We start from the raw sequence: 144,179 nt of genomic DNA, 5'->3' as shown, positions 1-144,179 counted from the left end.
TGTGAGCATAGCCTGGATATTAGTACAGTAATATTAGTACATGTGAGCATAGCCTGGATATTAATGCAGTAATATTAGTACATGTGAGCATAGCCTGGATATTAGTGCAGTAATATTAGTACATGTGAGCATAGCCTGGATATTAGTGCAGTAATATTAGTACATGTGAGCATAGCCTGGGTATTAGTGCAGTAATATTAGTACATGTGAGCATAGCCTGGATATTAGTGCAGTAATATTAGTACATGTGAGCATAGCCTGGATATTAGTGCAGTAATATTAGTACATGTGAGCATAGCCTGGATATTAGTGCAGTAATATTAGTACATGTGAGCATAGCCTGGGTATTAGTGCAGTAATATTAGTACATGTGAGCATAGCCTGGGTATTAGTGCAGTAATATTAGTACATGTGAGCATAGCCTGGGTATTAGTGCAGTAATATTAGTACATGTGAGCATAGCCTGGATATTAGTGCAGTAATATTAGTACATGTGAGCATAGCCTGGATATTAGTGCAGTAATATTAGTACATGTGAGCATAGCCTGGATATTAGTGCAGTAATATTAGTACATGTGAGCATAGCCTGGATATTAGTGCAGTAATATTAGTACATGTGAGCATAGCCTGGATATTAGTACAGTAATATTAATACATGTGAGCATAGCCTGGATATTAGTGCAGTAATATTAGTACATGTGAGCATAGCCTGGATATTAGTGCAGTAATATTAGTACATGTGAGCGTAGCCTGGATATTAGTGCAGTAATATTAGTACATGTGAGCATAGCCTGGATATTAGTGCAGTAATATTAGTACATGTGAGCATAGCCTGGATATTAGTGCAGTAATATTAGTACATGTGAGCATAGCCTGGATATTAGTGCAGTAATATTAGTACATGTGAGCATAGCCTGGATATTAGTGCAGTAATATTAGTACATGTGAGCATAGCCAGGATATTAGTGCAGTAATATTAGTACATGTGAGCATAGCCTGGATATTAGTACAGTAATATTAGTACATGTGAGCATAGCCCGGATATTAGTGCAGTAATATTAGTACATGTGAGCATAGCCCGGATATTAGTACAGTAATATTAGTACATGTGAGAATAGCCCGGATATTAGTGCAGTAATATTAGTACATGTGAGCGTAGCCTGGATATTAGTGCAGCAATATTAGTACATGTGAGCATAGCCTGGATATTAGTGCAGTAATATTAGTACATGTGAGCATAGCCTGGATATTAGTGCAGTAATATTAGTACATGTGAGCATAGCTCGGATATTAGTGCAGTAATATTAGTACATGTGAGCATAGCCTGGATATTAGTGCAGTAATATTAGTACATGTGAGCATAGCCTGGATATTAGTGCAGTAATATTAGTACATGTGAGCATAGCCTGGATATTAGTGCAGTAATATTAGTACATGTGAGCATAGCCTGGGTTTTAATGCAGTCTGGATATTAGTACATGTGAGCATAGCCTGGGTATTAATGCAGTCTGGATATTAGTACATGTGAGCATAGCCTGGATATTAGTGCAGTAATATTAGTACATGTGAGCATAGCCTGGATATTAGTGCAGTAATATTAGTACATGTGAGCATAGCCTGGATATTAGTACAGTAATATTAATACATGTGAGCATAGCCTGGATATTAGTGCAGTAATATTAGTACATGTGAGCATAGCCTGGATATTAGTGCAGTAATATTAGTACATGTGAGCGTAGCCTGGATATTAGTGCAGTAATATTAGTACATGTGAGCATAGCCTGGATATTAGTGCAGTAATATTAGTACATGTGAGCATAGCCTGGATATTAGTGCAGTAATATTAGTACATGTGAGCATAGCCTGGATATTAGTGCAGTAATATTAGTACATGTGAGCATAGCCTGGATATTAGTGCAGTAATATTAGTACATGTGAGCATAGCCTGGATATTAGTGCAGTAATATTAGTACATGTGAGCATAGCCTGGATATTAGTACAGTAATATTAGTACATGTGAGCATAGCCCGGATATTAGTGCAGTAATATTAGTACATGTGAGCATAGCCCGGATATTAGTACAGTAATATTAGTACATGTGAGAATAGCCCGGATATTAGTGCAGTAATATTAGTACATGTGAGCATAGCCTGGATATTAGTGCAGTAATATTAGTACATGTGAGCATAGCCTGGATATTAGTGCAGTAATATTAGTACATGTGAGCATAGCCTGGATATTAGTGCAGTAATATTAGTACATGTGAGCATAGCCTGGATATTAGTGCAGTAATATTAGTACATGTGAGCATAGCCTGGATATTAGTGCAGTAATATTAGTACATGTGAGCATAGCCTGGATATTAGTGCAGTAATATTAGTACATGTGAGCATAGCCTGGATATTAGTGCAGTAATATTAGTACATGTGAGCATAGCCTGGGTATTAGTGCAGTCTGGATATTAGTCCACTTCAATCCTACGTTACGTCGCTAGGATAAAATGATAAGATGAGGATTATGAGGACATGTCCCTCGGTCGTGTAATAAATGCCATGTAAACACGGGGAGACGGTGAATGCTACATGATATGGCAGTTCTTCTCCAGTATCGAGCAGGACGGAGAGCGGAGGCTCCGGGGTCTGATAAGTAACAGATGAGGCTCCGCAGATGTCCGCTGAGGATGGATCTCTCCATTATGACCTCATTTGAGTTTCTTATCTGATGCTGAGGCTTCATTGCGGAGGTGGAGGCCCGCGCCCCATCCATCTTCATGTCAGGCGTGCCACTCCCGCTTTTCGGAGGCAATTTATTGGTACTTTGGGAGCCGCCTGGAGTCGTCCTTTAGTTATCTCCTCTCTCCAAACCTAATTTTTGATGACTGTGACAAAATGGTTGATTTACACGAGAGTATTGAGAGAAGATATGGGAACAGACAAATGGTGCTGACTAGAGCTGCGGGAACGTCCACCGTCCTCACATCCAGGGTGCCGTCTGCCTCGATTAGGAGGAAAATGTTCTGGAACCTCACCATAAACCCTTTCATGTAGTACATGGTGTGCACTCTTCTTGTAACCACACATAATATATACAGTTTATATACCGTATACCTCCAGGCCTTCTTGGTGGAGGACATATACAAACGCTCTCCGCTACTATGCCTCCATCCCAGGGTCTCATGTGGCGCATCACCACTAACGCATCAATCACAAGAAGTCCCATTTCCACCCATGCTCTCTAAAGTATTCCCAGATATCAATCGTAAAGGGTGGTCTGTGGGGCTGCAGCTGATATAGGGAGAAACGTCTTGGGGATGTCAGCTGGGGAGGAGCTCTGTTACCATGTCCATAAAAGTCCCTACAACACTTTATCATTGGGGCAGATTTACCTACCTGGTCCCGTTGCGATCCTGCGGTGCGTTGTCCGACGAGGATTCGGGTCCAGCGCGATTCACTAACATCGTCCGAGTTCCTGCAGGTTTTGCTGCTGCGCCAAGGTTCGCCGGAGTTCACCTTCTTCTTCCTGGTGCATGTGAGGGCTGATCTTGCGACACATTTCCTTTTTTAAATTGCGCGGCTTGTCCGAATGTGCTGTAGAGGATGCCCCGTCTATGGTGATGGTAGAACCTTCTCTCCTCTAGGTGTAGAGGATGCCCCCTGTCTATGGTGATGGTAGAACCTCCTCTCCTCTAGGTGTAGAGGATGTCCCCTGTCTATGGTGATGGTAGAACCTCCTCTCCTCTAGGTGTAGAGGATGCCCCCTGTCTATGGTGATGGTAGAACCTCCTCTCCTCTAGGTGTAGAGGATGTCCCCTGTCTATGGTGATGGTAGAACCTCCTCTCCTCTAGGTGTAGAGGATGCCTCCTGTCTATGGTGATGGTAGAACCTCCTCTCCTCTAGGTGTAGAGGATGCCCCCTGTCTATGGTGATGGTAGAATCGCCTCTCCTCTAGGTGTAGAGGATGCCCCCTGTCTATGGTGATGGTAGAGCCTCCTCTCCTCTAGGTGTAGAGGATGCCCCTGTCTATGGTGATGGTAGAACCTTCTCTCCTCTAGGTGTAGAGGATGCCCCTGTCTATGGTGATGGTAGAACCTCCTCTCCTCTAGGTGTAGAGGATGTCCCCTGTCTATGGTGATGGTAGAACCTCCTCTCCTCTAGGTGTAGAGGATGCCTCCTGTCTATGGTGATGGTAGAACCTCCTCTCCTCTAGGTGTAGAGGATGTCCCCTGTCTATGGTGATGGTAGAACCTCCTCTCCTCTAGGTGTAGAGGATGCCTCCTGTCTATGGTGATGGTAGAACCTCCTCTCCTCTAGGTGTAGAGGATGCCCCTGTCTATGGTGATGGTAGAACCTCCTCTCCTCTAGGTGTAGAGGATGCCCCTGTCTATGGTGATGGTAGAACCTCCTCTCCTCTAGGTGTAGAGGATGCCTCCTGTCTATGGTGATGGTAGAACCTCCTCTCCTCTAGGTGTAGAGGATGCCCCTGTCTATGGTGATGGTAGAACCTCCTCTCCTCTAGGTGTAGAGGATGCCTCCTGTCTATGGTGATGGTAGAACCTCCTCTCCTCTAGGTGTAGAGGATGCCCCTGTCTATGGTGATGGTAGAACCTTCTCTCCTCTAGGTGTAGAGGATGCCCCCTGTCTATGGTGATGGTAGAACCTTCTCTCCTCTAGGTGTAGAGGATGTCCCCTGTCTATGGTGATGGTAGAACCTCCTCTCCTCTAGGTGTAGAGGATGCCTCCTGTCTATGGTGATGGTAGAACCTCCTCTCCTCTAGGTGTAGAGGATGCCTCCTGTCTATGGTGATGGTAGAATCTCCTCTCCTCTAGGTGTAGAGGATGCCCCCTGTCTATGGTGATGGTAGAACCTTCTCTCCTCTAGGTGTAGAGGATGCCCCCTGTCTATGGTGATGGTAGAACCTCCTCTCCTCTAGGTGTAGAGGAAGCCCCCTGTCTATGGTGATGGTAGAACCTCCTCTCCTCTAGGTGTAGAGGATGCCCCCTGTCTATGGTGATGGTAGAACCTCCTCTCCTCTAGGTGTAGAGGATGTCCCCTGTCTATGGTGATGGTAGAACCTCCTCTCCTCTAGGTGTAGAGGATGCCTCCTGTCTATGGTGATGGTAGAACCTCCTCTCCTCTAGGTGTAGAGGATGCCCCCTGTCTATAGTGATGGTAGAATCTCCTCTCCTCTAGGTGTAGAGGATGCCCCCTGTCTATGGTGATGGTAGAACCTCCTCTCCTCTAGGTGTAGAGGATGCCCCCTGTCTATAGTGATGGTAGAATCTCCTCTCCTCTAGGTGTAGAGGATGCCCCCTGTCCTCTAGGTGTAGAGGATGCCCCCTGTCTATGGTGATGGTAGAACCTCCTCTCCTCTAGGTGTAGAGGATGCCCCCTGTCTATGGTGATGGTAGAACCTCCTGTCCTCTAGGTGTAGAGGATGCCCCCTTTCTATGGTGATGGTAGAACCTCCTCTCCTCTAGGTGTAGAGGATGCCCCCTGTCTATGGTGATGGTAGAACCTCCTCTCCTCTTGGTGTAGAGGATGCCCCCTGTCTATGGTGATGGTAGAACCTCCTCTCCTCTAGGTGTAGAGGATGCCCCCTGTCTATGGTGATGGTAGAACCTCCTGTCCTCTAGGTGTAGAGGATGCCCCCTTTCTATGGTGATGGTAGAACCTCCTCCCCTCTAGGTGTAGAGGATGCCCCCTGTCTATGGTGATGGTAGAACCTCCTCTCCTCTAGGTGTAGAGGATGCCCCCTGTCTATGGTGATGGTAGAACCTTCTCTCCCCTAGGTGTAGAGGATGCCCCCTGTCTATGGTGATGGTAGAACCGCCTCTCCTCTAGGTGTAGAGGGTGCCCCCTGTCTATGGTGATGGTAGAACCTCCTCTCCTCTAGGTGTAGAGGATGCCCCCTGTCTATGGTGATGGTAGAACCGCCTCTCCTCTAGGTGTAGAGGATGCCCCCTGTCTATGGTGATGGTAGAACCTTCTCTCCCCTAGGTGTAGAGGATGCCCCCTGTCTATGGTGATGGTAGAACCTTCTCTCCCCTAGGTGTAGAGGATGCCCCCTGTCTATGGTGATGGTAGAACCTTCTCTCCCCTAGGTGTAGAGGATGCCTCCTGTCTATGGTGATGGTAGATCCGCCTCACCTCTAGGTGTAGAGGATGCCCCCTGTCTATGGTGATGGAAGAACCTCCTCTCCTCTAGGTGTAGAGGAAGCCCCCTGTCTATGGTGATGGTAGAACCTTCTCTCCCCTAGGTGTAGAGGATGCCCCCTGTCTATGGTGATGGTAGAACCTCCTCTCCTCTAGGTGTAGAGGATGCCCCCTGTCTATGGTGATGGTAGAACCTCCTCTCCTCTAGGTGTAGATGATACCCCCTGTCTATGGTGATGGTAGAACCTCCTCTCCTCTAGGTGTAGAGGATGCCTCCTGTCTATGGTGATGGTAGAACCTCCTCTCCTCTAGGTGTAGAGGATGCCCCCTGTCTATGGTGATGGTAGATCCGCCTCTCCTCTAGGCGTAGAGGATGCCCCCTGTCTATGGTGATGGTAGAACCTCCTCTCCTGTAGGTGTAGAGGATGCCCCCTGTCTATGGTGATGGTAGAACCTCCTCTCCTCTAGGTGTAGAGGATGCCCCCTGTCTATGGTGATGGTAGAACCTCCTCTCCTCTAGGTGTAGAGGATGCCCCCTGTCTATGGTGATGGTAGATCCGCCTCTCCTCTAGGCGTAGAGGATGCCCCCTGTCTATGGTGATGGTAGAACCTCCTCTCCTCTAGGCGTAGAGGATGCCCTCTTGTCCTGGTCACAGGCCTAGGTATAAAAAGATCTTTGGAGAGATCCTTGTACTGTCCGTTCAGGTATTTGTACATTGTAATGAGGTCTCCCCTCAGTCGTCTTTTTTCTAAACTGAATAATCCCCACATTTTGTAATCTGTCAGTGTATTCTAGTCCCCCCATTCCCCTAATAATCCTGGTTGCTCTCCTCTGCACCCGTTCCAGCTCTACTATATCCTTTTTATACACTGGTGCCCAAAACTGTCCACAATATTCCATGTGTGGTCTGACAAGTAATTTGTATAAGGGCAAAACCATGTTCTTATCATGAGAATCTATTCCTCTCTTCATACATCCCATAATTTTATTTGCTTTAGCAGCAGCTGCCTGGCTCTGGTCACTAGAATTGAGTTTACCATCCACCAATACCCCCAAGTCCTTTTCAGCTCCAGTTTTACCAAGTAATTGACCGTTTAGAACATAATTATACTTTTTATTTTCCATGGTCCAGGTGCATAACTTTACATTTTCCTACATCACACCTCTATAATGGTATCCATCTCAGAATTACTTTACAGAGCTTAGTATCATCTTACCACCTCATAGAAGCCAATCAGATTAGTCTGACAGGACTGATCTCTCATAAACCCGATGCTAATGTTGGGTTATAATATTATGTGAAGTAAGATTCTCCAGGATAGCATCTCTAACAACCCCCTCAAATATTTTACCCACATCAGAAATTAGACTCACAGGTCTGTAGTTTCCAGGATTGCTTTTTTTAACCTTTTTTTTTTATGTTAGCTTTGCGGCAGTCTGCCTGTGGAACAGAACCAGTCCTCGAGGAATCTTCAAATATTTAAAATAATGGTCTGTCTATCACGGTACATAGTTCATGCAGTGCCCGGGGTGTATGTCATCTGGGCCTGGTGGTTTATCTGTTTTTGTGGTTGTGAGGCAGCGTCGTAGCTCTTCTTGGGTTAAAGGAAACCTACCATTTAGAATGGTAGGGGTAAGCTGTAAGTACCGGGCACCAGCTCAGGGTGAGCTCAGGGTGAGCTGGTGCCGGTACTTACTTTAGTTAGTGTTATAAACCGCGGTATCGCGGTTTAAACACTTTTTAAACTTTAGAGCAGAAGGGGCTTCAGCGCTGCGCGCGACCGTGCGCGCACAACATCTCCGCTATTTCCTATGTAGGCGCGCACACTCAGCGCCGAGGCCTGTTCTGCTCTGAAGTTTAAAAAGTGTTAAAACTGCGATACCACGGTTTATAACACTAACGAAAGTAAGTACCGGCACCAGCTCACCCTGAGCTCACCCTGAGCTGGTGCCCGGTACTTACAGCTTACACCGACCATTCTAACTGGTAGGTTTCCTTTAAACTGTCAACATTGCTAATAGAATTTACATTATTCCTCATCATGTCTTCCACCAGGGCATTTTCCTAGATAAAGACACCTGAGAAGGCCACATTCAATAGATTGGCCCTTTCCTCATTCCTCTGTACCATGACCCCCAGGTTATTTCTCATCCCCTCTACCATGACCCCCAGGTTATTTCTCATCCCCCTCCACCATGACTCCCAGGTTATTCCTCATCCCCCTCCACCATGACCCCCAGGTTATTAGTCATCCTCCTCCACCATGACCCCCAGGTTATTAGTCATCCTCCTCCACCATGACCCCCAGGTTATTAGTCATCCTCCTCCACAATGACCCCCAGGTTATTCCTCATCCCCCCTCACCATGACCCCCAGGTTATTCCTCATCACCCTGCACCATGACCCCCAGGTTATTCCTCATCCCCCTCCACCATGACTCCCAGGTTATTTCTCATCCCCCTCCACCATGACCCCCAGGTTATTAGTCATCCTCCTCCACCATGACCCCCAGGTTATTCCTCATCCCCCCTCACCATGACCCCCAGGTTATTCCTCATCCCCCTTCACCATGACCCCCAGGTTATTCCTCATCCCCCTTCACCATGACCCCCAGGTTATTCCTCATCGCCCTGCACCATGACCCAGGTTATTCCTCATCCCCCTCCACCATGACCCAGGTTATTCCTCATCCCCCTCCACCATGACCCAGGTTATTCCTCGTCCCCCTCCACCATGACCCAGGTTATTCCTCGTCCCCCTCCACCATGACCCCCAGGTTATTCCTCATCCCCCTCCACCATGACCCAGGTTATTCCTCATCCCCCTCCACCATGACCCAGGTTATTCCTCGTCCCCCTCCACCATGACCCAGGTTATTCCTCGTCCCCCTCCACCATGACCCCCAGGTTATTCCTCATCTCCCTCCACCATGACCCCCAGGTTATTTCTCATTTTCCTCCACCATGACCCCCAGGTTATTCCTCATCCCCTCCACCATGACCCAGGTTATTCCTCGTCCCCTCCACCATGACCCAGGTTATTCCTCGTCCCCCTACACCAGGGGTCAGGAACCTTTTTGGCTGAGAGAGCCATAAGCGCCACATATTTTAAAATATAATTCTGCAAGAGCCGTACAATGGGGCTTATTTACTGAGGGTCCCGCGGCCGCATTTTTGTCGGGGATCACGCCACCCGCCGCAGAACATTATAATACACGCGCCACCCGCCGCAGAACATTATAATACACGCGCCACCCGCCGCAGAACATTATAATACACGCGCCACCCGCCGCAGAACATTATAATACACGCGCCACCCGCCGCAGAACATTATAATACACGCGCCACCCGCCGCAGAACATTATAATACACGCGCCACCCGCCGCAGAACATTATAATACACGCGCCACCCGCCGCAGAACATTATAATACACGCGCCACCCGCCGCAGAACATTATAATACACGCGCCACCCGCCGCAGAACATTATAATACACGCGCCACCCCCCCGCAGAACATTATAATACACGCGCCACCCCCCCGCAGAACATTATAATACACGCGCCACCCCACCGCAGAACATTATAATACACGCGCCACCCCCCCGCAGAACATTATTATACACACGCCACCCCCCGCAGAACATTATAATACACACGCCACCCCCGCAGAACATTATAATACACACGCCACCCCCTGCAGAACATTATAATACACACGCCACCCCCTGCAGAACATTATAATACACACGCCACCCCCTGCAGAACATTATAATACACACGCCACCCCCCGCAGAACATTATAATACACACGCCACCCCCCGCAGAACATTATAATACACACGCCACCCCCCGCAGAACATTATAATACACACGCCACCCCCCGCAGAACATTATAATACACACGCCACAGAACATCCCAATACACATTTGTTAAAGTGTCTGCGCCAGTTTTATGTGGCGGCTGCTCTGTGTCCCACAAGACTGCTAGACTGCTGTTACTGCTAAGAGGTGCACCACAATTTTGTCTTAGGTCCTAGCTATTTTGTATCTCAGCTGCTGCAGAACCTCACATTAATGTAGAAATGCAGTGGTGGGGGAAGATATGAGGGGATGATGCAGAGGGGTCTGTAAGGGACACTTAGGAGCTTCATAGCTGCTCCTGCACACAGGACACTAAGGGGTTAGTGCAGAGTGTGAGGAGACACTGGGGGGGGAGGGAGCACTTATCTGTGGCTGATCCCCGGCTACTGACTCCTTCTCCTCAGGTGCTGCATGTCTCCTCAGTATGCAGCTCTCTGTTCTCATGTGTCTGATCCCGGCTGCTGACTCCTTCTCCTCAGGTGCTGCATGTCTCCTCAGTATGCAGCTCTCTGTTCTCATGTGTCTGATCCCGGCTGCTGACTCCTTCTCCTCAGGTGCTGCATGTCTCCTCAGTATGCAGCTCTCTGTTCTCATGTGTCTGATCCCGGCTGCTGACTCCTTCTCCTCAGGTGCTGCATGTCTCCTCAGTATGCAGCTCTCTGGCCTCCTCTGTCTGAATCTCCCGCGCTGCTACATCCAGCCCCGGGATTGGCTGCAGGCAGACAGTCTCCTCCCCTCTCTCTCACACACATGGAGGAGACTGCTGCAGGGAGGGAGAGAGGCGCCGCCCCAGAATTAACCCCGCGGACCCTTCACTGCTCTGCTGAATACATCCAGGGGCATTACTACAGCCGGGGGCACAACAGGAGCCAGATATGGGCCCCTGGTCTTGACAGTCAGCGTAGCAGATGCCACGGCTGTAGTAATGCCCCTGGATAGGAGCCCCGGCTGCGAGCCAGATGCGGCCATCAAAAGAGCCACATCTGGCTCGCGAGCCATAGGTTCCCGACCCCTGGCTTAGAAACTCTGAGTTAGAGCCATTCTATGTACACATGTTATGGATATGACTATATCAATAGATAACATTTGTTATGGACACAGTTTCCTATTCTGAAGCTACGCAGGATGGCGTCTGCACGGTTTGACCTCAAACACAACAACATCTCCGATACAATATGGAAATCCACAGTAGGAGGATAAAAGGATCCTATGATAAAGACCCTGGTATCACCAGTTGAAAGAAACATAGAAATATAATGGTTTATCATGCAACACCGAAAGATCCTCTTTAGCCAATTGGTATTTTCTAAACACTTTGGGGGACATTTATCATACGCTGGCGCTCGTGCCTAGTGCGTAGTCGCAGCGGGATACATCAAGTATCGGGGCAGGATGCTGCGCCGCGTTTATACTGGCGTGAAGGTGGCGGAGAGGGCTAAATAGTCGCAAGTGCTAGCAATAGGCGCAGAGGTCCTGATAAATATGCCCCATCTATAAAACCAATGCAAAGTTATTCAAAACACAATAAAATAAGATAGAATTAAATACAATATAGTTCTATAGCTGGACCCTCTCTGTGGCGCCCGCTCCTGCTCTTCCCTCCCAGCACTCTTAGATTTAAAGGGCCAATGCACCGCTGATTGGCGCTGACCATGTCCCGAATTTAGATAAAAAACGGCCTCTCCCAGCTTTCCCCACCAGATCTTCGTGGTACACGCCTAAGAGAAAGCTGGTTCCCTTGCTGTATTCCTGTGTATTTCTCCTGTTGTGACTCTGTTCCTGTTCCTATTTACCCTCCTCCGCTGCCAGTCCTGACCTTCTGCTCTGCCTCTGACCCCGAACCTTTTCCACCTGTCTTGACCTCCTGCTTGTCCCTGACCACGAACTTGCCTTCTGACTCTGTACCTCGTCTTGGCTGCCACCACGGACAAAGTCGCACCTGTGGAACGACCTGGTGGCACCATACCGCAGCTAATCCAATCCGCTTTGCAGCGAGCTCTGCTGAAGATCGGATGTCACTTAGACTCCGGTCCCAGGTGTCGGTTTACGCCATCGTCCGTGGTGGTCCTGGGGGCCACTACCCCTAAAGCCTGACACCCATGCACTATACTAATATACAAAAAGATAATCTGTAAAAAGATGGTGGTATATGAATCTATGCATCCAAATCGATGACAACTCTGAAAAATGGAAGATGGAAATCACATCCACAGGATAGAAAACCAACTCTGGTAAGTATCCATAGTTCTAAATGGTTAGGAGTTGTATACCATGAAAAGTCACATGTATATAATGGGGGACATGTGCGCCAGCGTATGATAGCCCCGCTGCTGCATATTCGCAGCGGGACACATAAAGAGGCTTCCACCGCTTGATGTATCTGGGCAGGAGGCTGTGGCACGTTTATTCTACAGCAAGCAGGGCCGGCGGCAGCAAGTGCGCCCCAGTAACGTCCCACGCCGTTACTCACGCCCACTGGCGTGAAGGTGGCGGAGAGGGCTAAATAGTCGCAAGTGCTGGCAATAGGCAGGCATTTGTGATTATTTCATGGCCTCTGCGCCACTGGTCCAGGTAAATATGCCCCAATGAGTCTAAAATATACACTTCATGATGGATTAAACGTAAGCTGGTGGTGATACAATAGTTGTATGATACCCCTCTGTATGGATGGTTCAGAGTTCTTTCGGTCTGGTATTAAGTCTCAGCGTTTCTCCTCGGTGTATTGTAGCAGCAAGGCTTGGTGTATTGTAGCAGTGAGGTTTGGTGTATTGTAGCAGCGAGGCTCGGTGTATTGTAGCAGCGAGGCTTGGTGTATTGTAGCAGCGAAGCTTGGTGTATTGTAGCAGCGAGGCTCGGTGTATTGTAGCAGCGAGGCTTGGTGTATTGTAACAGTGAGGCTTGCTGTATTGTAGCAGCGAGGTTTGGTGTATTGTAGCAGCGAGGCTTGGTGTATTGTAGCAGCAAAGCTTGGTGTATTGTAGCAGCGAGGTATGGTGTACTGTAGCAGCGAGGCTTGCTGTATTGTAGCAGCGAGGCTTGGTGTATTGTAGCAGCAAAGCTTGGTGTATTGAAGCAGCGAGGTATGGTGTACTGTAGCAGCGAGGATTGCTGTATTGTAGCAGCGAAGCTTGGTGTATTGTAGCAATGAGGCTTGGTGTATTGTAGCAGCGAGGCTTGGTGTATTGTAGCAGCGAGGCTTGGTGTATTGTAGCAGTGAGGTTTGGTGTATTGTAGCAGCGAGGCTTGGTGTATTGTAGCAGCGAAGCTTGGTGTATTGTAGCAGTGAGGCTTGGTATATTGTAGCAGTGAGGCTTGGTGTACTGTAGCAGCGAGGCTTGGTGTATTGTAGCAGTGAGGCTTGGTGTATTGTAGCAACGAGGCTTGGTGTATTGTAGCAGTGAGGCTTGGTGTATTGTAGCAGTGAGGTTTGGTGTATTGTGGCAGCGAGGCTTGGTGTATCGTAACAGTGAGGCTTGGTGTATTGTAGCAGTGAGGCTTGGTGTATTGTAGCAGTGAGGTTTGGTGTATTGTAGCAGCAAAGCTTGGTGTATTGTAGCAGCGAGGTTTGGTGTATTGTAGCAGCGAGGTTTGGTGTATTGTAACAGTGAGGCTTGGTGTATTGTAGCAGTGAGGTTTGGTGTATTGTAGCAGCAAGGCTTGGTGTATTGTAGCAGTGATGCTTGGTGTATTGTAGCAGTGAGGTTTGGTTTATTGTAGCAGTGAGGTTTGGTGTATTGTAGCAGTGAGGTTTGGTGTATTGTAGCAGTGAGGCTTGGTGTATTGTAGCAGTGAGGCTTGGTGTATTGTAGCAGTGAGGCTTGGTGTATTGTAGCAGCGAGGCTTGGTGTATTGTAGCAGCGAGGCTTGGTGTATTGTAGCAGTGAGGTTTGGTGTATTGTAAAAGCGAGGCTTGGTGTATTGTAGCAGTGAGGCTTGGTGTATTGTAGCAGTGAGGCTTGGTGTATTGTAGCAGTGAGGTTTGGTGTATTGTAGCAGCGAGGATTGGTGTATTATAGCAGTGAGGTTTGGTGTATTGTAGCAGTGAGGCTTGGTGTATTGTAGCAGTGAGGCTTGGTGTATTGTAGCAGTGAGGCTTGGTGTATTGTAGCAGTGAGGCTTGGTGTATTGTAGCAGTGAGGTTTGGTGTATTGTAGCAGCGAGGCTTGGTGTATTGTAGCAGCGAGGCTTGGTGTATTGTAGCAGCGAGGCTTGGTGTATTGTAGCAGCAAAGCTTGGTGTATTGTAGCAGTGATGCTTGGTGTATTGTAGCAGCGAGGCTTGGTGTATTGTAGCAGTGAGGTTTGGTGTATTGTAGCAGCGAGGCTTGGTGTATTGTAGTAGCGAGGCTTGGTGTATTGTAGTAGCGAGGCTTGGTGTATTGTAGCAGTGAGGTTTGGTGTATTGTAGCAACGAGGCTTGGTGTATTGTAGCAACGAGGCTTGCTGTATTGTAGCAGCGAGGTTTGGTGTATTGTAGCAGCGAGGCTTGGTGTATTGTAGCAGTGAGGTTTGGTGTATTGTAGCAACGAGGCTTGGTGTATTGTAGCAGCGAGGTTTGGTGTATTGTAGCAGCGAGTCTTGGTGTATTGTAGCAACGAGGCTTGGTGTATTGTAGCAACGAGGCTTGGTGTATTGTAGCAGCGAGGTTTGGTGTATTGTAGCAGCGAGGCTTGGTGTATTGTAGCAGTGAGGCTTGGTGTATTGTAGCAGTGAGGCTTGATGTATTGTAGCAGTGAGGTTTGGTGTATTGTAGCAGCGGGGCTTGGTGTATTGTAGCAGCGAGGCTTGGTGTATTGTAGCAGTGAGGTTTGGTGTATTGTAGCAGTGAGGTTTGGTGTATTGTAGCAGTGAGGTTTGGTGTATTGTAGCAGCGGGGCTTGGTGTATTGTAGCAGCGAGGCTTGGTGTATTGTAGCATTGAGGTTTGAGCTGCACGCACATGCACTGTCGAGACTTTGCCGGGGCGCTGTAGTACAAACTTCTCCAATCCTTATTCTCCTTAGTATATTGGTTCGTATAGTAAGTATCCAATATGGAAGAAGATGTTTATCCAAAGGTAATCAGATCCATATCCGACTGTATTCTGTATCTGTATTGTCAATGTACATAAAAGCTGGATGCGTTTCGGAACTCTTGTTCCTTCCACAGCAGCATGTCTCTGTAAGATATGATTGGATTTATATCTGGTAAGCGGTAATCTGAAAAATCTGGATGTGAAAACAGGGTTTTACTTAGACTCCAGTCCCAGGTGTTGGCTTATGTCATCGTCCGCGGTGGTACAGCCCGTCCACTACCCCTGATCCTGACAATTATTATCATCCATTACACCCTGTTACCAGTTATAATCCAGTTCACCATCACGTGCTATCATCCTCTACACCCTGTCACCCGCTATCATCCTCTACAACCTGTCACCCGCTATCATCCACTACACCCTGTCACCCGCTATCATCCACTACACCCTACATTTTTTAAAAACGCAAGCGTTTTTGTCCGTTTTTTATTGTGCAATTTTGAAAAAACGGACAAAAACGCATGCGTTTTTAAAAAACGGATGCATTTTTTAACGCATGCGTTTTTAACGATGTGAAAGCACACTAACTAAAAACGGCCCAAAAACGGCCTAAAAACGTCATGTGGGTCTTCACCCTTATCATCCACTTGTCCTTTCACCAGATGTAATCCACTACACCATCACCCGTTATTACCTGTAATAATACGCTACACCCTGTCATCACTTGTGGCCCTCTACACACTACAACCTACTATCACCCCCTAAAACCTGACACCTGCTACCATCCACTACATGCTGTCACCCATAATCATTCACTACACCCTGTCACCCATAATCATCCACTACACGCTGTCACCCGCAATCATCCACTACACCCTGTCACCCGCAATCATCCACTACACCCTGTCACCCGCAATCATCCACTACACCCTGTCACCCATAATCATCCACTACACCCTGTCACCTATAATCATCCACTACACCCTGTCACCTATAATCATCCACTACACCCTGTCACCCATAACCATCCACTACACCCTGTCACCCGCAATCATCCACTACACCCTGTCACCCGCAATCTCCACTACACCCTGTCACCCGCAATCATCCACTACACCCCGTCACCCGCAATCATCCACTACACCTGTCACCCATAACCATCCACTACACCCTGTCACCCATAATCATCCACTACACCCTGTCACCCATAATCATCCACTACACCCTGTCACCCATAACCATCCACTACACCCTGTCACCCGCAATCATCCACTACACCCTGTCACCCGCAATCATCCACTACACCCTGTCACCCATAACCATCCACTACACCCTGTCACCCATAACCATCCACTACACCCTGTCACCCGCAATCATCCACTACACCTTGTCACCCATAACCATCCACTACACCCTGTCACCCATAATCATCCACTACAGCCTGTCACCCATAACCATCCACTACACCCTGTCAACCACAATCATCCACTACACCCTGTCACCCACAATCATCCACTACACCCTGTCACCCACAATCATCCACTACACCCTGTCACCCATAACCATCCACTACACCCTGTCACCCATAACCATCCACTACACCCTGTCACCCATAATCATCCACTACACACTGTCACCCGCAATCATCCACTACACCCTGTCACCCGCAATCATCCACTACACCCTGTCACCCATAACCATCCACTACACCCTGTCACCCATAATCATCCACTACACCCTGTCACCCATAATCATCCACTACAGCCTGTCACCCATAACCATCCACTACACCCTGTCACCCACAATCATCCATTGACTACAGACAGTCACATTTTTTTATTCACTACATCCTGTCACCAATCAAAATCTAGTGCACCCTGTTACATGCTATCACCCACTACCCTTGTCACCCGCTACACCCTTTCATTAGTTAATATACACTTCACCCTCTCACCCGCTACCATCATTTCCACTTATGACCCACTACCCCTATGATCCGCAATGATCCACTACACCATAACCCGCTATCATCCGATACACCCTGTCACCCACAATCATCCACTACACCCTGTCACCCACAATCATCCACTACACCCTGTCACCCGCAATCATCCACTACACCCTGTCACCCGCAATCATCCACTACACACTGTCACCCACAATCATGCACTACACCCTGTCACCCATAATCATCCACTACACACTGACACCCGCAATCATCCACTACACCCTGTCACCCGCAATCATCCACTACACCCTGTCACCCGCAATCATCCACTACACCCTGTCACCCGCAATCATCCACTACACCCTGTCACCCACAATCATCCACTACACCCTGTCACCCACAATCATCCACTACACCCTGTCACCCACAATCCTCCACTACACCCTGTCACCCGCAATCATCCACTACACCCTGTCACCCGCAATCATCCACTACACACTGTCACCCACAATCATGCACTACACCCTGTCACCCATAATCATCCACTACACACTGACACCCGCAATCATCCACTACACCCTGTCACCCGCAATCATCCACTACACCCTGTCACCCGCAATCATCCACTACACCCTGTCACCCGCAATCATCCACTACACCCTGTCACCCACAATCATGCACTACACCCTGTCACCCACAATCATCCACTACACACTGTCACCCGCAATCATCCACTACACCCTGTCACCCGCAATCATCCACTACACCCTGTCACCCACAATCATGCACTACACCCTGTCACCCACATTCATCCACTACACCCTGTCACCCACAATCATGCACTACACCCTGTCACCCACAATCATGCACTACACCCTGTCACACCCACATTATTAGCTTGTGCTATTGCTATAGCTCTGGCCCTGCACCATATGGTCGTAGGCTGTGCCATGTGAAACAAGGAGTTAAGCTCTCTGCTCTGACGCCTTGGCAGCAAAATGTCTACATATAAAAAAGATAAAACTTGATATAAGTGAAATCACAGTTTCTTCATGACTCGTAATAATCGTGTATTTTGCGGCCGGACCTACAATGGAAAAGTACAAAAATAATCATGTTACTTAAAGGTAATGGACAGAGCGGAGGCCGAGCCTTGTGTGGAGATGAAGCGCATTAATGGGGCGCCTCCTGATAACACACTCCTCTCTGCTATCGCACTTCTACATCAGCTGGATTGAATTTCCTGCATATTGCACATTTCCAGACTCTCATTCTCTCTCATTGACGCTGCAAGGTCAGGAGCAGATTCGCAGAGAAGTCAAGGATTTATAATGCAAAAAGCATCGCTGGGCTGAAAAGATGTAATAAAAGGCAATGCCTGGCCAAAAAACTGAAATTAAAAGCATCGGCGAAGTCAAAGGGAAGAATAAAAGGCAATGTCCAGCCCCAGAGAATAGAAAAAATCCAAAATCCAAGTGCAGCTTCCTTCACTGGAAAATCCAGGAACACGGATAGACCTCAACACAGAATCCAGGGAAGCGCCCAATGACACCCAACACATTGGGGCACATTTACTTATGAGGTCCCTGTGCGATCCCCGATCCGGAATGTCCGACAAGGACGAAGTCTGCCGGGACTCACTAAGATCGTGCGCCCGATATCCTGCAGGTGTCGCTTCCCCGCTCAGATCCCCGGAGTTCACCATCTTCTTCCCGGTGCATGTAAATGCTTGGCTTGCGACACAATTGTCTGAATCTGTCGGATCGTCCATCGGCCCGCCCCCCAATTTGTGTCTCGTGATAGCCGGCGCGATTGCGACACAAACCGATCGCGTGCGATGCAATCCCCGGCGCGATCCCTGAAACAAAGATACATAAGGCACAAGGTGGACTTGAAAAACCATAGCAAAAGTCACAGTGAAAAGTCGCAAAAACGTCAAAAGTCGCAAAATGACCTGGCCTCCACAGTCACCAGACCTGAACCCAATCCAGATGGTTTGGGGTGAGCTGGACTGCAGAGTAAAGGCAAAAGTCCAACAAATGCTGAGCAACTTTGGGAACTCCTTCAAGACTGTTGGAGATCATTTCAGGTGACTACCTCTTGTATCTCAGGAAGAGAAAGCCAAGAGCGTGCAAAGCAGAAATCACAGCAGATGGAACTAGAATATAAGACAGATTTTTAGTTGTTTCACACTTTTTTGTTAATCATATAATCCCACATGTGATAATTCATAGTTTTGATGCCTTCAGTGGGAATCAACAATTTTTATCGTCATGAAAACACAGAAAACTCTTTGAACGAGAAGGTGTCTCCAAACTTTTGTCTGTACTGTATATATGTGTATATTTTCTGTATGTGTGTGTATATGCTGTATGTATAGCATATATGGTGTGCTTATACTGCGTGTATGTATACAGTGAGTGTATACTGTATATGATATATACTATATATATAATATGTATGCAATATACAGTATTGCAAATTTGATGTGGGTCTGTGGGATTCGGGTCTGTCCCGATTCACTAACGTCGTGTGTCCAATGTCCTGCATGTGTCGCTTCCGCGCTGAGATCCGCCGGAGTTCACCATCTTCTTCCCGGTGCATGTAAGTGCTTGGGCTTGTGACACAATTTGGTTTTTAAATCCCGCGGTTTGTCCGAATCCGTCGGGTTGTCCGATGGCCACGGCCCCCGGTTTGTCGCGTGCAAGCCGGCGTCGATGCGCCACAATCCGATTGCATGCACCAAAAACCCAGGGCAATTCGGAGCAAAACGGAAATATTAGGGGAACTCGACGGAATCGCGGTCCGCGCACCCTTAGTAAATGAGCCCCTATATGTGTGTTTATAATATAAATGTGTGTGATTGTATAAACGTGTCTGTACAATATGTAAATATTTTTTAAGGGGCCTCTTTCAGTTATGCCCCCGGTCAGCAGTGTGTGCATTACCAATATTTAACTCTACGGGGCAATTTACTAAGGGTCAGGGCTTGCTTTTTTGTTGGACTGTTTGCTGTGTTCAGGATTTGCACATATTTGACAGGTATTTAACAGGTGTCTGTGCTGGGATTGTGTCGCACGTGATTGGTTTTTCGCCGGCTTTCATGCGACAGAAATGGGGGGAGGGGCGTCCAACGATAGGACCGATTCGGACTGAGCGCGGGATTTAACTTTCCAAATGTGTTGGGAGATCAAGCACTTACATGCACCAGGAAGAAGAAGGTGAACTCCGGGGACCTGAGCGGGGAAGCAACACATTCAGGATATCGGACGCACGATATTAGCTAATTGCGTCAGAGTCCATTATACAAGGACAATGCAGTTTCTGTGAACTCCTCGGACCGGGTAAGTAAATGTGCCCCTTCATGTTCTGAATATTGTAGATTACAATATTTAACATTTGTATACTGCTGACTTCATTTTTCTATTGTTCAGTTCCTGTATTCATTTCTACTACTTGTATTGCACGACTGTTTTGTCACCCTGTTCTGGGTGTACACCTCCATGTTCCCCTTATTTCCCTCTCACATGTGGATGTAACCCAGTGTCTGCGCACATGGCGGGCACCCCGCATGTGCATGAAACCCGCTGTCTGGGTATATTGCGGACGCCCCACATGTGGATGTAACCTGCAGTCTGGGCACATGGCGGGCGCCCAACATGTTAATGTAACCCGTTGTCTGGGCACATGGTGGGCCCCCTATATGTGGATGTACCTTCCTGTCTGGGCACATGGCGGGCGCCCCACATGTGGATGTAACCCGCTGTCTAGGTATATTGCGGACGCCCCACATGTAGATGTAACACGCTCTCTGGGTACATGGAGGGGCCCCCACATGGGGGTGTAACCTGCTCTCTGGGCACATGGAGGGGCCCCCACATGCGGTTGTAACCTGCTTTCTGGGAAGAAGCCTCCTTGTTGCTCCCTCGTCCTGGGTGCATCCCTTCATGTTCCCGTTATTCCCTGTTAGAAGCCCCCTTGTTGCCTCATCCTGGGCGCACCCCTTCATGTTCCCTTTATTCCCTGTCAGAAGCCCCCTTTTTGCGCCCTTGTCCTAGGTGCACCCTTTCATGTTCCCGTTATTCACTTTAAGAAACCCCATTGTTGCCCCCTTCTGGCCTCTTCCTGGGTGCACCCCTTCATGTTCCTGTTATTCCCTGTAAGAAGCCCCTTTGTTGCCTCCTCATCCTGGGTGCACCCCTTCATGTTCCCGTTATTCTTTGTAAGAAGTCCCCTTGTTGCCCGCTTGTCCTGGGTGCACCCCTTCATGTTCCCGTTATTCTTTGTAAGAAGCCCCCTTGTTGCCCGCTTGTCCTGGGTGCACCCCTTCATGTTCCCGTTATTCTTTGTAAGAAGTCCCCTTGTTGCCCGCTTGTCCTGGGTGCACCCCTGCATGTTCCCGTTACTCCCTGTAAGAAGCCCCCTTTTGCCCCCTCACTACCTCGTCCTGGGTGAACCCCTGCATGTTCTTATTATTCCCTGTAAGAAACCCCCTTCTGGTCCCTCGCTGCCTAGTCCTGGGTGCACCCCTTCATGTTTCGTTATTCACTGTAGGATGCCCCCTTGGGGCCCCCCACTGCCTCGTCCTTGGTGCACCCCTGCATGTTTCTTTTTTTTCCCTGTAAAAACCCCTTAGTTGCCCCCTCGCTGCCTCGTCCTGGGTACACCCCTTCACATTTCCATTTTTCCCTGTAAGAAACTTCCTTGTTGCCACCTCACTGTCTGTCCTGGGTGTACCCCTTATGTTCCCTTTATTTCCTGTAAGAAGCCCCCTTGTGGCCCCCCACTGCCTCGTCCTGGGTGCATCCCCTCATGTTATTATTATTCCTTTTAAGAAGCCCCCTCGCTGCCTCGTCCTGGGTGCACCCCTTATGTTCCCTTTATTTCCTGTTAGAAGCCCCCTTGTGGCCCCCCACTGCCTCGTCCTGGGTGCACCCCTGCATGTTCCCATTTTTCAGTGTATGAAGCCCCCTGGTTGCCCCCTCACTGCCTCGTCCTGGGTGCACCCCTGCATGTTCCCATTTTTCAGTGTATGAAGCCCCCTGGTTGCCCCCTCACTGCCTCGTCCTGGGTGCACCCCTGCATGCTCCTGTTTTTCCCTGTAAGAAGCCACCTTGTTGCCCCCTCGCTGCCTCGTCCTGGGTGCACCCCTGCATGCTCCTGTTTTTCCCTGTAAGAAGCCCCCTTGTTGCCCCCTCACTGCCTCGTCCTGGGTGCACCCCTGCATGCTCCTGTTTTTCCCTGTAAGAAGCCCCCTTGTTGCCCCCTCACTGCCTCGTCCTGGGTGCACCCCTGCATGCTCCTGTTTTTCCCTGTAAGAAGCCCCCTTGTTGCCCCCTCACTGCCCCCTTCATGTTGTACTTTATCTCTTCCTGCCTTCTATAATTCCCTCCTTTCTCAGGGGATCTTCTCCTCCCAGGTGCTTTGTTATCTCCCAGTAGTTGGGGCTCGGCAGTGATTTGTGTGCGCTGCACAGAAAAGAGATAAGGAGATTTTTCGGAAGCAATTACTGAGAGCAGCCATTTTAATCATCACTGTTTCCATTTCTTCTGTACACTTTGCGTGGCCACATAAATCACCGCGCGGCTGCCTTTATTTCTTGTCACAATTCTGCATTTCTGCTTAGTTTTGCATAATGTACCAGAGGATTGGATGGACCACTGTCATCTCCGCTTACATCTCTATGGACCCACCAGACCACCGCGGATGATGACGTAAGCCGGTACCTGGGAATGGAGTCTAAGTGGCACCCAGTTTTCACCAGAGCCCGCCGCAAAGCGGGTTGGATTTGCTACGGCATGGTACCACCAGGTCGTTCCACAGGCGCAACTTTGTCTGTGGTGGCTGCCGCTGATGTTGAGCAGAATCATAGTCGGGGACAGGCTGGAGGCCTGGACGGGCATCACGGGATCAAAGCCGGGAACGTAGCAACAGGACAAGGCAGGCAGCAGAGGAGCGTAGTCAGGAATGGAATCGGGGTCACAACAGGAAAACACATTAACAGCAAAGGGAGCGGGAACAAAGCTTTTTCTACGACACTAGGCACAAAGATCCGGCGGGGTGTGCAGGGAGAGGCTGCTTTATAAGGGATTCTGGGAAATGGCCAGTGCCTATGAACGGTGCACTGACCCTTTAAATCTTCTGAAGCCGACGCATGCGCGACCTAGGATTCAGGGATGCACATGCGCGGCCAACGGACCGGGGACAGGAGTGGGGACGGGTAAGTTAGAGCCGCCTGGCGCTGGGGCACAGAGAGGGGTATGGTTGACATGAGCCGCCAGAGCAACCTTGACAACTTCATTGAGCCCAATGTCTTTATGGATAGGGCACCAAGAACCTCAACCCTAAACAGAAAACAGATTAGATTGATTGTTCTCCACCTGATGGCCTTTAACTACTGCCCTCCTGCCATTCGAGGTCATGTCATTTTTATACCTAGGCCTGTGACCAGGACAAGGGGGCATCCTCTGCGCCTGGAGGAGAGGATGTTCCACCATCACCATAGACAGGGGGCATCCTCTACACCTAGAGGAGAGGAGGTTCTACCATCACCATAGACAGGGGGTATCCTCTACACCTAGAGGAGAGGAGGTTCTACCATCACCATAGACAGAGGGCATCCTCTACACCTAGAGGAGAGGAGGTTCTACCATCACCATAGACAGGGGGAATCCTCTACACCTAGAGGAGAGGTGGTTCTATCATCACCATAGACAGGGGACATCCTCTACACCTAGAAGAGAGGAGGTTCTACCATCACCATAGACAGGGGGCATCCTCTACACCTAGAGGAGAGGAGGTTCTACCATCACCATAGACAGGGAGCATCCTCTACACCTAGAGGAGAGGAGGTTCTACCATCACCATAGACAGGGGGCATCCTCTACACCTAGAGGAGAGGAGGTTCTACCATCACCATAGACAGGGGGCATCCTCTACACCTAGGGGAGAGGAGGTTCTACCATCACCATAGACAGGGGGCATCCTCTACACCTAGAGGAGAGGAGGTTCTACCATCACCATAGACAGGGGGCATCCTCTACACCTAGAGGAGAGGAGGTTCTACCATCACCATAGACAGGGGGCATCCTCTACACCTAGAGGAGAGGAGGTTCTACCATCACCATAGACAGGGGGCGTCCTCTACACCTAGAGGAGAGGAGGTTCTACCATCACCATAGACATGGGGCGTCCTCTACACCTAGAGGAGAGGAGGTTCTACCATCACCATAGACAGGGGGCGTCCTCTACACCTAGAGGAGAGGAGGTTCTACCATCCCCATAGACAGGGGGCGTCCTCTACACCTAGAGGAGAGGAGGTTCTACCATCACCATAGACAGGGGGCATCCTCTACACCTAGAGGAGAGGAGGTTCTACCATCACCATAGACAGGGGGCATCCTCTACACCTAGAGGAGAGGAGGTTCTACCATCACCATAGACAGGGGGCATCCTCTACACCTAGAGGAGAGGAGGTTCTACCATCACCATAGACAGGGGGCATCCTCTACACCTAGAGGAGAGGAGGTTCTACCATCACCATAGACAGGGGGCATCCTCTACGCCTAGAGGAGAGGAGGCTCTACCATCACCATAGACAGGGGGCATCCTCTACGCCTAGAGGAGAGGAGGTTCTACCATCACCATAGACAGGGGGCATCCTCTACGCCTAGAGGAGAGGAGGTTCTACCATCACCATAGACAGGGGGCATCCTCTACACCTAGAGGAGAGGAGGTTCTACCATCACCATAGACAGGGGGCATCCTCTACACCTAGAGGAGAGGAGGTTCTACCATCACCATAGACAGGGGGCATCCTCTACACCTAGAGGAGAGGAGGTTCTACCATCACCATAGACAGGGGGCATCCTCTACACCTAGAGGAGAGGAGGTTCTACCATCACCATAGACAGGGGGCATCCTCTACGCCTAGAGGAGAGGAGGTTCTACCATCACCATAGACAGGGGGTATCCTCTACGCCTAGAGGAGAGGAGGTTCTACCATCACCATAGACAGGGGGCATCCTCTACACCTAGAGGAGAGGAGGTTCTACCATCACCATAGACAGGGGGCATCCTCTATACCTAGAGGAGAGGAGGTTCTACCATCACCATAGACAGGGGGCATCCTCTACACCTAGAGGAGAGGAGGTTCTACCATCACCATAGACAGGGGACATCCTCTACACCTAGAGGAGAGGAGGTTCTACCATCACCATAGACAGGGGGCATCCTCTACACCTAGAGGAGAGGAGGTTCTACCATCACCATAGACAAAGGTTCTTTACTGTAAGAGCAGTGAGACTGTGGAACTCTCTGCCGCAGGAGGTTGTTATGGCGGACTCTATGTACATGTTCAGGAGAGGCCTGGATGACTTTCTGGAGAGAAAAAATATCACGGGTTATGGGGATAAAACATTTATTTAATTCTTAAAGGTTGGACTTGATGGACTTGCGTCTTTTTCCAGCCTTATATACTATGATACTATGATACATTGTCAAATGATCAACAAGTCCTCTCCTCCTGACAAGACAGTGGAAGATTTTTATATTTGGACACCACAATGTTCAGCAGTCCCTCACAACAACCAGGGAAGTCCATTAAGACCAGAAGCTCCTCTCCAGCAATTAGCGAGCCTGAAGCTCAAAATTCAGGTCCATACCAAATTGGGCAGGTTTGGCACCCACCTAATAGGGAAACCAAAAAAGCTCTGCCGACTGCTTGATCGAAAGCTGAAACAGCCAATCAAGATGCTTACAGCCCCTTAGAAACCACAGGCATGTCCTCTGTAGGAATGTCCTCTGCAGGCATGTCCTCTGTAGGCATGCCTGTTGATGGCTGTGCTGGACATGTTACTTTCATGTGTAAGAGCAGGGTCACGTGTCCAAGTGCCATTACACACACAAGACAGTTAGGGAGAGCTTACTACAACTAGGCAGGGACTTCTGAAAAATTGCCCTGGCACAGTACTGGGGTGTATAGAAGAGTGTCTTATTATTAGGGACAGGTGGAAATCTGAATTAATTGCCCTTATAAGAGCACTGTGAATGATTGCATCAGTGCAGGGATATTCTTACTGATTATACAGCAATACTTGCAAAGACAAGACAGGATTATTAGCATTTACTGCAGCATCCAGAAACATCTTGACTCTCATGTCTTTGTATATTATTTTGCTTCAGAAAAATCATCATCAACAATTATGCCAAGATTGCAAAGTTGCCCCTTTCAGTGAATTGTGCACAGTTATATGTGTATCAGAAAAGTGTTGTTGTAAGAGAAAATTGGACTTTAATATGTGGATCAAAAAAGTGGTGTTGTCAGTGAGAACAGCACACACGAATATGTGGATCAGAAAAGTGTTTTTGTTGGGCGCGTGGTCTCGGCATGCAGGGCTAGTAGACACGTTTCTCTAGAGCTCCTGCTCCCAAGACTACACTACGTGCCAGAAAAGTGCCTAAATATAAGCTGCCACCAGGCAATGTTGAAGGGGTAGACCCACAAAGTCACCTAAAAGCAGAAGGTGTCTACAGCTTCCACCTTCACACATTATCTACAATCCCAGACCACGGCAACCGCCGAGGAGGGGAACATGGCCACTGCAGAGGGTGCTCCTCCACATGCACCCATAACCACAGCGACACACGAATGCTACCCAGGATCGCTGACACTGGACTCGGGAGCTGCATCAGACAGGCCCACAGCCAGTGCCTTGACTCCCACGCTGAAGACCCATAGAGCCCAGGTACACACTGCAGAACTGACGAGGAGAGGTGCGCCACAGCTGGAACCCTTCCCCCGAACTTGGAGCCCTCTGCACCCACAGAATAAAAAAGCCAACGATCCGGTCAGATTCCAATCCAACTTCACTCTTTGATTAAAATTCCATATCCACAGTGTAATTCCGTAGACCCAACGCGTTTCCAATGGATAAGCCGTTCTTAGTCATGGTTCCATGACTAAGAACGGCTTGTCAGTTTGAAACGCGTTGGATCTATGGAATTACTCTGTGGATATGGAATTTTAATCAATAAAGAGTGAAGTTGGATTGGAATCTGGCCGGATCCTTGGATCTTTTTTTGTTGTTGTAATTTTTGCCTCAACAAACGAGGTGGGTTCTGTGCCGTTTTTGTTTAACGAGAGGCTGGAGGTGAGCTGGATTTGATTTTTCTCTGCACCCACAGACCTGGGGAAAGGAGGTCAGAAGTGGAAGGGGAGGATAGCAAAACTGTCTCACAATGATCCAGACCCCTTGCTCTACTATGAACAGCAGCCCCTTCCACAGCAGGTGCCCCCTATGGGGTCATAGAATGGGCTCCAGGTACTCCACATCCCCTGCCAACCCCACAGGCTTCCCAGGCACCATACACGCAGGCTATATATAACAGCCCTCACCACCTGGCCTTCTAACCCTCTGGCCTTCTAAAATAATAACCACAAAGCTCTGCACAATACTGCACCCCCTACCTCTCTTTTCTCACCTCAGCCTCTCTACCTTAATTTGATCCAGGACTTCTCCTGAGTTGCACCAATTCTCTGGAATGCCCTTCCCCGGAATCTCAGACTAATACCCACCTTCCTAGGTTTCAAACATGCTCATAAAACTTCATTAAACTTTAGGCAAGGCTTTAAATAGCACAAAAAGATTACGCAGAGCTGCACAAGGCATGACAAATCAGTCCCTGTCCCCATGGAGCTCACAATCTAAACAACCTACTAGTATGTTTTGGAGTGTGGGAGGAAAACGGAGGAAACTCACGCGAACACGGAGAAAACATACAAACTCTTTGCAGATGTTGACCTGGAAGAAGTCTAAAAGGTCAGGAAGAGGATTGTGTCTGGAAGACATCTATAGAAGTAGGAAGAGGATTGTGTCTGGAAGAAGTCTATAGAAGTAGGAAGAGGATTGTGTCTGGAAGAAGTCTATAGAAGTAGGAAGAGGATTGTGTCTGGAAGAAGTCTATAGAAGTAGGAAGAGGATTGTGTCTGGAAGAAGTCTATAGAAGTAGGAAGAGGATTGTGTCTGGAAGAAGTCTATAGAAGTAGGAAAAGGATTGTGTCTGGAAGAAGTCTATAGAAGTAGGAAGAGGGTCGTGTCTGGAAGAAGTCTATAGAAGTAGGAAGAGGATCGTGTCTGGAAGAAGTCTATAGAAGTAGAAAGTGGATTGTGTCTGGAAGAAGTCTATAGAAGTAGGAAGAGGATTGTGTGTGGAAGAAGTCTATAGAAGTAGGAAGATGATTATGTCTGGAAGACATCTATAGAAGTAGGAAGAGGATTGTGTCTGTAAGAAGTCTATAGAACAGTGATGGAAAACCTATGGCACGGGTGCCAGAGGTGACACTCAGAGCTCTTTCTATGGGCACTCAGGCCATCACCCTAGGACAGAGTTCACCAAACACTTCCAATCTTCCTGCAGTCCCAGGCAAATTAAGGGATACTGCTCTCCCAGTGCTATTCGACACTTTGTCGGCTGTTTGGAACTGCAGGAAAAGTGAGGTTTTGACCCTGGAGAGAAGCTACAATGATAATTTGAATTTGCCCTCCTTCTTTTAACTGGTGGCCTCAGACCGCCAATACAATTGAAAGATGTGAAAGAACAGGTAGCAATAAGTTACTGCTTAAAATTCCATGTTGGCACTTCACGGTAAAAACATGGATTTCTGTTGTAGTTTGGGCACTCAGTCTCTAAAAGGTTCGCCATCACTGTACTAAGGTGTCCTAGACTTTGTCCCATTTCTGCAATTTCTAGATTACATTCAACCACTGAGGTGACTTAGACTGCATCCAACAAATTAGATTTCCTTTACTGTATCCCACCACTGAGGTTCCTAGACTTTATCCAACCACCGAGGTTTTTTAGACTGAATCTCAACACTGAGGTCCATAGACTATGGGGCTCATTTTCTTACCCGGTCCATTCGCGAGGCTGCGGCACGTTGTCCAACGTTGATTCGGAGCTTGCCGGGATTCACTAACGTCGTGCGCCCGATATCGACTAGGTGTCGCTCCTACGCCGAGGTCCGCCGGAGTTCACCTTTTTTGTCCCGGTGTATGTGAGTGCTATGCTTGTGACACAATTTCTTTGGGCATATCTTTTAAAATTCCGACTTTTTTTCCGAATCCGTCTGGTTTTCCGACGGCCACGCCCCCCGATTTCTGACGCATGAAAGTCGATGTGCCACAATCCGATCGCATGCGCCAAAATCCCAGGGCAATTCGCCGCAAATCGGAAATATTCGGGAAACCCAACATAAATGCGCGATTCCGACCCTTAGTAAAGGACCCCCTATATCAGTGGTGGCGAACCTATGGCACGGGTGCCAGAGGTGGCACTCTGAGCCCTTTCTGAGGGCACCCAGGCCTTCACCCCAACATAGAGTTTGACAGATAGGACTCAAGGCTTTCTCCTGTGATCCAATACAGCCCAGGACGCGCCATGCTCCACACTATTTTAAAGCGACATCCTTGGCTGCCAGGACTACAGGAGGAGCAAGAAGGTGTGGAAAGAGATGGATTGTCATTTGAGCTCCTGCTCTGGGTCCCCTGATTTTCTCTCTTCAGGGGAACCTGGAGGGAAGCTACAATCCAAATTTCTCCATCATCTTTCTATTGTATTGTTGAACTCAGGACACCAATACGATTGAAACCTGCGATACAGCAGGGAAAAATAAGTTACTGCTTAAATTGTCATGTTGGCACTTTGCGACATACAAGTGGGTTTTGGTTGTAGCTTGGGCACTCTATCTCCAAAGGGTTCGCCATCACTGCCCTATATCCTACCCCAGAGGTGGTCTTTGGGTACATCTCTAAGCATGGTTGGAAGCTCTGTGAGTCTCTGTGTGCCGTGGATGTGAGTGCCTGTGAGATTGCTGTGAGTGGAGATATAAGTGTGTGAACTAGCTGAGAGGGGCGATGTGTATGTAACCTAGAGCTTTGCCCCATGGGAGAAGTTTGCATGTGTTTCTTCCAGTTCCTGGCTCAATGCCTGAGACATGAGAGGATATTAAGTGAGATGCTAATGAATCTGTGAAAGTGTTCTGGACTCGCTGATCTCCCGCTTGTTAATCAATTTAGTGGAGAGATCAGATAACAAAACAAACGCAAAGTGAGAAACTCGATAAAATTCTCTGGCGAAGCCGGCGTCCCCAGATTAAGATCATTTTACATGGGAAGCGCCATCTCCCTGTTGATGTGATTATTAACGGGTGAAGGGTGCTCCCTTCATCTCCATATTTATAAGATGCTTATTAGTTGCTCCACTTTGTACCTGATTTTACGTTGAACTCTTTGTTCTCTGGAGCTCAGCAGTTCCTTACTCTATAGACTTGTTCATTACACAGTCCTCTTCCGGACACGTGTGTTTTTATTTATAAAGGAGGGACTGCGTTAAAGGGTCTCCTTCTAGCTCTCAGTCCACTCATTTAATGGTGAGAATTTGAGACCTGTTTCCATGGAGCGGTATTGGAAGGTGTTTGCTGTTGCTGTGGCACTGGGGCCCAGAACTGTTTGGGTCTTAGCTGGTCAGATGTTGGGTCTTAGCTGCTGTGATGCTGGGTCTTGGTCCCTGTTGGTATTGTGTCACATCGGTTGGTGCCAAGTGATGCCACATCCACTTGTGTAGGAACCCACTAAAGCAAGGTCCCCTTAAAGATTTATACAATTTGATCTAAATGAAACTAAGAGCCTTGAGTTCATATGTATTAATTGTGTCTCGCAGCAATAGATCACTGTATAACGTGTGGATGTGGGTGCCAGATTTTTTTTTCTTGGTGTCCACTTCCTGACAATCGTCTTCTCAACACAATCCTCTTCCTACTCTTATAGACTTCTTCCAGACACAATCCTCTTCCTACTTCTATAGACTTCTTCCAGACACAATCCTCTTCCTTTTTCTATAGACTTCTTCCAGACAAAATCCTCTTCCTGACCTTTTAGACTTCTTCCAGATACAATCCACTTTCTACTTCTATAGAATTCTTCCAGACACAATCCTCTTCCTACTTCTATAGAATTCTTCCAGACACAATCCTCTTCCTACTTCTATAGAATTCTTCCAGACACAATCCTCTTCCTACTTCTATAGACTTCTTCCAGACACGATCCTCTTCCTACTTCTATAGACTTCTTCCAGACACAATGCTCTTCCTACTTCTATAGACTTCTTACAGACACAATCCTCTTCCTACTTCTGTAGACTTCTTCCAGACACAATCCTCTTCCTACTTCTATAGACTTCTTCCAGACACAATCCTCTTCCTACTTCTATAGACTTCTTCCACACACAATCCTCTTCCTACTTCTATAGAATTCTTCCAGACACAATCCTCTTCCTACTTCTATAGACTTCTTCCAGACACAATCCTCTTCCTACTTCTATAGACTTCTTCCAGACACAATCCTCTTCCTACTTCTATAGATGTCTTCCAGACACAATCCTCTTCCTACTTCTATAGACTTCTTCCAGACACAATCCTCTTCCTACTTCTATAGACTTCTTCCAGACACAATCCTCTTCCTACTTCTATAGATGTCTTCCAGACACAATCCTCTTCCTACTTCTATAGACTTCTTCCAGACACAATCCTCTTCCTACTTCTATAGACTTCTTCCAGACACAATCCTCTTCCTACTTCTATAGACTTCTTACAGACACAATCCTCCTCCTACTTCTATAGATGTCTTCCAGACACAATCCTCTTCCTACTTCTATAGACTTCTTCCAGACACAATCCTCTTCCTACTTCTATAGCAGTGATGGCGAACCTTTTAGAGACCGAGTACAACCAAACTACAACCAAAATCCACTTATTTACTATGAAGTGCCAACATGGCATTTCAAGCAGTAACTTATTGCTACCTGTTCTTCAACAGCATTCAATTGTATTGGCTCTCCTAAGGGCACCAACAGAGTTGAAAGACGGTAGTCAAATTCAGAACTTCATTGTAGCTTCTCTCCAGGAAGAATGCTAGGTCCAGCAGGAGGACCTCCAAAGACAATGCAGTTCTGTCCACTGACCACCTCACTTTTCCCGCAGTTCAAACAGACAATAAAATGTCACTTTAAAATAGTTCGGAGAGCAGTAGCTTGGGACTGCAGGAAGATTTGGTGGAATTGGTCCTGTTTGGTGAAATTGTAACAATGACCTGAGTGCCTACAGAAAGGGTTCTGAGTGCCACCTCTGGAACCCATGCCATAGATTCACCACCACTGTTCTAGGGTGACTCAGTACTTGGATACAGCCTAGGACATCTGAGTGGTAAGATACATCCTAAGACACTTCAATGATGGGACACAATCTTGGACACTTCAGTGGTAGGTTGCAGTCAAGGAACCTCAGTGATGGGATAAAGCCCAGAACACCTCGGTTGTTGGTTACAGTCCAGGACAGTGATGGCGAACGAACCTATGGCACGGGTACCAGAGGTGGCACTCAGAGCCCTTCTGTGGGCAGCCAGAATGTCGCCCCAGGACAGAGTTCATCAGACAGTACTGTAATCTTCCTGAAGTCCTTTTCTTCACTAAAGACCTCATTTCCACTAAAGACAGGTTGCAGAAACCCATCATACCTGTATTGCAAATATGCTTTTCCACTTTCTCTAAGCATTTGTATTACAATATATTTGTGTGTTATAACTTACCTTGCACACTGGATGCATTTCAAAAAACCAACATGTGACTTGTCTGTGCAGCAGCTATTGGCCCCACTTGTAGCTTGTATAATGTCCAGACATTCAATATAAGGGAACAGGATAAAATAATTTAATAAATAAAAATGCTGCTGCTTGAACCATCAACCATGTCTTAAATACAAAGTCCAAGGTGAAAGTGAATACAGAGGATCCTGGAGCTTGGTATCTGTCGTTTGCCTCAATAACCGACAGGAAAAGGATACAAGGATTTCATGCAGTTATTGAGTGTGAAAGATATGCCCAAAGAAATGGGTTTTAAGTACGTTTCAAACTTTGGAGGTTGGGTATTAATTTGATGGTCCAGGGAAGGTGATTCCAGAGTAGTGGTGCAGCTTGGGAGAAGTCCTGGAGACGTGCATGAGAGGTTCGAATTAAGGTAGAGAATAATCTAATATCACTGGCAGATGGAAGATCACGGGTTGGGCGATGGACTGAGATGAGAGAAGTGGTAGGAAGGTGCAGCTTTATGCACAGCTTTGGCGATGAGGATTATTATTTTAAACTGAATTTGGAAGTTGACTGGTAACCAGTGCTGTGACTGGCACAGGCTGGGGCATCCGTGTAGCGTTTGGTCCAAGAGACGAGCCTGGCTGCTGCATTAAGAATAGATTTGGAGAGGAGAGAGTTTAGTGAGTGTTAGACCGATTAGTAGGGAGTTAGAGTCTACAGTAGGGAGTCTAGTCAAGAGTGAATCAGAGCAACAATATGGGGCAGATTTACTTACCCGGTCCATTCGCGATCCAGCGGTGCATTCTCTGCGGTGAATTCACGTCTTCTGGCGATTTACTAAGGTAGTTCTTCCAACGTCCACCAGATGTCGCTGCTGCGCTGAAGTCCGCTGAGGCCCGCCGGAGTGCACGATCCTATACTTGGTGAAGATAATTGCATGTCCCACGACACTTTTTTTTTTAAATGCGGCGGTTTCTCCGAATCCGTCGGGTTTTCGTTCGGCCACGTCCCCCGAATTCCGTCGCATGCATGCCAACACCGATGCGCCACAATCCGATCGCGTGCGCCAAAAACCCGGGGCAATACAGGGAAAAACCCTTAGTAAATGGCCCCTATGTGTTTTCTCCAATCTTATTGAAATACAAAAGGGAACCTCTTGTCCTTAATGCTCTATGTCAGTGATGGCGAACCTTTTAGACACGGAGTGCCGAGGCTACAACCAAAACCCACTTATTTATCCCAAAGTGTCAACATTTAAGTACAATTTAAGCAGTAACTTCTTGCTCCCTTCTCGGTTATAGCTTTCAATTGTATCAGTATCTTAGAAAACCGTAGAAAGAAAGGGTGACAAATTCAGGTTCCCCTGAATAGGAAGAATTTTTGGGCCTGGAGCTGAAGCTACAATGATAATCCAGATCTATCCCCACCCTCCCATTCCTCCTGTGGTCTCAGGCAGCACTTTAAGATAGCTCTGTGCACAGCAAGTGCTGGGCTGTCTGGGAATCCATGAAGATCCCTTGTGTCCCCTTTGGTAAAGGCCTGGGTGCCCACAGACAGGGCTCCGAGTGCCACCTCTAGCACCCATGCCATAGGTTCGCCACCACTGCTCTATGTCACAGTAATGGAACATCTGGCGACTGCCATCCATAAGACCCCAGATATTCGAGGGATGCAGGTGGGTTCACAACGGTATTAAGCCACGTTATATATGTGGACTATCTCCTTCTGTACATATCACTACCATATAGTTACCTTAGTAATTTCAAGATCAAGTACAATATATCTGAGGCCCTAACCAACTCATCTTCTCCCCTTTCCTTTCCCCTCTTACTATTCTTGTGTATAGTTTCCCTATCTTCCTTGCCCCCTTTCCCACTAGTCCTGCCATCCTCATATCCACAGAGACTTGTGAGAGTTATCCCAACTTTTTCAACGTAAGACATAATGAGAACATTAGGCCCTGAAAGATCTCTGAGACTACAGGTGGTTGCTGTCCTCGAGCTGGCTAGGTGGTGTGCGACAATAACCAGAACTTTGCTGCAGCTTTGGCCCAAGCCAACTTGACGCATGTCCCATATATTCCGCGTGTGCCCAACGTGGTGGTGGAAAGGTTTCCTGACCAAATACCCAGACCTGCGGGAGCTGCTGCTTATAGTGAGTAGCAGGTGCTTGCATTTTTGGCATTCACATCCAGCTGCTGCTCACCCATCTGTACAGCAGAGGAAGTTTGGCCACCCACCCGCTGCCTCATATGTGATGTACCAACTCAATGGAATCCCACATCACATATGCAGCTCTAGAACAAAGTCAAAGTAAGGACCAACAGCAGTTCTCCACCGATGAGTGGACCTCCATGAGATACATTTTTTTCAATGATGTACTGCTTTCAAAATGCCACCAATAGGGTCAGTGCTAATGACGCCATCATCAGCTCTACCATCCCCATCTTTTTCTTGCTTGATAAAGCTCTTCTAGCCACAAGGGAGGATATAATGGCTGGGCAGTACAGTACAACTGGCTGGACAGTACAGTACCGGACCACTAAACCAGACTGACACCTGTTCTTCTTCTTCCTCCTGTGCCAACATGGCAGAGAGGAAGAGACACCTCCCACCGAGGACAGCTAGTCATTGCCTCTGGGCAGTCTGGCACACAAGCTAGTCATTGCCTCTGGGCAGTCTGGCACACAAGCTAGTCATTGCCTCTGGGCAGTCTGGCACACAAGCTAGTCATTGCCTCTGGGCAGTCTGGCACACAAGCTAGTCATTGCCTCTGGGCAGTCTGGCACACATGAGCAACTATATGCTCCAGTGCCTGTGCACTGACACCCAAGTTGCACAGATATTTACCAGCTCCGAATACTGGAGGGCCACCCTGCTGGTTCCATGCTACAAGGATAGCATGGCATTCTTATTTACACCACTAGACCGTGAGAGAAACATGGAGGCGAATCTATGCAGTGCCCGTCTGATATTGAGGGCTCCGTGGCCTCAGGGGAGGAGGAGGAAGTCACAAACTCAACAGGAACATCAGCTCTACCTCGACAGAATGACCATGGCCAAAATGTAAAATTTCATGTTTAATTCTCTTCAACCACCATCGTATGGGGCACTTAAAATCAGGTGGTAAAAAATGACTCTCATGGTGGAGGATTATCTGTCCACATGTCTCTGGTACTAAAGGATGGATTCTCCCCGTTCATTTCCTGGGTGGTAAAATTGGACACGTGGTCAGAGCTTGGATTCATTGGACTTGGATGCATTGGAGGTGCTGTCCTGCTTGTGGCTAGTGTCCATATTCAGCACCGTTAGGGTCATCATCAGTGATAAGAGGATCCATCGATGCATAGCAAACGTGGACATCCTTACATTGATTAAGATGAATAAAGTATGAATTCCATGTGACTTGACTGTTCCAGCGTCTGAACAAGTAGGTAGACAGTGAAGTACAGTATTACCTGAAATTTTACTTGACATTGACAAATTCTGCAGTAGCTGGATTTTAAACCCAATGAGAGGAAGGGTTTGTGAGCTTCCCATTGCTTCTTTACTCCCCTATAGAAATAACTGGGTCTGAACAGCCAGAGAACCTTTTATTTTTTAAAAAAATGTTCTCTGGCTGTTTAGACCCAGTTATGTTATGTTATTATTTTAAGCACTTTCCCTAGTGGACAGCTGCACTGTTATTCCCACCATATTCAGCCTTCTAGTCCTTATTAGCCATATTTTACAGGCATTTTTGGGTGTTAAAATTTACATCCTCATTGGGGCACATTTACTTACCCGGTCCTGTCGTGATCCCGCGGCGTGTTGTTCAACACTGATTCGGTTCCAGCACGATTCACCAACAACATGCGCCCAAGTTCCTGCAGGTGTCGCTGCTGCGCTGAGGTCCGTCGGAGATCACCTGCTTCTTCCCGGTGCATGTGAGTGCTGATCTTGCGACACAAATGCTTTTTATAAATTCCACGGTTGTCCGACTGCCAAACCCCCCATTTCTGTTGCGTGCAAGCCGGCGCCGATGCGCCACAATCCGCTTGCGTGCACCAAAATCCCGGGGCAATTCAGCGCCAAACGGAAATATTCAGGAAACCTGACAAAAGTGTGACGTTCGGACCCTTAGTAAATGACCCTTAATAAAGTGCATTGTCTGACAATGATGCACTGTGCTGCGATTAACTAAGATCGTGTGACCGATTTCCTGCATGTGTCACTTCCCCACTCAGGTCCACGGAGTTCAACTTCTTCTTCCTGGTGCATGTAAGGGCTTGGGCTTGCAACACAATTTAAAAGTTAAATCCTGCGATCCGTCCGATTCAGTCAGATCGTGGTGGGATACAGTCTAGGACACCTCAGTGGTTGCGATACGGTCTAGTAAACTGCTCAGCCCGCAGGCTGTATAAGCGGGGGGGCTGCAGGACTGGCCGTGCTCTGGCTCCTTTAAGGGGCACGGTCCCTCCTGCTCTCCCCCTCCCCTTTCCTCCGCTGTTGAATTTTTCATTGGTGGCCAGTGAGTTCCGCTGGCCACTGGGGGGCAGCGGGCCAGGATATTTATTCTTGAGCGCGGAGCTAGCCAGCCTCTTTGACTGCTCCGCGCTCAAGAGATCCTGGACCCGCAAGTATAATGGCGGACCCCGCTTTGATGGCCCTGCTAGAGGAGAAGCTGAGGAGAGAGGGCTCCGGCTGGCTAACTCCATTGCTGTCCCAGCCGGCTCCCTCTCTCCCCGTGTCGGCTCCTCCGGTGCCCGATCCTCCTGCTGCCCGGCCTGCACGGCGCGGTCGTGCGCCGTGCAGGCTTAGTCCCTCCCCCATCAAGACTCGGAGCCGAGCGCGGGCTCCGTCTCGGAACCCTGCCTCGGCTCCGCGGCCGGCAGAGCGCATGTCGCGCTCTGCTAAGGCTAGTAGCCGTGCGTCGGCCGCAGCAGGCGGGCCGACGCCGGCTGTGACAAGGTCCCCGCGTGGGGAGGAGATGCAGGGCACGCCTGCTCCTGCGTCTCCTCACCCAGTTAACCTGGCTGTGCCTTCAGGCGCAGCACAGGTTACAGCTGCTCCCCCTGCTGGTTCCCTGCCCAAACAGCCTGGTCGTTTAGCTAGGTGGTTTGGGCTGGGTGCCAGCAGTGATACAGTTCAAACACCACACACTGACACAGCCCCCGCTTCCGACACACACTTGTCACATAGTGCGGTGGCTCAGCAGCCACCGTTTGCACCAAGCACCACACACCCCCCTTCGTCCACATTCACCCCCCCGCCCCCCTCCTACCCCTCGGGTCCTGCCTTGGCGGGTGACGAGGTCGTTAGCGATGAACCCGCGGACCGCCGGCACGCTGTTTCGGCGGCCGGCGCTCCGCGGGTCTGGCGCGACAGGGGTCATAGCCACTCCAGCGTGGCCTGCAGCTGTTTGGAATTTCCGCAGCGCGGGTACCGCTCGGGGGCTGGGCCTCGGCCGCACAGCCCGGAGGGACGGTGTAGACACCGATCTCGATCTTCCCGTTCCTTTTCCCGCTCAACTTGGGTGAGCCGTAAGAGGTCCAGGTCTCGTGACAGAGACAGCAGGCGGTCTGGTAGATCCAGCTGGGGCCGGACCTATTCCAGGCGCTCTTCATCCTCGTCCAGCGGTGGTCACACCCGCTCCAGAGAGAGGCGGTCGCGGAGACGGCAACACTCTTCTCCACCTCATGGGGTAGAAGAGGCGAGGGTACCGCCAACGGTCCCATCCTCAGCGTTGCCTAGCGCACCCATGGCGCCTCCTCCTCCAGTGGTTCTGCAGCAGGTCGTTCCTCCAGCGGGTGAGTTGTCCTGTGAGACCGCATGGAAAAAGTCTGCTATTGCTGGTGATGATGTTGTGGGCGCCCTTAAGGCGGTTGTGGCGAGAATGGAGGCTGGTGCCTCCGGGTCATCCCCAGGGGCGACATCGTTGCCGCCTGTGCAGGCCCCGGGGTCAGCAGGGATGCTTTTTAGAGATTCCTTGTTTTGTGGCGTAGCTCCTTTGGGCACGCGGGTGGCTGCTGACCTCCGGGAGAAAATCGTTAATTTTGAGTATATTGATATTTGGTCATTGTTATCTCCTGATCAGTTGACAGTAGATAAGGAGAAGCGTTTTGAGAAGGGTGATGACAAGAAGCCTAAGGTTGCAAGGACCTTTGGCAACTGGCTTCAAGCCTTTGCGGTTATGTCTAGTATCATTGTGCGACAGAAGCCTGCCTGTGCGCAGGATATGTTTGTGTATTTGGATACTATATATACTGCGCATAAGTTGCATGGAGGTTCAGCTTGGTGGAGATATGACGAGGAGTTTCGGCGTCGCTTAGCGGCGAGTCCGGAGGTTGGATGGGCGACTAAAGCGACTGATGTTTGGATTCAGTTTATGATGACAGAGAAGCCTCAGGCTCCCTTTCCTTCGGGAGCCGTCTCGGGCTCGCAGTCCGGGGCGGCTTCCAAGCGTCCGGGATCCTGTTGGTTGTTTAACGAAGGCCACTGCCGCTTCTTTGCATCCTGTAAGTTCAAGCACGAATGCTCCATATGTGGCGGGGCACATTCCGCTCTCCGGTGCTTTAAAAGGCAGAGCACCCCTGCGAAATCTTCCACAGCTGTCAGGGGGGAGGACTCCGGTTCAGGTGCAAAGGATGCGGCCGTGGTTAGACAATTACCACATGAAGCAGGAGGCAAAAGTGCTGCTTGACGGTTTTACCTTTGGTTTGTGATTCCCTTTGTACCACGTGATGGTCTGATGTTGTCAAACAATCTTATCTCGGTTAGGGACAACGAGTTACTGGTTGAGGAAAAATTGTTAAAGGAGGTTGAGTTGGGCAGGATGGCGGGCCCCGCTCTGTTGCCGCCTTTTGAAAATTTGCGGGTCTCTCCGCTTGGTTTGGTCCCAAAGTAAGAGTCGGGTAAGTTTCGCCTGATTGCCATTTTGGTCTTGCCCTGCTTAGGCATTTGGTTCTGCGATGTTTGCAGTTGAATATAGTCTTCAGGGCTAGGCATGCTCCTGGCGAGGTTAATGTGGTTGCTGATGTGTTATCTCGTTTTCAGCTACAGCGTTTCAGGGATTTCCACCCCCTGGCGGACCCGGAGGGGTACCCCTGCCCCCTCTTCCTGTGGGACCTGGTGGTGAACAGTTGACACCGTTGATCCAATCCTCATTGGCGGAGAGCACCTGGAACAGCCATGGTAAGGCGTGGGGCGAGTGGTACAGCTTGCTGTCGGAGGAACGAGGGGATCGGGTAACAGTAGCTAAGACTACTACACTGCGCTACCTGTCCTGCCTACGTGCACAGGGTTTGTCGTTCACAGCAGTTAAAAAACGGTTGGCCGGGGTTTCTTTTGTTTTTAAACTGTGGGGTATTCAGGATGTTACTAAAGATGTTCAGGTTCTTTTGCTGCTGCGGGGTTGGGGCAAGGAGCCGGTGCGCAGGGATTCCCGTAGACCTATTTCTTTTGCGTTGCTGCAACGTCTATGCACAGTCGCGGTGGATGTATGCTCTTCACCGTTTGAGATTTTATTGCTTCAGTGCAGTTTCGTTTTAGCGTTCTTTTGCGCCATGCGAGTTAGCGAGTTAGTGGCTGCTTCCGGCCGAGTTCAGGCTGGTCTTGGGGAGGGAGATGTTCTGCTAGTTGGGGAGTTTGTCAAAGTGTTTATTAAACGATCTAAGACAGACATATATGGCTCGGGGTGTTGGTTGTCGGTCGGAAAAGTAGGTGGCCCATTTTGTCCGGTTCAGTTACTGGGTAGTTTTATTGCGCAGCGCCCCTCAGCTCAAGCCTTTTTGTGCCATCAGGATGGGTCCCCTCTGACCAAGTTTCAATTCACTTCGTTGTTCAGGAGAGCGCTGTCCCTGGCGGGTGTCCCGGCGGCGGAGTTTGGGACACATTCATTTCGGATAGGCGCTGCAACGGCAGCTGATGCTGCTGGGCTTTCGGACGGGGATATAATGCGTATTGGCAGATGGAAATCTGATTGTTTCAGGCGTTATGTTCGCCCAAACTTGTTGTTGGACTAATTGTTTTTTCTTTTTAGGTTTTTCCCGGCCTAGGGTTTGGCTGGTCGGCCACTCCTATATATATTGGGCGGCTCGGCGAGCAGCAGTTCGGCCAGGAGGTTTAAACCTGGGGTTCACCAATGCGGACCTGTCTTGGAGGGGAATCAGGGGCCTGAAATGGCTGCAAGTGCTACCTGAAGTGGTGGCGATCAGCAAGTCTTCCCCGGGTCCGACGGTGCTTGTGGTGCATGCCGGAGGGAACGACATGTGTTCAACACGTCTGGCGGAATTGATTTCAGTTATGAAGTCGGACTTTGAGCGTTTCGCAGCCTTTTTCCAGGACTTGGTGGTGGTATGGTCGGAGATCGTGCCGCGAGGAATCTGGAATGGTGCCCGTAACCCCGAATCCATCGAAAGGGCGAGGCGGATGCTGAATATGAGGGTGGCGCGTTTTGTTAGGTCCAGGTGTGGGGTAGTGGTTAGGCATCGGCAGCTGGAGGGAGATAATGCAGGCCTCATGAGGGAGGACGGTGTTCACCTGAATGACATCGGCCTGGATATCTTCCTTTCTGGGTTGCAGGACGCCATCGAGAGGGCCTTATTCCTCTTGTGTGGGGGTCGGAGCACAGTGTAGGGTTACACTGTTCTCCTAGTGGCCTGTGGTGGAATCTTGACCCTCTCGGCGGTTAGTTAAATCACCTGACGGAACAACTAGGACATGCCCCCGCGGAGGCGGGGCCAGGCATGCAAGGTGAAGTTTAGGGTAAGGGTCAGGGTTCTTCCCACAGGTCACTTAATTTGTTATGTAAATAATAAAGCTGTGGCCGACCCCCTGTTTTTTATCCCAAGAATTGTAGTTGTGTTGGTTTTTTGGGAAAGGGGGAGTGGGGTACATTTTTGTTGGGTAAACGTTAATACGGTCAGTCTGCTCAGCCCGCAGGCTGTATAAGCGGGGGGGCTGCAGGACTGGCCGTGCTCTGGCTCCTTTAAGGGGCACGGTCCCTCCTGCTCTCCCCCTCCCCTTTCCTCCGCTGTTGAATTTTTCATTGGTGGCCAGTGAGTTCCGCTGGCCACTGGGGGGCAGCGGGCCAGGATATTTATTCTTGAGCGCGGAGCTAGCCAGCCTCTTTGACTGCTCCGCGCTCAAGAGATCCCACCCACCCTCCCTATGTTAATATTGTATATTATTGGTTTTTGTTAATTTTTTATTCTTTGATCATTGTTATTGCGTTATTCATGTTTGTTGTTGGTAGTCACAGCTTGGCCTGTGGTGGAATCTTGACCCTCTCGGCGGTTAGTTAAATCACCTGACGGAACAACTAGGACATGCCCCCGCGGAGGCGGGGCCAGGCATGCAAGGTGAAGTTTAGGGTAAGGGTCAGGGTTCTTCCCACAGGTCACTTAATTTGTTATGTAAATAATAAAGCTGTGGCCGACCCCCTGTTTTTTATCCCAAGAATTGTAGTTGTGTTGGTTTTTTGGGAAAGGGGGAGTGGGGTACATTTTTGTTGGGTAAACGTTAATACGGTCAGTCCTCAGTGGTGGGATACAGTCTAGGACACCTCAGTGGTGGGATACAGTCTAGGACACCTCAGTGGTAGGATACAGTCTAGGACACCTCAGTGGTAGGATACAGTCTAGGACACCTCAGTGGTTGCGATACGGTCTAGTAAACCTCAGTGGTGGGATACAGTCTAGGACACCTCAGTGGTGGGATACAGTCTAGGACACCTCAGTGGTGGGATACAGTCTAGGACACCTCAGTGGTGGGATACAGTCTAGGACACCTCAGTGGTGGGATACAGTCTAGGACACCTCAGTGGTGGGATACAGTCTAGGACACCTCAGTGGGGGGATACAGTCTAGGACACCTCAGTGGGGGGGATACAGTCTAGGACACCTCAGTGGTGGGATACAATGTAGGACACCTCAGTGGTGGGATACAGTCTAGGACACCTCAGTGGGGGGGATACAGTCTAGGACACCTCAGTGGTGGGATACAGTCTAGGAGGCCTCAGTGGTTGGATACAGTCTAGGAGGCCTCAGTGGTTGGATACAGTCTAGGACACCTCAGTGGTTGGATACAGTCTAGGAGGCCTCAGTGGTTGGATACAGTCTAGGACACCTCAGTGGTTGGATACAGTCTAGGAGGCCTCAGTGGTTGGATACAGTCTAGGACACCTCAGTGGTGGGATATGGTCTTGGACACCTCAGTGGTGGGATACAGTCTGGGAAACCTCAGTGGTGGGATACAATGTAGGACACCTCAGCGGTGGGAGATGGTATGAGACACCTCAGTGGTGGGATACGGTCTGGGAAACCTCAGTGGTGGGATACGGTCTGGGAAACCTCAGTGGCGGGATAGTGCAATAGAGCCTAAGACACTTCAGTGCTTTGATAACGTCTAGGCCATCTGAGTGTTGGGACTCTAGGAGTGTTGGGACACTTAGATGGCTGGCGGGATGCAGCCTTAGACAACACAGTGGCTCACCCTCGATGATACAAGGGTTAACATATTTTTCCCTTCGCCTCAGTATCATCATCACCAGTTTTATTGGAAAATGAAAAAAACTGAAATCTCTGGTAACAATGAAATAATCTGCAACCAAAGCCTGAAGTAGTAAGATAAGTGAGAGGGTAACCTGAGCCCCGAGTCTCCAGATATGGCCCCGGATGGAGGATCACATTGCTGCTGAGGACATGGACCTCTCATTAGTCATAGTTAGAGCCGGAGGGGCTGCTCTTCTCAGGAGGTCACCAGCAGCAGAAGAAGCTTCATTATGGCAAACCTCATCCCCCCCCCCCCTTGCATCTGCAGAGCACCTCATTATGATCGGAGGCTTCACAACGAGGATCTGACGTCCTCCACCGCTTCTCCTTCACCTTTGTACATTGGAAGAATGAGACAATATCCTTAGAAAATGTTCCCGTCAGTCTGCTCTGCCGCTGCGCTGAATAATATCCCCTCCGGCTGTGCCGGGGTCAGGATCATCTGCTGCAGCCGACCATAGATCCCATAGAGATCCTCCATATAATGTAACACTCACCCCCACAGCATAACCACAACTGTGTATAGAGCAACATCACAGGGGGAAACCAAAAAGAGGGAGGCCCTGATCACAGGAGCTTACAATCTATGAAGAGAGCAGTGGAGACCATAGGCCTGCTGCCAATACTGCCCCATCACTGCACCACACCTGCTGCTCCTACTACTGCCCCATCACTGCACCACACCTGCTGCTCCCACTACTGCCCCATCACTGTACCACACCTGCTGCTGCCACTACTGCCCCATCACTGTACCACACCTGCTGCTGCCAATACTGCCCCATCACTGCACCACACCTGCTGCTCCTACTACTGCCCCATCACTGCACCACACCTGCTGCTCCCACTACTGCCCCATCACTGTACCACACCTGCTGCTGCCACTACTGCCCCATCACTGTACCACACCTGCTGCTGCCACTACTGCCCCATCACTGCACCACACCTGCTGCTCCTACTACTGCCCCATCACTGCACCACACCTGCTGCTCCTACTACTGCCCCATCACTGCACCACACCTGCTGCTCCTACTACTGCCCCATCACTGCACCACACCTGCTGCTCCTACTACTGCCCCATCACTGTACCACACCTGCTGCTGCCACTACTGCCCCATCACTGTACCACACCTGCTGCTGCCACTACTGCCCCATCACTGTACCACACCTGCTGCTGCCACTACTGCCCCATCACTGTACCACACCTGCTGCTCCCACTACTGCCCCATCACTGTACCACACCTGCTGCTGCCACTACTGCCCCATCACTGTACCACACCTGCTGCTGCCACTACTGCCCCATCACTGCACCACACCTGCTGTTGCCACTACTGCCCCATCACTGTACCACACCTGCTGCTACTACTACTGCCCCATCACTGTACCACACCTGCTGCTCCCACTACTGCCCCATCACTGTACCACACCTGCTGCTGCCACTACTGCCCCATCACTGTACCACACCTGCTGCTACCACTACTGCCCCATCACTGTAACAGACCTGCTGCTACCACTACTGCCCCATCACTGTACCACACCTGCTGCTGCCACTACTGCCCCATCACTGTACCACACCTCCTGCTGCCACTACTGCCCCATCACTGTACCACACCTGCTGCTCCCACTACTGCCCCATCACTGCACCACACCTGCTGCTCCCACTACTGCCCCATCACTGCACCACACCTGCTGCTCCCACTACTGCCCCATAACTGTACCACACCTGCTGCTCCCACTACTGCCCCATCACTGCACCACACCTGCTGCTGCCCATACTACCCTATCACTGTACTACACCTGCTGCTGCTACTACTGCCCCATCACTGTACCACACCTGCTGCTGCCACTACTGCCCCATCACTGTACCACACCTGCTGCTACTACTACTGCCCCATCACTGTACCACACCTGCTGCTGCCACTACTGCCCCATCACTGTACCACACCTGCTGCTACTACTACTGCCCCATCACTGTACCACACCTGCTGCTACCACTACTGCCCCATCACTGTACCACACCTGCTGCTACTACTACTGCCCCATCACTGTACCACACCTGCTGCTGCCACTACTGCCCCATCACTGTACCACACCTGCTGCTACTACTACTGCCCCATCACTGTACCACACCTGCTGCTTCCACTACTGCCCCATCACTGCACCACACCTGCTGCTGCCACTACTGCCCCATCACTGTACCACACCTGCTGCTCCCACTACTGCCCCATCACTGTACCACACCTGCTGCTCCCACTACTGCCCCATCACTGTACCACACCTGCTGCTGCCACTACTGCCCCATCACTGTACCACACCTGCTGCTGCCACTACTGCCCCATCACTGTACCACACCTGCTGCTGCCACTACTGCCCCATCACTGTACCACACCTGCTGCTACTACTACTGCCCCATCACTGTACCACACCTGCTGCTACCACTACTGCCCCATCACTGTACCACACCTGCTGCTACCACTACTGCCCCATCACTGTACCACACCTGCTGCTACCACTACTGCCCCATCACTGTACCACACCTGCTGCTACCACTACTGCCCCATCACTGTACCACACCTGCTGCTACTACTACTGCCCCATCACTGTACCACACCTGCTGCTACTACTACTGCCCCATCACTGTACCACACCTGCTGCTACCACTACTGCCCCATCACTGTACCACACCTGCTGCTACCACTACTGCCCCATCACTGTACCACACCTGCTGCTGCTACTACTGCCCCATCACTGCCCCACACCTGCTGCTACTACTACTGCCCCATCACTGTACCACACCTGCTGCTGCCACTACTGCCCCATCACTGTACCACACCTGCTGCTACTACTACTGCCCCATCACTGTACCACACCTGCTGCTACCACTACTGCCCCATCACTGTACCACACCTGCTGCTACTACTACTGCCTCATCACTGTACCACACCTGCTGCTTCCACTACTGCCCCATCACTGTACCACACCTGATGCTGTTACTACTGCCCCATCACTGTACCACACCTGCTGCTACTACTACTGCCTCATCACTGTACCACACCTGCTGCTGCCACTACTGCCCCATCACTGTACCACACCTGCTGCTACTACTACTGCCCCATCACTGTACCACACCTGCTGCTACCACTACTGCCCCATCACTGTACCACACCTGCTGCTACTAATTCTGCCTCATCACTGTACCACACATGCTGCTTCCACTACTGCCCCATCACTGTACCACACCTGATGCTGTTACTACTGCCCCATCACTGTACCACACCTGCTGCTGCCCCTACTGCCCCATCACTGTACCACACCTGCTGCTACTACTACTGCCTCATCACTGCACCACACCTGCTGCTTCCACTACTGCCCCATCACTGTACCACACCTGCTGCTACCACTACTGCCCCATCACTGTACACCTGCTGCTACCACTACTGCCCCATCACTGTACCACACCTGCTGCTGTTACTACTGCCCCATCACTGTACCACACCTGCTGCTCCCACTACTGCCCCACTACTGCCCCACACCTGCTGCTGCCACTACTGCCCCATCACTGTACCACACCTGCTGCTCCCACTACTGCCCCATCACTGCCCCACACCTGCTGCTGTCACTACTGCCCCATCACTGTACCACACCTGCTGCTCCCACTACTGCCCCATCACTGCACCACACCTGCTGCTGCCACTACTGCCCCATCACTGTACCACACCTGCTGCTGCTACTACTACTGCCCCATCACTGCACCACACCTGCTGCTGCCACTACTGCCCCATCACTGCACCACACCTGCTGCTGCTACTACTGCCCCATCACTGTACCACACCTGCTGCTCCCACTACTGCCCCATCACTGTACCACAAATGCTGCTACCACTACTGCCCCATCACTGTACCACACCTGCTGCTACTACTACTGCCCCATCACTGCACCACACCTGCTGCTGCTACTACTGCCCCATCACTGTACCACACCTGCTGCTGCCACTACTGCCCCATCACTGCCCCACACCTGCTGCTACTACTACTGCCCCATCACTGTACCACACCTGCTACTCCCACTACTGCCCCATCACTGTACCACACCTGCTGCTACCACTACTGCCCCATCACTGTACCACACCTGCTGCTGTCAATACTGCCCCATCACTGTACCACACCTGCTGCTGTTACTACTGCCCCATCACTGTACCACACCTGCTGCTCCCACTACTGCCCCATCACTGCCCCACACCTGCTGCTGCCACTACTGCCCCATCACTGTACCACACCTGCTGCTCCCACTACTGCCCCATCACTGCCCCACACCTGCTGCTGTCACTACTGCCCCATCACTGTACCACACCTGCTGCTCCCACTACTGCCCCATCACTGCACCACACCTGCTGCTGCCACTACTACCCCATCACTGTACCACACCTGCTGCTGCTACTACTGCCCCATCACTGCCCCACACCTGCTGCTACTACTACCGCCCCATCACTGTACCACACCTGCTGCTGCCACTACTGCCCCATCACTGTACCACACCTGCTGCTGCCACTACTGCCCCATCACTGTACCACACCTGCTGCTACTACTACTGCCCCATCACTGCACCACACCTGCTGCTGCCACTACTGCCCCATCACTGCAACACACCTGCTGCTGCCACTACTGCCCCATCACTGCCCCACACCTGCTGCTGCCACTACTGCCCCATCACTGTACCACACCTGCTGCTGCCTCTACTGCCCCATCACTGCACCACACCTGCTGCTGCCACTACTGCCCCATCACTGCACCACACCTGCTGCTACCACTACTGCCCCATCACTGCACCACACCTGCTGCTGCCCCTACTGCCCCATCACTGTACCACACCTGCTGCTCCCACTACTGCCCCATCACTGCACCAAACCTGCTGCTCCCACTACTGCTCCATCACTGCCCCACACCTGCTGCTACCACTACTGCCCCAACACTGCACCACACCTGCTGCTGCCACTACTGCCCCATCACTGCACCACACCTGCTGCTACCACTACTGCCCCAACACTGCCCCACACCTGCTGCTACCACTACTGCCCCAACACAGCACCACACCTGCTGCTGCCACTACTGCCCCATCACTGTACCACACCTGCTTCTACCACTACTGCCCCATCACTGCACCACACCTGCTGCTGCCACTACTGCCCCATCACTGTACCACACCTGCTTCTACCACTACTGCCCCATCACTGCACCACACCTGCTGCTGCTACTACTGCCCCATCACTGTACCACACCTGCTGCTACCACTACTGCTCCATCACTGTACACCTGCTGCTGCCACTACTGCCCCATCACTGTACCACAGCTGCTGCTCCCACTACTGCCCCGTCACTGTACCACACCTGCTTCTACCACTACTGCCCCATCACTGTACCACACCTGCTGCTCCCACTACAGCCCCATCACTGTACCACACCTGCTGCTGCCACTACTGACCCATCACTGTACCACACCTGCTGCTGCCACTACTGCCCCATCACTGTACCACACCTGCTGCTGCCACTACTGCCCCATCACTGTACCACACCTGCTGCTGCCACTACTGACCCATCACTGTACCACACCTGCTGCTGCCACTACTGCCCCATCACTGCACCACACCTGCTGCTGCCACTACTGCCCCATCACTGCACCACACCTGCTGCTGCCACTACTGCCCCATCACTGTACCACACCTGCTGCTGCCACTACAGCCCCATCACTGTACCACACCTGGTGCTGCCACTACTGCCCCATCACTGCACCACACCTGCTGCTGCCACTACTGCCCCATCACTGTACCACACCTGCTGCTGTCACTACTGCCCCATCACTGCACCACACCTGCTGTTGCCACTACTGCCACAACCTGCTGCTACCACTACTGCCCCATCACTGTCCCACACCTGCTGCTGCCACTACTGCCCCATCACTGTACCACACCTGGTGCTGCCACTACTGCCCCATCACTGTACCACACCTGCTGCTGCCACTACTGACCCATCACTGCACCACACCTGCTGCTGCCACTACTGCCCCATCACTGTACCACACCTGCTGCTACCACTACTGCCCCATCACTGTACCACACCTGGTGCTGCCAGTACTGCCCCATCACTGTACCACACCTGCTGTTGCCACTACTGCCCCATTACTGCACCACACCTGGTGCTCCCACTACTGCCCCATCACTGTACCACACCTGCTGCTGCCACTACTGCCCCATCACTGCCCCACACCTGCTGCTGCCACTACTGCCCCATCACTGTACCACACCTGTTGCTGCCACTACTGCCCCATCAGGGTACCACACCTGCTGCTGCCCCTACTGCCCCATCACTGCACCACACCTGCTGCTGCTACTACTGCCCCATCACTGCCCCTACTGCTCCTCATCACTGTACCACACCTGCTGCTCCCCTACTGCCCCATCACTGTACAACACCTGCTGCTGCCACTACTGCCCCATCACTGCACCACACCTGCTGCTGCCACTACTGCCCCATCACTGTACCACACCTGCTGCTGCCCCTACTGCCCCATCACTGTACCACACCTGCTGCTGCCACTACTGCCCCATCACTGTACCACACCTGCTGCTGCCACTACTGCCCCATCACTGCACCACACCTGCTGCTACCACTACTGCCCCATCACTGTACCACACCTGCTGCTCCCACTACTGCCCCATCACTGTACCACACCTGCTGCTGCCACTACTGCCCCATCACTGTACCACACCTGCTGCTGCCACTACTGCCCCATCACTGTGCCACACCTGCTGCTGCCACTACTGCCCCATCACTGTACCACACCTGCTGCTACCACTACTGCCCCATCACTGTACCACACCTGCTGCTGCTACTACTACTGCCCCATCACTGTATCACACCTGCTGCTACTACTACTGCCCCATCACTGTACCACACCTGCTGCTGCTACTACTACTGCCCCATCACTGTATCACACCTGCTGCTGCTACTACTACTACTGCCCCATCACTGTACCACACCTGCTGCTACCACTACTGCCCCACACCTGCTGCTGCCCCTACTGCCCCATCACTGCCCCACACCTGCTGCTGCCACTACTGCCCCATCACTGTACCACACCTGGTGCTGCCACTACTGCCCCATCACTGCACCACACCTGCTGCTGCCACTACTGCCCCATCACTGTACCACACCTGCTGCTGCCACTACTGCCCCATCACTGTACCACACCTGCTGCTGCCCCCTACTGCCCCATCAGTGTATCACACCTGCTGCTGCCACTACTGCCCCATCACTGTACCACACCTGCTGCTACTACTACTGACCCATCACTGTACCACACCTGCTGCTGCTACTACTGACCCATCACTGTACCACACCTGCTGCTGCTACTACTGCCCCATCACTGTACCACACCTGCTGCTACCACTACTGCTCCATCACTGTACCACACCTGGTGCTGCCACTACTGCCCCATCACTGCACCACATCTGCTGCTGCCACTACTGCCCCATCACTGCCCCACACCTGCTGCTGCCCCATCACTCCCCCACACCTGCTGCTGCCACTACTGCCCCATCACTGTACCACACCTGGTGCTGCCACTACTGCCCCATCACTGCACCACATCTGCTGCTGCCACTACTGCCCCATCACTGCCCCACACCTGCTGCTACCACTACTGCCCCATCACTGTACACCTGCTGCTGCTACTACTGCCCCATACCTGCTGCTGCCACTACTGCCCCATCACTGTACCACACCTGCTGCTGCCACTACTGACCCATCACTGCACCACACCTGCTGCTGTCACTACTGCCCCATCACTGTACCACACCTGCTGCTGCCACTACTGCCCCATCACTGTACCACACCTGCTGCTGTCACTACTGCCCCATCACTGTACCACACCTGCTGCTGCCACTACTGACCCATCACTGCACCACACCTGCTGCTGCCACTACTGCCCCATCACTGCACCACACCTGCTGCTGCCACTACTGCCCCATCACTGTACACCTGCTGCTGCCACTACTGCCCCCCATCACTGTACCACACCTGCTGCCGCCACTACTGCCCCATCACTGCACCACACCTGCTGCTCCTACTGCCCCCCATCACTGTACCACACCTGCTGCTGCCCCTACTGCCCCATCACTGTACCACACCTGCTGCTGCCACTACTGCCCCATCACTGTACCACACCTGCTGCTGCCACTACTGCCCCATCACTGTACCACACCTGCTGCCACTACTGCCCCATCACTGCACCACACCTGCTGCTGCCACTACTGCCCCATCACTGTACCACACCTGCTGCTGTCACTACTGCCCCATCACTGTACCACACCTGCTGCTGCCACTACTGCCCCATCACTGCACCACACCTGCTGCTGTCACTACTGCCCCATCACTGTACCACACCTGCTGCTGCCACTACTGCCCCATCACTGCACCACACCTTCTGCTGTCACTACTGCCCCATCACTGTACCACACCTGCTGCTGCCACTACTGCCCCATCACTGTACCACACCTGCTGCTACTACTACTGCCCCATCACTGTACCACACCTGCTGCTGCTACTACTACTACTACTGCCCCATCACTGTACCACACCTGCTGCTGCTACTACTACTGCCCCATCACTGTACCACACCTGCTGCTACCACTACTGCCCCACACCTGCTGCTGCCCCTACTGCCCCATCACTGCCCCACACCTGCTGCTGCCACTACTGCCCCATCACTGTACCACACCTGGTGCTGCCACTACTGCCCCATCACTGCACCACACCTGCTGCTGCCCCCTACTGCCCCATCACTATACCACACCTGCTGCTACTACTACTGCCCCATCACAGTACCACACCTGCTGCTGCTACTACTGCCCCATCACTGTACCACACCTGCTGCTGCTACTACTGCCCCATCACTGTACCACACCTGCTGCTGCTACTACTGCCCCATCACTGCCCCACACCTGCTGCTACCACTACTGCCCCATCACTGTACACCTGCTGCTGCTACTACTGCCCCATACCTGCTGCTGCAACTACTGCCCCATCACTGTACCACACCTGCTGCTGCCACTACTGCCCCATCACTGTACACCTGCTGCTGCCACTACTGACCCATCACTGCACCACACCTGCTGCTGTCACTACTGCCCCATCACTGTACCACACCTGCTGCTGCCACTACTGCCCCATCACTGTAGCACACCTGCTGCTACTACTACTGCCCCATCACTGTACCACACCTGCTGCTACTACTACTGCCCCATCACTGTACCACACCTGCTGCTGTCACTACTGCCCCATCACTGTACCACACCTGCTGCTGCCACTACTGACCCATCACTGCACCACACCTGCTGCTACTACTACTGCCCCATCACTGTACCACACCTGCTGCTACTACTACTGCCCCATCACTGTACCACACCTGCTGCTGTCACTACTGCCCCATCACTGTACCACACCTGCTGCTGCCACTACTGCCCCATCACTGCACCACACCTGCTGCTGCCACTACTGCCCCATCACTGCACCACACCTGCTGCTTCCACTACTGCCCCATCACTGTACCACACCTGCTGCTCCCACTACTGCCCCATTACTGTACCACACCTGCTGCTGTCACTACTGCCCCATCACTGTACACCTGCTGCTGCCACTACTGCCCCATCACTGTACCACACCTGCTGCTGCCACTACTGCCCCATCACTGTACACCTGCTGCTGCCACTACTGCCCCATCACTGTACCACACCTGCTGCTGCCACTACTGACCCATCACTGTACCACACCTGCTGCTGCCACTACTGACCCATCACTGCACCACACCTGCTGCTCCTACTGCCCCCCATCACTGCACCACACCTGCTGCTCCTACTGCCCCCCATCACTGTACCACACCTGCTGCTGCCACTACTGCCCCTCATCACTGTACCACACCTGCTGCCGCCACTACTGCCCCATCACTGCACCACACCTGCTGCTGCCACTACTGCCCCATCAGTGTATCACACCTGCTGCTCCTACTGCCCCCCATCACTGTACCACACCTGCTGCTGCCACTACTGCCCCATCACTGTACCACACCTGCTGCTGCCACTACTGCCCCATCACTGTACCACACCTGCTGCTGCCACTACTGCCCCATCACTGTACCACACCTGCTGCTGCCCCTACTGCCCCATCACTGTACCACACCTGCTGCCACTACTGCCCCATCACTGCACCACACCTGCTGCTGCCACTACTGCCCCATCACTGCATCACCTGCTGCCGCACACCTGTGTTAGCCCCAGTATTACCTCACAGCCCATCCTCTTTCCGGCGCTCCGGTCTCTTGGTAATCGGAGACTCTCCGTGTTTTCAGATGTCGGTGCAGCCGCTAATCCCGCCCCCTTGTGACGTCTTCATGTGGGCGGGACTGTCTGTGCGGCTGGTACTGAGGCTGGAGATGCTGCTCACACCGGAGACACCGGGAGACCGAGAGCGGAGCCGGGAGGATGGCGGAGTGAGGCGGGAGCATGTGGGTCCAGCTACTGCTGTGTGCGGCCTGCTGGGGGTTGCTGAGCGCCGGTGAGAGGACACCCCACCCCTGTACCCCGACCCTACAAGTGCACCCAGACCCCCACAACTGCCACGCAGACCCCCACCCCTGTACCCAGACCCCAGCAAGTGCCGCGCAGACCCCTGCTCCTGCACCCAAACCCCCTCAACCGCCACGCAGACTCCCACTCCTGCACCCAAACCCCCCACTTCTCTACCCCGACCCCCACAACTGCCACGCAGACCCCCACCCCTGTACCCAGACCCCAGCAAGTGCCGTACAGACCCCTACTCCTGCACCCAAACCTTCTCAACTGCCACGCAGACTCCCACTCCTGCACCCAAACCCCCACTTCTGTACCCCAACCCCCACAACTGCACCCAGACCCCACCACTGCCACACAGACCCCCACCACTGCCACACAGACCCCCACTCCTGCACCCTGACCCCCGCAACTGCATCTACACCCCCACAACTGCCGTGCAGACCCCCACTACTACACCCAGACTCCACAACTGCTACACAGACCCCCACCCCTGTACCCAGACCCTCACTTCTGCACCCAGAATCTCACTCCTGCACCCAGACCCCCACCACTGCTACACAGACCCTCACCAGAGCACCCAAACCCCCTCAACTGTCACACAGACCTCCACTCCTGCATCCAGACCCCCCCCAACTGCCACGCAGACCCCCACTCCTGCACCCAGACCCCCACAACTGCCACCCAGACCCCCACAACTGCCACCCAGACCCCCACAACTGCCACCCAGACCCCCACAACTGCCACCCAGACCCCCACAACTGCCACCCAGACCCCTGATACTGCCACCCAGACCCCCACTCCTGCACCCAGACCCTCACTCCTGCACCCAGACCCTCACTCCTGCACCCAGACCCTCACTCCTGCACCCAGACCCTCACTCCTGCACCCAGACCCTCACTCCTGCACCCAGACCCTCACTCCTGCACCCAGACCCTCACTCCTGCACCCAGACCCCCAAAACTGCCACCTAGACTCCCACTCCTGCACCCAGACCGCCACAACTGCCACCCAGACCCCTACTACTACCCCCAGACCCCCACAACTGCCACCAAGACCCCCAATACTACACCCAGACCCCAACTACTACACCCAGACCCCAACTACTACACCCAGACCCCCACCACTGGCATCCATTCCAAACTCCTCCACCTGACCCCACTCAGACACCCTCTCCTGCCACCCAGAGCCCCACAACTGCCACCCAAACCCCCACTACTGCAACAAGACCCCCCTCTTCCACCCACCGACCCCACTCAGACCCGCACACCTCCCCCCAGACCCCCACTCCTGCACACTACTGCACCCACCGACCCCCACTCAGACCCCCACAACTGCCACCCAGACTCCCACTACTACACCCACACCTGCATCACTACCCCCACTCTAAGCAACCCAGTCCCTTACAACTGCCATCCAGACCCCCACTCCTGAACCCAGACTGCCACTCAGACCCCCACAACTGCAACTTAGTCCCCACACCTGCACCCAGAACCCCTCAAATCACCCAGACTGCGACCCAAATCCCACAACTGCCATCCAAACCCCCAATCCTACCACCCAGACCCCAACTCCTGCACCAAGACCACCACAACTGCCGCCCAGACCCCCACAACTGCCACCCAGATCCCCAATCCTACCACCCTGAATTCTACACCTGCACCCAGACCCCCACTACTGCCGCCAAGACCCCAACTCCTGCACTCAGACCACCCCATCTTCCGCCCAGACCCCCACAACTGCCATCCAGACCCCCACAGCTGGTCCCAGATCCCAACCCCTGCACCCAGATCACTACAACTGCCATCCAGACCCCCACAATTGCAACAACTCGCACTAAGACCCCCACAACTGCAACTCAGTCCCCACACCTGCACCCAGAACCCCACCAATCACCCAGACTGCTACCCTAATCCCCACAACTGACATCCAAACCCCCAATCCTACCACCCAGACCCCAACTCCTGCATCAAGACCACCACAACTGCCGCCCAGACCCCCACAACTGCCACCCAGATCCCCAATCCTACCACCCTGAATTCTACACCTGCACCCAGACCCCCACTACTGCTGCCAAGACCCCAACTCCTGCACCCAGACCCCCACAACTGCCATCCAGATCCCCACTCCGGCACCCAGACCCCCACACCTCCACCCGGTTCCCCACAACTGCCATCCCGACCCCAACTCCTTAACCCAGACTGCCACTCAGATCCACACTACTCGCACTTAGACCCCCACAACCGCAACTCAGTCACCCACACCTACACTCGGACCCACACTCAAGCACCCAGACTGTCACCCAAACCCCCACAACTGCCACCCAGATCCCCAATCTTGCCGGCTAGTACCCTGCACCCAGACCACACCTTTTGCTGCCCAGACTCCCACACCTGCACCCAGACTACCACAATGGCCACAGAATAACTGCCACTTAAATCCTTACTCCAGCACCCAGACCCCCACTTAGACCCCCACAACGAGCAACCCAGAACCCCACTCAAGCACCCAGACTGCCACCCAAATCCCCACAACTGCCACCCAGAACCCCACTCCTGCACCCAGACCCACACTACTGCCGTCCAGACCCCCATACCTGGACTCAGACCCCCCCCAACTGCAACCCAGACCCTCACTTCTGCACCCCTCACCCCCACTAAGACTCCCGACAGCCACCCAGACCCCCACTCCTGTTACCGAGACCCCCACTCCTGCAATCAGACCCCAACTCCTGACACCCAGATCCCCACAACTGCCACCCAGACCCCCAACCCTCACTCTGACTGCCACCCAGACCCCCACAACTGCCACCTAGACCCCCACTCCTGCACCCAGACCCTCCCACATCTACGACCCAGACCCACACAACTGCTACCAGCCACCTGGACCGACTCCTACTCTGCTGTACCCCATCACTGTGCCCCTGTATTACTGCTCCTCTGCTGTACCCCATCACTGTGCCCCTGTATTACTGCTCCTCTGCTGTACCCCATCACTGTGCCCCTGTATTACTGATCCTCTGCTGTACCCCCATCACTGTGCCCCTGTATTACTGCTCCTCTACTTTACCCCATCACTGTACCCCTGTATTACTGCTCCTCTGCTGTACCCCCATTACTGTGCCCCTGTATTACTGATCCTCTGCTGTACCCCCATTACTGTGCCCCTGTATTACTGCTCCTCTGCTGTACCCCCATTACTGTGCCCCTGTATTACTGATCCTCTGCTGTACCCCCATTACTGTTCCCCTGTATTACTGCTCCTCTGCTGTACCCCATCACTGTGCCCCTGTATTACTGCTCCTCTGCTGTACCCCATCACTGTGCCCCTGTATTACTGATCCTCTGCTGTACCCCATCACTGTGCCCCTGTATTACTGCTCCTCTACTTTACCCCATCACTGTACCCCTGTATTACTGCTCCTCTGCTGTACCCCCATTACTGTGCCCCTGTATTACTGATCCTCTGCTGTACCCCCATTACTGTTCCCCTGTATTACTGCTCCTCTGCTGTACCCCCATTACTGTTCCCCTGTATTACTGCTCCTCTGCTGTACCCCATCACTGTGCCCCTGTATTACTGCTCCTCTGCTGTACCCCATCACTGTGCCCCTGTATTACTGCTCCTCTACTTTACCCCATCACTGTACCCCTGTATTACTGCTCCTCTGCTGTACCCCCATTACTGTGCCCCTGTATTACTGATCCTCTGCTGTACCCCCATCACTGTGCCCCCTGTATTACTGATCCTCTGCTGTACCCCCATCACTGTGCCCCTGAATTACTGCTCCTCTACTTTACCCCATCACTGTACCCCTGTATTACTGCTCCTCTACTTTACCCCATCACTGTGCCCCTGTATTACTGCTCCTCTGCTGTACCCCCATCACTGTACCCCTGTATTACTGCTCCTCTACTTTACCCCATCACTGTGTACCCTGTATTACTGCTCCTCTGCTGTACCCCATCACTGTGCCCCTGTATTACTGCTCCTCTGCTGTACCCCATCACTGTGCCCCTGTATTACTGCTCCTCTGCTGTACCCCCATCACTGTGTACCCTGTATTACTGCTCCTCTGCTGTACCCCCATTACTGTGCCCCTGTATTACTGCTCCTCTGCTGTACCCCCATTACTGTGCCCCTGTATTACTGATCCTCTGCTGTACCCCCATCACTGTGCCCCTGAATTACTGCTCCTCTACTTTACCCCATCACTGTGCCCCTGTATTACTGCTCCTCTGCTGTACCCCCATTACTGTACCCCTGTATTACTGATCCTCTGCTGTACCCCCATCACTGTGCCCCTGTATTACTGATCCTCTGCTGTACCCCCATCACTGTGCCCCTGAATTACTGCTCCTCTACTTTACCCCATCACTGTGCCCCTGTATTACTGCTCCTCTGCTGTACCCCCATCACTGTGCCCCTGTATTACGGCTCCTCTGCTGTACCCCATCACTGTGCCCCCTGTATTACTGATCCTCTACTGTACCCCCATCACTGTGCCCCTGTATTACTGCTCCTCTGCTGTACCCCCATTACTGTACCCCTGTATTACTGATCCTCTGCTGTACCCCCATCACTGTGCCCCTGTATTACTGCTCCTCTGCTGTACCTCATCACTGTGTACCCTGTATTACTGCTCCTCTGCTGTACCCCATCACTGTGCCCCTGTATTACTGATCCTCTGCTGTACCCCCATCACTGTGCCCCTGTATTACTGCTCCTCTACTTTACCCCATCACTGTACCCCTGTATTACTGATCCTCTGCTGTACCCCATCACTGTGCCCCCTGTATTACTACTCCTCTACTGTACCCCCATCACTGTGCCCCTGTATTACTGATCCTCTGCTGTACCCCCATCACTGTGCCCCTGTATTACTGCTCCTCTGCTGTACCCCCATCACTGTGCCCCTTGTATTACTGCTCCTCTGCTGTACCCCCATCACTGTGCCCCTTGTATTACTGCTCCTCTGCTGTACCCCCATCACTGTGCCCCTTGTATTACTGCTCCTCTGCTGTACCCCCATTCTCATTCCCGATATTACGTCAATCTCTTTGTATTTGTTGTATGTGCGGCCCCCTGCACCCCACCATCTCCCTCTCCCTCGGCCTCCAGCCTGTTATTACGCTTCCATTAGTGGCTGTGCTGGAGAGATGGGGGTGCGACGCTGGTGATTAGCGGTCACTTTGTACAGTCTCTTTTGTGCCTTTTTCGCTTCTCTCCTCTCCGGATTTGTATTTATTGTACTTAGATTTTAGTTTTACACCAATGCAGGGGAGGATGTCGCCACCAGAATAGTGTGTGACTGACACCCGCTGTAGCTGGATTATTGTGATTGGACTGTGGAAAATGCGATCTTGTAGTTACTGTCATGTAAAGTGTGGTGTATCCGATCAGTGGGATGATGACTGTGACGCTCCATGTGTATCTGACATGATTAGTGTGGTGTATCCGATCAGTCTGATGGTGGTGGTGACGCTCCGTGTATACCTGACAGGATTAGTGTGGTGTATCCGATCAGTGGGATGATGACTGTGACGCTCCATGTGTATCTGACATGATTAGTGTGGTGTATCCGATCAGTCTAATGGTGGTGGTGACGTTCCGTGTATACCTGACAGGATTAGTGTGGTGTATCCGATCGGTCTGATGGTGGAGGTGACGCTCCATGTGTACCTGACATTGTGTGGTGTATCCGATCAGTCTGATGATGAAGGTGACGCTCCATGTGTATCTGACATGATTAGTGTGGTGTATCCGATCAGTCTGATGGTGGAGGTGATGCTCCATGTGTGCCTGACATGATTAGGGTGATGTATCCGATCAGTCTGATGGTGGAGGTGACGCTCCATGTGTATCTGACATGATTAGTGTGGTATATCCGTTCAATCTGATGGTGGAGGTGACGCTCCATGTGTACCTGACAGGATTAGTGTGTTGTATCCGATCAGTCTGATGATGGAGGTGACGCTCCATGTGTACCTGACATGATTAGTGTAGTGTATCCGATCAGTCTGATGGTGGAGGTGACGCTCCATGTGTACCTGACAGGATTAGTGTGGTGTATCCGATCAGTCTGATGGTGGAGGTGACGCTCCATGTGTACCTGACAGGATTAGTGTGGTGTATCAGATCAGTCTGATGGTGGAGGTGATGCTCCATGTGTACCTGACATGATTATGTGGTGTATCCGATCAGTCTGATGGTTGAGGTGATGCTCCATGTATCTGACAGGATTAGTGTGGTGTATCAGATCAGTCTGATGGTTGAGGTGATGCTCCATGTATCTGACAGGATTAGTGTGGTGTATCCGATCAGTCTGATGGTGGAGGTGATGCTCCATGTGTGCCTGACATGATTAGGGTGATGTATCCGATCAGTCTGATGGTGGAGGTGATGCTCCATGTGTATCTAACATGATTAGTGTGGTGTATCCGTTCAATCTGATGGTGGAGGTGACGCTCCATGTGTACCTGACAGGATTAGTGTGGTGTATCCGATCAGTCTGATGATGGAGGTGACGCTCCATGTGTACCTGACATGATTATGTGGTGTATCCAATCAGTCTGATGGTGGAGGTGACGCTCCGTGTGTACCTGACATAGTTAGTGTGGTGTATCTGATCAGTCTGATGGTGGAGGTGATGCTCCATGTGTACCTGACATGATTATGTGGTGTATCCAATCAGTCTGATGATGGAGGTGACGCTCCATGTGTACCTGACAGGATTAGTGTGGTGTATCCGATCAGTCTGATGGTGGAGGTGATGCTCCATGTGCATCTGACATGATTAGTGTGGTGTATCCGATCAGTCTGATGGTGGAGGTGATGCTCCATGTGTATCTGACATGGTTAGTGTGGTGTATCCGATCAGTCTGATGGTGGAGGTAATGCTCCATGTGTACCTGACATAGTGTGGTGTATCCGTTCAGTCTGATGGTGGAGGTGATGCTCCATGTGTGCCTGACATGGTTAGTGTGGTGTATCCGATCAGTCTGATGATGGAGGTGACGCTCCATGTGTACCTGCCATGATTATGTGGTGTATCTGATCAGTCTGATGGTGGAGGTGATGCTCCATGTGTATCTGACATGGTTAGTGTGGTGTATCTGTTCAGTCTGATGGTGGAGGTGACACTCCATGTGTACCTGACATGGTTAGTGTGGTGTATCCGATCAGTGTGATGGTGGAGGTGATGCTCCATGTGCATCTGACATGATTAGTGTGGTGTATCCGTTCAGTCTGATGGTGGAGGTGATGCTCCATGTGTACCTGACATAGTGTGGGGTATCCGTTCAGTCTGATGGTGGAGGTGACACTCCATGTGTACCTGCCATGATTATGTGGTGTATCCGATCAGTGTGATGGTGGAGGTGACGCTCCATGTGTGCCTGACATGGTTAGTGTGGTGTATCTGTTCAGTCTGATGGTGGAGGTGACACTCCATGTGTACCTGACAGGATTAGTGTGGTGTATCCGTTCAGTCTGATGATGGAGGTGATGCTCCATGTGTACCTGACATGATTAGTGTGGTGTATCCGGTCAGTCTGATGATGGAGGTGATGCTCCATGTGTACCTGCCATGATTATGTGGTATATCCGATCAGTCTGATGGTGGAGGTGATGCTCCATGTGTACCTGACATGGTTAGTGTGGTGTATCCGATCAGTCTGATGGTGGAGGTGATGCTCCATGTGTAACTGACATGGTTAGTGTGGTGTATCCGATCAGTGTGATGGTGGAGGTGATGCTCCATGTGTACCTGACATGGTTAGTGTGGTGTATCCAATCAGTCTGATGGTGGAGGTGATGCTCCATGTGTATCTGACATAGTTAGTGTGGTGTATCTGATCAGTCTGATGATGGAGGTGATGCTCCATGTGTACCTGACATGATTAGTGTGGTGTATCCGATCAATCTGATGGTGGAGGTGATGCTCCATGTGTACCTGACATGATTAGTGTGGTGTATCCGGTCAGTCTGATGGTGGAGGTGATGCTCCAGGTGTATCTGACATGATTAGTGTGATGTATCCGATCAGTCTGATGGTGGAGGTGATGCTCCATGTGTACCTTACAGGATTAGTGTGGTGTATCCGATCAGTCTGATGGTGGAGGTGACGCTCCATGTGTACCTGACAGGATTAGTGTGGTGTATCCAATCAGTCTGATGGTGGAGGTGACGCTCCATGTGTACCTGACGTGATTAGTGTAGTGTATCCGATCAGTCTGATGGTGGAGGTGATGCTCCATGTGTACCTGACATGATTAGTGTGGTGTATCTGATCAGTCTGATGGTGGTGGTGACGCTCCATGTGTACCTGACAGGATTAGTGTGGTGTATCCGATCAGTCTGATGGTGGAGGTGACGCTCCATATGTATCTGACATGATTAGTGTGGTGTATCCGATCAGTCTGATGGTGTTGGTGACGCTCCATATGTATCTGACATGATTAGTGTGGTGTATCCGATCAGTCTGATGGTGTTGGTGACGCTCCATGTGTACCTGACATGATTAGTGTAGTGTATCCGATCAGTCTGATGGTGGAGGTGATGCTCCATGTGTATCTGACATAGTTAGTGTGGTGTATCCGATCAGTCTGATGGTGGAGGTGATGCTCCATGTGTACCTTACAGGATTAGTGTGGTGTATCCGATCAGTCTGATGGTGGAGGTGACGCTCCATATGTATCTGACATGATTAGTGTGGTGTATCCGATCAGTGTGATGGTGGAGGTGACGCTCCATGTGTATCTGACAGGATTAGTGTGGTGTATCCGATCTGTCTGATGGTGGAGGTGATGCTCTATGTGTACCTGACATAGTTAGTGTGGTGTATCCGATCAGTCTCATGATGGAGCTGACGCTCCATATGTATCTGACATGATTAGTGTGGTGTATCCGATCAGTCTGATGGTGTTGGTGACGCTCCATGTGTACCTGACAGGATTAGTGTACAGTAGGTTTTAATTTTTGTCATTTAATGACATGTCATTTGGGGCATACAATGAAAGCCGTAAAATCCAAGCCCACAAGAAAACGTTGAAAATGCGTTTTTTCACCATTTTCACTGCATTTGGATTTTTTTTCCCGCTTCCCAGTACATGGCAAGAAACAAACAAGAAAGGGCCTGGTCCTTAACTGGTTAAAAGCTACAGGAAGCGACTAGAGGCAAAAGGAGGATCTACTAAATATTAACGTCACTTTTCTGTTGAGGTGCCTATACTTTTGCACCTGTCAAATTCAGTTTTAATGCATATTGCACATTTTCTGTAGGTACAATAAACCTCATTTCAATCCTGAAATATTACTGTGTCCATCACTTATTAGATATATCAAGCTGAAATAGCTGTTGCAAAAACCTAAATTTTGATAAAAAAATTATTAAGATTAATAGGGGTGCCCAAACGTTTTCATATGATTGTAATTGCTGTATACGGGGGGCTGCTGTATATGGGGACTGATGATATCGGCCCCTGTCACAGTGCAGGATCGGGCTGTCAGTATGAGTGCTGTGTACTGGGGGCTGCTGTATATGGGGACTGATGATATCAGCCCCTGTCACAGTACAGGATCGGGCTGTCAGTATGAGTGCTGTATACAGGGGCTGCTGTATATGGGGACTGATGATATTGGCCCCTGTTGCAGTGCAGGATCGGGCTGTCAGTATGAGCCCTGTATACAGGGGCTGCTGTATATGGGGACTGATGATATCAGCCCCTGTCACAGTGCAGGATTGGGCTGTCAGTATGAGTGCTGTATACAGGGGCTGCTGTAAATGGGGACTGATGATATTAGCCCCTGTCACAGTGCAGGTTCGGGCTGTCAGTATGAGTGCTGTGTACTGGGGGCTGCTGTATATGGGGACTGATGATATCGGCCCCTGTCACAGTGCAGGATCGGGCTGTCAGTATGAGCCCTGTATACAGGGGCTGCTGTATATGGGGACTGATGATATCAGCCCCTGTCACAGTGCAGGATTGGGCTGTCAGTATGAGTGCTGTATACAGGGGCTGCTGTAAATGGGGACTGATGATATCAGCCCCTGTCACAGTGCAGGTTCGGGCTGTCAGTATGAGTGCTGTGTACTGGGGGCTGCTGTATATGGGGACTGATGATATCGGCCCCTGTCACAGTGCAGGATCGGGCTGTCAGTATGAGCCCTGTATACAGGGGCTGCTCTATATGGGGACTGATGATATCAGCCCCTGTCACAGTGCAGGATCGGGCTGTCAATATGAGTGCTGTATACGGGAGGCTGCTGTACATGGGGACTGATGATATCCGCCCCTGTCACAGTGCAGGTTCGGGCTGTCAGTATGAGTGCTGTGTACTGGGAGCTGCTGTATATGGGGACTGATGTTATCGGCCCCTGTCACAGTGCAGGATCGGGCTGTCAGTATGAGCCCTGTATACAGGGGCTGCTGTATATCGGCGCCTGTCACAGTGCAGGATCGGGCTGTCAGTATGAGTACTGTATATGGGGGGCTGCTGTATATGGGGACTGATGATATCGGCCCCTGTCACAGTGCAGGATCGGGCTGTCAGTATGAGTGCTGTGTACTGGGGGCTGCTGTATATGGGGACTGATGATATCAGCCCCTGTCACAGTACAGGATCGGGCTGTCAGTATGAGTGCTGTATACAGGGGCTGCTGTATATGGGGACTGATGATATCAGCCCCTGTCACAGTACAGGATCGGGCTGTCAGTATGAGTGCTGTATACAGGGGCTGCTGTATATGGGGACCGATGATATCGGCCCCTGTCACAGTACAGGATCGGGCTGTCAGTATGAGTGCTGTATACAGGGGTTGCTGTATATGGGGACCGATGATATCGGCCCCTGTCACAGTGCAGGTTCGGGCTGTCAGTATCAGTGCTGTGTACTGGGGGCTGCTGTGTATGGGGACTGATGATATTGGCCCCTGTCGCAGTGCAGGATCAGGCTGTCAGTATGAGCCCTGTATACAGGGGCTGCTGTAAATGGGGACTGATGATATCAGCCCCTGTAACAGTGCAGGTTCGGGCTGTCAGTATGAGTGCTGTGTACTGGAGGCTGCTGTATATGGGGACTGATGATATCGGCCCCTGTTACATTGCAGGATCGGGCTGTCAGTATGAGTGCTGTATACGGGGGGATGCTGTATATGGGGACTGATGATGTCAGCCCCTGTCACAGTGCAGGATTGGGCTGTCAGTATGAGTGCTGTATACAGGGGCTGCTGTATATGGGGACTGATGATATCGGCCCTTGTCACAGTGCAGGATCGGGCTGTCAGTATGAGTGCTGTATACAGGAGCTGCTGTATATGGGGACTGATGATATCGGCCCCTGGTTCGGAGTAGTCATGAGACTTGATAAGGTCAGTTGGGGGGTGAGTTGGAGGGGCTGACACTTGGGAGGAGAGATTTGACCGGTAACCTGAGATTTGTCTCTTCTCTTACAGGCTTTGCTCTACAGATTCAATGCTACCAGTGTGAGGAGTTCCAGAAGGATGACTGCTCCTCTCCAGAATTCATTGTCAACTGCACCGTCAATGTTCAGGACACTTGTCAAAAAGAGGTGATGGAGAAAAGCGATGGTGAGCGTCACACAATGACTATTATATGTGCTTTCATTTTGGGTGACTTGAAGCCGCACTTCCTGTCTTGGTATAATGTCTGTCTCTCTGTACCCTGTCACACAACTCTATCCACATCTCCTGTCACTCTTCATTGCCTTCTGCTACTGTAATCTCTCTGTGTCTCCTGTAACCCCTTACACACTATACACTCACCGGCCACTTTATTAGGTACACCATGCTAGTAACGGGTTGGACCCCCTTTTGCCTTCAGAACTGCCTCAATTCTTCGTGGCATAGATACAACAAGGTGCTGGAAGCTCCTCAGAGATTTTGGTCCATATTGACATGATGGCATCACACAGTTGCCGCAGATTTGTCCATGATGCAAATCTCCCGTTCCACCACATCCCAAAGATGCTCTATTGGATTGAGATCTGGTGACTGTGGAGGCCATTTGTGTCCAGTGACCTCATTGTCATGTTCAAGAAACCAGTCTGAGATGATTCCAGCTTTATGACATGGCGCATTATCCTGCTGAAAGTAGCCATCAGATGTTACAGGGTACATTGTGCTCATAAAGGGATGGACATGGTCAGCAACAATACTCAGGTAGGCTGTGGCGTTGTACCAAGGGGCCCAAAGAGTGCCAAGAAAATATTCCCCACACCATGACACCACCACTACCAGCCTGAACCGCTGATACAAGGCAGGATGGATCCATGACACCACCACCACCAGCCTGAACCGCTGATACAAGGCAGGATGGATCCATGCTTTCATGTTGTTGACGCCAAATTCTGACCCTACCATCCGAATGTTGCAGCAGAAATCGAGACTCATCAGACCAGGCAACGTTTTTCCAATCTTCTACTGTCCAATTTCGATGAGCTTGTGAAAATTGTAGCCTCAGTTTCCTGTTCTTAGCTAAAAGGAGTGGCACCCGGTGTGGTCTTCTGCTGCTGTAGCCCATCTGCCTCAAAGTTGGACGTACTGTGCGTTCAGAGATGCTCTTCTGCCTACCTTGGTTGTAACGGGTGGCGATTTGAGTCACTGTTGCCTTTCTATCAGCTCGAACCAGTCTGCCCATTCTCCTCTGACCTCTGGCATCAACAAGGCATTTCCGCCCACAGAACTGCCGCTCACTGGATGTTTTTTCTTTTTCGGACCATTCTCTGTAAACCTTAGAGATGGTTGTGCGTGAAAATCCCAGTAGATCAGCAGTTTCTGAAATACTCAGACCAGCCCTTCTGGTACCAACAACCATGCCACGTTCAAAGGCCTCAAATCACCTTTCTTCCCCATACTGATGCTCGGGAGAACTGCAGGAGATTGTCTTGACCGTGTCTACATGCCTAAATGCACTGAGTTGCCGCCATGTGATTGGCTGATTAGAAATTAAGTGTTAACGAGCAGTTGGACAGGTGTACCTAATAAAGTGGCCGGTGAGTGTATACTTGCCATTCTTCCCTGCCATCATGCTGCTCTATTTGTATCTTGTTACTCTTCCCTCTTCCTGCTACTCTTCCCTTTTATCCTGCTTCCTCTCCCATCTCTCCCGGTGACTATACTCTATTACTTGTCACCCTGCCTCTTTTTGCTTTTCTGCCCTCTCCTCCTGTAACTTTTCCCTTTCTCATCTCCTCCTCCTAACACTCTTTTCTGTCACCTTGCCTTTTCTCTCTTCCCTTCTCTCTTCTCCTCCTGTTACTCTTTCACTGTTATCCCACATTTCCACCCTTTTCCCTCCTCCTACTGTGATTTTTTCTACCCTTCCCATGCCACTCTTCCCTGTTATGATGCATCTTCTTAAGTTACTCCCCTCTCCTTCAGTCACCCTTCCCTCTGCCCTCTCCTTCTGTGACTCTTCCATCTCCCCTCTTCTCTTGTAAATCTCCTCTCTCCTCCAGTCAATCTACCTTTTCCCCTCTCTTCTGGTCACTCTTCCCTCTCCACGTTCCTCCCGTCAATATGCTGCTTCTGGTCAGTCTTCCATCTCCCCTCTCCTTCATTCACTGTTCCCTCCCCTCTGGTCACTCTTCCCTCTCCTCCCGTCACTCTTCCTGCACCTCTGGTCACTCTTCCGTCTTCCCTCTCCTTCGGTCACTCTTCCCTCCCCTCTGGTCACTCTTCCCTCTCGCCTCTCCTCCAGTCACTATCCCCTCTCTTCCGGTCACTCTTCCCTCTTCTCCTTTCACTCTTCCCTCTCCTCCTTTCACTCTCTATTTTACTCCTTTAACTCTCACCTCTTCTCCTATCACTCTCCCCCTTCCTCCTATTACTCTCCCCTCTCCTGCTTTCACTCTTCTTTCTCCCCTCTCTTCCAGTTACTCTTCCCTCTCCTCCTCTCACTCTTCCCTCTCCCCTCTCTTCCAGTTACTTTTCCTTCTCCCCTCTCCTCCTCTCACTCTTCCCTCTCCTCCTCTCACTCTTCCCTCTCCCCTCTCCTCCTCTCACTCTTCCCTCTCCTCCTCTCACTCTTCCCTCTCCCCTCTCTTCCAGTTACTTTTCCCTCTCCCCTCTCCTCCTCTCACTCTTCCCTCTCCTCCTCTCACTCTTCCCTCTCCCCTCTCTTCCAGTTACTCTTCCCTCTCCTCCTCTCACTCTTCCCTCTCTCCTCTCTTCCAGTTACTCTTCCCTCTCCTCCTCTCACTCTTCCCTCTCTCCTCTCTTCCAGTTACTCTTCACTCTCCTCCTCTCACTCTTCCCTCTCCTCCTCTCACTCTTCCCTCTCCTCCTCTCACTCTTCCCTCTCCTCCTCTCACTCTTCCCTCTCCTCCTCTCACTCTTCCCTCTCCTCCTCTCACTCTTCCCTCTCCTCCTCTCACTCTTCCCTCTCCTCCTCTCACTCTTTCCTCTCCTCCTCTCCTCCTCTCACTATCTTACTGCTCTCCTGACATTCTCCTATCTTGGTATTTTGCCATATGTTCTCCATCTTCCTTATGCGACTTTCCACATCAGACATGACCCCGTGTCATATTCCCACCCCTGCTTGGTTTTTTGTGGGAGCAGCCTTTCTGTCATCTCTGTGCCTGATGCACAGACCTTATTTACTCGAGAAACGCCGTCTATGACACTGGAGATCTCTGAATGAGTGGAGAGACCCTCAAATTAAGAGATGGCTGTATGTGGACACCAAAGCTGTAGACATTTCTCTGCGGTGCCGGTACAATGTCATGAAAGACCCTTCTCCCCCCTCATCGCCATCACCAGGAGCAGAATTACCCCAACCCCCAGAATTACTGCTGTTTTACACTGATGAAAGCTTCTTGGACGATCTGATAGGAGAAGATGTTTCCAAGGCGTGAAGAGAATGTGATGTGATGCTGCGGGTGATGGAGTCAGCGTGATTTACACATCTAAGTGACGGCCGCCACCGCCTGCAGCTGCCGATAAACAAACAGTGAATAGAGTTCCAGTGCGCGGCGTTCATTTCCTGACGCTGGATGTACTGCAGCCGCCATCTCCCATTAATAAATTGCTTCCAGTTCTTCTCTTGTTCCTGATACCCAAAAGCGAGCGGCAGATAAAGGGGATTAGGGGACTTAAATAAGGAGAGAGGTAAATACGGAGTAGATTCCTGCAGATGCCGGACATGACGGATTACGTGTGCGCCGCGCTCCAGTGCCTTTCATTCAGCACACGATATGGCCGCTAACTTTCAATGTTTTTAATTTCCCGGCCTCGTAGACCTGGATCAAGATCATTTTCCTACCAGCTGCAGACCCTGGGCCTCAGATGCCGCCATCCAACTGCTTCTTCCTTCTGCCGTTTTCCACTCCATTGCCTTTAATCCTGAGGTGGCTCGAGGTGCAGTTCGCTCGTACAAAGAAATGTGTAAATGCAGAGTCACTCACGATGCAGCTCCGGAGCTACACATGTCATAAAATTCCTTCATTTACTACCCTTGTAACCTAACTGTACACAAAATTGCATATTAAACCACATTCAACCACAAATAAGGAAAAATTATAAAGTGTCAACAAATTTAGAATGAGCCTAATGTAAACAACGACACAGTGCAGGTCAAGAGACGTACAGTACATGTAGTAAAGGTAGAGGGTAGTACAGTACATGTAGTACAGGTCGAGAGACGTACAGTACATGTAGTACAGGTACAGAGCAGTACAATACATGTAGTACAAGTAGAGGACAGTACAGTACATGTAGTACAGGTAGAGGGCAGTACAGGACATGTAGTACAGGTCGAGAGACGTACAGTACATGTAGTACAGGTAGAGGACAGTACAGTACATGTAGTACAGGTAGAGAGCAGTACAGTACATGTAGTACAGGTGGAGGGCAGTACAGTACATGTAGAGAGCAGTACAGTACATGTAGTACAGGTAAAGAGCAGTACAGTACATGTAGTACAGGTAGAGGGCAGTACAGGACATGTAGTACAGGTAGAGGGCAGTACAGTACATGTAGTACAGGTAGAGAGCAGTACAGTACATGTAGTACAGGTAGAGGGTATTACAGGACATGTAGTACAGGTAGAGAGCAGTACAGTACATGTAGCACAGGAAGAGGACAGTACAGTAGATGTAGTACAGGTAGAGAGCAGTACAGTGCATGTAGTACAGGTAGAGGGCAGTACAGGACAAGTAGTACAGGCAGAGAGCAGTACAGTACATGTAGTACAGGTAGAGAGCAGTACAGTACATGTAGTACAGGTAGAGAGCAGTACAGTACATGTAGTACAGGTAGAGAGCAGTACAGTACATGTAGTACAGGTAGGGGCAGTACAGTACATGTAGTACAGGTAGAGGTCATTACTGTACATGTAGTACAGGTAGAGGGCAGTACAGTACATGTAGTACAGGTAAAAAGCAGTACAGTACATGAAGTACAGGTAGAGAGCAGTACAGTACATGTAGTACAGGTCGAGAGCAGTAGAATACATGTAGTACAGGTAGAGTGCAGCACAGTACATTTAATACAGGTAGAGAGCAGTACAGTACACGTAGTACAGGTAGAGAGCAGTACAGTACATGTAGTACAGGTAAAGAGCAGTACAGTACATGTAGTACAGGTAGAGGGCAGTACAGTACATGTAGTACAGATAGAGCCAGTACAGGACATGTAGTACAGGTAGAGAGCAGTACAGGACATGTAGTACAGGTAGAGAGCAGTAGAGTACATGTAGTACAGGTAGAGGGCAGTACAGTACATATAGTACAGGTAAAGGGCAGTACAGTACATGTAGTACAGATAGAGCCAGTACAGGACATGTAGTACAGGTAGAGAGCAGTACAGGACATGTAGTACAGGTAGAGAGCAGTACAGTACGGTACATGTAGTACAGGTAGATGGCAGTACAGTACATGTAGTACAGGTAGATGGCAGTACAGTACATGTAGTACAGGTAGAGGCCAGTAGAAAACATATTGTTCAGGTAGGGGGTAGTACAGGACATGTAGTACAGGTAGACGACAGTACAGGACATGTCGTACAGGTAGATGACAGTACAGGACATGTAGTACAGGTAGAGGCCAGTAGAGTACATGTAGTACAGGTAGAGATCAGTACAGTACATGATATACAGGTAGGGGGCAGTACAGGAAATGTAGTACAGGTAGGGGGCAGTACAGTACATGTAGTACAGGTAGAGAGCAGTACAGTACATGTAGTACAGGTAGAGGGTATTACAGGACATGTAGTACAGGTAGAGAGCAGTACAGTACATGTAGCACAGGAAGAGGACAGTACAGTAGATGTAGTACAGGTAGAGAGCAGTACAGTGCATGTAGTACAGGTAGAGGGCAGTACAGGACAAGTAGTACAGGCAGAGAGCAGTACAGTACATGTAGTACAGGTAGAGAGCAGTACAGTACATGTAGTACAGGTAGAGAGCAGTACAGTACATGTAGTACAGGTAGAGAGCAGTACAGTACATGTAGTACAGGTAGGGGCAGTACAGTACATGTAGTACAGGTAGAGGTCATTACTGTACATGTAGTACAGGTAGAGGGCAGTACAGTACATGTAGTACAGGTAAAAAGCAGTACAGTACATGAAGTACAGGTAGAGAGCAGTACAGTACATGTAGTACAGGTCGAGAGCAGTAGAATACATGTAGTACAGGTAGAGTGCAGCACAGTACATTTAATACAGGTAGAGAGCAGTACAGTACACGTAGTACAGGTAGAGAGCAGTACAGTACATGTAGTACAGGTAAAGAGCAGTACAGTACATGTAGTACAGGTAGAGGGCAGTACAGTACATGTAGTACAGATAGAGCCAGTACAGGACATGTAGTACAGGTAGAGAGCAGTACAGGACATGTAGTACAGGTAGAGAGCAGTAGAGTACATGTAGTACAGGTAGAGGGCAGTACAGTACATATAGTACAGGTAAAGGGCAGTACAGTACATGTAGTACAGATAGAGCCAGTACAGGACATGTAGTACAGGTAGAGAGCAGTACAGGACATGTAGTACAGGTAGAGAGCAGTACAGTACGGTACATGTAGTACAGGTAGATGGCAGTACAGTACATGTAGTACAGGTAGATGGCAGTACAGTACATGTAGTACAGGTAGAGGCCAGTAGAAAACATATTGTTCAGGTAGGGGGTAGTACAGGACATGTAGTACAGGTAGACGACAGTACAGGACATGTCGTACAGGTAGATGACAGTACAGGACATGTAGTACAGGTAGAGGCCAGTAGAGTACATGTAGTACAGGTAGAGATCAGTACAGTACATGATATACAGGTAGGGGGCAGTACAGGAAATGTAGTACAGGTAGGGGGCAGTACAGTACATTTGGTACAGGTAGAGGGTAGTACAGGACATGTAGTACAGGTAGAGAGCAGTACAGTACATGTAGTACAGGTAGAGGGCAGTACAGTACATGTAGTACAGGTACAGAGCAGTACAGTACATGTAGTACAAGTAGAGGACAGTACAGTACATGTAGTACAGGTAGAGGGCAGTACAGGACATGTAGTACAGGTCGAGAGACGTACAGTACATGTAGTACAGGTAGAGGACAGTACAGTACATGTAGTACAGGTAGAGAGCAGTACAGTACATGTAGTACAGGTGGAGGGCAGTACAGTACATGTAGAGAGCAGTACAGTACATGTAGTACAGGTAAAGAGCAGTACAGGACATGTAGTACAGGTAGAGGGCAGTACAGGACATGTAGTACAGGTAGAGGGCAGTACAGTACAAGTAGTACAGGTAGAGAGCAGTACAGTACATGTAGTACAGGTAGAGGGTATTACAGGACATGTAGTACAGGTAGAGAGCAGTATAGTACATTTAGCACAGGAAGATGACAGTACAGTACATGTAGTACAGGTAGAGAGCAGTACAGTACATGTAGTACAGGTAGAGGACAGTAGAGTACATGTAGTACAGGTAGAGAGCAGTACAGTACATGTAGTACAGGTAGAGAACAGTACAGTACATGTAGTACAGGTAGGGGCAGTACAGTACATGTAGTACAGGTAGAGGTCATTACTGTACATGTAGTACAGGTAGAGGGCAGTACAGTACATGTAGTACAGGTAAAAAGCAGTACAGTACATGAAGTACAGGTAGAGAGCAGTACAGTACATGTAGTACAGGTCGAGAGCAGTAGAATACATGTAGTACAGGTAGAGTGCAGCACAGTACATTTAATACAGGTAGAGAGCAGTACAGTACACGTAGTACAGGTAGAGAGCAGTACAGTACATGTAGTACAGGTAAAGAGCAGTACAGTACATGTAGTACAGGTAGAGGGCAGTACAGTACATGTAGTACAGATAGAGCCAGTACAGGACATGTAGTACAGGTAGAGAGCAGTACAGGACATGTAGTACAGGTAGAGAGCAGTAGAGTACATGTAGTACAGGTAGAGGGCAGTACAGTACATGTAGTTCAGGTAGAGAGCAGTAGAGTACATGTAGTACAGGTAGAGGGCAGTACAGTACATATAGTACAGGTAAAGGGCAGTACAGTACATGTAGTACAGATAGAGCCAGTACAGGACATGTAGTACAGGTAGAGAGCAGTACAGGACATGTAGTACAGGTAGAGAGCAGTACAGTAAGGTACATGTAGTACAGGTAGAGGGAAGTACAGTACATGTAGTACAGGTAGATGGCAGTACAGTACATGTAGTACAGGTAGATGGCAGTACAGTACATGTAGTACAGGTAGAGGCCAGTAGAAAACATATTGTTCAGGTAGGGGGTAGTACAGGACATGTAGTACAGGTAGACGACAGTACAGGACATGTCGTACAGGTAGATGACAGTACAGGACATGTAGTACAGGTAGAGGCCAGTAGAGTACATGTAGTACAGGTAGAGATCAGTACAGTACATGATATACAGGTAGGGGGCAGTACAGGAAATGTAGTACAGGTAGGGGGCAGTACAGTACATTTGGTACAGGTAGAGGGTAGTACAGCACATGAAGTACAGGTAGAGAGCAGTACAGGACGTGTAGTACAGGTAGAGGATAGTACAGGACATGTAGTACAGGTAGAGAGGAGTACAGCACATGTAGTACAGGTAGAGGGCAGTGCAGGACATGTACTATAGGTAGAGGCCAGTACAGTACATGTAGTGCAGGTAGAGAGCAGTACAGTGCATGTTATACGGGTAGGGGGCAGTACAGGGCATGTAGTACGGGTAGGGTGCAGTACAGTACTGAATTACATGTCCTATACTACCCCCTGCCTGTACAACATGTCTTCTACTACAGGTAGAAGGCAGTACATTACATTTGGTACAGGGAGAGGGAATTACAGGCCATGCAGTACAGTACATGTAGTACAGGTAGAGAGCAGTACAGGACGTGTAGTACAGGTAGAGGGCAGTACAGCACATGTACAGGTAGAGGGTAGTACAGTACATGTAGTACAGGTAGAGGGCAGTACAGCATATGTAGTACAGGTAGAGAGCAGTACAGTACATGTAGTACAGGTAGAGGCCAGTACAGTACATGTAGTACAGGTAGAGAGCAGTACAGCACATGTAGTACAGGTAGAGGGTAGTACAGTACATGTAGTACAGGTAGAGGGCAGTGCAGTACATGTAGTACAGGTAGAGGATAGTACAGGACATGTAGTACAGGTAGAGAGGAGTACAGCACATGTAGTACAGGTAGAGTGCAGTACAGCACATGTAGTACAGGTAGAGGGCAGTGCAGGACATGTACTATAGGTAGAGGCCAGTACAGTACATGTAGTGCAGGTAGAGAGCAGTACAGTGCATGTTATACGGGTAGGGGGCAGTACAGGGCATGTAGTACGGGTAGGGTGCAGTACAGTGCTGAATTACATGTCCTATACTACCCACTGCCTGTACAACATGTCTTCTACTGCCGTCTACCAGTACTACATTTACTGTACTGCCCCTACCTGTACTACATGCCCTGTACTGCCACATACCTGTATAACACGTACTGTCCTGCTCTACACCTGTACTACATGTCCTGCACTGCCCTCCACCTGTACTACATGTACTGTACTGCTCTTTACCTGTACTACATGTACTTTACTACATATCCTGTACTGCCCTCGACCTGTACTATATGTACTGTACTGCCCTCTACCTGTACTACATGTTCTGCGCTGCCCCCTACCTGTACTACATGTACTGTACTGCTCTCCACATGTACTGCATGTACTGTACTGCTCTCTACCTGAACTACATGGAATGTACAGCTCTCTACCTGTACTACATGTACTCTACTGCTCTCCACCTGTACTACTTGTCCTGTACTGCCCTCTACCTGTACTGCATGTCCTGTACTGCCCTCTACATGTACTACATGTACTGTACTGCTCTCTACCTGTACTACATGTCCTGTACTGCCCTCTACCTGTACTGCATGCACTGTACTGGTCTCTACCTGTACTGCATGTACTGTACTGCCCCTTACCTGTACTACATGTACTGAACTGCACTTCCCTCTATCTGTGCTACATCTCCTGCACTGCCCTCCACCTGTTCTACATGTACTGTACTGCTCTCTACCTGTACTACATGTACTGTACTGCTCTCTACCTGTACTACATGTACTGTACTGCTCTCCACCTGTACTACATGTCCTGTACTGCTCTCTACCTGTACTACATGTACTGTACTGCCCTCTACCTGTACTGCATGTACTGTACTGCCCTCTACCTGTACAACATGTACTCTACTGCTCTCCACCTGTACTACATGTCCTGTACTGCTCTCTACCTGTACTACATGTACTGTACTGCCGTCTACCTGTACTACATGTACTGTACTGCCCCCTACCTGTACTACATGTACTGCACTGCTCTCTACCTGTACATGTTATATAGGTAGGGGGCAGTACTGGGCATGTAGTACAGGCAGGGGGCAGTATAGTACATGCAGTACATGTAGAGGCCAGTACAGTACATGTAGTACAGGTAGAGGGCAGTACAGTACATGTAGTACAGGTAGATGGCAGTAAAGGACATGTAGTACAGGTAGAGAGCAGTACAGTACATGTAGTAAAGGTAGAGAGCAGTACAGTACATGTAGTACAGGTAGAGAGCAGTACAGTACATGTAGTACAGGTAGAGAGCAGTACAGGACATATAGCACAGGTAGGGGGCAGTACAGTACATGTAGTACAGGTAGGGGGCAGTACAGTACAGGACATGTAGTACAGGTAGAGATCAGTACAGTACATGTAGTACAGGTAGAGAGCAGTACAGGACATGTAGTACAGGTAGAGGGCAGTACAGGACATGTAGTGCAGGTAGAGGGTAGTACAGTGCATGAAGTACGGGTAGAGAGCAGTACAGTACGGTACATGTAGTACAGGTAGAGGGCAATACAGTACATGTAGTGCAGGTAGGTGGCAGTACAGTACATGTAGTACAGGTAGAGGGCAGTGCAGTACACATAGTACAGGTAGAGGGCAGGACAGGACATGTAGTACAGGTAGAGGGCAGTAAAGGACATGTAGTACAGGTAGAGAGCAGTACAGTACATGTAGTACAAATAGAGAGCAGTACAGTACATGTAATACAGGTAGAGAGCAGTACAGTACATGTAGTACAGGTAGAGGGCAGTACAGTACATGTACAACAGGTAGAGGGCAGTGCAGTGCATATAGTACAGGTAAAGGGCAGTACAGTACATGTAGTACAGGTAGAGAGCAGTACAGTACATGTAGTACAGGTAGAGGGCAATACAGGACATGTAGTACAGGTAGAGGGAAGTACAGTACATGTAGTGCAGGTAGGTGACAGTACAGTACATATAGTACAGGTAGATGGCAGTACAGGACATGTAGTACAGGTAGAGGACAGTGCAGGAGATGTAGTACAGGTAGAGGGCAGTACAGCATATGTAGTACAGGGAGAGAGCAGTACAGTACATGTAGTACAGGTAGAGGCCAGTACAGTACATGTAGTACAGGTAGAGAGCAGTACAGCACATGCAGTACAGGTAGAGGGTAGTACAGTACATGTAGTACAGGTAGAGGGCAGTGCAGTACATGTAGTACAGGTAGAGGATAGTACAGGACATGTAGTACAGGTAGAGAGGAGTACAGCACATGTAGTACAGGTAGAGTGCAGTACAGCACATGTAGTACAGGTAGAGGGCAGTACAGCACATGTACTATAGGTAGGGGCCAGTACAGTACATGTAGTGCAGGTAGAGAGCAGTACAGGACATGTAGTACAGGTAGAGGGCAGTACAGCACATGTAGTACAGGTAGAGGGCAGTGCAGGACATGTACTATAGGTAGAGGCCAGTACAGTACATGTTGTGCAGGTAGAGAGCAGTACAGTGCATGTTATACGGGTAGGGGGCAGTACAGGGCATGTAGTACGGGTAGGGTGCAGTACAGTACAGTACTGAATTACATGTCCTATACTACCCACTGCCTGTACAACATGTCTTCTACTGCCGTCTACCAGTACTACATTTACTGTACTGCACCTACCTGTACTACATGCCCTGTACTGCCACATACCTGTATAACACGTACTGTCCTGCTCTACACCTGTACTACATGTCCTGCACTGCCCTCCACCTGTACTACATGTACTGTACTGCTCTCTACCTGTACTACATGTACTTTACTACATATCCTGTACTGCCCTCGACCTGTACTATATGTACTGTACTGCCCTCTACCTGTACTACATGTTCTGCGCTGCCCCCTACCTGTACTACATGTACTGTACTGCTCTCCACCTGTACTGCATGTCCTGTACTGCCCTCTACCTGTACTACAGGTACTGTACTGCTCTCTACCTGAACTACATGGAATGTACAGCTCTCTACCTGTACTACATGTACTCTACTGCTCTCCACCTGTACTACTTGTCCTGTACTGCCCTCTACCTGTACTGCATGTCCTGTACTGCCCTCTACATGTACTACATGTACTGTACTGCTCTCTACCTGTACTACATGTACTGTACTGCCCTCTACCTGTACTGCATGTACTGTACTGGTCTCTACCTGTACTGCATGTCCTGTACTGCCCCTTACCTGTACTACATGTACTGAACTGCACTTCCCTCTATCTGTGCTACATCTCCTGCACTGCCCTCCACCTGTTCTACATGTACTGTACTGCTCTCTACCTGTACTACATGTACTGTACTGCTCTCTACCTGTACTACATGTACTGTACTGCTCTCCACCTGTACTACATGTCCTGTACTGCTCTCTACCTGTACTACATGTACTGTACTGCCCTCTACCTGTACTGCATGTACTGTACTGCCCTCTACCTGTACAACATGTACTCTACTGCTCTCCACCTGTACTACATGTCCTGTACTGCTCTCTACCTGTACTACATGTACTGTACTGCCGTCTACCTGTACTACATGTACTGTACTGCCCCCTACCTGTACTACATGTACTGCACTGCTCTCTACCTGTACATGTTATATAGGTAGGGGGCAGTACTGGGCATGTAGTACAGGCAGGGGGCAGTATAGTACATGCAGTACATGTAGAGGCCAGTACAGTACATGTAGTACAGGTAGAGGGCAGTACAGTACATGTAGTACAGGTAGGGGGCAGTTAAGGACATGTAGTACAGGTAGAGAGCAGTACAGTACATGTAGTACAGGTAGAGAGCAGTACAGGACATATAGCACAGGTAGGGGGCAGTACAGTACGTGTAGTACAGGTAGGGGGCAGTACAGTACATGTAGTACAGGTAAAGGGTAGTACAGTACATATAGTACAGGAAGAGAGCAGTACAGCACATGTAGTACAGGTAGAGAGAAGTACAGTACATGTAGTACAGGTAGAGGGCAGTACAGGACATGTAGTGCAGGTAGAGGGTAGTACAGTGCATGAAGTACAGGTAGAGAATAGTACAGGACATGTAGTACAGGTAGAGAGCAGTACAGGACATGTAGTACAGATAGAGAGCAGTACAGGACATGTAGTACAGATAGAGAGCAGTACAGGACATGTAGTTTAAGTAGAGAGCAGCACAGTACATATAGTACAGGTAGAGGGCAGTACAGGACATGTAGTACAGATAGGGGGCAGTACAGTACATGTACAGGTGGAGGGCAGTGCAGTACATGTAGTACAGGTAGAGAGCAGTACAGGACATGTAGTACAGATAGAGAGTAGTACAGTACATGCAGTACAGGTAGAGGACAGTACAGGGCATGTAGAGAGCAGTACAGGACATGTAGTACAGATAGAGAGCAGTACAGGACATGTAGTTCAGGTAGAGAGCAGTACAGTACATGTAGTACAGGTAGAGGGCAGTACAGGGCATGTAGTACAGGTAGGGGGCAGTACAGTACATATAGTACAGTTATGGGCAGTACAGGACATGTAGTACAGGTAGAGGGCAGTACAGTACATGTACAGGTGGAGGGCAGTGCAGTACATGTAGTACAGGTAGAGAGCAGTACAGGACATGTAGTACAGATATAGAGCAGTACAGTACATGTAGTACAGGTAGAGAGCAGTACAGTACATGTAGTACAGGTGGAGAGCAGTACAGTACATGTAGTACAGGTAGAGGACATTACAGTACATGTAGTACAGGTAGAGAGCAGTACAGTATGGTACATGTAGTACAGGTAGAGAGCAGTACAGTACGGTACATGTAGTACAGGTAGAGAGCAGTACAGTACATGCAGTACAGGTAGAGAGCAGTACAGTACATGTAGGACAGGTAGAGGGCAGTACAGTACATGTGGTACAGGTAGAGGGCCGTACAGGACATATAGTACAGGTAGAGGGCAGTACAGGACATGTAATACAGGTAGAGAGCAGTACAGGACATGTAGTACAGGTAGAGGACAGTACATGACATGTAGTACAGGTAGAGAGCAGTACAGGACATGTAGTACAGGTAGAGAGCAGTACAGTACATGTAGTACAGGTAGAGGGCAGTACAGGACATGTAGTACAGGTAGAGAGCAGTACAGTACATGTAGTACAGGTAGAGGGCAGTACAGGACATGTAGTACAGGTAGAGAGCAGTACAGGACATGTAGTACAGGTGGAGAGCAGTACAGTACATGTAGTACAGGTAGAGGGCAGTACAGTACATGTAGTACAGGTAGAGGATAGTACAGGACATGTAGTACAGGTAGAGGACAGTACAGTACATGTAGTACAGGTAGAGAGCAGTACAGGACATGTAGTACAGGTAGAGGGCAGTACAGGACATGTAGTACAGGTAGGGGGCAGTACAGCACATGTAGTACAGGTAGAGGGCAGTACAGTACATGTAGTACAGGTAGAGGGCAGTACAGTACATGTAGTACAGTTATGGGCAGTACAGGACATGCAGTACAGGTAGGGGGCAGTACAGGACATGTAGTGCTGGTAGAGGGCAGTACAGGACATGTAGTAGGGGTAGAGGGCAGTACAGTACATGTAGTACAGGTATAGGGCAGTACAGTACATGTAGTACAGGTAGAGGGCAGTACAGGACATATAGTACAGGTAGAGAGCAGTACAGGACATGTAGTACAGGTGGAGAGCAGTACAGTACATGTAGTACAGGTTGAGGGCAGTACAGTACATGTAGTACAGGTAGAGGATAGTACAGGACATGTAGTACAGGTAGAGGACAGTACAGTACATGTAGTACAGGTAGAGAGCAGTACAGGACATGTAGTACAGGTAGAGGGCAGTACAGTACATGTAGTACAGGTAGGGGGCAGTACAGCACATGTAGTACAGGTAGAGGGCAGTACAGTACATGTAGTACAGGTAGAGGGCAGTACAGTACATGTAGTACAGGTAGGGGGCAGTACAGTACATGTAGTACAGGTAGAGGGCAGTACAGTACATGTAGTACAGGTAGAGGGCAGTACAGTACATGTAGTACAGGTAGAGGGCAGTACAGTACATGTAGTACAGGTAGAGGGCAGTACAGTACATGTAGTACAGTTATGGGCAGTACAGGACATGCAGTACAGGACATGCAGTACAGGTAGGGGGCAGTACAGCACATGTAGTACAGGTAGAGGGCAGTACAGTACATGTAGTACAGTTATGGGCAGTACAGGACATTTACAGGGGATTTGGGGGAAATATTGTGTTGAATATTGTACATTTATGTGGAAGTTAGGCTTAATGATGCTGAGCTTAGGTGGATGTTTTTCCACTGTGGATGGTATTATGTACTATCACTTCCTTGGCTCCTGGTGGGGAAGGGGTCCCGAAAAATTATGTTGATTATTGGAGAATAATGAGGAGGTTCGTGGAGGCCGCGGGAGTCAGAATATCAATACTTCATTTCACAGATGATGGTTTCTCTGATCAGCCAGTAATTGGTTCTTCTTGTTTTCCAGGGATCATGTATCGTAAGTCGTGTGCCTCGTCAGCTGCCTGTCTCATCGCCTCTGCTGGATATCAGTCGTTCTGCACCCCAGGCAAGGTCAATTCAGTTTGTATCAGCTGCTGCGACACCTCTTTGTGCAATGGTCCTCGGAGTAAGAAGAACAGAAGCGTGGCTACAGCTCCAAGGTGGGCAGCTATGATGGGGCTCGTGCCCCTGTTTTTGTTGGCAGACCACCTCTAGCCCAGGAGTGGCACAACCCTTGGGCATGGACACTAGTTCTTGTTGATTTGTCAGCGGGCCACCAAAAATCTATTTTCTTATACTTTCTGACCGGGTTTTGATGTTTTCAGCTCAGTTATTTATGATTGCACTTAGAAAAAAGCCAAGGCACAAGTGGATGCAGAGCGACTCCCCCGAAGTGTTGTGGAGGCTCCTCCGGTCTTCCTCTGAGACTTTTATAGACTGTCGTTGTGTCTCAGATACATATTATAGGTCAGAACAGGCAAAAACGAGTCAGTCCAATGACCTCCGCGAGACACCGCATCTCCTCCACCACCATCGAGGTCACACACAAGGATGACTTCTCCTGTGCTCCACGCAGATGGTGGTCTCCAGCTACTACCTGTCCATCTCTAGCTCCTTGATTCTGTCTGTCCATGTCTCATCTCTGTTTTTTTTACCAAATGATTCGACTCATCAGGATAATGTGATAAAATATTTATTAGAGGATATATGGTTAAGTAGACAAGACAAATCCTCAGCTGTAGACCCCCAGGATGTAGTCATAGCGGGAGAATCATTCCATGTGGGATTTATATCCATAGCTGTGGGACCCATCTACTAAGCCCCTCTAAGACCCCATCATTCCTGCCATATTGTTTGTCTCCTTACATTGCATTCATATTTTTGGTCGTCCCACCATGTTGTATGTCTCCTCCTTCCTCTTCACATAAGATATCTATTTCCAGACAAACCATATTGCCTCTCCCTGTGCATCTTCTTGTCATGTTTTATGTCCCTTCACCTTATGTTGTTGTCTACCTACACCACATTCATATTGGATCTACCTTTGCATCTTCCCGCCATGTTGAATGACTCCTTTTGGCACTTCATACAACATTGGCCCTCATTTATCAAAGCCAGTGCGGTCTGTACTATGTGCAGTGTCCTGTGTAGAGTTCAGGGGACGCCAGATTCAGGAATCTGGCACCCCATGCACTGCTTCGACTAATTGCACCACTTGGTGCACCTTTAACATAGAGCGTGCAACAAAATTCTGTTGGACGCTGCATGATAAATGTTCTTTGGGCCCATTATCCTCCCCTGTGTTCTTTTTGTCCCATGTACCCTGTCCCCCATGTTCTTTGTGCCCCATTTCCCTTCCCGTCATGTTGTATGTGCCCCATGCCCCTTCCCCATGTTCTTTGTGCCCCATGTCCCTCTCCCATGTTCTTTGTGCCCCATGTCCCTTCTCCCATGTTGTGTGTGCCCCATGTCCCTTCCCATCATGTTCTATGTGTGCCCCATGTCCCTTCCCCCATGTTCTTTGTCTTCTTATCTTCCTTATTGTATCTTTCCTGGTATCTGACGTGTGTTAAGCATCTTCCCTCTTTCCTTATACTGCGCTACAGCACCTGTTGGCTTTATAAATAAAGCAAAATACCAATAAAGCACAAGTAGATTGCTCCAAGTCACTGTCTATCGTGTTGTGTTCTCAGATGGAACGCTCTTTGGATCAGAATGTCTCAGATTTCACTTTCGGAGACGCCGTTCCTTCCAGATGTCACCTGCACCGTGACCTTCATGTCACTCTGTTGGGAGGCCATGGGCACAGGGTCGGAGGAATCTCTGAAGGTCTGGAAGGAGCTCTGCCGATTGGCCGTGCTGTTTCTTTTCATGGAGATGAGCGGGCGCTTGTAGGCCGTGCTCCGGGCAGCGGAGTTCTGGTGTGCCCTGCGGAGTTTCTCCACATTAACGTGCTCCAGGGTCAGGTGACAACGGAGAACCTGAAGGAAAACATCCCGAAATTGTTTGGAAGAAATGTTGTATAAAAGAGGATTCACCACTGAGCTGAGATAGAAGAAGGTGTCCGCCACCGGGAGCAGCGACATGTAGGCCCGGAAGTAGTGCACGGTCCACTCCTGCTTGGGCACGCTGGCGGCCATGATGCGGAGGGCCTGGTTAGGCATCCAACAGACAGCAAGAGTCAGCACGATGAGCCCTGGAGAGACAAGACAAAGACATGTCACCGAGTTATGATGTGGCTCAGGGCCGCGGGTGCTGAGACCAGAACTTGTGGCTTTAATAGATTCTGAATGATGTTTATTGATCCGAAGCGCTTGGCTGCGTCGCTTTGTTCTGTGCAGTGGGGGAGGGGCTGGAGCACCGGAGCCACAGTTTTCACATTGATTATTTCTTACATAAATCCAGGGACTCGTGTCTGAAATAAATGGAGTATCCATCAGAGCGGAGATGACTCCATCATGTCCGCCGGCCCGATGGTTATAGGGTCATAGAATACGTGCCAACTGGGGCCAAACCAAGCGACACATCAATATCTGGGGGTGCAGGGTCATTGTATGGATATCTGGGCGTGCAGGGTCACAGTATGGATATCTGGGGGTGCAGGGTCACAGTATGGATATCTGGGGGTGCAGGGTCACAGAATGGATATCAGGGGGCACAGGGTCACAGTATGGATATCAGGGGGCGCAGGGTCACAGTGTGGGTATCTGGGATGCAGGGTCACAGTATGGATATCTCGGGGTGCAGGGTCACAGTATTGATATCTGGGGGTGCAGGGTCACAGTATAGATATCTGTGGGTGCACAGTCACAATATGGATATCTGGGGATGCAGGGTTGCATTGTTATTATCAGGGGGTGCATGGTCTCAGTGGTAATATCGGGGTGTGCAGGGTCACAGTGTTGATATCTGGGGGATCCAGAGTCTATTTAAGGGGAGTGCAGGGTAACAGTGTTGATATCTGGGGGTGCAGGCTCTATATAAGGGGGTGCAGCGTTGGAGTGTTATCAGGGAGTGCAGGGTCACATAGTTCATATAAGGGGGTGCAGGGTCTCAGTGTTTATATCAGGGGGTGCAGGGTCTCAGTGTTTATATCAGGGGGTGTAGGGTCACAGTGTTGATATCTTGGGTTGCAGTTTTATTATCAGGGGGTGCAGGGTCTATAGTAGGGGTGTACGGTTGCAGTTTTATTATGAGGAGGTGCTGGGTTACAGTGTTAATATCTGTGGATGCATGGTCTATATATCATCAGGGTCGCAGTGTTAATATTAGGAGTAGCAATGTTAATTTTAGGGGGTACAGGGTCTACATAAGGGGTTGCAGGGTCACAATTTTTTGCAAGTAACGTATTTTTGGTATAAATCAAGGAAATTTTTCTATAAGATTTTTTCCTGTTGTCTTTATCTGGCTTTGCTCTCAGGAGGGGAAGGCACTCGGTCTCTAAAGAACTTATTCGATCATTATATACGTATATTGTCATCAAAATAACATTGTTGGTTATGTTATAATATAATATTATACATCCCTTTCTTATCCAGTCCTTTCCCTTTCTTGGTCGAACTTGATGGACATGTCCATAGAACTACAAGGACATGCGTCCAGCCCCGGGCTCGTCTTCCCCATGTGATAGGACCTTCTAATAATTCATCTTGGCACCTCGAAAACTCGCCTGAACTATTCGATTTAGTATCAGTCCGGATACAATCCAGGATACTTGCCATATCATGACCTTTGACCTGGGCATCTTAGATTCCACAGTAAATGTTTGGATTTGGGCAGAGACTTTCCGAGCCAGTCCATTCTTCTCACCTTTATATTTAGTAATCTCCCCTTTAGCGTCCACTTCTGATGACCCATCATTGAGCATAAAAACCTCTTTCAATCGCTGTGAGAACCATTCATTCCACCAAGAGGTGACCATTGGGAGAATGATGGGAAATGCCCCAAGAGAGCAACTAAACCATCACCCATCAATAATAAAACGTCATGCCATTCTACCAGGATTTGTCGGTGAATGGTGGTGCCCTCTTATCATGTAGTACACAAAAAATAAACCAATAAGTATCATATAAATCGTTAATTTAAAGAACATGTGAGCACAAGGTGCTGGTGGTTGGACGTTGGCCGGTATCCATTGGAAAGGAGCGCTGTAATCCGGACAGGATCGGCTCTATCACTTGTGGAGTGCAACCACCTGCATGGGGCCTTATGAATGGACACACAAAACCATTTCCTCCTCATCAGAAGAGAAATATCTAGAAGTAGATGTACCATAATCAAGTCAAATACTCACTCTAACATGACCAGACATCAAAATACCTACAGAAAAAGCAAAAAAAAGCGAGAGGCGGATGGCCACCAAACCGAGGGGGGGGGGGGAAAGGTAGAAGAGCGGAGGAAGCACAACCCCCGAGCCATAGACAAATGACTGAATCTGTTACTCAACCTCCCGTATCAAACTATTTTCCTATCAATTATTCCGGTTCATCAAATAAGTAAAGTAAGTGGAAGGTTGAATCCCGTGGTGGCAAAGCTTCATCGTAACCTTAGTAAAAATCCATTTTAGTTTTCATGACAAAATTCTGGAAATAATCAGATAAATTCTAAACTCTCCTTCTGGAGCCAATTGAAGTATTTTGTCCGTATTCTGGATTTGGGGTCTTTCTACTACAGTCAGGCCCAGAGCCAGCATCTGGGTTACCTGGGCAAGTGCCAGGGCCCCGGGGTGCTGGAGGGGCCCACTCGGGCGGCAGAAAGAAATTTCCGCCCCCCTGGATCATTTGTACCAGTGTCGCTTTAAGATCACCTTCCGGCTTGTGTTTTTTTCTGCCTCTGTGCTGCTCTTGTCAGGAGCACAGCGCAGAGGCAGAATCCACTGTGAATACTGTGAATGTTTGGCTACTGTGGGGCAGGCACTTTGTCTAATGGCTGTGTCACAAGGCTGGGGCTATCACTCCTGGCTGTTGTGGATGGCGGTGACTATTGGTTACTGTACAGATGCTACTTTGCGGGGGGGAATCACTGTGACTACTGGCTATTGGGCACAGGCACTGAGACTACTGGCTACTGGGGGCAGGCACTAGTACTATTTCCCACTGTGACTATTGGCTACTGTGACTGCTGGCTACTGTGGGGAAGGGACTAAATATATTGGCTCCTTGGGACAGGTACTGTGACTAATGGCTGCCAGCGGCTGCTGGTGTGACTGCTGGCTTCTTTGTGGGGGAACTCTGAACTATTTGCAGGCACTGTGAATAGATAAACTATTGTGTGGGGGCATCATTACTATATTTGCGACTGTAGGGGCACTGTTACTATATTGGCTACTGTGTGGGGGCACTATTACTATATTGGCTACTGTGTGGCGGCACTATTACTATATTGGCTACTGTGCGGCGGCACTATTACTATATTGGCTACTGTGTGGGGGCACTATTACTATATTGGCTACTGTGTGGCGGCACTATTACTATATTGCCTACTGTGTGGCGGCACTATTACTATATTGGCTACTGTGTGGCGGCACTATTACTATATTGGCTACTGTGTGGCGGCACTATTACTATATTGGCTACTGTGTGGCGGCACTATTACTATATTGGCTACTGTTCGGCGGCACTATTACTATATTGGCTACTGTGTGGCGGCACTATTACTATATTGGCTACTGTGTGGCGGCGCTATTACTATATTGGCTGCTGTGTGGCGGCACTATTACTATATAGGCTACTGTGTGGCGGCACTATTACTATATTACCTACTGTGTGGCGGCACTATTACTATATTGGCTACTGTGTGGCGGCACTATTACTATATTGCCTACTGTGTGGCGGCACTATTACTATATTGGCTACTGTGTGGCGGCACTATTACTATATTGACTGCTGTGTGGGGGCACTTACTATATTGGCTACTGTTCGGCGGCACTATTACTATATTGGCTACTGTGTGGCAGCACTATTACTATATTGGCTACTGTGTGGGGGCACTATTAGTATATTGGCTACTGTGTGGCGGCACTATTATTATATTGGCTGCTGGGTGGCGGCACTATTACTATATTGGCTGCTGTGTGGCGGCACTATTACTACATTGGCTACTGTGTGGCGGCACTATTACTACATTGGCTACTGTGTGGGGGCACTATTACTATATTGGCTACTGTGTGGGGGCACTATTACTATATTGGCTGCTGTGTGGCGGCACTATTACTATATTGGCTACTGTGTGGCGGCACTATTACTATATTGCCTACTGTATGGCGGCACTATTACTATATTGGCTACTGTGTGAGGGCACTATTACTATATTGGCTACTGTGTGGGGGCACTATTACTATATTGGCTGCTGCGTGGCGGCACTATTACTATATTGGCTACTGCGTGGCGGCACTATTACTACATTGGCTACTGTGTGGCGGCACTATTACTACATTGGCTACTGTGTGGCGGCACTATTACTACATTGGCTACTGTGTGGCGGCACTATTACTATATTGGCTACTGTGTGGCAGCACTATTACTATATTGGCTACTGTGTGGGGGCACTATTACTATATTGGCTACTGTGTGGCGGCACTATTATTGTATTGGCTGCTGTGTGGCGGCACTATTACTATATTGGCTGCTGTGTGGCGGCACTATTACTACATTGGCTACTGTTCGGCGGCACTATTACTATATTGGCTACTGTGTGGCGGCACTATTACTATATTGGCTACTGTTCGGCGGCACTATTACTATATTGGCTACTGTGTGGCGGCACTATTACTATATTGGCTACTGTGTGGCGGCACTATTACTATATTGCCTACTGTGTGGCGGCACTATTACTATATTGGGTATTGTGTGGCGGCACTATTACTATATTGGCTGCTGTGTGGGGGCACTTACTATATTGGCTACTGTTCGGCGGCACTATTACTATATTGGCTACTGTGTGGCGGCACTATTACTATATTGGCTACTGTGTGGCGGCACTATTACTATATTGGCTACTGTGTGGCGGCACTATTACTATATTGGCTACTGTGTGGCGGCACTATTACTATATTGGCTACTGTGTGGGGGCACTATTACTATATTGGCTGCTGTGTGGCGGCCCTATTACTATATCGGCTACTGTGTGGCGGCACTATTACTATATCGGCTACTGTGTGGCGGCACTATTACTATATCGGCTACTATGTGGCGGCACTATTACTATATCGGCTACTGTTCGGCGGCACTATTACTATATTGGCTGCTGTGTGGCGGCCCTATTACTATATCGGCTACTGTGTGGCGGCACTATTACTATATCGGCTACTGTGTGGCGGCACTATTACTATATCGGCTACTATGTGGCGGCACTATTACTATATTGGCTACTGTTCGGCGGCACTATTACTATATTGGCTGCTGTGTGGCGGCACTATTACTATATTGGCTACTGTGTGGCGGCACTATTACTATATTGCCTACTGTATGGCGGCACTATTACTATATTGGCTACTGTGTGAGGGCACTATTACTATATTGGCTACTGTGTGAGGGCACTATTACTATATTGGCTGCTGCGTGGCGGCACTATTACTATATTGGCTGCTGCGTGGCGGCACTATTACTATATTGGCTACTGCGTGGCGGCACTATTACTACATTGGCTACTGCGTGGCGGCACTATTACTACATTGGCTACTGTGTGGGGGCACTATTACTATATTGGCTGCGTGGCGGCACTATTACTATATTGGCTACTGCGTGGCGGCACTATTACTACATTGGCTACTGCGTGGCGGCACTATTACTACATTGGCTACTGTGTGGCGGCACTATTACTATATTGGCTGCTGTGTGGCGGCACTATTACTACATTGGCTGCTGTGTGGCGGCACTATTACTATATTGGCTACTGTGTGGGGGCACTATTACTATATTGGCTACTGTGTGGCGGCACTATTACTATATTGGCTACTGTGTGGCGGCACTATTACTATATTGCCTACTGTATGGCGGCACTATTACTATATTGGCTACTGTGTGGCGGCACTATTACTATATTGGCTACTGTGTTGCGGCACTATTACTATATTGGCTGCTGTGTGGGGGCACTTACTATATTGGCTACTGTTCGGCGGCACTATTACTATATTGCCTACTGTATGGCGGCACTATTACTATATAGGCTACTGTGTGGCGGCACTATTACTATATTGGCTACTGTGTGGCGGCACTATTACTATATTGGCTACTGTGTGGCGGCACTATTACTACATTGGCTACTGCGTGGCGGCACTATTACTATATTGGCTACTGTGTGGCGGCACTATTACTATATTGGCTACTGTTCGGCGGCACTATTACTATATTGGCTACTGTGTGGCGGCACTATTACTATATTGGCTACTGTGTGGGGGCACTATTACTATATTGGCTACTGTGTGGCGGCACTATTACTATATTACCTACTGTGTGGCGGCACTATTACTATATTGGCTACTGTTCGGCGGCACTATTACTATATTGGCTACTGTGTGGCGGCACTATTACTATATTGGCTACTGTGCGGCGGCACTATTACTATATTGGCTACTGTGTGGCGGCACTATTACTATATTGGCTACTGTGTGGCGGCACTATTACTATATTGGCTACTGTGCGGCGGCACTATTACTATATTGGCTACTGTGTGGCGGCACTATTACTATATTGGCTACTGTGTGGCGGCACTATTACTATATTGGCTACTGTGCGGCGGCACTATTACTATATTGGCTGCTGTGTGGGGGCACTTACTATATTGGCTACTGTGTGGCGGCACTATTACTATATTGGCTACTGCGTGTCGGCACTATTACTATATTGGCTACTGCGTGGCGGCACTATTATTGTATTGGCTACTGCGTGGGGGCAATATTACTATATTGGCTACTGTGTGGGGGCACTATTACTATATTGGCTACTGTGTGGGGGCACTGTTACTATATTGGCTACTGTGCGGCGGCACTATTACTATATTGGCTACTGTGTGGCGGCACTATTACTATATTGGCTACTGTGTGGCGCCACTATCACTATATTGGCTACTGTGTGGGGGCACTATTACTTGGTTACTGATGGAAAATTATAATGATCTTTATGGGCACAACAGTATTAAGTTTGCAACCAGTAGATACAGGAGATGTTGATGAAGTGAGGTTCTGGTGCTGTATTTTTTCTTCTAATCTTTGTTCTGGTGCTGTTTTTATGTACCGAATTTCATTTTAGTGCTGTATTTAATGTAAGTATTTGGTTTGGCTCTGGTGCTCTACTTATGGTGTGATCTTGGTTCTGGTGCTGAATTTATGGTATGATCTTGGTCCTGGTGCTGTATTGATAGCACAATCTAGGCTCCGGTGTATTTATGGTGTGATATGGTTGTGGGTAGGTAAAGGGGCTTTATATGTCTGTATATGAGTTAATATGTTAAATTATCTTAGATACTAAAAGGTTGATTTAAATATCAATGTAAAGTACATTGTAAATATAGTCATTGTCAATCGTTGCATTTCTTGATCCCTAAGCAGAGAGCCTGGACACTGTGTACAGGCAGTCCCCTGGTTATGTACAAGATAGGGTCTGGAGGTTTGTTCTTAAGTTGAATTTGTATGTAAGTCGAAACTGTATATTTTATAATTGTAGATCCAGACCAAAAAAAATTTTTGACCTCAGTGACAATCGGAGTTTAAATATTGTTTGCTGTAATGGGACCAAAGTTTATCAATAAAGCTTCATTACAGACACCTTACAGCTGATCATTGCAGTCTGGGACTATAGTACAGGCGGTCCCCTACTTAAGGACACCCGACTTACAGACAACCCATAGTTACAGACAGACCCCTCTGGATGCTTTACTATAGTCCCAGATTGCAATAATCAGCTGTAAGGTGTCTGTAATGAAGCTTTATTGATAATTCTTGGTCCCATTACAGCAAAAAATGTTTAAACTCCAATTGTCACTGGGGCAAAAATTTTTTTTTTGTCTGGATCTACAATGATAATATATACAGTTTCGACTTACATACAAATTCAACTTAAGAACAAACCTCCGGACCCTATCTTGTACGTAACCCAGGGACTGCCTGTAATAGCATTCAGAGACTTCATCAGAGGTCAGAGGGGTCTGTCTGCAACTATGGGTTGTCTGTAAGTCGGGTGTCCTTAAGTAGGGGTCTGCCTGTACAATCTGCTCAGCTCCTCCTGCTCTATGACATGCTGGCTGCAGATAGGACACTATGTACAATCTGCTCAGCTCCTCCTGCTCTATAACATGCTGCCTGCAGATAGGACACTATGTACAGTCTGCTCAGCTCCTCCTGCTCTATAACATGCTGCCTGAAAATAGGACACTATGTACAATCTGCTCAGCTCCTCCTGCTCTATAACATGCTGCCTGCAGATAGGACACTATGTATAAACTGCTCAGCTCCTCCTGCTCTATAACATGCTGCCTGCAGATAGGACACTATGTACAATCTGCTCTTCTCCTACTGCTCAATAAGATTCTACCTGCAGATAGGACACTATGTACAATCTGTTCAGCTCCTCCTGCTCTATAGCATGCTGCCTGCAGATAGGACACTATGTACAATCTGCTCAGCTCCTCCTGCTCTATAACATGCTGCCTGCAGATAGGACACTATGTACAATCTGCTCAGCTCCTCCTGCTCTATAATATACTGCCTGCAGATAGGACACTATGTACAATCTGCTCAGCTTCTCCTGCTCTATAACATGCTGCCAGCAGATAGGACACTATGTACAATCTGCTCTTCTCCTACTGCTCAATAAGATTCTACCTGCAGATAGGACACTATGTACAATCTGTTCAGCTCCTCCTGCTCTATAGCATGCTGCCTGCAGATAGGACACTATGTACAATCTGCTCAGCTCCTCCTGCTCTATAGCATGCTGCCTGCAGATAGGACACTATGTACAATCTGTTCAGCTCCTCCTGCTCTATAGCATGCTGCCTGCAGATAGGACACTATGTACAATCTGCTCAGCTCCTCCTGCTCTATAATATACTGCCTGCAGATAGGACACTATGTACAATCTGCTCAGCTTCTCCTGCTCTATAACATGCTGCCAGCAGATAGGACACTATGTACAATCTGCTCTTCTCCTACTGCTCAATAAGATTCTACCTGCAGATAGGACACTATGTACAATCTGTTCAGCTCCTCCTGCTCTATAGCATGCTGCCTGCAGATAGGACACTATGTACAATCTGCTCAGCTCCTCCTGCTCTATAGCATGCTGCCTGCAGATAGGACACTATGTACAATCTGCTCAGCTCTTCCTGCTCTATAACATGCTGCCTGCAGATAGGACACTATGTACAATGTGCTCAGCTCCTCCTGCTCTATAACATGCTGCCTGCAGATAGGACACTATGTACAATCTGCTCAGCTCTTCCTGCTCTATAACATGCTGCCTGCAGATAGGACACTATGTACAATGTGCTCAGCTCCTCCTGCTCTATAGCATGCTGCCTGCAGATAGGACACTATGTACAATCTGCTCAGCTCCTCCTGCTCTATAACATGCTGCATACAGATAGGACACTATGTACAATCTGCTCAGCTCCTCCTGCTCTATAACATGCTGCCTGCAGATAGGACACTATATACAATCTGCTCAGCTCCGTCTGCTCTATAATATACTGCCTGCAGATAGGACACTATGTACAATCTGCTCAGCTCCTCCTGCTCTATAACATGCTGCCTGCAGATAGGACACTATGTACAATCTGCTCTTCTCCTACTGCTCAATAAGATTCTACCTGCAGATAGGACACTATGTACAATCTGTTCAGCTCCTCCTGCTCTATAGCATGCTGCCTGCAGATAGGACACTAAGTACAATCTGCTCAGCTCCTCCTGCTCTATAGCATGCTGCCTGCAGATAGGACACTATGTACAATCTGCTCAGCTCCTCCTGCTCTATAACATGCTGCCTGCAGATAGGACACTATATACAATCTGCTCAGCTCCTCCTGCTCTATAATATACTGCCTGCAGATAGAACACTATGTACAATCTGCTCAGCTCCTCCTGCTCTATAACATGCTGCCTGCAGATAGGACACTATGTACAATCTGCTCAGCTCCTCCTGCTCTATAACATGCTGCCTGCAGATAGGACACTATATACAATCTGCTCAGCTCCTCCTGCTCTATAATATACTGCCTGCAGATAGGACACTATGTACAATCTGCTCAGCTCCTCCTGCTCTATAGCATGCTGCCTGCAGATAGGACACTGGGGCACATTTACTTACCCGGCCCATTCGCGATCCAGCGGCGCGTTCTCTGCACAGGATTCGGGTCCGGCTGGGATTTAAGATGGTAGTTCCTCCGCCGTCCACCAGGTGGCGCTGCAGCGCCGAAAATAATCTTAACGCCCCGGAATGCACCATCCCATAGAAGGTGAAGGTGAGCGCTCCCCAAGCGACACATTTTCGGCATTTAAATGCGGCGGTTTTTCCGAATACGTCGGGTTTTCGTTCGGCCACGCCCCCCCGATTTCTGTCGCGCGCATGCCGGCCCCGATGCGCCACAATCCGATCGCGTGCGCCAAAAACCCGGGGCAATTCATGTACAAGTGGCGCAAATCGGAAATATTCGGGTAACACGTCGGGAAAACGCGAATCGGGCCCTTAGTAAATGACCCCCACTATGTACAATCTGCTCAGCTCCTCCTGCTCTATAGCATGCTGCCTGCAGATAGGACACTATGTACAATATGCTCAGCTCCTCCTGCTCTATAACATGCTGCCTGCAGATAGGACACTATGTACAATCTTCTCAGCTCCCCCTGCTCTATAATATGCTGCCTGTAGATAGGACACTATGTACAATCTGCTCAGCTCCTCCTGCTCTATAACATGCTGCCTGCAGATAGGACACCATGTACAATCTGCTCAGCTCCTCCTGCTCTATAACATGCTGCCTGCCTTTAGGACACTATGTACAATCTGCTCAGCTCCTCCTGCTCTATAGCATGCTGCCTCTCGGTTGCACTGTACCTTTAAGTTGCTATTTCTTTCCTAACGATCTGGAAGTGTCTTGTGGTCCAGGATCTCATGGAACGTGACACCTCCTCCTCCCCGTCTTGTTTCCTGTTAAACAATTATTTTCCTGCATTTATTGGTCCCTGCGGAGTCATCCTGATCCTGCACCGCAGAGTCTCCCGGGATCTCACAGCTCAGTAGTTTGTGTTTCTCTTCTCGTACTGAGATCCAGCCGACACCTGTCCAACATCTGACGTGCGAAATGGAAAGACCAACAATGTACAATGTATATTCCGAGGAAGAAGTAATTGTGGTTTGCACAAGTCTTCACACCCCTTCAACCTTTCCTCATCTTCATCCACTAATTGCCACGATTTTTCGTGATATTTTATGTGAAACACAAAGGGGAACTGCTGGTAATTGTGATTATTACCCCACAAGTGGTCTGGAGGGGCGTAAAGAGGTTTAGGGCCGGCGCAGGACAGGAACTCGCTCCCTATAGCTTCTCATGACTGAGGGTTTGCTGGTAATGGTGCAGCTCTAAGCCAGACAAGGCCCTAACTGCCCCACCAAATACATCAGGAGGCCGGAGCTGCAGGAACGGGGACGTGATAAATGCCCCCCCCCCCCCTCCAAGTATCAAAAGATGTGGCATGCATATGTATTAACCCCTGAAGTCAGAACTTTGTAGGACCACCTCTATCTGAAGTGACAGATCTGTCAGGGGGAGTATCTCCCAACTGTGCACATCAAGAGGCTGGAGGTCCCCCATTCTTCTTTGTACATCTAGAGGCTGGAGGTTCCCCCATTCTTCTCTGTACATCTAGAGGCTGGAGGTTCCTCCATTCTTCTTTGTACATATAGAGGCTGGAGGTTCCTCCATTCTTCTCTGTACATCTAGAGGCTGGAGGTTCCTCCATTCTTCTCTGTACATCTAGAGGCTGGAGGTTCCTCCATTCTTCTTTGTACATCTAGAGGCTGGAGGTTCCTCCATTCTTCTTTGTACATCTAGAGGCTGGAGGTTCCTCCATTCTTCTTTGTACATCTAGAGGCTGGAGGTTCCCCCATTCTTCTCTGTACATCTAGAGGCTGGAGGTTCCCCCATTCTTCTTTGTACATCTAGAGGCTGGAGGTTCCTCCATTCTTCTTTGTACATCTAGAGGCTGGAGGTTCCTCCATTCTTCTTTGTACATCTAGAGGCTGGAGGTTCCCCCCATTCTTCTTTGTACATCTAGAGGCTGGAGGTTCCCCCCATTCTTCTTTGTACATCTAGAGGCGGAAGGTTCCTCCATTCTTCTTTGTACATCTAGAGGCTGGAGGTTCCCCCATTCTTCTTTGTACATCTAGAGGCTGGAGGTTCCCCCATTCTTCTTTGTACATCTAGAGGCGGAAGGTTCCTCCATTCTTCTTTGTACATCTAGAGGCTGGAGGTTCCCCCATTCTTCTTTGTACATCTAGAGGCTGGAGGTTCCCCCATTCTTCTCTGTACATCTAGAGGCTGGAGGTTCCTCCATTCTTCTTTGTACATCTAGAGGCTGGAGGTTCCCCCATTCTTCTTTGTACATCTAGAGGCTGGAGGTTCCTCCATTCTTCTTTGTACATCTAGAGGCTGGAGGTTCCTCCATTCTTCTTTGTACATCTAGAGGCGGAAGGTTCCTCCATTCCTCTTTGTACATCTAGAGGCTGGAGGTTCCCCCCATTCTTCTTTGTACATCTAGAGGCTGGAGGTTCCCCCATTCTTCTTTGTACATCTAGAGGCTGGAGGTTCCCCCCATTCTTTTTTGTACATCTAAAGGCGGAAGGTTCCTCCATTCTTCTTTGTACATCTAGAGGCTGGAGGTTCCCCCATTCTTCTTTGTACATCTAGAGGCTGGAGGTTCCTCCATTCTTCTTTGTACATCTAGAGGCTGGAGGTTCCTCCATTCTTCTTTGTACATCTAGAGGCGGAAGGTTCCTCCATTCTTCTTTGTACATCTAGAGGCTGGAGGTTCCTCCATTCTTCTTTGTACATCTAGAGGCTGGAGGTTCCTCCATTCTTCTTTGTACATCTAGAGGCTGGAGGTTCCTCCATTCTTCTTTGTACATCTAGAGGCTGGAGGTCCCCCATTCTTCTTTGTACATCTAGAGGCTGGATGTTCCCCCATTCTTCTTTGTACATCTAGAGGCTGGATGTTCCCCCATTCTTCTTTGTACATCTAGAGGCTGGATGTTCCCCCATTCTTCTTTGCACATCTAGAGGCTGGAGGTTCCTCCATTCTTCTTTGTACATCTAGAGGCTGGAGGTTCCTCCATTCTTCTTTGTACATCTAGAGGCTGGAGGTTCCTCCATTCTTCTTTGTACATCTAGAGGCTGGAGGTTCCTCCATTCTTCTTTGTACATCTAGAGGCTGGATGTTCCCCCGTTCTTCTTTGTACATCTAGAGGCTGGAGGTCCCCCATTCTTCTTTGTACATCTAGAGGCTGGATGTTCCCCCATTCTTCTTTGTACATCTAGAGGCTGGAGGTTCCCCCATTCTTCTTTGTACATCTAGAGGCTGGATGTTCCCCCATTCTTCTTTGTACATCTAGAGGCTGGATGTTCCCCCATTCGTCTTTGTACATCTAGAGGCTGGAGGTTCCCCCATTCTTCTTTGTACATCTAGAGGCTGGAGGTTCCCCCATTCTTCTTTGTACATCTAGAGGCTGGATGTTCCCCCATTCTTCTTTGCACATCTAGAGGCTGGAGGTTCCTCCATTCTTCTTTGTACATCTAGAGGCTGGAGGTTCCTCCATTCTTCTTTGTACATCTAGAGGCTGGAGGTTCCCCCATTCTTCTTTGTACATCTAGAGGTTGGAGGTTCCCTCCATTCTTCTTTGTACATCTAGAGGCTGGAGGTTCCCCCCATTCTTCTTTGTACATCTAGAGGCTGGAGGTTCCCCCATTCTTCTTTGTACATCTAGAGGCTGGAGGTTCCCCCATTCTTCTTTGTACATCTAGAGGCTGGAGGTTCCCCCATTCTTCTTTGCACATCTAGAGGCTGGAGGTTCCCCCATTCTTCTTTGTACATCTAGAGGCTGGAGGTTCCTCCATTCTTCTTTGTACATCTAGAGGCTGGAGGTCCCCCATTCTTCTTTGTACATCTAGAGGTTGGAGGTTCCCTCCATTCTTCTTTGTACATCTAGAGGCTGGAGGTTCTCCCATTCTTCTTTGCACATCTAGAGGCTGGAGGTTCCTCCATTCTTCTTTGTACATCTAGAGGCTGGAGGTTCCTCCATTCTTCTTTGTACATCTAGAGGCTGGAGGTTCCCCCATTCTTCTTTGTATATCTAGAGGCTGGAGGTTCCTCCATTCTTCTTTGTACATCTAGAGGCTGGATGTTCCCCCATTCTTCTTTGTACATCTAGAGGCTGGAGGTTCCTCCATTCTTCTTTGTACATCTAGAGGCTGGAGGTTCCTCCATTCTTCTTTGTACATCTAGAGGCTGGAGGTTCCCCCATTCCTCTTTGTACATCTAGAGGCTGGAGGTTCCCCCATTCTTTGCAGTAAGGCTGTAGCTGTATAATGTTTGTAAAACCTCGGATTCTTGGAGGGTTTATTTGTAGACATTTCGCCCTCATGAATTTACTGTGATGTCCCTTCTATTGTAAACCTTGTTGTATGTTTAAGGGGTTGTTCTGCTGGAAGAGGAACCTGTAACGTTGTTATAGGAACCCAGGTGGTGTAGAAGGAACCGGATCATGAACTTTGCCGCGATTCATTAAGATTGTGCGTCCGATATCCTGCATGTGTCCCTTCCCCGCTCAGGTCCCCGGAGTTCACTTTCTTCTTCCTGGTGCATGTAAGTGCTTGGGCTTGCGACATAATTTGAAAGTTAAAGGGGTTTTCCCATCTAGGGATTCACATTTAATTTAATTCATTTGCCATATGTAAACATTTCTTCAATTGGATGTTATAAAAAAAATATTCCTGTCTGAAGATAAGTTCTCATAAAGGTTGTCATGTTGTCCCTTAGAAACGAGATGGCTTCCTTGGATACGACCACCTCACATTTTGGCAGCAGTGGCCAGACATGCGCTATTGAGCCCTGCCTGGCTTCAACGATCATTACCACAGGACGGCTGTAGGACCTGCAGTAACCAGGACATTTCCTATACAAAGACTTTTTGTTTCTTTGTGCAATCCCTCCAGCAGAGGTGGTCGTATCCAAGGGCACAGTCTTGTTTCTAAGGGACAATATCAATACATTTATGAGAAATTATCTTCATACAACTAAAAACTTTTTTTATAACATCTAATTGAAGAAATATTTATACATGACAGATTAATAAAATGGAATGTGAATGTCCAGACGAGAGAATACCCCTTTAAATCCCGTGCTTAGTGCGAATCAGTCGGATCAACCAACGTCCTGGCCCCCAATCTCTGACGCATGGTAGCAGCGCAACTGCGCCAAAATCCAATCACGAGCAATACAATCCCAGTGCAAACCCCAGTTAAATACATGTCAAGGCTGCGCAAATCCCGAAAACTGCAAACAGTCCGACGAAAATGAGTAGCGTGACCCTTAGTCAATAAGCCCCATCGAAAGTAAACATATTAGCAGAACACATAACATCACTTCCTTTCCCTCCTTACAAAAATAAAAAAACATATATGTATACCGTATATACTCGAGTATAAGCCAACCCAAGTATAAGCCGAGGCCCCAAATTTTACCACAAAAACCTGGTAAAACCGACATTTTCTTTTACTCGAGTATAAGCCGAGTTTGGGTTTTCAGCAAATTTTTTTTTGTGCTGAAAAACTAGGCTTATACTCGAGTAGAAAGTTTAGAGTTCTTTGTGGTTAGATGGTTTACTACAGAATGGAGTCCATAAGATGATCTGGTGGCTGACGATTTGCCCGTCTAGGATAGCGTTGAGCCATGGATTTTCGGATGTTGTTGAAGTAGAAGCCGATCTCAAAGCGCGTTCTCCAAAGAGGATTTGGTTCTTCCGGCGATTCACTAAGGTCGTGCGCCTGATGTCCACCGGTGGCGCCGGAGTTCACCATCCTATTCCTGGTGCATATCAAGTGACACTTTTTATTTATTTTTTTAATGCTGCGTTTTTTTCCGAATACATTGGGTTTTCCGGCGGCCACGCCCCCTCCCTTCCCAATCTGCCACTTTCATGCCAAGGTGGGGTGTGTCCTGCCAGGCACAGGACCTTTATGTCCCAACACCTGCGCGCTCGCCGTAGCCAGTGAATTTTCATATGTGAAAACTTGTCAGCTGCCTTTATTTCTACACTAGGAAGGACCAAGTCTGCGCCAGAGCAGTGGCGGGGCTATCGTACGTCGTATGTGTGTATATGGTGTGCTTATACTGCATGCATGTGTATATACGGTGAGTGTATACTGAATGCATTAGTATATGATGTAAAGATACTATGGGGGTCATTTACTAAGGGCCCGATTTGCGCTTTCCCGACGTGTTACCCGAATATTTCCGATTTGCGCCGATTGTACCTGAATTGCCCCGGGATTTTGGCGCACGCGATCGGATTGTGGCGCATCGGCGCTGGCATGCACGCGACGGAAAACAGGGGGCGTGGCCGAACGAAAACCCGACGGATTCGGAAAAACCGCCGCATTTAAGACAAAATGTGTCGCGAAAATTACACTTACCTTCACCAGGTATAGGCCAGTGAATTTCAGGGCATTCCAGCGCGCCTCCGGGGAACTTCACCGCAGCAGCGACACCTGGTGGACGGCGGAGGAACTGCCTTAGTGAATCCCGGCCGGACCCGAATCCAGCGCAGAGAACGCGCCGCTGGATCGCGAAGGGACCGGGTAAGTATATCTACCCCTATATGTATTTATATAATATGTATGGATGTGTAAATACTGTACACTCACCGGCCACTTTATTAGGTACACCATGCTAGTAACGGGTTGGACCCCCTTTTGCCTTCAGAACTGCCTCAATTCTTCGTGGCATAGATACAACAAGGTGCTGGAAGCTCCTCAGAGATTTTGGTCCATATTGACATGATGGCATCACACAGTTGCCGCAGATTTGTCGGCTGCACATCCATGATGCGAATCTCCCGTTCCACCACATCCCAAAGATGCTCTATTGGATTGAGATCTGGTGACTGTGGAGGCCATTTGTGTCCAGTGACCTCATTGTCATGTTCAAGAAACCAGTCTGAGATGATTCCAGCTTTATGACCTGGCGCATTATCCTGCTGAAAGTAGCCATCAGATGTTACAGGGTACATTGTGCTCATAAAGGGATGGACATGGTCAGCAACAATACTCAGGTAGGCTGTGGCGTTGTACCAAGGGGCCCAAAGAGTGCCAAGAAAATATTCCCCACACCATGACACCACCACCACCAGCCTGACCCGCTGATACAAGGCAGGATGGATCCATGCTTTCATGTTGTTGACGCCAAATTCTGACCCTACCATCCAAATGTCGCAGCAGAAATCGAGACTCATCAGACCAGGCAACGTTTTTCCAATCTTCTACTGTCCAATTTCGATGAGCTTGTGCAAATTGTAGCCTCAGTTTCCTGTTCTTAGCTGAAAGGAGTGGCACCCGGTGTGGTCTTCTGCTGCTGTAGCCCATCTGCCTCAAAGTTGGACGTACTGTGCGTTCAGAGATGCTCTTCTGCCTACCTTGGTTGTAACGGGTGGCGATTTGAGTCACTGTTGCCTTTCTATCAGCTGGAACCAGTCTGCCCATTCTCCTCTGACCTCTGGCATCAACAAGGCATTTCCGCCCACAGAACTGCCGCTCACTGGATGTTTTTTCTTTTTCGGACCATTCTCTGTAAACCCTAGAGATGGTTGTGCGTGAAAATCCCAGTAGATCAGCAGTTTCTGAAATACTCAGACCAGCCCTTCTGGCACCAACAACCATGCCACGTTCAAAGGCCTCAAATCACCTTTCTTCCCCATACTGATGCTCGGGAGAACTGCAGGAGATTGTCTTGACCATGTCTACATGCCTAAATGCACTGAGTTGCCGCCATGTGATTGGCTGATTAGAAATTAAGTGTTAACGAGCAGTTGGACAGGTGTACCTAATAAAGTGGCCGGTGAGTGTATGTGTGTATATATTGTATGAGTTTGTATATACTGTATGCATTGTTGTATAAACGTATATATAAGAGCATAAATGTGTGTATAAGTGTATACGAGTATATAAAAGGGAGTGTAGGAGTTTAGAACTTTATGGGGGTCATTTACTAAGGGCCCGATTCATGTTTTCCCAACGTGTTACCCGAATATTTCCGATTTGCGCCGATTTCCCCTGTATTGTCCCGGGATTTTGGCGCATGCGATCGGATTGTGGCGCATCGGCGCTGGCATGCATTCGACGGAAATCAGGGGGCGTGGCTGAATGAAAACCCGACGGATTCGGAAAAACCGCCGCATTTAAAAAAGTGGAGCTTGCACTTACCTTCACTCAGCCCGGCTCGGTGAACTCCAGCACGTTCCTATGCGTTTCAGCGCAGCAGCGCCACCTGGTGGACGGTGGAGGAACTACCTTAATAAATCCCGCCCGGACCCGAATCCAGCGCAGTGAACACGCCTCTGGATCGCGAATGGACCGGATAAGTAAATCTGCCCCTATGTGTGTATATATAATATACATGTGTGAACATACGTGTCTGTACCAATATGTACAGCAAAAATCCGCTATAGGGCCCAGCCTCTCCTCCCTATGAATTCCAGGCCCTATCCCAATGGCAGAGGAATTGAGCAAAATGAATTATAGAATCCCTCCAGACGTCACATCATTGTGGAAACCTTACTCCATATAGTATCTTGCTATGGGAGTAGTTTTAAGACCCCGACCACTGCTTTTTTTAGAATTAATTCAAAGTAAACATAAAAATATATACATTTTGCCTTATACTCCCAACTGTGTTATGTGTTGAGTAAAGGAAACTGAGGAAATGGAACCCAAGTTTTACCCCCTCATAATATTCATCTAGTGGTATAATGGGTATTTTAATTTTGAAGTGTCCAATCAATGAGAAGTGTGGGGCATTGCAGAAATATATGGACATTTCTGAATGGGCATAAAAAGTGACTAAATCCCCAAAGATATGAATATTCTAGTGAGGTGTGGTATTTGCAGAAACATTTGTGAATGTGCAGCACTGGTTGGTCATGTCAAGCACTGAAAACCAGTGTCCTTCCTAATTCCATTTTTATAGCAGACACGGCTATAGGAGTTTTTTTGCAGTTGGTGGCCCTTGTTGGCAGGAGATAGCTGGTCCGCAGGAAGGGTCGCTCACAGCCTGGTAATAGCTTTTAGGCTGGGCTGGTAAATGGAACCGAGTCCGGACAGTGGACCTCTGCTCTGGGGCTTAGTCTCCTGACTCACTACAGGTGTCAGGAAATGGCCTGAGACACCTCTGCTTCCTGGCAGTGTGTCTGGATGGCAGCTCTGCAGGAGCTGCACACTGGACTTGCTACTCACTGCTGAATAAAACTTCACACCATGTCCTCCCACCAACAAGGGATTTCCACTAGTGAGGTAGCAGCACTGTCCAATCAGCTCCCAGCTTGCATCATTGGTTACAGACAATTGATATGTTAACTGTATGTTTCCCTCCCAGGCAGTGGTTCAAGCTGCAATTACGAAGTTCCCCACTTTTGGAGATATGTAGCGAGGTAATCAGTCTTCCTAGGCAGCTCCTAATGTGGAGAGGGCACTATTCACAACAACTAGCAACCCTATGCATCGGCAGGGTTGTTGCATATGCGTGTATTATACCATGTACTATGTGCAAACTATACCGTGTGCCATGTGCATATTATATCATGTACTGTGTGTGTATTATACCGTGTACTATGTGTTTATTGCACCATGTGCGTACTATACCATACATATACCATGCATGTACTATCTGCATAGTTAACCGCATACTATACCGTGTGCTATGTGTATATTATATCGTGTACTATGTATGCATTAGACCTTTTAGTATATGGGCAGTATACCGTGAACTATGTGGGCAGTATACAGTGTACTATTTGTGTTTTATACCATGTGTGTATTATACTGTGTACTATGTGTGTTTTATACACTGTACAATGTGTCTGTTATACTGTGTATTATGTGTGTATTATACTTTTCATTGTGTGTATTATACTGAGTACCATGTGAGTATTATACATGTATTGTGTGTGCATCTCCATATCTTTGCGTCTCCGACTCTGGAATTGTGTGATTTATTGTCTGTATTTACATTTGTTTCCCACCTGGATAAACCAGGAGAAGGACTGCGGACGCCGCGTGCTGATCACTGAGCGGGCGGCAGCGGATTAATGACTGCAGAGAGAAAGCTGCAACATGTGTAAGCTCAAGGCGGCAGCAAGGATAACTGCAAAGACACAAAACAAACATAAGGACAGTTCTGAGACTGCAGCCTGGACCATAGAGTCACCAAAATCATCCAACCAGCATAGACCGCCCAACCAGCAAAGACCCCCAAACCAGCATAGACTGCCCAACCATCATAGAGCCGCCCAACCATCATAGAGCCATTCGACCAGCATAGAGCCGTCCGACCAGCCTGCACCGTCCGACCAGCCTGCACCGTCCGACCAGCCTGCACCGTCCGACCAGCAGAGGCCGTCAAACCAGCCTGGGCTGTCCAACCAGCATGGACCGTCAGACCGGCATGGGCCGACCGACCAGCATAAACCATTCGGCCAACATGGACCGTCCGACCGACATGGACCGTCCGACCGACCAGCATAAACCGTTCGGCCAACATGGACCGTCCGAAGGTTCCATGCTGGTCGGAAGGTTCCATGCTGGTCGGAAGGTTCCATGCTGGTCGGAAGGTTCCATGCTGGTCGGAAGGTTCCATGCTGGTCGGAAGGTTCCATGCTGGTCGGAAGGTTCCAGGCTGGTCGGATGGTCTACGCTGTCCGACCAGCGTAGACCGTCTGACTAGCCTGGACCGTCCAACCAGCATAGGCCGTCCAACCAGGCTGGAGTGTCCGACCAGCCTGCACCGTCCGACCAGCCTGCACCGTCCGACCAGCCTGCACCGTCCGACCAGCCTGCACCGTCCGACCAGCCTGCACCGTCCGACCAGCCTGCACCGTCCGACCAGCCTGCACCGTCCGACCAGCCTGCACCGTCCGACCAGCCTGCACCGTCCGACCAGCCTGCACCGTCCGACCAGCCTGCACCTTCCGACCAGCCTGGAACCTTCCGACCAGCCTGGAACCTTCCGACCAGCCTGGAACCTTCCGACCAGCCTGGAACCTTCCGACCAGCCTGGAACCTTCCGACCAGCCTGGAACCTTCCGACCAGCCTGGAACCTTCCGACCAGCCTGGAACCTTCCGACAAGCCTGGAATCTTCCGACAAGCCTGGAACCTTCTGACCAGCATAGACCGTCTGACCAGCCTGGACTGTCCGACCAGCGTAGACCATCCGACCAGCCTGGAACCTTCCGACCAGCATGGAACCTTCCGACCAGCATGGAACCTTCCGACCAGCATGGAACCTTCCGACCAGCATGGAACCTTCCGACCAGCATGGAACCGTCTGACCAGCATGGAACCGTCCGACCAGCATAGGCCGTCCGACCAGCATGGAACCGTCCGACCAGCATGGAACCTTCCGACCAGCATGGAACCTTCCGACCAGCATGGAACCGTCCAACCAGCATGGAACCGTCCGACCAGCATGGAACCGTCCGACCAGCATGGAACCGTCCGACCAGCATAGGCCGTCCAACCAGCATGGAACCATCCGACCAGCATGGAACCTTCCGACCAGCATGGAACCTTCCGACCAGCATGGAACCGTCCGACCAGCATGGAACCGTCCGACCAGCATGGAACCGTCCGACCAGCATGGAACCGTCCGACCAGCCTGGACTGTCCAACCAGCATAGAGCGTCCAACCAGCATAAACCATCCAACCAGCATAGGCCGTCCGACCAGCCTGGACTGTCCAACCAGCATAAACCATCCAACCAGCATAAACCGTCCAACTAGGATTCGGGTCTTCCGCGATTCACTAAGGTCGTGCGTACAATTTCCTGTGTCGCTTCACCCGCTGAGGTCCGCCGGAGTTCACCATCTTCTTCCCGGTGCATGTGAGTGCTTGATCTTGCGACACAATTTTGTTTTTAAATTCCGCGGTTTGTCCGAATCAGTCGGGTTGTCCGACGGCACGCACCCCGATTTGTGTCGCATGCAAGCCGGTGCCGATGCACAGTCCGATCTCGGGCGCAGTCCTCGGACCCTTAGTAAATGTGCGCCAATAGGTTTTCCCAGTTTTTTGTGTTAAAATAAGGTACCTTGGCTTATACTCGGGTATATACATTAGGTACATTGATTGAATTAATACATGTAGAAAGATAATGAATTTGCACAGGTAACTGTATGAGAACACACAATGTACACAGATTGGGTGTTGATGAGTAGGGACTTGTATGTAACTGATACCTGGTATGGGGAGGGTCCCTGGTGCTGGCTAGCACCCTAGGAGAAAAGATTGTGGTAAAGAAAAACAGGTGGGGGAAGGGGTTGTGAGGTACCACATCTGGTATTCCCCCATCCTATCATCCCCCATCAGTACCACACAAGAGCCCCCTCTATCCCTCCTTCCCTCCCGCCCCTGAACCATCTCCTTCCTATCCCCCAGCAGCGCTCATGATACACAACCTCCAGCGGTGGTACCTCACATCCCCCCACCCCTTTTTCTTTACCACAATCTTTTCTCCTAGGGTGCTTGTTGGTACTGCCAATGGAAGACACGACTGTCTGCCACCTGCAACACCAATAGGAGACACCACTGCCTGCCGCCAGAACCGCCAATAGGAGACACCACTGCCTGCCGCCAGCACCTCCAATAGGAGACACCACTGCCTGCCTCCAGAACCGCCAATAGGAGACACCACTGCCTGCCGCCAGCACCTCCAAAAGGAGACACCACTGCCTGCCTCCAGAACCGCCAATAGGAGACACCACTGCCTGCCTCCAGAACCGCCAATAGGAGACACCACTGCCTGCCGCCAGCGCCTCCAATAGGAGACACCACTGCCTGCCGCCAGCACCTCCAATAGGAGACACCACTGCCTTCCCCCAGCACCGCCAATAGGAGACACCACTGCCTGCCTCCAGAACCGCCAATAGGAGACACCACTGCCTGCCGCCAGCACCTCCAATAGGAGACACCACTGCCTGCCGCCAGCACCATCAATAGGAGACACCACTGCCTGCCACAAGCACCATCAATAGGAGACACCACTGCCTGCCTCCAGAACCGCCAATAGGAGACACCACTACCTGCCTCCAGAACCGCCAATAGGAGACACCACTGCCTGCCTCCAGAACTGCCAATAGGAGACACCACTGCCTGCCTCCAGCACCATCAATAGGAGACACCACTGCCTGCCGACAGCACCTTCAATATAAGACACCACTGCCTGCCGACAGCACCGCCAATAGAAGACACCACTGCCTGCCACAAGCAACATGAATAGAGATACCACTGCCTGCCACAAGCACCATCAATAGGAAACACCACTGCCTGCCCCCAGCACCACCAATAGGAGACACCACTGCCTGCCCCCAGCACTGCCAATAGAAAACACCACTGCCTGCCCCCAGCACCATCAATAGGAGACATCACTGCCTGCCCCCAGCACCGCCAATAGAAAACACCACTGCCTGCCCCCAGCACCACCAATAGGAGACACCACTGCCTGCCCCCAGCACCGCCAATAGAAAACACCACTGCCTGCCCCCAGCACCACCAATAGGAGACACCACTGTCTGCCCCCAGCACCACCAATAGGAGACACCACTGTCTGCCCCCAGCACCACCAATAGGAGACACCACTGTCTGCCCCCAGCACCACCAATAGGAGGCACCACTGCCTGCCGCCAGCACCTCCAATAGGAGACACCACTGTCTGCCCCCAGCACCACCAATAGGAGACACCACTGTCTGCCCCCAGCACCACCAATAGGAGACACCACTGTCTGCCCCCAGCACCACCAATAGGAGGCACCACTGCCTGCCGCCAGCACCACCAATAGGAGACACCACTGTCTGCCCCCAGCACCACCAATAGGAGGCACCACTGCCTGCCACCAGCACAGCCAATAGGAGACACCACTGCCTGCAGAATAATTATAGATGGGATTAATGTGATTATTGCTGTACATTTGGAATAGTACTGGTGCGCTGGTTTACCAGTTCCACCTGTGGCTATACGCTTGCTTCAAACTTGTTGGAGGAGTCTCAATTGTTCTTGGCGCTTCGTCCTCTCACTGAATTATTCATCGCACTTGGCTTTGAGCCAGGGCCAGGTTAACATTGTCAGTCTAAAAATACCCAGCTAGCGGCTGTCACTCTGCTAAGCATCCTCCGCTCCTGCTCCAATATGTCTCCGTCCTTCCTGAGTCACTTTCCTTTCATTAACATATGCATTAGCTGCTTCCAGCTGCCGCCCCTATGAGCGGCTGCCACAGTCAGCTCTGCGCCATTAATGAGCTCGCTAATGAACTTCCTGCAGCGGAAATTGTCACTTAGAAAGGAACATTAAAAGCAAATCTTGCAGTCAGAAAAACGATACGACGACCCCAGGACGGGAGAGGCTTCACGTGCTTCACTCAAGAGCATCTATTCTTCATAAGATGTTGAATTCACTCCATAAAGCCCAGATCTACTGCCAGAGGGGGCGCTGCCTCTATTGCCCCAGGTCTCGAAGATAGGGGCACATTTACTCACCCGGTCCGCCGCAATCCCCGAGATGTGTTGTCCGACGAGGATTCAGAGCTGCCGCGATTCACTAAAGTCGTGCGTCCAATTTCCTGCATGTGATTCCCCCACTCAGGTCCGCCGGAGTTCACCTCCTTCTTCCTGGTGTATGTAAGTGCATGGCCTGCGACACAATTTTGAATGTTAAATCCCGCGCTTTGTCCGAATCAGTCGGATTGTCCGACGGCCCTGCCCCCCGATTTCCATCGCATGCAAGCCGGCACCGATGCGCCATAATCCGATCGTGTGCGCCAAAAAAAACCCGGGGCAATTCAGGGAAAAACGCTGTAAATCGGTAATATTCTGGAAACCCGACGAAAAAGAGCGATTCGGGCCCTTAGTAAATGACCCCCATTTTGATGATCTGTCGCAGGGTAGGACTGTCCAGTTCTTTTGCATTTAGCTGCTGTAAACTGTGTGACACAATGGGGCTCATTTACTAAGGGTCCGAACTCCACACTTTCAATGGGTTTCCCGAATATTTCCAATTTGCCCCAGGCTTTTGGCGCATGCGATCGGATTGTGGCGCATCGGCGCCGGCTTTCATGCGACAGAAATCGGGGGGTGTGGACGTCGGACAACCCGACTGACTCGGAAAAACCTCGGAATTTAAAAAAGAATTTGTGTTTGCAAGATCACGCACTGGACCGGGTAAGTAAATGTGCCCCAATGTGGTTCGTACGCAGACTATTTCCCACCCAGCTAGGCCCCATTTCTAGGAGACCACACAAATTCATCATTTTTGGCGTAGGTGCAATAATGAATTCCCCCATAATATCGGACATAAGTGATTACACCCCTCACAGTATTTTATTATATCTGTCAATGGGAAAATCGGAATATCTGACCCTGTGATCAGATGTAAAGCATTCTACTGGCTGAGGAAAGCCAGAAAGTGAGGAATGTCTCCTTGCATGTTGGCCGCCCCATGATATTAGGACTTCTTCTCTACCGGCCCCTGCGAGTTGTGGGACCTGTGAGAAAGTAAATGGTGTTGTCTGGGAGGACCAGTATCTGTCCTACAGGCAGATGAAGGCAGTTTAGTAAAAAGCCCTGGACTTGTCTGCAATAACCTAAGGGTTATGCATTAACCCTTAGATTAGACATGTGGAAAGCAGGAGTAGTATGTTCTGTATGGTCTATGTTGGCTTAGCTAGCATAGACACCTTGTAAAGTCCATGCTGAGCTTGTCTCCCTGGGACAAACCCGGTGCGTACATAGGGAACCCTGGGGATGAAGTATGGGGTGCCCATGATGGTGTACAGCTGGATCCAGGGATCACTCAGAGGCATGTTGGTGAAGTATAACTTACAGTCCTTTATTGCAACAGGCAAAGACCTTAACAGCAGCAAAACTTCAGCTGGAGGGAGGTAGGTGGCTGGAGCAAGTACTCAGGAAGGTGTGCACGCAGCTTGGGAAATAGCTTCAGGCTGGCTGGTAGGGATGGAGCAGAGTCCTTGTGGTGGAGCTCTGCTCTGGGCCTAGTCTGATTGGCCAAGGTGTCAGACAGCTTGCCTGAGACACCTCTACTTCCAAGACTCACTTCTGGAACTTTCCATTTGAGAATGACCCTATAACCCCCATAACCTCCCCTTGTGATGTAGCAAGCACTTTGTCCAACCAGCTTACCTCTTCCTTTACAATATCACAAAGTATTTAATTGGCCAGTACATTTAACTCATGACCTCCCAGGCAGAATCTTACAGCTGCTATTACCAAGTTTCTCATGCTAGAGACCTCTTTGTGAGTTCATCAGGCTCACCGGACAGCTCCTAACATGGAGAGGGACATTTTCACAACACCTACCTACCTAATGCATTGGCAGGGTTGTTGCATATCGCCCACAGGTGCAGGTCACAGGACGCGTTAGAGTCTGGTATAGACTCCAGGACAGAAGTTGTAGGTGAAGGACTTCCTGAGGATCTGAATGCTGGTCTGTGTTCATACAGCAAATGGAACATATAGTAAGGTTCTGTCATTGTAACACCTTACACCTGTCCGTCCGGCAAACCCAAAACCCGTCACACCCATTTGAATGTTCAAAGCCTATATGTCCATCCCAAAATGGTTCAAATGTACCCCATCCGCCCTTCTAAAAGCAAGGTCATTAGACTCAAGCTCCGGAATTGCATCCATCTGGGAATAATAATGAATTTGGTTTAGCAAGGAGCCCCACAACATCCCCCTAACCAGCAAACAATGGCGTCCTGACGCGACAACCCCAGCTGCCTACCCTGGGGGCAGACTTCAGCTCTCTTTGCTCCCCAGAAAACTTAGGAATGCCCTACGATCCAGACGAGACATGGATCAGGATCTACAAAACAAAAACCCAACGCGCAATATACACACATCATACAAGAAGGGAAGGACCTTCGACAAACATAGGACCTAAATCTGCCTGATCTCCAGCTTATAGGCTGGATCGCCTGCACAGGCAAACACCATTGCGTTGCCTCCATGGCCGCCCCTATTCTAAATTAATAAGACGCAAAATCGTAAGGCTGTGTTTGCGCCAGTGTTTGCGCCAAACACTGCCGCAAACTGGTATTGTCCCATCCTGATGCATTAGCAAGACCTCTGAGCCTCAGCCTCACACACAATTAATGCTGTAATGTTAGCACGGAAGTCGGAGATACCAAAAGATTTTTACAGAAGGCATCGCATGGCATGTGTGACAACGATAAAAGACCACAATACAAAAAATCCCAGCAAAAACTGTGCAAGAGTTTAAAACTCAAGTGCACGTGCGAAAATGGTGCTCGTTTACTAAGGGTCCGAATGCCGCACTTTCGTCGGGTTTTCTGAATATTTCCGTTTTGCGCCAAATTGCCCCGGGATTTTGACGTACGCAAGCGGATTGTGTCGCATCGATGCCGGCTTGCATGCGACAGAAATCGGGGGGGGGGGGGGGCGGTGGCCAATGGACAACCTGACAGATTCGGACAAACCGTGGAATTTAAAAAAGGATTTGTGTCGTCAGCGACGGATGCGGGAACTCGGGCACACAATGTTGGTGAATCACACCGGGCCCAAATCAGCGTCGGACAACACGCTGCGGGACCGCGACAGGGCCGGGTAAGTAAATCTGCCCCAATATCTCTCCAAATAGCGCGTGCTTGTGCCTTATCATAATCTTTTCTCTTCCTTTTTGGTGTAGCTGTGCCACAGTCTGTGACACCTGTTTTTAGACTTGTTTATTAATAGAATTATATAGGATTCCATTTTATACATTTTTTGTCTTGTCATTTTTAGTTCTACAGATTTAGGTAATATCAGATATTTCACGGTGATAGCGCGTGTCCCTTTGGTATCCCCCTATATCTACACCCCTGACTACTCCCTCTGTACCCCCCTATATCTACACCCCTGACTGCTCCCTCTGTACCCCCCTATATCTACACCCAAACTGCTCCCTCTGTACCCCCTATATCTACACCCCAACTGCTCCCTCTCTACATCCTATATCTACACCCCAACTGCTCCCTCTGTACATCCTATATCTACACCCAAACTGCTCCCTCTGTACCCCCCTATATCTACACCCAAACTGCTCCCTCTGTACATCCTATATCTACACCCAAACTGCTCCCTCTGTACATCCTATATCTACACCCAAACTGCTCCCTCTGTACCCCCCTATATCTACACCCAAACTGCTCCCTCTGTACATCCTATATCTACACCCAAACTGCTCCCTCTGTACATCCTATATCTACACCCAAACTGCTCCCTCTGTACATCCTATATCTACACCCAAACTGCTCCCTCTGTAACCCCTATATCTACACCCAAACTGCTCCCTCTGTACCCCCCTATATCTACACCCAAACTGCTCCCTCTGTACCCCCCTATATCTACACCCAAACTGCTCCCTCTGTACCCCCCCCTATATCTACACCCAAACTGCTCCCTCTGTACCCCCTATATCTACACCCAAACTGCTCCCTCTGTACCCCCCCCCCTATATCTACGACCCCTGACTGCTCCAACTGTACCCCTGTACCACCTGACTTCTCCCTAATTACCTCCCCATATCTACATTCCTGGGTGCTCCCTCTGTACCCTCATATCTATCCATGACTGCCCCCTCTGTACTCCTAAATGTCTACACCGACAGCTGCTCCCCCTGTACCCCTATATGTCTACACCTCTGGGTGCTCCCTGTACCCCTATATCTACACCCTGGCTGCTCTCCCTGTATTCCTATATCTACCCCCTGACTGCTCCCCCTGTACCCCTATATGTCTACACCTCTGGGTGCTCCCTGTACCCCTATATGTCTACACCTCTGGGTGCTCCCTGTACCCCTATATCTACACCCTGGCTGCTCCCAATGTATTCCTATATCTACCCCCTGACTGCTCTCTCTGTACCCCCTATATCTAAGCCCTGATTGCTCCCTCTGTACCCCTATATCTAGCCCCTGACTTCTCCCTATGTACCGCTATAGCTACCCCCCCAACTGCTCACTCTGTACCACTATGTCTACCCCCTGACTGCTCCCCCTGTACCCCACTATATCTACACCCCTGTCTGCTCCCCATGTACCCCCTATATATACCCCTGACTGCTCCCCCTGTACCACCTATATCTACACCCCTGACTGTTCCCTCTGTACCCCACTATATCTACACTCCTGACTGCTCCTCCTGTATTATGTAATTCTGCTTCTTATGAAGGAGGCACAACCCAACACTTTCCCACACCCGGTAATCCATTATATTGGGTGTAGAGTGATGATTGTGCTGTGGTTCAGGCCACCCTTGACATCTCCAAGGGGCCGTATCCTATCTAGATGGATTTGCTGATTGTGATGCAACAAAAAGAATGGAAGAAAAACTGCTGCCTGAAGCAGAAAATGGGAGAGGAACATCTTGAGAATGTAACGACTCAACCACCGCAACTGGAACGTGCGGCCGTTACTGCTGCATAATTATTTGTTGGAAACGCTGTTCTATTAGATATAAATGCAGATGAGCTCATCATACAAATGAGGACACAGCACATTAAAAATGGAAATTAAGAATGAAATAGCAAAACAGTGGAGGAAAGCCAAATGCAAATTGTTCCACTATCTGTCGCTGCTTCCAGATGTGTTTCCAGGGGGACTGAGGTGGAAAGCCTCTTGACACTCAAGTCAGATCCTGTTTACAAGAGCGTGGACAGTGTTTCTACAACGATCCTTAGACAGGCTTCATGGTTTGGCTCAACTTTTCAGGTCTTAAACAGTGACCAGGGGTTCCAGCCTCTGACCATCTATATTCACAGTTCGAGAGATTTAAAATCAACCCAGGCTGACATCTGAGACTACAGGTGTCCTAGATTGTATCCCACCACTGAGGTGTCCTAGACTGGATCCCACCACTGAGGTGTCCTAGACCGTACCCCACCACTGAGGTGTCCTAGACTGTATCCATCCACTGAGGTGTCCTAGATTGGATCCCACCACTGATATGTCCTAGACCGTTTCGCAACCACTGAGGTGTCCTAGACCGTATCCCACCACTCAGGTGTCCTATACTGTATCCCACCAGTGAGGTGTCCTAGACCGTACCCCACCAGTGAGGTGTCCTAGACCGTAACCCACCACTGAGGTGTCCTAGACCTAGACTGTACAGTACATACAGGATGTATATGGTGACAGCCTGGCAGCTTCCATCACATGGAGGAGCAGGGAACTCAGACAATGGAGGAGGAGTTATCTGGGATACATAAGAGCTTAAGCGTTCGTGGTCTCAGTGAAGTCGACAATGCAGTGTGATCATGAGTTATGGACTGCTGCTTTCTACTAATTGAAGATTGGTGATGTACTGATATTTTAATACTTCTAAAATTGTATAGATTTGCAACACCCCTGCTAATACATAGGCAGGCTGGTAGTTGCAAATAGCACCCTCTCCAGGTTAGGAGATGTCAGGGGGAGTCACGAACCCTCTATAAAGGTTCCAGAACCTGGTCGTTATGTAACAGCAGCTGTAGCCTTTGCCTGGAAAGGCAATAGTTAAATGGGTGTAAGATGTTATCCAATTATGTGGCTGTATTGTAAACTGGAGTGTGATTGGAAATGTGCTACCACCTGACCAGGGGGGAGTATAAAACCCCTGAGCAGGGGGGCACATGTTTTTAAGCTGGTCTGTCTGACCTCATGGTCTGAGTGAACAGAGAGACAATGGGGCACATTCACTTACCGGATCCTGTCGCAATCCAGTGGCGCGTTCTCCGTCGAGGGTTCGGGTCTTCCGGCGATTCACCAAGGTCGTGTGCCCAATATCCACCAGGTGTCGCTGCTGCACTGAAGTCCGCCGGAGTTCACTATCCTATTCCTGGTGCAGGTAAGCCCGTGTCAAGTGACATTTTTTTTTCTCAAATTCTGCGGTTTTTTTCCGAATCCGTCGGGTTTTCCAACGGCCACGCCCCCCGATTTCCGTTGCATGCATGCTGGCACCGATGCGGCACAATCCGATCGCATGCGCCAAAAACCCGGGGCAATTCAGGGAAAGACGGCGCAAATCAGTAATATTCGGGAAACCCGACGAAAAATAGCTATTCGGGCCCTTTGTAAATGACTCCCACTGTGTAGCACACCTTCAGTGCTGTCACAGAAACCAATCCCAGGAACTGAGTCAGGAGACTCTAACCCAGAGCTGCATCTTCCACAGTTTGGACACAGTTCCATCTCCATCATCCCAACCTGCATCTACCATCAGGCTGGTGCCTTATCGTGAGGACCCCTCTCCATGACCACTCCAGTACCAGTAATCCGAATCTGCTGTTGGACCGTTCTTGCCCATTGCCAGCTACCTGTTGTTAAATAAAGAACCGTGAGTTGATTTGCCCAACGTTGCCTCCGTCTGTTCCCTGGATACTGCTTTTACCACCACGGGCTCCCCATCCATTACCCAGGGACATATCTTACAGACACTCAGGGGTTGCCCCAGGGAGAACCAGTACCTCAGCCTCTCCCTCCATATATCTTGCACACACCACCTGCTGGAGACCTGCCAGGCTGTAGGACAGCCCTCCGGACCCCATACCAAGCACCATGACACTAGCGCGCCCTAGCCCACAACCACCAGCCACTCCGGTATTCTGGAGAAAAGGCTATGAATGTTGCAGATTCATATGAAGATTAATTTTTGCAAGTATCTTTTGGATGGTCTTAATTATTTATACAGAGTCTAGTGAATATTGAAGAGTGAGAGTCTTCAACCTTAGATCACCGTTCACACTGCATTACAAATGGAGCAGATTTTGCTTTTCAATAGATGATGTACAAAATAAAAAGAACCCCTCTCAGCACACAACTAAAGAACTCAGAACTCAGAGACACCAACTCTATCAGCTTCTCGACTTTAAACATGAATATAATAAAGGAAGATCTAAGCTCCTCTTTTATACCCAGGGGAACAAAACAAGTAAAATCCTCTCCAAAAGCATCAAAAACAGAATAGCCAAGTCAAAAATCTCCTACACCTACGACAAGGAGGGAGCTAAAATCAGTAACCCAACACATAGTAGATGCATTTGCTCGATACGCACTAGGGTCTACCACAAGCTTCAAAGGACACAACTGATAAATTCTTATCTACCCCTACAATGTGAGACCCTGAATGTCTTCTTTTCTCGGGAAGAAATTCATAAATTGATCAGGAATATGAAACTTCGCAAAGCCCCGGGGGCCTGAGGGCCTAACTAATGAATATTATAAGAAATTTGCCATCACACCTCATCTCACGTAAGTATTTTACATTACACTTCAGTCGGGACAACTTGACCCTGAAATGTCACACAGGCCCAAATTTTCATTCTACCCAAGACAGGAAAATCCCTAAATAAACCTGAAAACTATACAGGCGGTCCCCTACTTAAGGACACCCGACTTACAGACAACCCATAGTTACAGACAGACCCCTCTGCCCACTGTGACCTCTGGTGAAGCTCTCTGGATGCTTTAAAATAGTCCCAGACTGCAATAATCAGCTTAAAATTGTCTGTAATGAAGCTTTATTGATAATTCTTGGTCCTATTACAGCAAAAAAATTTGAAACTCCAATTGTCACTGGGGCAAAAAAAAAAATTGTCGGGAACTACAATGATAAAATATACAGTTTCGACTTACGTACAAATTCAACTTAAGAACAAACCTACAGTCCCTATCTTGTATGTAACCCGGGGACTGCCTGTAGTCTGAATGGGGACACATAAATTCTAGCAACCAAGCAAAAATATCAGGCTGGCACCCCACCAGGTGGACAATCTTAAGAGAAGATCTTCTACTTCTCTAGGTGTAGGCAACTAATGAAAGGAGTAGATTGGCACTCGATAAAATCGTTGGGTGGCTTTATTCATCCAATTCACAAGAACAATACAGCCAATAAAGTACAGTCATAAAAAATGGGATGCCATCTCCATCTGACATGTCTGACATACTGTAAACTACACTGACATCACTCCCACCGACCTACGGTTTATGAATGATTTATGAAGGTCCTGCTGGTGACTCCAGAGCTAAAACTCCTAGTTGTGATCATAAAGGGACATGTTATACAACCACTGCACCTTAAGCACCTTTTGAGGCTGCCTACAGTGCTGTAATTGATCTCATGATTCTTGCTAAAGGTTAGTTGGGGGGTCGGGCCTATCAGATCCAGCAAATCAGGGTCCAGTATCAAGTATAACAAACTCCTACTATTGAGTGACATCACGGAGTGAACCTATGCTAGGGAGTCTCAATTTGGCACAAAATTTGCCCACCCATGCAAGATGGTGCCTTTACTCTTAACCTTACAATATTTGCCATAGGTCACCACCTATCTTTCTCCCATTAATATTATAATGAGAAGGGTGCTGGTTTCAATAATTTAGAAAACCAATTTACAGATTCAAAATTACACAATTATCTAAAAATGGATTTTAGTAACGCGATCACTTCAGAAACTTAACTAATTCTCTAAGGCAGCAAGCAGAGACTTACGTTTTAAAATTTAATATTAAAAAGTACAGTGCACACATAAAAACAATTGTCAGATCTACGAATAACCCTACTACAGTAATGGCAGGGAGGTTATGGCAGAAGAACTTTAGACCAGTATGTCCAACGAATGGCTCCTTCAGGAAACTGACAAAGAGTTGATGCTCTTTTTGAAATTTTTACCTAATCTCACCACTTTTGTGATGTGAGAGGGGCATGGCTGCATCTGTACCAATTTGTGAGCTTGGTACATATTTCCTAGTTATGGCATTACTTCTTTCAGTGGTCGCCTAAGGAGAAGATATTCCCAGCACATTTCCAAGCATGAATTTGCAAATCTGACAATACTAAGCACCATTATGAAATGTGGGGCCAATTGTTTAAAGGGGTTGTCCGAGTTTTGATAAAAAAAAATATATGTGGCCGGGAGCGGGCTGACTAAAACAATAAAGCTGTACTTACCTCCCGGTGCCCTCCCATATCCAGCGCTGCTGTCGCTCCGGTCCGGGCGCCATGTAAACAAACATGGCCGCCGGAGCAGCGCTGCATTCAGCTTCCGGCCGGACACGACAACCTTCCAGCCCCCATACACAATGCTGTGTATAGGGACGGATAGGCGTACCCGGCCACGGCCGGCCGGAAGCTGAGTCCATACTCAGCTGGATACGGGAGGGCACCGGAAGGTAAGTACAGCTTTATTATTTTAGTCAGCCCGCTCCCGGCCACATATATATATATTTTTTTAAACTCGGACAACCCCTTCAAGGTTGACAAGGAGTTGAATGTTCCAACTGATTCGGACTGAGCGCGGGATTAAAGTTTCAAATTGTGTCGCAAGACAATGCACTTACATGCACCAGGAAGAAGAAGGTGAACTCCGGGGACCTGAGCGGGGAAGCGACACATGCAGGATATCGGGCGCAGGATCTTAGTGACTCCCCGCACAGCGCATTATACATGGACAATGTACTTACATGCACCAGGAAGAAGAAGGTGAACTCCGGGGACCTGAGCGGGGAAGCGACACATGCAGGATATCGGGCGCACGATCTTAGTGACTCCTCGCACAGCGCATTATACACGGACAATGCACTTACATGCACCAGGAAGAAGAAGGTGAACACCGGGGACCTGAGCGGGGAAGCGACACATGCAGGATATCGGGCGCATGATCTTAGTGACTCCCCGCACAGCACATTATACAAGGACAATGCACTTACATGCACCAGGAAGAAGAAGGTGAACTCCGGGGACCTGAGCGGGGAAGTGACACATGCAGGATATCGGGCGCACGATCTTAGTGAATTGCGGCACAGGGCGTTATACACGGACAATGCACTTTCTGTGAACTCCAAGGAACAGGTAATTAAATGTGCCGCACTGTCTCCATTCATGTTATAATTAACACTTGTGTTTTTGTACTATTGCTGGCTCTGATTATGAATGTAAATGAAACTACGAGAGTTCAATAGAACTTCAAACCACAAGCTTTGGCTATATTTTATACTTTTACCACACAGAGTATTCCCCAATACCTCATAAGGGTTTGTAGAAAAAAATGCAGAGCCCTTGTTAAATGTTTTTATACGACTCATGCGTTCCTCCTGTGTGGACACTAGTAGTCATTGTCCCGGTTTGACTCTTTCTGATTAGCACATCCAGGAATGGCATTTCAGATTTTAGATGTCAAAGCTGAACGGAAGGCTGACACTATTCTGGTTCAGGTTGTCCACCAGTTCTCCAATTGCTGATCTTGAGCCATTCTGGATGACAAAGATGTAATCTACATACCATGCCAACATCTTGATTCCCTACATCAATGGATACCGAACAGACAAGTTTCCTTCCACCAGAGCTGGTAGGACACATATGTTCCCTCCCACCAGCCTAGAAGCAAGTAGACATAGGTTGGCGAGCATTACCCTTGTGCTGGTGCTAGATCTTAGAGTCAAAGATGAAGTCATTGGGGAAGATTTATCAAGCTGTCTGAAAGTCAGAATATTTCTGAATATTTACCCCTTTAAAATATTCATGAGCACTGGTAAAATGAAAGCTGGGCTGTGATTGGTTGCCATGGGCAACTAGAAATATTCTGACTTTCAGACAGCTTGATAAATCTGCCCCATTATGTGTCAGAGAGCATCTCAGTAGGTGAAGGAGGAAATAGCTGTGGGCATAGTATTGGTAGCTCCTGGACCTCAAGAAGAGCTACACTGCTTAGCATCCACCTCATGGGTATAATAATAATACTTTATTTATATAGCGCCATCATATTTCATAATGCTTTACAAATCATAGAGGACATATACAAATAAATTAAGCCAATACAAAAAAAACATAGTCATATGGAACAATAGGAGTGAAGGCCCTGCACCTAAGAGCTTACAGTCTCTAAGGGTGAAAGGGAGACATAACAACATATGAGGATGAAGGGGAGACATAAGAGATATAAGAGCTTGTGAAATTGTCCAGCCATTCTTCACAAGAGAACAGAGTCAAAGGTTAGAAGAACTGCAGAGAAGCCTGAAGTCAGATAACAACCTCCAGGACGGGTTAGTAAAGAGAGTTGAAGTTTCATTCAGTTAAAGAATGTGATAGCCTTGCCTAAAGATATGAGATTTAAAAGCACATTTGAAGCTTTGGAGGTTGGGTATTAGTGTGATAGTCCTGGGTTGGGCATTCCAGAGAATTGGTGCAGCTTGGGTGAAGTGCTGGAGACGTGAGTGGGAGGTTCAAATTAAGAAAGAGAATAATCTAAGATTGGCAGATCAAAGAGCACGGGCTGGGTGATAGACTGATATTAGAGTTGAAAAGTAGGGATGTGCAGAATGGTGCGGAGCTTTGTGGATGAGGGTGATTATTTTAAACTGTACATGGAAGGAGACAGGCAACCACCACAGTGACTGGTACAGGCTTAAGTCATCTATGTAGTGTTTGGTCTGAAAGACAAACCCAACACTGTGTTAAGAATAGATTACACAGGAGAGAGTTTAGTCATTGGAAGGCCGATTAGTAGGGAGTTACAGTAGTCTAGACAAGAGTGAATAAAATTGACGATTAGCATTTTAGAGGTTTCAATTGTAAGAAATGGACGGATTCTAGAAATATTTCTGAGATGAATGTGGCCCGAGAGACAGCGGGCCTTAATGTTAGTTGGGGGTCGGGCCTATCACAACCAGCAAATCATGAATGCAGTAAATGAAAGGTTCTAGTGCAGCACAACCACGAGACAGTGGGCCTTTTTCTTTGGGGTAATGGTTATACCGCAGACAGAAATGGAAAGGTCAGGATTGAGTCGGTTAGTAGGGGGAACGACAAGAAGTTTCAAGAATAAAGAGGACATGATGTTAGAGGCCATCACTGATGTTGTGCAATGAGGCAGGGGTGATGTTATGTATATAGGTAATGGGGTGATGTTATGTATATAGGTAATGGGGTGATGTTATGTATGTAGCTGGGCATCATCTGCATAGAGATGATATTGAAATCTGCTGATTATTTGTCAAAAGGGGGCAGTATAGAGTGAAAAGGGAAGAGGACCTAGGACTGAGCTGGGAGGAACGCCGACAGTGAGAGGAAGATGATACGAGAGACATCCGGAGAAGGAGACGCTGAAAGTGCGGTCAGAGATATATGAAGAGGAGTAGAGGGCATCCATATACAGTATATACACTCCAGGAGACAGCCTTGTCCAATTGTTACACTCGGTTTGCTAAAAAGACTAGAAGGAGTATCTCTTATGTAAAACCACAAATTCCCTCAAGATCTTGTCAAGGTAAATACCAACATTTTGAACACTGGGTCTTCTACATATTGGTTTGGTACCCTTGTGGATTTTAGGTAATGAGTAAAATGTAGCAGTGACTGGAAACAAAGCCAAAAGGAAAGTCATACTCAATTTTACTAATGATTTCAATTTTTTGGCTTCCTGTAGAATAGTCTTTAATTCTGCTAGAAATTAACAGTCCACTCATGAGGGAAGATGCTGGGAGAAATATAACCCAGGAAAGAGTCTTCAATTACTTACTGAGATATTCACAAGAAAGGGGGTCTTACTCCCCTGTACTGAGGTAAACCCAAGGGAGGGGGTCTCACTGCCATGTACTGAGGAGATATTCACCAGGGAGGGGGTCTCACTGCCATGTACTGAGGAGATATTCACCAGGGAGGGGGTCTCACTGCCATGTACTGAGGAGATATTCACCAGGGAGGGGGTCTCACTGCCATGTACTGAGGAGATATTCACCAGGGAGGGGGTCTCACTGCCATGTACTGAGGAGATATTCACCAGGGAGGGGGTCTCACTGCCATGTACTGAGGTAATCACCAGGGAGGGGGTCTCACTGCCATGTACTGAGGTAATCACCAGGGAGGGGGTCTCACTGCCATGTACTGAGGTAATCACCAGGGAGGGGGTCTCACTGCCATGTACTGAGGTAATCACCAGGGAGGGGGTCTCACTGCCATGTACTGAGGAGATATTCACCAGGGAGGGGGTCTCACTGCCATGTACTGAGGAGATATTCACCAGGGAGGGGGTCTCACTGCCATGTACTGAGGAGATATTCACCAGGGAGGGGGTCTCACTGCCATGTACTGAGGAGATATTCACCAGGGAGGGGGTCTCACTGCCATGTACTGAGGAGATAGTCACCAGGGAGGGGGTCTCACTGCCATGTACTGAGGTAATCACCAGGGAGGGGTCTCACTGCCATGTACTGAGGAGATAGTCACCAGGGAGGGGGTCTCTCTGCCATGTACTGAGGAGATAGTCACCAGCGAGGGGTCTCACTGCCATGTACTGAGGAGATATTATCCAGGGAGGGGGTCTCACTGCCATGTACTGAGGTATTCACCAGGGAGGGGGCCTCACTGCCATGTACTGAGGAGATAGTCACCAGGGAGGGGGTCTCACTGCCATGTACTGAGGTAATCACCAGGGAGGGGGTCTCACTGCCATGTACTGAGGTAATCACTAGGGAGGGGTCTCACTGCCATGTACTGAGGTATTCACCAGGGAGGGGGTCTCACTGCCATGTACTGAGGAGATAGTCACCAGGGAGGGGGTCTCACTGCCATGTACTGAGGTAATCACCAGGGAGGGGGTCTCACTGCCATGCAGGGCCGCCGATAGGGCAGTACAACTGGTACTGCCCTATGGGGCCCGGACTCTAAGACACTAGGGGGGGGCCCCGGCGCGGCCCCGGCGCTCTCACCCCTGCGCGGCCCCGGCGCTCTCACCCCTGCGCGGCCCCGGCTCTCTCACGCCTGCACGGCCCCGGAGGTCACGGAATCAGTCACGGAAAAGACTGTCCGCTCCCCTCCTCCCTCCCACGGAAGTTCCCCGTTGTTGGGTTCCAGCGTATCCCACACACTATCGAGGAAACCCGCGCGGTGGTGTCCTGTGAGAGACCCGGCCATGCACGGCACAGCGCGCCTACTGGAGGCCATGAGGAGGAGCAACACGAGGGCGAAGTGTGGAGCCTCCCTCTTCACATCCCACCTCTCCCAGCAGCACCCTGTGTGCACCCAGTTACGGCAGAGCCAGACAGGTAGCTTGTAGCATGTGTATAACTAGTCACATACAATTGTAGCATGTTTTCTATAGAAGGTGAATCCCCCTGCTCATAAGCATTACATGTTTAATGTGTGCAGGGCCGGGCCGTTATAAGTCATACACATTCCCTGCGCTGGAATGGAGGCAGCGCTGAGGCACCGTCTCCTAATCACCACTCTCTGATGTGTACAATTCTCTGTAGACGGCAGTTACCAGGGGCAGGAAATGCTACACGGTGCCTCCGCGCTAGGCTGGCTGTGTCCTCTCCCTCCCTCAGGTGAAGGGTCAGGGGGCAGTGATGGAGGTGACACCCTGCATCAGCACACTGCAGACAGGAGATAGTTGACATTTTAGTGGCCCGGGGCACAGGAGGTAATATGTCAAGGAGAAGCCCAGAACCTTTTGCCTCTTTTCACAAACTGCTGACTTTACCATAGCCTGTGCCATTTTACCACCAAAGGTTATGGCAGAAATCTACGTCCTATTTTTCCTGTGATCTAATTCCAGTTCAGAGAACTCTAGCTTGAAAGACCAAATACTTTACTCCAAAAGAGGGTTCTTCACAATTCCTGATAATTAAAATACATCAAGTTTTGACATTCCTTTTTACTATTTTATTCCTAATTTTATGGTTTTCTAATGATTTACAAGCGGTGGCCGCGTGGTCCCGGCGCCCGATGCCTGCTTCCTGCTCCTGTGCTCGCCTGCACCTGAGATGGCGCGTTCCCGCGGCTGCTGAACACGGTAAGGTCCTCTGTGTGTGTGTGTGTATGTCTGTCGGTCGGTACTGGGGTGGGGGTAGGCCCTATTTCTATCCTGGGGTGGGAGGTGAGGCCCTATTTCTATCCTGGGGTGGGGGATGAGGCCCTATTTCTATCCTGGGGTTGGGGGTGAGGCCCTATTTCTATCCTAGGGTGGGGGATGAGGCCCTATTTCTATCCTGGGGTGGGGGATGAGGCCCTATTTCTATCCTGGGGTGGGGGATGAGTCCCTATTTCTATCCTGGGGTGGGGGATGAGGCCCTATTTCTATCCTAGGGTGGGGGATGAGGCCCTATTTCTATCCTGGGGTGGGAGGTGAGGCCCTATTTCTATCCTGGGAGGTGAGGCCCTATTTCTATCCTGGGGTGGGGGATGAGGCCCTATTTCTATCCTGGGGTGGGGGATGAGGCCCTATTTCTATCCTGGGGTGGGGGATGAGGCCCTATTTCTATCCTGGGGTGGGGGATGAGGCCCTATTTCTATCCTGGGGTGGGGGATGAGGCCCTATTTCTATCCTGGGGTGGGGGATGAGGCCCTATTTCTATCCTGGGGTGGGGGATGAGGCCCTATTTCTATCCTAGGGTGGGGGATGAGGCCCTATTTCTATCCTGGGGTGGGAGGTGAGGCCCTATTTCTATCCTGGGGTGGGAGGTGAGGCCCTATTTCTATCCTGGGGTGGGGGATGAGGCCCTATTTCTATCCTGGGGTGGGGGATGAGGCCCTATTTCTATCCTGGGGTGGGGGATGAGGCCCTATTTCTATCCTGGGGTGGGGGATGAGGCCCTATTTCTATCCTAGGGTGGGGGATGAGGCCCTATTTCTATCCTGGGGTGGGGGATGAGGCCCTATTTCTATCCTGGGGTGGGGGATGAGGCCCTATTTCTATCCTGGGATGGGGGATGAGGCCCCATTTCTATCCTAGGGTGGGGGATGAGGCCCTATTTCTATCCTGGGGTGGGAGGTGAGGCCCTATTTCTATCCTGGGGTGGGGGATGAGGCCCTATTTCTATCCTGGGGTGGGGGGTGAGGCCCTATTTCTATCCTAGGGTGGGGGATGAGGCCCTATTTCTATCCTGGGGTGGGGGATGAGGCCCTATTTCTATCCTGGGGTGGGGGATGAGGCCCTATTTCTATCCTGGGGTGGGGGGTGAGGCCCTATTTCTATCCTGGGGTGGGGGGTGAGGCCCTATTTCTATCCTGGGGTGGGGGGTGAGGCCCTATTTCTATCCTGGGGTGGGGGATGAGGCCCTATTTCTATCCTGGGGTGGGGGATGAGGCCCTATTTCTATCCTGGGGTGGGGGATGAGGCCCTTTTTCTATCCTGGGGTGGGGGATGAGGCCCTATTTCTATCCTGGGGTGGGGGATGAGGCCCTTTTTCTATCCTGGGGTGGGGGATGAGGCCCTTTTTCTATCGTGGGGGTGGGGGATGAGGCCCTTTTTCTATCGTGGGGTGGGGGATGAGGCCCTATTTCTATCCTGGGGTGGGGGATGAGGCCCTATTTCTATCCTGGGGTGGGGGGGGAGGCCCTGTCTCTATAGTATATAGTCTTTATACAGCGGCAGTACACAGCCATACATGGTGCTACAGCAGCAGTACACAGCCATACATGGAGCTACAGCCGCAGTACACATTTGTTATATTTGTTATATGTTGTCTGTTAAACACTTTTATATGTTTACTGTTCACCATGCTTTAGTTTTTGATGCCATATTTGCACTATAATAAATATACTTGACCAAAAGTATGACTCCTATTGGCAATCTACCAGAAGAGTGTGCCTTGTCGTAGCAACAGGCCTCAAACCCTGTTTGTGAAAGGTCACTGCGGGGGGCAGGAGGCTTGTTCGGTTTTGGGGTGTGTTGGGGCCCAGACACTTTTGCTGTATGGGGCCCCGAATTTCCTGATGGCTGCCCTGCTGCCATGTACTGAGGAGATAGTCACCAGGGAGGGGGTCTCACTGCCATGTACTGAGGAGATAGTCACCAGGGAGGGGGTCTCACTGCCATGTACTGAGGAGATAGTCACCAGGGAGGGGGTCTCACTGCCATGTACTGAGGAGATAGTCACCAGGGAGGGGGTCTCACTGCCATGTACTGAGGAGATAGTCACCAGGGAGGGGGTCTCACTGCCATGTACTGAGGAGATAGTCACCAGGGAGGGGGTCTCACTGCCATGTACTGAGGAGATAGTCACCAGGGAGGGGGTCTCACTGCCATGTACTGAGGAGATAGTCACCAGGGAGGGGGTCTCACTGCCATGTACTGAGGAGATAGTCACCAGGGAGGGGGTCTCACTGCCATGTACTGAGGAGATAGTCACCAGGGAGGGGGTCTCACTGCCATGTACTGAGGAGATAGTCACCAGGGAGGGGGTCTCACTGCCATGTACTGAGGAGATAGTCACCAGGGAGGGGGTCTCACTGCCATGTACTGAGGAGATAGTCACCAGGGAGGGGGTCTCACTGCCATGTACTGAGGAGATAGTCACCAGGGAGGGGGTCTCACTGCCATGTACTGAGGAGATAGTCACCAGGGAGGGGGTCTCACTGCCATGTACTGAGGAGATAGTCACCAGGGAGGGGGTCTCACTGCCATGTACTGAGGAGATAGTCACCAGGGAGGGGGTCTCACTGCCATGTACTGAGGAGATAGTCACCAGGGAGGGGGTCTCACTGCCATGTACTGAGGAGATAGTCACCAGGGAGGGGGTCTCACTGCCATGTACTGAGGAGATAGTCACCAGGGAGGGGGTCTCACTGCCATGTACTGAGGAGATAGTCACCAGGGAGGGGGTCTCACTGCCATGTACTGAGGAGATAGTCACCAGGGAGGGGGTCTCACTGCCATGTACTGAGGAGATAGTCACCAGGGAGGGGGTCTCACTGCCATGTACTGAGGAGATAGTCACCAGGGAGGGGGTCTCACTGCCATGTACTGAGGAGATAGTCACCAGGGAGGGGGTCTCACTGCCATGTACTGAGGAGATAGTCACCAGGGAGGGGGTCTCACTGCCATGTACTGAGGAGATAGTCACCAGGGAGGGGGTCTCACTGCCATGTACTGAGGAGATAGTCACCAGGGAGGGGGTCTCACTGCCATGTACTGAGGAGATAGTCACCAGGGAGGGGGTCTCACTGCCATGTACTGAGGAGATAGTCACCAGGGAGGGGGTCTCACTGCCATGTACTGAGGAGATAGTCACCAGGGAGGGGGTCTCACTGCCATGTACTGAGGAGATAGTCACCAGGGAGGGGGTCTCACTGCCATGTACTGAGGAGATATTCACCAGGGAGGGGGTCTCACTGCCATGTACTGAGGTAATCACCAGGGAGGGGTCTCACTGCCATGTACTGAGGTAATCACCAGGGAGGGGGTCTCACTGCCATTTACTGAGGTATTCACCAGGGAGGGGGTCTCACTGCCATGTACTGAGGTATTCACCAGGGAGGGGGTCTCACTGCCATGTACTGAAGTAATCACCAGGGAGGGGTCTCACTGCCATGTACTGAGGAGATATTCACCAGGGAGGGGGTCTCACTGCCATGTACTGAGGTATTCACCAGGGAGGGGGTCTCGCTGCCATGTACTGAGGTATTCACCAGGGAGGGGGTCTCACTGCCATGTACTGAGGAGATATTCACCAGGGAGGGGGTCTCACTGCCATGTACTGAGGTAATCACCAGGGAGGGGGTCTCACTGCCATGTACTGAGGAGATAGTCACCAGGGAGGGGGTCTCACTGCCATGTACTGAGGAGATATTCACCAGGGAGGGGGTCTCACTGCCATGTACTGAGGAGATATTCACCAGGGAGGGGTCTCACTGCCATGTACTGAGGTAATCACCAGGGAGGGGGTCTCACTGCCATTTACTGAGGTATTCACCAGGGAGGGGGTCTCACTGCCATGTACTGAGGTATTCACCAGGGAGGGGGTCTCACTGCCATGTACTGAAGTAATCACCAGGGAGGGGTCTCACTGCCATGTACTGAGGAGATATTCACCAGGGAGGGGGTCTCACTGCCATGTACTGAGGTATTCACCAGGGAGGGGGTCTCGCTGCCATGTACTGAGGTATTCACCAGGGAGGGGGCCTCACTGCCATGTACTGAGGAGATAGTCACCAGGGAGGGGGTCTCACTGCCATGTACTGAGGAGATAGTCACCAGGGAGGGGGTCTCACTGCCATGTACTGAGGTAATCACCAGGGAGGGGGTCTCACTGCCATGTACTGAGGAGATATTCACCACGGAGGGGGTCTCACTGCCATGTACTGAGGAGATAGTCACCAGGGAGGGGGTCTCACTGCCATGTACTGAGGAGATAGTCACCAGGGAGGGGGTCTCACTGCCATGTACTGAGGAGATAGTCACCAGGGAGGGGGTCTCACTGCCATGTACTGAAGTAATCACCAGGGAGGGGTCTCACTGCCATGTACTGAGGAGATATTCACCAGGGAGGGGGTCTCACTGCCATGTACTGAGGTATTCACCAGGGAGGGGGTCTCGCTGCCATGTACTGAGGTATTCACCAGGGAGGGGGTCTCACTGCCATGTACTGAGGAGATATTCACCAGGGAGGGGGTCTCACTGCCATGTACTGAGGTAATCACCAGGGAGGGGGTCTCACTGCCATGTACTGAGGAGATAGTCACCAGGGAGGGGGTCTCACTGCCATGTACTGAGGAGATATTCACCAGGGAGGGGGTCTCACTGCCATGTACTGAGGAGATATTCACCAGGGAGGGGTCTCACTGCCATGTACTGAGGTAATCACCAGGGAGGGGGTCTCACTGCCATTTACTGAGGTATTCACCAGGGAGGGGGTCTCACTGCCATGTACTGAGGTATTCACCAGGGAGGGGGTCTCACTGCCATGTACTGAAGTAATCACCAGGGAGGGGTCTCACTGCCATGTACTGAGGAGATATTCACCAGGGAGGGGGTCTCACTGCCATGTACTGAGGTATTCACCAGGGAGGGGGTCTCGCTGCCATGTACTGAGGTATTCACCAGGGAGGGGGCCTCACTGCCATGTACTGAGGAGATAGTCACCAGGGAGGGGGTCTCACTGCCATGTACTGAGGAGATAGTCACCAGGGAGGGGGTCTCACTGCCATGTACTGAGGTAATCACCAGGGAGGGGGTCTCACTGCCATGTACTGAGGAGATATTCACCACGGAGGGGGTCTCACTGCCATGTACTGAGGAGATAGTCACCAGGGAGGGGGTCTCACTGCCATGTACTGAGGAGATAGTCACCAGGGAGGGGGTCTCACTGCCATGTACTGAGGAGATAGTCACCAGGGAGGGGGTCTCACTGCCATGTACTGAGGTAATCACCAGGGAGGGGGTCTCACTGCCATGTACTGAGGTAATCACTAGGGAGGGGTCTCACTGCCATGTACTGAGGTAATCACCAGGGAGGGGTCTCACTGCCATGTACTGAGGAGATATTCACCACGGAGGGGGTCTCACTGCCATGTACTGAGGAGATAGTCACCAGGGAGGGGGTCTCACTGCCATGTACTGAGGAGATAGTCACCAGGGAGGGGGTCTCACTGCCATGTACTGAGGTAATCACCAGGGAGGGGGTCTCACTGCCTTCTACTGAGGTAATCACCAGTTGGTGTCCGTTGCTACAGATTCTAAGACTATGAGTCTTTTATGTATCAGAAGAAGAATATTCTAGAATTATATTTTTCGCAGGGGAGGGGGCCACTCGTCTGTCCTCCATCTTCCTGGCACAGCACATGTCTCGCCTTTTTTCATGGGCCGCCGTTTTTATAATTACTAGCGCTTGCTTTTAATAAATGATAGCGGCAGACATTAAACGCTCCACTCCAGGAAAGGCTGAGGAGCTGGAGAATGGAAATGAATGAATATAAATGTAGAAATTATCATTATTTTCTGATAATACATTCAGAATTATGCCGGGAAGGAAATGTCATTGGCGCTTCGCGATAGGAGAGAAGCCGCTCTAGATAATGGAGAGGAAGAGAAGTGTTCATTCTGCGAGCACAAAAGACTCTGATCCTAAAGAGACATATAGACAAGACCTGGTACCCAGCCGCAGCTCACCACTTACACGGGGCACAATCAGGTCACCCAAGTGACATCACTGACAGCAGACCAAACAAATCCATTCAAAAACTCTCCGCCACATCTGCCGTCCTCTAGTGGAACCTGAGGAACCATTTTACCAATATGCAAATTTACCGACTACAAATCTCAAAGGGAGAAAAACATCCTACAACTGGAAAAGTGATCACCCCTGTAGTCCATCTGAATGGGATTCGAGGATGTTGAGAGTAAGGAAATCTGTGAGGCCCAACTAGAGCTAATGGTGGCCCCAAAAGTGAGGCTGATTGATCTGGAGATGTCTCTATACTGGTCACATCATATCCAATCTGTGATTCTAGCATTTTAAGTTCTGTGTACATTGTTGATGTTTTACTGGGGAGGCTTTCAAGCCAGACACAAGATCCATAACTTCCTTCAGGTCCAGTCTAGAGACACAACAACCTCATCTTCCTGCAGGTTCAGTCTAGATATACAACATCCACAGCCTCCTGCAGATCCAGTCTAAATTCAGAACATCCACAGCCTCCTTCAGGTCCAGTATAGATACACAACATCCACTGCCTCCTACAGGTATAGTCTAGATACACAACATCTACAGCCTCCTTCAGGTTCAGTCTAGATACACAACATCCACAAGTTCCTCCAGGTTCGGTCTAGATACATAACATCCGTAGCCTCCACCAGGCTCAGTCTAAATACACAACATCCAAAACCTACTTCAAGTCTAGTCTAGATACACAACATCCACAACCTCCTGCAGACCCAGTATAGAACCTCTTCACAGACGAGGATAATACTAGTCTGATATGAGCGATTTACCATATTGATGCTGTGATATAAGGGTACAATCATTTAAGGGAACCTGTCACCACATTTTCACAAATACCGCTAGTGACAGGCTCCCATAGAGCCCTATTATCTAACGGACACAGATTTTTTTAGCTTAAAATTGTTTCCCTCACATCCCCATGAATCAACTTTATTTTATATTACCTGGCATTAGAGGAGGCGAGTCCTCCTTGACAGGCCCCTCCCATCTGCTCCTCCCCATGTCCCTTTTAGCATGTCATGTGACCAAGGTGATATCATCTAAGGTCTTGTTACATTTGTTCCATCTCATCCTCCATCGAGCCTACTGTGATTTCATGGGATCAGATACAAACATGGGGTAGATGTTGCAAATGGACCTTAAATGACATACACTGGTAACATGACAAAGCGTTCTCTAAATGTTCCACACAGCAGCATGTCCTTGCATTGAGACCCGTCAGGGGGGACTCATTTTAGCTACATCAGAACTGTATTTAAAAATACAGAGGAGAGGTTTATCTCCTGCAGAAAACACATGGCTATAGATATTTTTATACTGTTGGGCTCTTCTAGATAAGAAGATTAGTATGTATCTATCTGCAACTATTTCTTCCACCACAAAGCCTCCAGTCATGTTTCTTACCTAAGAAGACGGTGGTCTGTTTGCGGGCGGACTTGGTTTCGGAGCTGCTACTTTTCATCATTTCGCTGGTCACGCTGTTCCCGGGTTGACCCTTTACAGTGATTGTTCCTTTCTTTGCTACCATCAAAATGACCATCATTTTCCGACACATGAAAGCCACAGCCGCAAGCACCACAATATAGATGGCAAAGGCACTGAAGATGCTGGCCTGGAAGGCGGACCACTTAGAATGGAGGCTGGTGCAGAGGGTGAAGTTGCCATTCAAGTGATAAGAGGTAGAAGTGTTGCATCGGGAGCGCCGTCCAGACACCGGTTTCAGAGGGTAGTCCGCACCCATGGCAAAAATCAAGGGCATTGCCACACACACAGAGGTCAGCCAAGCAAAGCAGATCATCAGCTTGACCACCCGAGTGCCTGATACAGCTTTGAAGCGGAAGGGATGGCAGATCGCCATATATCGCTCAAAACTCAGGGTGGCCACGTGGAAAATTGTGGCATAGCTGCAAGTTTCAAAAAGGAAGCAGTAGACCTTACATGTAATATTCCCATAAACCGAGGAGAAGGGAAACCAGATGACTGAGTATAGCTCCACTGGCATTCCCAGCAGCAGGACCAGCAGGTCGGAGCAGGCCAGGCTGATCATGTGGTCCGTCACTCCCTTCTGGAGGTAACCTTTGTCCCTCAGGACCTTGGTGGTCTGTATGGTGACACTGTTCCCCACAATCCCGGCCAGGAGGATCACTCCATAGATCACAGTCAGAGAGATCTTTACGATCAGCCGCACCTCAAAGTCAGGGACGTGAGTGTGGTCGATGAGCTGCCCGCAGGGGTCCTCCTCAGGCATGTTCATATTAGCAATGTAATTTGGGGAACCTCAGGACTCAGAGTCAATGAGCTGTATACCATAGTGACAGCATTGTCAGGGCCTGGAGCCTGCATGTGCACTGGCAGTGACTGGGAGTAGTCACTGATCACCTGTGGTTACACATTAACTGGGCAGATATATAGGTGGAAAGCACCAGATGTGACGGATATACCGTGTCGTCAGGCGAGGGCGGAGGAAGAATGTGTGGCCCAGCAACGCCCTGTAAATCAAAGTCCTCCTCACGTAATGCCCTGAGCCGGATGATGGCACGGCTCCTCGGCTTCCGGACACATTGCCGGTGTGTTGTTGTGGCCACCGCAGCGAGGCCTCCTCGACATTCCCCATAAAGCCATTTATCGTAGGAAATGGCCAAACTCCTCAGAGCTGCCTCGTAATAAAGCATCTGAGGCATAAATGCAGCACGCTCCAGGAGGACAGGCCAGACTTCCAGGCAGCGTGCTGGGGATTAGATTGAATTACTGTAATTGTCTCATATTTCTTCCTGGATGTGACCCTTGAAAGAATCTTCAGGCCGGCGATCTTGTTCTCGTCTCTGCAGGACGCCTCAGGGACTCGTTCCTGTCCGTGTTCAGAGATCTCTGTTTGTCTTATGACCAAATCCATCGCGACCAGTGACATTTTAATTACCAGAGTCCGGTGGGTGCTCCAGGCCCCAGGATTCCTTCACAGCTCGGCCTGCCAATACTGTGTATAAGTGTATCATACATTCATGAACATATATATACACACAATTCACTCAAACATTAATGCAAAACTAAAACCTAGAAACTCGACAGAACGCACGTGTACAATGACACAGAGTTATTGACACACAAGGTACAGAGACACACACACCGGAACAGCAGCGCGCGCACATACACACCCAAACAGGGACACACACACCTGTGACATACACTTGTACAGCAGCACACACCTGTAAAGCAGTGCACACACCTGAACAGCTACGAACACACGCACGCACCAGTACAGAGACACATACACCTGAACAGAAGCGCACACACACCTGTATGGCAACACACACACACATGTACAGCAGCACACACATGTACAGGGTGATGCAACACGTTGCTTTTTTGGATCGTTTTAAAGCATGCATTTTCAGTCCGGTTCAAAAGCATACACACATTTATATACTCTTATACACACACATTTATATACTGATATATACAAGTACATTTATACACTTATACAGATCTGTCTCAGTGGCCGCCAACCACATGAGGTAAGTAGGTGTAGGAATTAGAGATTAAAAATTCCTAGTCCTGTTGTTCTGCTTTCCCCTCCCTCTCCCCCCAATTTTTTCTCTGAGCTGTAGATGTTCACCATAAAATGTATATTACAGTGCAATGTTCCATATTATATCTATATGATGGTTCACATCTTCTATTCTTTTGTGTGTCAGGTCCAGGGGCGGGTTATAGGATAGGTTCTCTGGGCACGCGCCACAGGGTCCCCAACACTTTGATCTTAAAGGGGCCCCCAACAAATGTGGGCAATTCAGGTGGTCGCATGGCTGCCCGAATTGCCCACAGTATGTACGCTCCTGGCTCCCCATGCGTCATTCTATAGACTTCAGTCTTTAGCAGAGCGAGGTAACAATAAGTTCTCTGCTCTGCCATAGACCATTGGAGAATGCCCAAGATGGCGGCGCCCTGCTGCTGGTGGTGGTGCAGTAACGTCACACATTGCACTGCCAGTATCCTGACACCACCAGGTAAGATGAGGATGTCGGTGCACATTGGGGGACCGGAGGAAGGAGAGTACAATTTTATTATTTTACCTAAGAATGTATATAGTTATTATAGGGGGGCTGTATAAAGTTATTATAGGGGGGCTGTATATAGTTATTACAGGGGGTTACATATAGTTATTACAGGGGGCGGTATATAGTTATCGGGAGTGGTAGTTATCATAGGGGGCTGTATATAGTTTTTGGGGACAATATATAATTATTATAGGGGGTTGTATATATTTATTACTAGCAACATTAACTTTAATGAAAAAAAATTGTGGGGAGGGCCCCCACCAGTTTGTTTTAGGAGACCTCCATCATCCTTAATCCAGTTCTGGTAAGGAGTATATGTTTTTTTTAACATATACATGCTTCAAAGCTAAAAAAAATAAAAACTTCCAAGAGTAGTACTAAAACTCCTGGACTCCCTCTGTATCCAAAAATTTGTAGTACAGCAGGGAGAACCTTGCATCTCGCCAGGTATGGACTACCTAAAGTGACGAGTAGCGACACTTTCGGTCACTCCGGCTAAATGTGGAGTCATGGCGGGAATAGGGCGTAGAGGATGCTTCTCAAGGCAACTTTTAGGAGTTATCCCTGATGCCAGAACCTGCTCAGCATTGCGGATGTCATACAAATTGGAGTAGCACCCAGAGAATTCATCCAAAATCTTGTACACTTTATGGACAAACCCTTTGCTCAGAGTTAATAGAAAAGACATGACTGGTGAGCAGCCACGGCTAACCGGGCTCCGCATTCATCTCCATATTTGAAGAAACCCTTCTAATTGTTCACAAACGCATCAATGTTTTAAGTCTAGGATAGACAAGATCTCCTGCCGCAATGAAGAAATCTCAGACTTTAAGGTATTGTTTGGGGTGGACTGGCTAAGTGCCTAAGAGTGATCTGAGCTTGTGCACCCATTCCTCTCTGAGACGTGTCCCACGGGACATGAATGTGCGTCTTATTGCTTTCTCATAGGATTCCCACTTATCCGTCAGAGAGGCTGTGATAGGGCCGTACGCCGCCAGAACCTACTGGAGATTTGAGGCAACCTCCTGCATGCACACAGGATTATCCAGTAGAAATTCGTTATGTCTCCACTGGCCTCTGTACACTGGGATCAGGGAGCCCTCAAGGGCTAAATACAGTATAAATTGAATTACTATAATTCCCAAAGCTCTCCACAATGCTGCACCTCCCTACCTGTACTCTTTCATCTCAGTCTATCGCCCTACCCATGCCCTACCATCTGCTATTAATATTAGATTAATCTCTACCTTATTTTGAACCTCTGATGAACGTCTTCAGGACTTCTCCCGAGCTGCACCAATTATCTGGAATGCCCTTCCCCGGACTCTCACACTAATATCCAACCTCCAAACGTGCTCTTCAAACCCATCTCTTCAGGCAGATCTATCACACTCGCTAACTGCATGTACCTCCAACTCTTTTTATACTTAGCCAACCTGTGTCCTCCTCCCAGCTGTTATCTGGCAAACAAATAGATACCAAGCTCCAGGCTTCTCTGCATTCTGTATATAAGACGCGGCTGATAGCGGGATCAAGCAGCAGCATCTTTATTTATTAAATTGTTTTTAGCTCATTCTGTTATAAAGAATAGCTTCAGCACTATACAAGCTAATAAACCTCTTGCACCCCCCCCCCCTCCATCTTCATAGACTGTAAGCTCTTGTGTCACCCCCTCATCCTCATAGACTGTAAGCTCTTGTGTCCCCCCCTCCATCTTCATAGACTGTAAGCTCTTGTGTCACCCCCTCATCCTCATAGACTGTAAGCTCTTGTGTCACCCCCTCATCCTCATAGACTGTAAGCTCTTGTGTCACCCCCTCATCTATATAGACTGTAAGCTCTTGTGTCACTCCCTCATCCTCGTAGACTGTAAGCTCTTGTGTCACCCTCTCATCTATATAGACTGTAAGCTCTTGTGTCACCCCCTCATCCTCATAGACTGTAAGCTCTTGTGTCTCCCCCTCATCCTCATAGACTGTAAGGTCTTGTGTCACCCCCTCATCCTCATAGACTGTAAGCTCTTGTGTCACCCCCTCCTCCTCATAGACTGTAAGCGCTTGTGTCACCTCCTCATCCTCATAGACTGTAAGCGCTTGTGTCACCCCCTCATCCTCATAGACTGTAAGCTCTTGCGTCACCCCCTCATCCTCATAGACTGTAAGCTCCTGTGTCACCCCCTCATCCTCATAGACTGTAAGCTCTTGTGTCCCCCCCCCCTCATCCTCATAGACTGTAAGCTCTTGTGTCACCCCCTCATCCTCATAGACTGTAAGCTCTTGTGTCACCCCCTCATCCTCATAGACTGTAAGCTCTTGTGTCACCCCCTCATCCTCATAGACTGTAAGCTCTTGTGTTACCCCCTCATCTATATAGACTGTAAGCTCTTGTGTCACTCCCTCATCCTCATAGACTGTAAGCTCTTGTGTCACCCTCTCATCTATATAGACTGTAAGCTCTTGTGTCACCCCCTCATCCTCATAGACTGTAAGCTCTTGTGTCACCCTCTCATCCTCATAGACTGTAAGCTCTTGTGTCACTCCCTCATCCTCATAGACTGTAAGCTCTTGTGTCACTCCCTCATCCTCATAGACTGTAAGCTCTTGTGTCACTCCCTCATCCTCATAGACTGTAAGCTCTTGTGTCACCCCCTCATCCTCATAGACTGTAAGCTCTTGTGTCACCCTCTCATCCTCATAGACTGTAAGCTCTTGTGTCACCCCCTCATCCTCATAGACTGGAAGCTCTTGTGTCTCCCCCTCATCCTCATAGACTGGAAGCTCTTGTATCACCCCCTCATCCTCATAGACTGTAAGCTCTTGTGTCACCCCCTCATCCTCATAGACTGTAAGCTCTTGTGTCACCCCCTCATCCTCATAGACCAGTGATGGCGAACCTTTTAGAGACCGAGTGCCCAAACTACAACCAGGACCCGCTTATTTATCGCAAGGTGCCAACACAGAAATGTAATTTGTGATTTATACTCCATTCTCTGTCACAGTTTTCATTGATTCCAGCCCCTGAGGACACCAATAAAGCAGAAAATAGAAGATATTTGGATGATCATTGTAGCTTCCCTCCAGGGTCCCATAAAAGGAAGAATTGTCAGGACCAGAACAGGAGCTACAATGATAATCCAGATCTGTCCGCACCTTCCCACTCCTCCAGTAGTTCCAGGTATCGCTGCCACGTTAAAATAGCTCTGTGCACAGCAAGTCCTGGGACTGCAGGAAGATACCTGGAGTCCTCTCTGGTGATGGCCTGAGTTCCCACAGAAAGGGCTCTGAGTGCCAACTCTGGCACCAGTGCCATAGGTTAGCCACCACTGTCATAGACTGTAAGCTCTTGTGTCACCCCTCATCTATATAGGCTGTAAGCTCTTGTGTCAACCTCTCATCCTCATAGACTGTAAGCTCTTGTGTCACCACCTTCATCCTCATAGACTGTAAGCTCTTGTGTCCCCCTCATCCTCATAGACAGTAAGCTCTTGTGTCACCTCCTCATCCTCATAGACTGTAAGCTCTTGTGTCACCTCCTCATCCTCATAGACTGTAAGCTCTTGTGTCACCCCCTCATCCTCACAGACTGTAAGCTCGTGTCTCCTCCTCATTCTCGTAGACTGTAAGCTCTTGTGTCCCCCCCCCCCCTCATCCTCATAGACTGTAAGCTCTTGTGTCCCCCCCTCATCCTCATAGACTGTAAGGTCTTGTGTCCCCCCCTCATCCTCGTAGTCTGTAAGCTCTTGTGTGTCCCCCCCCCCCTCATCCTCATAGACTGTAAGCTCTTGTGTCACCTCCTTCATCCTCATAGACTGTAAGCTCTTGTGTCACCCCCTCATCCTCATAGACTGGAAGCTCTTGTGTCACCCCCTTATCCTCATAGACTGTAAGCTCTTGTGTCACCCCCTCATCCTCATAGACTGTAAGCTCTTGTGTCCCTCTCATCCTCATAGACTGTAAGCTCTTGTGTCACCCCTCATCCTCATAGACTGTAAGCTCTTGTGTCACCCCTCATCCTCATAGACTGTAAGCTCTTGTGTCACCCCTCATCCTCATAGACTGAAAGCTCGTGTCCCTCTCATCCTCATAGACTGTAAGCTCTTGTGTCACCTATTCATCCTCATAGACTGTAAGCTCTTGTATCCCCCCTCATCTATATAGACTGTAAGGTCTTGTGTCACCCCCTCATCCTCATAGACTGTAAGCTCTTGTGTCCCTCTCATCCTCATAGACTGTAAGCTCTTGTGTCACCCCTCATCCTCATAGACTGAAAGCTCGTGTCCCTCTCATCCTCATAGACTGTAAGCTCTTGTGTCACCCTCTCATCCTCATAGACTGTAAGCTCTTGTGTCACCCCTCATCCTCATAGACTGTAAGCTCTTGTATCCCCCCTCATCTATATAGACTGTAAGGTCTTGTGTCACTCCCTCCTCCTCATAGACTGTAAGCGCTTGTGTCACCTCCTCATCCTCATAGACTGTAAGCTCTTGTGTCACCCCCTCATCCTCATAGACTGTAAGCTCTTGTGTCACATCATCTCATCCTCATAGACTGTAAGCTCTTGTGTCACCCCCTCATCCTCATAGACTGTAAGCTCTTGTGTCCCCCCTCATCCTCATAGACTGTAAGCTCTTGTGTCCCCTTCATCCTCAGACTGTAAGCTCTTGTGTCACCCCCTCATCCTCATAGACTGTAAGCGCTTGCGTCACCCCCTCATCCTCATAGACTGTAAGCGCTTGCGTCACCCCCTCATCCTCATAGACTGTAAGCTCGTGTCCCCCCCCCTCATCCTCATAGACTGTAAGCTCTTGTGTCACCCCTCATCCTCATAGACTGTAAGCTCTTGTGTCACACCTCATCCTCAAAGACTACAGTCACCCTGGAGACATTAATTATTCACAAAACTAATTCATATTTATTCAGAGAATCAACATTTCCTGAAAAATTAATAATCACAGAGAGAATCAACCTGAGATGTGAAGACGGCTCGTAGGAGCCCCCTGCAGGAGGCGTCGAGGGGCACAGTCTGCGGGGTGATGGGCCCCCCCTGCAGGAGGCGTCGAGGGGCACAGTCTGCGGGGTGATGGGGCCCCCCCTGCAGGAGGAGGCAAAGGGCACAGTCTGCGGGGTGATGGGCCCCCCCTGCAGGAGGAGGCAAGGAGCAGTCTGCGGGGTGATGGGACCCCCCCTGCAGGAGGAGGCGAGGGGCACAGTCTGCGGGGTGATGGGCCCCCCCTGCAGGAGGAGGCAAGGGGCAGTCTGCGGGGTGATGGGCCCCCCCTGCAGGAGGAGGCGTGGGGCACAGTGTGCGGGGTGATGCAGGAGGCGACGAAAAGCACAGTCTGCAGGGTGCTAGCCCCCACCACCTCCCCGTGGGAGAATGAACACAAACCACGATGTAACATGACTGAAGCCAGTGGGAACCCTACATCTTCACCAGTCGGCAGCGAGGCTCCATCTCAAAGTCTCAAGCCATATTCATCCTCACATCTCTACCCGATGGCCTGGACCAGGTCATCAGCACAAGACCTGCCAAGTCCAGGACAAAAGATTTCCACCTTTATGACCCAATATCAAGACACGACCTGGAAAAAACCTGAAACTCTTCACAAGTGACGATCAAACGCCTCCCCACAAGTGGAGTCATTGTGCAGACCAATCTAGAGCAGCTTCCAGTCACCGGAGAAGGGATCAGAGGGGAATAACACCGGGGTCCCTCAAGTATAAGATACGTCCAAAGACCTGGAGAAGAAGAGAGGAAGAAAAATGTATAATACAAACAGAATGCCGATACATGCACCAGACATACAGTCATGTAGTGGAGGAGAGGATGTGGTGATCATACAGTCATGTAGTGGAGGAGAGGATGTGGTGATCATACAGTCATGTAGTGGAGGAGAGGATGTGGTGATCATACAGTCATGTAGTGGAGGAGAGGATGTGGTGATCATACAGTCATGTAGTGGAGGAGAGGATGTGGTGATCATACAGTCATGTAGTGGAGGAGAGGATGTGGTGATCATACAGTCATGTAGTGGAGGAGAGGATGTGGTGATCATACAGTCATGTAGTGGAGGAGAGGATGTGGTGATCATACAGTCATGTAGTGGAGGAGAGGATGTGGTGATCATACAGTCATGTAGTGGAGGAGAGGATGTGGTGATCATACAGTCATGTAGTGGAGGAGAGGATGTGGTGATCATACAGTCATGTAGTGGAGGAGAGGATGTGGTGATCATACAGTCATGTAGTGGAGGAGAGGATGTGGTGATCATACAGTCATGTAGTGGAGGAGAGGATGTGGTGATCATACAGTCATGTAGTGGAGGAGAGGATGTGGTGATCATACAGTCATGTAGTGGAGGAGAGGATGTGGTGATCATACAGTCATGTAGTGGAGGAGAGGATGTGGTGATCATACAGTCATGTAGTGGAGGAGAGGATGTGGTGATCATACAGTCATGTAGTGGAGGAGAGGATGTGGTGATCATACAGTCATGTAGTGGAGGAGAGGATGTGGTGATCATACAGTCATGTAGTGGAGGAGAGGATGTGGTGATCATACAGTCATGTAGTGGAGGAGAGGATGTGGTGATCATACAGTCATGTAGTGGAGGAGAGGATGTGGTGATCATACAGTCATGTAGTGGAGGAGAGGATGTGGTGATCATACAGTCATGTAGTGGAGGAGAGGAGGAGATGATCATACACAGTCATGTAGTGGAGGAGAGGAGGAGATGATCATACACAGTCATGTAGTGGAGGAGAGGAGGAGATGATCATACACAGTCATGTAGTGGAGGAGGAGATGATCATACACAGTCATGTAGTGGAGGAGGAGATGATCATACACAGTCATGTAGTGGAGGAGGAGATGATCATACACAGTCATGTAGTGGAGGAGGAGATGATCATACACAGTCATGTAGTGGAGGAGGAGATGATCATACACAGTCATGTAGTGGAGGAGGAGATGATCATACACAGTCATGTAGTGGAGGAGGAGATGATCATACACAGTCATGTAGTGGAGGAGGAGATGATCATACACAGTCATGTAGTGGAGGAGGAGATGATCATACACAGTCATGTAGTGGAGGAGATGATCATACACAGTCATGTAGTGGAGGAGATGATCATACACAGTCATGTAGTGGAGGAGATGATCATACACAGTCATGTAGTGGAGGAGATGATCATACACAGTCATGTAGTGGAGGAGAGGAGGTGATCATACAGTCATGTAGTGGAGGAGGTGATCATACAGTCATGTAGTGGAGGAGAGGAGATGATCATACAGTCATGTAGTGGAGGAGGTGATCATACAGTCATGTAGTGGAGGAGAGGAGATGATCATACAGTCATGTAGTGGAGGAGGAGATGATCATACAGTCATGTAGTGGAGGAGGAGATGATCATACACAGTCATGTAGTGGAGGTGGTGATCATGCAGTCATGTAGTGGAGGAGAGGAGGAGATCATACAGTCATGTAGTGGAGGAGAGGAGGAGATCATACAGTCATGTAGTGGAGGAGAGGAGATGATCATACAGTCATGGAGTGGAAGAGAGGAGATGATCATACAGTCATGTAGTGGAGGAGAGGAGATGATCATACAGTCATGTATGAGGACAGAACAGTAATAATATGGGTCCTTACCCCCGGGGTTAGGAGCAGTTAGTGTCGCTGTTGTCCGGTCCAGCGCTGTGCATCGGGATCAGGCTCTCGCTCTGCTCGGTGTCCTCCGATGTCCTGGTGGATGATTACATAAAGTTTATTTTCATAGTGTCATCCGCTGATTACTTCTTTCAGAACAAGAGGCACTGGCGGGGTTAACTCATCAACAGAATATTGCCGTAGGCAAGAAGATTTATCCCATTATCACATGTTTCGCCAGTACTCCTCAGGGGAAATGAGGAAGCCAGAGTAACATGTTGGGGGCTAATAGTCTATGAACTTTAAATACAATGGGACAGATTTATCAAGCTGTCTGAAGGTCAGACTATTTCTAGTTGCCCATGGCAACCAAATCAAAGCTCCCCTTTAAAATATTCATGATCAAAGTAAAACGAAAGCTGAGCTGTGATAGGTTGCTATGGGGAACTAGAAATATTCTGACTTTCAGACAGCTTGATAAATCTGCCCAAATGTGTGTGTGTGTGGAGCAATTGGATACAAGCAGCAATGAATGAATAGCTCTGAAGTGCAGACAGAGTTAACTGTAGGAGAGGCCTAATAGCCTGTAATATAGAAACTACTGCTGCTGACGGTAGTGTCAGCGAGTGAATACTTTGTAGCAATCCACAGCTACGTGAAGTACAACAAATGGTGATAACAACACTGACATCTAGTGTCAGTACATACAGAAGCCACCCTGGATACAGTGTATGTATCAGGTAACGAGCGCGGCAGCAAGCTCATTTAGCGCTCCCAAAAGTTATAAACAGACACATCAAGAAGTTATAAAAGAACAAACATTGTTGATAAAAATACAGCAAAATGTTTCATAAATCTAGAACCCCTCTATTATATTTACTTCCAAAAATCCACAAAAATTTAAAAAGACGCCCTGTCGTATCCGCTGTGAATTCTTTATTTCACCCTTTGTCTATATACATTGATAGCCTTCTTCAACCTATAGTATACAAAAAAAACTCCCTCGCTGCTTGACAGATACCAGCGATTTATTGAGGAGTATTCAGACTTTACAACTTAATGACGTCGCTTTACTATGTACAATGGATATACAAAAGCTTTAATACAAACAAACCGATGAGGGAATAGAAATAATCAGAGAAAAATTGGTCGAAAATGCAGTTATTATGGCCCTATTAGAGATTGTATTGAAAAAGAACTATTTTAGGTTCGATTCAGATTTCTTTTTACAATTACCGTATTATCCGGACTATAAGGTGCACAAAAAAAACTTTCATTTTCTCAGAAATCAAAGGTGCGCCTTATAGTCCAGTGCGCCTTATATATAAACCGTACTTACATACAACAGCTGCCTTGTACTGTGCACAGGTCTGCCACCTGCTGGTCATCCAACCTTATAATCAGGTGCGCCTTATAATCCGGTGCACCTTCTATATGAACCTAGATGTTTTAGCAGGAATTTATTGATGGTGCGCCTTATAGTCCGAAAAATACGGTACAGGCTAATTACTAGCTAATATCTTTATATCTGCTTTTGAAGATCAATACCTCCCCCTCCACCAACACAGTCACCACGTCAAATTGTGGCTAAGATACGTGGATGACTTGTTTGATGCATGGGGAGATACAGAATCTGAATTAAAAAGAGTGGATTTATTCAATTCAGAATCACTAAACCCAAACAAACAGAAAAGAAAAATCATTTGTTTATTTTCACTTACAATCGTCACGCCAATATGATTAAAAAAATTATATATTTTAAAACATTGGAACCTCCTGAAATGTGAACTTAAATACAGTAATAAAAAAATTAAAAAAAAATCTAGACAACAGTTGCATGCATCCGGGACATACAGGAGCTTTCCCTTGTCTCGCATTTCAGAACTGTAGTTCAATTATAAAAGGAAATAAAATGACACATCCAATGAAAGGCACTCAAGTAAACATTAAAGGGAAATACGGATATTACAGTATGGCAGTATATGGGGATTTTCCTCTTCACTCACAGCACATTGTAATGATAGGGTTAATACGAGTCAGCCTCGGGTCTACGGAAGACCCAAGGACGGATCACCGCTCCCCGGTGACGTCACAGGGAGTGGCCCCATCTTTTTGAAGCCGCAGGTAGCATGGCCAGCAGCGATCGACGGGAAAACACCCGGCATTGGTGCTAGCAATATGCAGCAAAGTCTTACCGGCTATGATGAGGGCACCGGGCAAGGGGTTAAATGAGCACAGGTCAGCTATTAAAAAAACTATGGAAAAAATCTCACCACAAACACAATAGATAAGAAAGAAAAGAAATATAGCGAAACATCACTAGCTAAACATTTCTGTCAACACAGACACAATGGGGGTCATTTACTAAGGGTCTGATTCGCGCATTTTCGTCGGGTTTCCCGTATTTTTCCCAATTTGTGCCGTTTTTCCCTGAATTGCCCCGGGATTTGTGGCGCCGGCATGCACGCAACGGAAATCGAGGGGGCGTGGCCATTAAAAAACCTGACGGATTCGGAAAAACCGCCGCATTTAAAAAAAAAAAAAAAACGGAGGACGGTGAACTCCAGTGCAATCCGATGAGCTTCAGCGCAGCAGCAACACCTAGTGGACATCGGGGGAACTACCTTATCCTGATCGGGTAAGTAAATCTGCCCCAGTGTATCAGAACTCAAATGGACTATATTAGAAGAAGTAGAAGCCAGCAAGAATATATTTAGAGTATTTTGTATATGTTAACTTTATAAATAATAAATATGTTGTAATTTGATATTTTGGTATAAAAAAAAAATGAAAGTTTATCACTAAACTCACTTTAATATGCAACTTACCTGTTTGATGCACACTTCCGGATACTGCCAGGGAAATGTTTAGATACGCATGTCTGAGGAAGGAGGCGTGACCTCCGAAACGTTCATGAACCATTCGAGCGACGTCTTGGGTGGTAGGTGGGTGTATGGGACGTGGAGATAGCTCTTTTTAGAGCTAATCTTCACATCCCCCGCTAACTTTTTAAAACTTTAATACCCTAACTCCTAACTCCTCCTACCCTGACATCTTCTGCGCGCAGCTCCAACCTTGTCCGGGAAGGCGGCGTTCTGTACATGCCCGCGGTCGTGCA

General features: G+C 49.4%; 3 protein-coding genes across 3 annotated transcripts in view; 1 reads left to right on the top strand and 2 right to left on the bottom strand.

The window, feature by feature from the left end:
- The first annotated feature begins 53,561 nt into the window (after window positions 1-53,561).
- On the top strand, window positions 53,562-82,787 carry LYPD1 (LY6/PLAUR domain containing 1). Its single transcript, XM_072122186.1, has 3 exons — window positions 53,562-53,749; window positions 65,219-65,353; window positions 81,108-82,787. Exons 1-3 carry the CDS (start codon window positions 53,698-53,700, stop codon window positions 81,335-81,337), a joined length of 417 nt encoding a protein of 138 aa, XP_071978287.1. The 5' UTR covers window positions 53,562-53,697; the 3' UTR covers window positions 81,338-82,787.
- Window positions 82,014-131,847, bottom strand: GPR39 (G protein-coupled receptor 39). The gene is made up of 2 exons (XM_072122185.1): window positions 130,760-131,847; window positions 82,014-83,318 (listed from the first exon to the last, which is right to left on the bottom strand). The coding sequence occupies exons 1-2, from the start codon at window positions 131,607-131,609 to the stop codon at window positions 82,843-82,845; spliced, it is 1,326 nt and encodes a 441-aa protein (XP_071978286.1). The 5' UTR covers window positions 131,610-131,847; the 3' UTR covers window positions 82,014-82,842.
- A 6,451-nt stretch (window positions 131,848-138,298) lies between these two features.
- Window positions 138,299-144,179, bottom strand: part of SLC35F5 (solute carrier family 35 member F5) — a 17,415-nt gene continuing 11,534 nt past the window's right edge. The window contains exons 15-16 of the mRNA XM_072122184.1: window positions 141,065-141,157; window positions 138,299-139,148 (exon numbers count right to left, since the gene is read on the bottom strand). Coding sequence (XP_071978285.1) covers window positions 141,073-141,157 — 85 coding nt within the window. The 3' untranslated portion in view covers window positions 138,299-139,148; window positions 141,065-141,072. The remainder of the gene's footprint in view (window positions 139,149-141,064; window positions 141,158-144,179) is intronic.

This window comes from Engystomops pustulosus, chromosome 8 (assembly GCF_040894005.1).
Source record: "Engystomops pustulosus chromosome 8, aEngPut4.maternal, whole genome shotgun sequence".
Classification (NCBI taxonomy): Eukaryota; Metazoa; Chordata; class Amphibia; order Anura; family Leptodactylidae; genus Engystomops; species Engystomops pustulosus.
The sequence above is the reverse complement of the archived record's forward strand: the minus strand, read 5'-3'. Positions and strand labels throughout refer to the sequence as shown.

What these genes read in the sequence shown, in the direction of transcription:
- LYPD1 (XM_072122186.1), top strand. Translation starts at nt 53,698, where the DNA reads ATGTGGGTCCAGCTACTGCTGTGTGCGGCCTGCTGGGGGTTGCTGAGC. An exon ending in CTGGGGGTTGCTGAGCGCCG is followed by an intron (nt 53,750 to 65,218) that starts GTGAGAGGACAC and finishes CTTCTCTTACAG; the next exon opens with GCTTTGCTCTACAGATTCAA. An exon ending in GGTGATGGAGAAAAGCGATG is followed by an intron (nt 65,354 to 81,107) that starts GTGAGCGTCACA and finishes CTTGTTTTCCAG; the next exon opens with GGATCATGTATCGTAAGTCG.
- GPR39 (XM_072122185.1), bottom strand. Translation starts at nt 131,609, where the DNA reads ATGAACATGCCTGAGGAGGACCCCTGCGGGCAGCTCATCGACCACACT. An exon ending in ACAGACCACCGTCTTCTTAG is followed by an intron (nt 83,319 to 130,759) that starts GTAAGAAACATG and finishes TTGTCTCTCCAG; the next exon opens with GGCTCATCGTGCTGACTCTT.